The sequence below is a fragment of the Marmota monax genome, unplaced genomic scaffold (genome assembly GCF_021218885.2).
Source record: "Marmota monax isolate L192 unplaced genomic scaffold, Marmota_monax_Labrador192_F-V1.1 WCK01_AAM20220418_F8-fsc00071, whole genome shotgun sequence".
Lineage (NCBI taxonomy): Eukaryota > Metazoa > Chordata > Mammalia > Rodentia > Sciuridae > Marmota > Marmota monax.
In genome coordinates, this window is record NW_026695217.1 from 5,835,888 (window position 1) to 5,963,333 (window position 127,446).

The 127,446-nt window shown below is 48.6% G+C and overlaps 1 protein-coding gene across 1 annotated transcript; it reads left to right on the top strand.

Annotated features, from left to right (window-relative positions):
* Positions 1–35,854: 35,854 nt before the first annotated feature.
* Positions 35,855–106,484, top strand: Nid1 (nidogen 1). The gene is made up of 20 exons (XM_046432050.2): positions 35,855–36,204; positions 49,902–50,201; positions 52,332–52,558; positions 54,880–55,262; positions 57,653–57,802; positions 61,101–61,352; positions 63,683–63,883; positions 65,615–65,860; positions 67,892–68,035; positions 73,964–74,089; positions 78,341–78,490; positions 79,665–79,787; positions 91,713–91,940; positions 93,448–93,620; positions 97,528–97,654; positions 100,973–101,144; positions 101,638–101,795; positions 102,742–102,865; positions 103,518–103,630; positions 104,550–106,484. The coding sequence occupies exons 1-20, from the start codon at positions 35,980–35,982 to the stop codon at positions 104,669–104,671; spliced, it is 3,744 nt and encodes a 1,247-aa protein (XP_046288006.1). The 5' UTR covers positions 35,855–35,979; the 3' UTR covers positions 104,672–106,484.
* Positions 106,485–127,446: the final 20,962 nt, after the last annotated feature.

A 127,446-nucleotide genomic window follows, 5' to 3' on the forward strand; every position in this document is an offset into this window, starting at 1 on the left:
GGATGAGCTTTCTAAGGAGTACACCTACCTATGTTGCCCCATTCTTAAATTCCCCTAACCTGCTCCTCATTCTGAGGCTGAGTGCTAAACCCCTCCCCCAATGCACCCCTGACTTATCTCCTGAAAAGGGACAAGCAGTGTTGGTACCAGCTGACACTCCCCAGGCAAGACAACACTTCCACACTTTCCTGCAACAACTGGCCCAATCCTCTTGATCTATGAGGTGTCACTTCCTCCGGAAGGTCTTTACAGACCACATCACCCACTGTGTGCTTGCTTGAGATCAGGTGAGCCCCATCTGTGCTTCCAGAGCACCCTTGGCTAATTGTTAGTCACCTGACTTGTTTCTAAGTTTCCTTGGGGAACTTTCTTATCCCAAGCTCTTGCCTTGTTTACCAGTGTCTCCCCTGGGACATTGGAAAAACCATCTGTCCACATTTTATTGTATGGAAAGAATATCATTTGCCATCAGAAGTCCAGCTCTAAAATTTCTCCTGAATGATGCCAGTTTCTATGCATAAGACTACCTCATGATCCAAGATGGTTACTGGTTCATATCTCAGGTAGACATTAGGGAAAACAAAGGAGGACTAAAGGGTACCCCTCTTCTGCTTGAGGAGACCTTCAATGCACACAATGCATCCATGTTCAACTCACTGATGGAACTTAAATACATTAGTAGGCTAGCTACTAGAGAGGTTGGGAGATGTTGTCTCTATTCCCTATGGCACTGTGCCCAGCTAGAGGGCATGGTTCTCCTCTTGTTCATGAAGGGAGGATGGATTTGGGGGAAGAATTTGTAATCTTTACTACACCTTCAAAGCAGCCAAAAGGAATGCCAGATGACTACATCAGTATCCCTCTTTGACTACCAAGTGTCAAATGTATTTCTTGCCATCTTTACAATTCTAGAAATAAAGATGATGTACAACAAAGATACTTCCATTTAATACAATGGACTATCTCTTAACAGTTGAAAAACACATTCATTTTTTTCTTTTCTGTGTCCAGTCCCAAGCTCAGCAGCTCTGAGTGATGGTGACTCCTTATCTGTCACCTCCCATATCAACATTTTGTATCTCATGGGCCAAGCTAATAAGATATCCATCACTAGTTGGTCCTATATAAGATAGTAGAGGATAAGGGCCAAACAGCAGAGGTGATTATTTTATATCAATATGTATAATATGCAAGAAAGAAAATGTAAGTAGAGGTTACAGTCCTTGATTTGCAACTGGTCATAAGCTATTGATTGGACTCTATAACTCCTAATGCCCATTACAGAACCCCCCTTTTCCCTATATCAGACGTCTCAGCTAGGAGCAGCCCTCATTCCTGAGAGGTCGGAGTTTTTTATTATGATTTGCTGCTGGATGTTCCAGGAGCAAGACACATGGCCATGACTGGCTTTCATCCATTCACCTCCTTTTGCCCATTATAAAGAGCAACCCTACTTCCCCCTGAAGTCACAGCTACCCCCACCATCATAGCCACCCCATTGTCACAGCCAACACTTGCAATTCACCCCCCTTTCCCCACCCCCTGTGAGCAAAAGTCTGAAATAGCCAGCGTCTCAATTTTCATTTCAATGGAAATTATGCTCAAATCCCCAAAGTAGAAGAATTCCTTCTTGTTACCAACACCTTCAAACTAGCACAGCCCAGAGGAGAAGAAACAGAAACAAGAAATTTGCAAGTAGGTCATTGGGTGTGTTAGTGACAGGCACGCTCTCTTGGTTCCTCCAGCCATGTGTTCTATGTCAGCTTCCAGTTCAGAGAGTCCACACTATAGGATGGTGACACTCCCTTTCCAGGAAGTGTCCACCAGGCACTGTGACTGAGGCTACAACGGGTTATTCCCTCAGCTGCTACTGAGGGACAGAAATTAGCCCACCATAGATCTTCTTTTTGGTTTAAAACAGAAGCAATACGTGTTTTGATGAATAAGGCATTCCTTGGGAAAGTCCGAGGATGCTGGTGTAGGCATTGGTGGGTAAAGAAAGTCAAGCCAAGTTCAAAAGCCCTGTATTACAGTAGGGGCAAGTTGCTAATATCCACCAATAAAAGAGGTCCACATAATCTCCCTCCAGTTGGTCATCTAGGACCACACTTAACATCGGCACCTTTCGGAAGACTCAAAACTGGCTAGTGAGGGGCTGGGGTTGTGGCTCAGCAGTAGAGCGCTCACCTAGCACGTGCAAGGCCCTGAGTTGGATCCTCAGCACCACATAAAAATAAATAAAGGTATTGTGTCCAATTACAACTAAAAAATAAATATTAAAAAAAATATTAAAAACAAAACAAAACTGGCTGATGATGCTGGTGAGAAGCAGGTTGGCCTTGGGAGCAGAAATGGGCTGTCAAGACACCAGATGGAGTCAGTTCCTGCCTGTGTGTCTACAAGCCTATTAAATTAGCAGGAGGGTAGCTAGGAACAGAAAATGATTTAAATCATAGGGCAGGTCACTCTGTCTACCTGAATGTTGAAAAATGTCCAGCATAGCTGGGTGTTTTGGTGAATCTGACTCGGAGGTTTAATGGATCACATTAACATCCATCTCAAGATGGGCAGCTCAGACTACCTGGTCATTAAACTTCCTTGATCAGACTTGAAGTCTCTTCTATAATCCAGTAACAAGCCAAACCTTTTTCCCAAAAATAGTTATTGGAGAAAGAAGATATGTATTTGCTTCAAATGTTGTAGTGGGCTTGCCACAAGCCTCCTCCAACTCCTCCTTTTCCCATGACACTTCGAGCACCATTAGGCCATATTGAAACCAGAAAAACTTGACTCCCTGCTTCTGCCAGTGAGTGGTGTGTGCACAAGCTTCAGGCTTCTGCAGCAGAGAGGTGCATTCGTTCTTAGTGGTAGGCCCCACCAGCTCACCATCAAGTGTCTCCTTCTTTCAAGGTTCTTGTCTTACCAATTCAAAAAGTGAAATACACAGACCAGAATGAGCATAAGAGGAGGATTTATCAGAAATAGAAACAGGAACAGAGCTCTAACAGACAAGAGGGAACTTGGCACCAGAATTTCCCCACCTGGGCGTGCTAGTCCAGGGGTTTATTAGCACTTGGGTCGCTGCTTTTGGTGCAAACTTGTGCTGATTAGGGTTTGGCAAAGTAAGAATGCCCTTAGTCCTGAGTCCCATTCAGTTTACTGTTCATTTTCTCCCTCCTTCAAGAAGCAGGAAGCTGGAGGGAGAAGTCATTGAATTGTGCATGCTCAGGGGGTTGTCTGGTGCTGCAGGGAGTGCACTTCTATGTGGGCATCCCCACTGTGTGCAGGCCAGGCTGCTGTGGCGCGGTGGGTCAGCTGACTTGGCTCACCTCAGCGCTGGCCCAAAGCACCTTAGACCTGCCGCGCCTCACCTTCATGGCAGGCTGCACAGGGCAGCCGGGCTGCCACTCTGCCACCTCACTGCTCTCCTGCTGCTTCTCTGCAGAGAGCTGGCTGCACGGCTTGGTGGCTGGGGAGGCTGTGACACCATGAATCATAAATGACCGAACCGATGGCATTGCTGCTGAACCAGACAGAAAGTCTCCTCAACCTCTGGGCCCCATCTCAACATCAGCACCCTTTTGATTCAACCTGTGAAGAGACAGAGAAACACACCCTATGTGACAAACGTTGCTTCCGCATTGAGGCCTGCAAGCATTGTGCCTCTTTTTCCCTTGGAACTAGAGTGAGGCCCACAGCTCATCCTCAGCCTAGGACGACATAGCTCAGCCTTGGCACTAGACCCACGAGAAGGCCTTGCTGAGGCCGCAGGTCCCTGTAGATTCAGGAGACCAACTCCCACTTGGCCCTGTCCATGTCTTTCCCGTCTGGAATAGCTGCCGTCCCTGTTCCGCAGGTCCTTGTGGCATGATGTCACTGGAGTGCTGGGCGCCTTGGTGTCCTGAAGAGAAACATTGTGGTAATTAAGATGGCTGCAGTCTGACTGTGGCTTGGGGCCAGAGGTGACCTAAGTCTTGGTCGAGATGAGAAGGTCTCTTATCAAATGAGATAAGGTGGCTCTGGAAGTTTTCCACTTATGGGAAAAGAGAAGAAAGCATTCTTCTCCAGGGGAGGGGCTGTGTGGACTTGTCTATTGGGCTGTGTTAGCCTTCTGAGACTCTGTTTCCTTCTCGAAGACCCCTCCATCTTCTATACCAACCAAAAAGTTAAATGGGAAGTGATAGGATTAGCTGCTTCTGTAGCACTCAAGTTCAAGTGTGAGAGCCGGGTGTGGGTACGACTCTGTTGAGATGCCTTATGTCTCATCAAGAGTCTTACTTTTGCTGTCATATAGATTAAGCAGGGCCATAGAGGCTGCCCATCTGTTTTGGTTCCAGGGGATCATGGTCAGTTTTAGCCATGGCCATAGTTCCTGCTACCAAGACAGCCTCTCCCTTTCTGGTGACCTGCTCGTCAACTACAGCAAGCCCTCAACAGAGTCACATATCTATCAAATAGACTTGGCTTTTGAGCCAGGGGCACTGCTTTCCCCAGTGACAAGGGAAGTTCTTCAGGTGACTCTCAGGGGAGCAGTTAGGGGCTTGGTGAGTGGGTCACACAGGATATATCCACACCAGCATTCCTGCTTCTACACTGTGCTGGAGAAAGTCACGCATCTCGGCTTCTCTTGGGTGGCAAGGGCTGCCGGGAAGTTCAGGTTTCACTCAACCAACCAACCAACCACCCAGGCAAGCAGGACACTCCCTGTGCTCCAGGAAGCACACTGCACCAGCATCACTTGCTAAATCCAGAGTTCTTTCCCTCCGTTTCTGGTTTAGCACTCTCAGAATCCTTTCCTTTGTCCAATGTAAAGTTCAAAATCTTGCAATGTCTTGGTTGTGTGAGTCTCCCTCAATGTTTGTCCTTGTGTCACAAGGGGCCCAGCAGCATCATGCTCTGTTTGTGTCTGAAGACAACAAAGAGTGGGAGGTAGAGGGGACAATTCCTATGACAAGGGAAGCTTTGCATACCCTGAGGCCTCAGCACTATCCACTCCATGTCCAGCCTCCCACTCTCGCTCCACCATTGATCCCCCAGTCAAGGAAGAGACCAGAGGAGGCTGTGCATGTAGAAGATATTGTATCAGAAACCCAGGGGCTGTCCCTTTGGATTTGGTTATGGTTTGCATAGTCATTGAAAGTCCTTGGCTGTCAGTCTGTGCCTTGAACTGGAATCTAAGACCTTGCTACTCACGTCCCACCTCCCTGGCTGCTTCTCCCTGCAGTTCTTTGTGGGAATTCTTGTGTCTTTCATGCAGCTGTCTGGCAGCAATTCCTATTCCTCCAAGTTTTAATTCAAGTGCGATCTTCATTGCACTGGGAGACCATCACTGCAGGTGACCACAAGTGATCATTTGTGACACAAGCTGTCTTAACATCATCTGAATTGTCCTCAGACCCAACCAGACCAGAAACCATCCTGTCCCCCCACTCTCTGAGGGTGTGCTACTGAGAACACTGCAGGTATCATTCTTTTGTGTTTCCCAGAGTTCTTGGTTACAAGCACAGGAATAAGACTCAGTTAATTTAAGCAGAAAAAGAACTTATTAAAAGGCACGTTATGTAACTCGCAAAATTCTCAGGCTGGAGTAATTTGGAGACTGAGAGGGATGCGCCCAAAGTAACACTGCAGAGAAGGTTCTGTGGGGACACCACTGTGGCCACCACTGCCTTTTGGTTGGTAGTTTGTGCTTCAGACAAGCTGTCTGGGAATGGCCTACTTCATTTAGGAAAGCAGACAGTTGCAAGTAGCAAAAAATCTGGCTAACAACAGGTTAATTATACATGTTCCCCCCCGACACTGGTTTAGACTTTGATTGTTGCAAACATTGTATCAATTATCCAAAAAATTTCCCCAGGGACCCTGGCTGGCTCTTTCTTCTTGACCTCTGATAGCATATTGACTTTAATCTTCAGAGTTGTCCCCTTATGGGGATTTGCAGGCAGAGCCATTATATTGACATTCAAGGCAGAGACTGGGAGAAGGCAAAAGGAGTGGCTTTGGAGTCAGGATGGCAAACGTCACCCAGAAATCCCGAGTGGAACTTCCACCTGCCTCTCTGTGGCCACAAATGCACCACGTGCCCCTCGAGAGACGCGGGGGAAGCCTAGAGAGCACTCACCTGGCCTGACCGACCTCTAGAGCCGGGCAGGGGTGCAGGGTGCTGGGTGAGTGAGCCCTTCTCAGTGTAGATCCTGTCTGTTTCTTTGAATCTCCAGCTCCTGGAGCAGGAGCGTCTGATAGGCAGAGCCTGGACATAAGCCGCGTCTTGGCACCAGGAGGGCCTGGGAGCTGACAGCCTGGAGCCTGGAGCTCCTGTGGCGGGAGCTACTTAATAAAATGAGACTTCCCCAAATGTGGGTGGGGAGCTCCTGTGTGGGGAAAGCCAGGCTAGTGAGAGACACCATTCCCTGTTATAAATCTTCCTGGATTATTTTATGTGTGTAGTTTAAAGCGAAAAATTAACATTTTGCACAATGAATATACCATTTGAAAGAAATTTCTATCTGTCCCAGGAATTCATTTATGCTTCCTTTTAAATGGTTGAGGGGTGAGAAGAAGGCAGGACAAATAAGGGGTTCCTGTTTTGCTCCTGGGCTGGTGTCTGAGATGCAGCTCCACTGGGTAGTTTGCCCAGCTCCTACCCTGACTGAGCACCCAGGTGTCTAGAATCCCTGTGAAGCTGCTCCAGATCGACTGACCAGCACGCGGGTCCCAGGTCTTTGCCGGTTCCCCTGTTCTCCCTACCTAGAACACCTAGTACCTAGCACCTGTGTGTCCCTACGTATCACCTGCCTGTGCTTCACTTCAGGGGACTAGAATCCTGAGGTGGCAAGTAGCTCATTTCAATAACAAACCCATGCCAGTGTTTTCTTGGGAAAGAACACTTTGTACTTTCTAGTACTGCTGATCCTGACTATAGAAATGAGTTATGGTTAGGAAGCCTATAACCAAACACAGGCTGCTCAGTCTAGAATATTAAGAGTCTTCTAGAAGGAGCCTATAACCAGCAGGAATTTCAGTTCCCGAGGAAGGCAGGCTGCCTCAACAATGAAAGCCTTTACCTAACAGAGATGTCAGATGAGAACCCCTGAAATGGCTACAGTAGCCACTTTTTGTTCACTGTAAAAGCCCAAGCCCTGAAAACAGCATCATGTGGCTCCCAGTCTCCAGATGCCAGCAGGAAAGAGGTTGGCCTTGCTCTGCTCTCTGATGTGTCCTGCTTTACCAAACCTAGAGTAAGAGAAACCGGGGGGGGGGGGGGGGGGTCTCCTGGTTTCTGCCATCGGCACACATGGGTGTGGGGTTCATTCCTGAATGAGCAACTGATTGTCGGCTGGAGTGTTTGCTCTTACTGTTTCCAGACAAAGCCTCAACTTCTTGTGGATTTTTTGGCCTAAATTGCAACTTAGAATTTGGGTGCTGAGATTCAAAGGTTTTAAGAATGCTGGGATTCAGAAGTATGTGAAATAACATAAGTGACAAGAGTGTTTCACAAGCTAACTTTATTCTTGTTTAAAGGCCAGAATTTTTGTTTTAAATGTTCCTATTTAATGATAAGTTAGACTTTTTGTGAAATATGTGTGAATTACATACTGATTATTTTAATCTCATGCTTGTAGTTCCTAAAGTGAGAAACCATTAAGCACATCAGATTTTTTTTTTTAAAAAAATATTGAATCAAAATCCCCACAATTCAGTGATTTTTTTAAGTGCAACCATTGCCCTAAAACTGTTAGACCCTTGGCATTCCTCTGGTCATAAGTGTATTAGGTCTTAATTCAAGTAGATTTTTACAATAAACCCCACATCTTGGCATTCCTTAACCAGAATCTAGGCAAAAAGCAGATGTTGGAGCTCTTCTAAAGCTGCTCGGAAATGCTCCTTTAATGATTCAATACTTTCATTGAAACTTCGGTATTAAGTGGATCTGGGATTTAAAAGTGTGTATGTGGGCGGGGGGTGGGGGTCGGAAGTATATACTGGGATCCACAGAGGTCAAGAGCATGGAGTATTTCCCATTTGCCTGAAAACAGAATGAAACTTTTGCTACAAATGAATCCCAAGAAGTATGTGGGCCTCACACTGTGCTCTATGGACATCACTGAAAGCGTTTTGGGTCCTCGCCAAAGCATTCTTGGGAGGGGTATAGGCTGCCCGGCAATGTCAAGGTTCTTTGCAGCACCTGCAGAGAAGGTGGGCCTACCGTGCAGGGTGTGAAATCTGCACACGCAGGGGAATTAGCTATGGTGTTTGCACCCAGGTCTTCTGCACAGGGCACGCTTGGCCACCTGCAGTGTGGAGTCTCCAGGCTCCAGTGAGCTTGCCTGCAGCTGCAGGGCACAGGGGACAAAGGTGAGAGGCAAAAGCTCAAGAGTCTGCATCAGCTCGGGTTTTTGTGAGTCCCAAGGCTTATTCAACCCTGTAGATTCTCTTTAAGAAAAGAGAAACAAAATCGAAAACCCCAAATCAGGTCCTCAAGTGACTATTCATTTAGAACAACAAATTACACATTCTAAGAAGCTGATCGATATAAACATCCCAAGATCTGGAAGAACAAGGTGTATTTTTAGCTACCTGGCTTACGGCATCTCTAGACACCCGTTTTCTGTGTTTTGTTGGTTCACGCTGGTGTTCATGGAAGAATGATTCTGCAATATAATTTTCTGTGGAGGGAATAGACAGAATTATTTTCTCTAGCATGATCGATCCCATTTCATTTTTCTCACTGAAGCTCAGTAGTGGTGATTTCGGTTTTGTAACTTGTTAGTCATTGGATTTTTAGAGTTTTTTCAAGTTCAGGGGAATTTCAGTGAACTTTCATTACGATCCATAAGACTTCAGGGCATCTCAAGTTTTCTTGTGCAGTGATTGATTTTTTTGTTGTTGTTGCTTTTTTTTTTTTTTTTTGTGATACTGGTGATAGAATCCAGGTCCTTGAGCATGGTAGGCAAGTGCTCTGTCACTGAGCTACACCCCCAAACCCAACGATTCATCTTCAGTAGTCTTTGGATTCATGACATTACCCAATTTGTTGCCATGTCCATGTGGTGACATGCTGTGGGTCATTTTTGTTATCTCCTGTTTCAGCCCACTGGAGCACCACTGAAAGAGAAAAGGAGCCCCCCGCCCAGGGAAGAAGGCACTGGGCCCCAGGGATTCCCCACCCAGGGCACAGTTGCATCTTCCCTCTGCCTGCAGAGCTCAAGGACTGCTTTGGGCTTGGGAAGGGGAGAACGACCTCCAGAGGCCAGTGAGCACCCTTGGAAGGCTACCCCTCCTGCATCCTTTCCTGAGGACCAGTGCAAGGGGGAGAAAATAGGTGAGGAAGGTGAGCCACAGGGCCACGAGGGGCAGCACTCTGGGATCCTAGCCTCTGGGGATCTGGGGCTCTGAGGCTCTGGGCTGGAGGATTTGACCAGCAAAGTTCAGCATGTGGACAGTTTCCCTGGGAACAGATGGACCTTTCTAGACCAGACAGAGAACGTGGTCCAGGAGCATGCAAAGGCAGGTTCTGAATGGACAGGTGACAGTGCTTCCACAGCAGGAACACAGCCCAGGACAGCAGTTCCCGGAAGGCTGCTGGTGGTCTCTAATAATGAGGAATCAACTGAAAGAAGTAAGCAGGGCAGGAGGGAGAGCCAGGCTCTTCCCTGGCGGTACTGACAGGCAAGTTGGGGAGTCACGGAAGGCGCAACAGCTGCTTCTGCCCCCAGTGAAAGCACAGAGCCACAGGGTGGCTCCAGCGATGGTCTGGAGCACCACCAGCCTTCTGCCCTGACACCCTCCACAACCAAGCCCCAGCGGTCATCTTCAGCAGCCCAGTGCGTCCACTGGTAGGGCTGGTGAGCAGCCAGCTCCTTCCCCTGTCAGCAAGCTGAGCAGATGTTTTGAGCTGGAGAAGTTTCCGGAACAGGGTAGGACCCCAGGCAGGTGGAGTGCTGAGCGACTGAGGTCAAGATGACGGCTCTGAGCATGCTGGGCGGGACTTGCTGTCTTCCCTGCTTGGAATAAGCCTGGCTGGTCCGCACCGCCCATCCTCTCTGGACTTGGTGGTCTACCTCAGAGAGTGGACGTGAGGATGAAAGGAAGGAAGGAAGCCCTCGACGACGGTACTCAGCTCACATCTGAAATGCAGGGGCCCCCTGTAGACCAGAGCGGGCGCCCAGGCCTCATCAAGTAAGGATTATTTGAGTAACTGAGACGTCAGAGGAGCGCTACAGAGCAGGTCACCCTTTGTTAAGGAAGACCAGGTGACTCTAAGTCACGAGACGTCTCCACGGAGGAGGCGCCAGCTCAGTTCTGCTAGCAAATCTTTCCCTTGTTCATTCAGTTCTCTTGGGCGACTCCCGGTGTCCAGCTGGCCCATGCCCTCCTTTTTTCTTTTTTTTAAAAATATTTTTAAATTGTTGATGGACCTTTATTTTATTCATTTATTCATATGTGGTGCTGAGAATCGAACCCAGTGTGTCACACCTGCTAGGCAAGTGCTCTACCACTAGATCACAACCCCAGCCCCACACCCTCCTTTCTTGGTGTCTCATTCCTTTTCTGTGTGGTCCTCAGGTGTCCTCGAGGTGCCTGTTGGTAGACTTGTTCCTTTTTCCCTTGCTAACAGGGGCTGTCCATAAACTCTGTTGGGGGGGGGGAGTGGCAGAGAGAGAATGATCCCTCCTCACACCAGCAGCTGGACGTGAGGAGGGGGCTGACTGATGTGCACAGGTGGTGGTGACAGTGACCCAGGGCCACCCGTGTCAGTGTGACAGCGTGATGGGTGGATGCAGTCTGCCGGGCTCCTCTCCTCTGGCTCCTCTAACCACTCCTCATGGTTCTCAGGTGGGTAGTCACCTAGAGGTGATTAATCCCTGGCTCCAGGACTGAGAGTCCAACCCACTGAGGAGGAGGAGATATGGAATTAGGAAGAGCTCAAAGGACAAGCAGGAAGTGGGGAATGAAAAGAAAAAGAGCCAAATATGGGAGAGCAGAGGGTTCAGGTAGATGGAGAGCAGCAGGGCCATGGGTGGTCCCAGGGATCAGAGCCCGAGCAGGTAGAGGGAGCACCTGGTGGTGCTCACCTAGGAAGCCCTGTGTCAGCTCTGGGCCACGAGGTGGCATTGCCTTAGGAGCCTAGAGGTGACCACCAGCTCCACCAGGCTGGGAAAAAAACCATTTGATTCTGCAGGCCACATGGCTGTAGCAGTGGCCCCTGGAGCCAATGACTTTACCCTTATAACTCCCCACTGCCCTTCTGTCCTTTAATGTGCAACCAGCCCTGGACTCTGGTCAGTCCAGGGAGCATGGTGAGACCTGGGGCAGAGGACAGCCAGCTCGGTTCTGCTTCAGTAAGGCCTGCTCCGGGTGACTGCTCTGCACTGGCATTCTATCTGTGGCTGTGTACAGGACAGGCCTTAGTCTGGACTCCCTCCCCCCACAGACCCTGCAATAGTAAATTGTAAAGGGATGGGTGCCAGGGAGCAGCCCAGAATGGGACCCAAGGGCCCAGTCACTGCAGGCTGAGAGCCACATGGACCTCACAGCTGGTTAAATGCAACTTGTGCTGGTGGCTATGGCAGGTTCTGAGACAGGAGATGGTTATAGCAAAGGTCTGGGCCCAAGACAGACAGGCAGTAGCTGCTTGCACACAGGAGAGCCCATCAACAGGTAGCTGCTGAAGATTCACTCAATGTAGGGCACAGAGCAAGGCAGTGGAAAACCTGCAGGTGTGAGGCAGGACTTTGTGTGATCAGGCAGCCCAGTTTGGCACTAGGCAGTCTGGGGGGAACAAAGGGAGCGTGAGCTCCTTGATCTCCAGAGATTCACCACCCAGTAGAAGTGGACCTGACCCAGAAACAATTAGAGCTGCAGAGTCTTGGGATGGGACAGGAGGAGGAGGAGGAGGGCCAGGCTGGGTGTGATTTACTCAGCGGACTCCAAACAAAGACCTGACAGGACAGGGGTGGCAGTGGGTAGGTGTGGCTTACAGAGAGAGGGGTGGTGGTGGTGTGGCTTTTCATCCCAGTGAGCCAGGCAAGCCAATCCTTCACCCCAGCAGCAGCCTGGCTTGCACACAGTGGGAACGCAGGCTGCACAGGTGCACTCCACGCAGCTCTGCAGCTTCAGACCCACCCCCCACCGAGTGTGTACAAATCAATGAGATCACATTCCCACCTCCTGAAGCAGGGAGAAAATGGAAGTAAGGCAAACCTGAATGGGATTCAGGGCTGACCAAGAGCATTAGTACTTTTTCAAACCCCAGTTAGTATAGGTTTGAACCAATAGCAGTGACCCAAATACTATGTGGGCCCCTAGACTAGCACACTTGGGCAGAGAAAAGCTGCTGTGGCTTCCTCTCTTGCATTGCAAGTGTTCTGGTCTGTTCTTCAGTAAATTCTTCTATGCCACTCATTCCCCCTGGTGTGTGAATTTCATTCTTTGAACTCACAAGACAAAAGCCCAGAAAGTGGGCCACTGGGGTCTGCCACAACATTGAAGGACATGGTGACCATTAAGAGCTATGTGGCTTCTGGCTGCAGAGACCTGCTGTTTATGAGATCCCACCTGCTAGCACAAGTGGAGGAACTCTGGTCCCACCTACCAGCCATGGTAGGGAATACAGTTTCATTTCAAAACTCTGGTTTTAGTATGGAACAAGTTATTTTTTCTCTTTGATTTTCAATTCCCTAATCTGGAAACCTTGTGTTTCCAACTCTGATATGACTGCAAATATTACACGAACTAAGACACATGAGAATTTTGGAGAAGGAAATGCCTGTAACCCACGGCAAAGTAGCAACACAGCTCCCGGCAACCAAGCCACACAGCTGGTCCACTGGTCCCTGCTGAGATGTGGCAGCGGAGTGGTCTAGCGGTAGAGTTGAGGGCAAATGGGTTGGAGTGCAGGAGGCCAGTATGGAGCCTGCCACACATGCATGGGGGTCCCAAGGCCCTGCAAGCCAAGGCATGCTGACTTGTCACCCTTTGGTGGCCAGGCCTGGGCATGGTATGGACGCCTATTGCAGAAGTCTGCTGTGGGCAGCGCTACAACCTAGAACCTGCAAGCACAGACCATCCGATGACCTCAACTTCCTGAGTACTGACCTTTGGTGAGAAAATGGAAGTTGGGTAGACCTGGGTGCAAGTCAGGACTCCAGAGTTGACCAATTGGGCTAGTGTGTTTCCAAACCCTAATTAGCATAAATTGGGACCAATAGCATCAGTCCTTTTCCAAACCCTAATTAGCATAAGTCTAGACCAATATTAGGGACCACCTACGTGCTCTACAGACCCCTGGACTAGCACACTGGAGAAAACCTGCATGGGGGCCTCCTGTGTTGTGGGATTTGTGCTTCTGTTCTTCAATAATCCCCCTCTTATATTCACACATCCTGGTCTGAGGGTTTCATTTTTTGAGTTCACTGAGACAAGAATCCTGAGATTGGAGGTGAGCTGCTGGGGTCTGAGGCAACACTGGAGGGAGTAGCCCACGATTCAGAGCTGCAACACTTATCAGCTGTGGAGACCTGCAGCTTGTGCAGACCCCACCCACCAGCAGAAGCACTGAATCAAGTTTATTTCAGAAGTTTGATTTTGGTAGAACATGGGGTGGCAATTTTGCAGGGGCAGTGCTGACTGTGTTTCCCTGTGGGTTACACTGTCCCCTTCTCCTCAGTGGGGAGATCCTAGCTAGCAGTGCAGGTCTAGTGAGCAGTCATAATTCAACGATTAAGTTTGGGAAAACTACTTGCCACCACTAAGGAGGTCACCTAGATTGCTCAGAAGTTTCCCCACTTCTCCCAGTACTTTGGGGTGGGTTCCAGCCTGTGGAGCCACAGTGGCTTTCAGAGAACTCTGATCTGGGCTGTTTGTAAAATGCCTTCTAACAAAAAGCCTTGCTGTCCAGGTCTGGGATTACAACACCCACTTTATTTTCTTCGTTGTCCTGTGACCACTTGAGGACTGCAATGATTTTCTGGTAGTTATAATCTTCCCAAGGACCCTCAATGGAGAGGATCCTGACAATGAGAGATGGTGGGAAGGTCAGGATCTTTTCCTTTCTTCGTTGACAAAATCTCGATTGCTCATGGCAAAGTGTACCTACACGTCACCGTGATATCAGCTTCCCTTCCCCCAAATTCTAGTACGAATGGGGGGGCTGCAGCACCAATTTTGAGTGATCCTCAGTTTAGAGTACTGTTTTCTAAAACAATGTCAGCACATTGCCACGCCCTTCACCTAGAGGAGGATGTATTTACTGCCCCGGGAGGCAAACAATAGGTCCTCTGCCCCAGTGAGGCGCCAGCTCTCTCTGCTAAGGGTATTTCCTATACAAAAACACATTGAGAACTGTCAGGAACAAAGCCGCTGATGCTTCTACACAGAAGGCATGCGCACATGCAACCCTAGAGACTTGTCTCCAAACAATACCATCAGCCTTGTTCCTTCACTGTCCTATCATTTGGCAAATTTAGTGCATTTCACATCTGTGAGATCCACAAGAACATAGCCAAATGGGATCCACTAAAACATACCTGTACCTCCATGTCTTACTCAAAATGAACTCATCTTGGGGCAGGGGCTGTAGCTCAGTGGTAAAGCACTTGCCTAGCATGTGTGAGGCACTGGGTTGAATCCTCAACACCACCTAAAATAAATAAATAACAGTATTGTGGGCTGGGGTTGTGGCTCAGCGGTAAAGCACACGCTTAGCATGTGCGAGGCCCTGGGTTCCATCCTCAGCACCACATAAAAATAAATAAATATAATAAAGATATTGTGTCCAACTACAATTAAAAAATAATTTTTTTAAAAAAAGAGCATTGTGCCCACCAAAAACAACAACAAAAAATTAACTCATCTCAAATAGAACCAACACTTAACCTCTGGTTTTGTCTCATTTTGTGTAAAAATACAAGAATCTCCCCATCTCCACTACAGGAAATGCTTGTGCATCTGTGTGACTGTTTACATTCACAGGTGTATCCTTCAAGTCTTCAGAAGCATCAGGGGTGCCTGGACACTGCTGAGAGTTGTGTGCATGTTGGAGAACTACAGGTTGCTGGTCTCCCCACCCCTCCCTCCTCTGAGGGTAACACCCCTCGACAAGGCAGGGTCCGTGCTCTTCAGCCTGGAGCCCCTAGATACCCTGCCTTGAAGGGCTGTTTCTGATCCCTTCTTAAGCACAGGTTGAGAGCTTTGGAGGAAACTAGAAGGATCAGAATGGTGGTGCTGGGTTTCAGTCTCTCGGGTCCTTGGAGCTTCTGCTCACTTTGCCTTGGCTCAGTGGTAGCTCTGGGCCCCAGTGTTCATGGCAAACCCTGTAGCTACCCAGCTCTCTGATTCCACCTCTGTGCCGCTGAGTTCTTGGATCCGTTTGTGTGGGCTGTAGGTAGATCCACATCTATAACACAAGTGAAGTATCTCTTATCTGAAAAGCCTGAAACTAGAAGTATTGCAGATCTTGGAGTTTCCTGAATTTGGGGATACTTGTATGGTCTTTACTGCATGAGCATCCCTAATGCGAGAATACAAAATCCCAAATTCTCTGAAATCCACAGCTCTTTGAGGAGTGAGACGGATGCGCAAGGCTCTCATTTGGAGCATTTTAAACAGCAGATTTGGGTTGGTGTGCTTAGCCTCACTCTCTAAACATTTAGAAGCTTTATATTTAGATCCATCCATATCCTTTAGCCTGGTATGACAAGGAAATAGATTTGAACTGTACGAGAGCCAATTGCATGCCACATTTTTTTTTTTAATTTCATTCTTAAACAACTATACATGCACAGGAAGTTTTGAAGAATAGACTGGAAACTTCCTTGTGGTTACATAGAGACAAAATTCTGAGTATAATAAACCTGTGAGTATCTAAAATAACAGAAAATGTTTCCACCCCAAAGCTGCCATTATCTTTGAGATTCCTATTGAGACAATGACTGAGGATTATTTCCTTTTTTCTTTTTTAATTAGAGATTTATAGTTGTACATAATAGTTGGGTTTATCCTGAAAAATATGTATGGAATTCAATTTCAGTTCATGATCACTCCCATCTCCCTCCCATCTTCCTCACCTCTCCCATTCTCCTTCCTCTCCTCTACTAGACTTCCTTTTGCTTGTCTATTAATTTATATTCAACTGATTCTTTCTACCTATGTACAAAGAAGAGGTTCCCAATTTATATTTATGTATGTACACAACATGATTTTTGAAATAATTCTTTCTGCATTACCTCCCCTTACCCTTTCCTCCACTCTGCCTCTCAATTTCCTTCAGTACTGATCTTCCCTTTATATAATCCTATTCTTCTCTCTCCCTTTCCTTTATTTTATTCTAGCTTTCCCATATGAGAGAAAACATTCAAACTTTGAATGAGTTTGGTTTATTTCATCTTCTCCATTCCCATCCATCTACTGGCAAATGCCATAATTTCATTCATTTTTATGGCTGAGTAGAACTTCATTGTATTTAAATACCACAATTTTGTAACTCATTCATCTATTGACAGGCATCTGGGTGAATTCCATAATTTAACTATTGTAAATTGTGCTGTTATAAACATTGAGGTGGCTGTATTACTGTAGTATGCTGATTTTAGATCTTTTGGGAAAATACCAAGGTGTGGGATAGCTAGTTGGATCATATGGTGGTTCCATCCCTTTACCAAGAATTATTTTTTAATTGTGGTTTCTAATTGTGTAGCAAGGCTCCTTTATGTGTAAAGAGTTATGCTAAGTTCAATATCGATCACGTGTAAAAGTTAGTGCGGCACAGGTGCTGTGGTTGCAATGTGCTACTCCAGGGCCCGCCCCATGGCCATGTCTGAATGAAGGAAAGCAAGACAGGCTCAGGATTAGGATAGTGACAGAGACTCCTTCGCTTTATGCCAGTAACAGGATGCTTTAAAGTACTGGACACAAGACAAAATTGAAACTGGAAGTTAAAGACACAACACCATTTATAAAAGCAAGTGTGGAATCCTGACGTGGAGACCATCATGTTGACATATGGAAAGTCAAGGAGGAAGGAGGAGCATTAACAGACTTTCAAACTCAGTTTCAAACTCATTAATAATATAGCTTTTTAATAAATCTAAGATGATAGATTAAATTATTTTATAAACTGAGGAAAACAGTCCTTTTGACAGGTCTCCTCATGCTTTGACATCCATCATGATCCAAAGCCAGAAGGTGGATGTGGGTTTGTTTGACTCCAAATCCTGTGACGTGAGCATGGAGCCTCTCCAGAGCTCCTGCTCTGAGTCTTGGACAAGGAACAGTCCGCAGCTCTAGGGTCGCCACATTTGACTGCACTCATAGCTCCAATCTGCACAGGAAGCAAGCAGGTGGTCCATTTGGGGACTGTCCTTCATACACAGCCTGCATCCAACATGCATGGGTGTCTGCATAAACCCCTGGGACCTCGAGGTGCAGTATTCCTGGTTTTGTGCACACGCTGGACCTGTTCTGGCCACAGGGTGGTATTTGGGTCCCCAGAGGGCAGCCCTCACCACCACCAGGGCAGCTCTCTGAATCTGCCTCTCTAATGTCACAGTGGGTTCTGGGGTCATCTGCTGCAAGAAGCCCATTTCAACCCCTTCTGAGCCAGAGATCTCTTCTTTGTGTTCCCACCTTGACCCAGGCACACCCTCAGAGCACTGAGCTCTTGGGGCCTCACTTGACCTCTGCTAACCTGCAGGAGGTCTGGGATGGCAGATGGGGAACACTGCGGGGTAAGGAAGCTGTGGGCCCTGGCATGAGACACCTGCATTTGAGTCCTGCTGTCCACGTGGGGACCCTTTGCCAGACACCAATGCTATCTCCTTATATGCCCCTCTCGCCCAGTGTTGCTGGGAGCCCTGGGTCACACTCTGAACCATGGCACCTGTTAGAATGCTCAGCACGGAGAACAGCCATACCACATTCAGTTCCACCTACGGATGTCCTGAGCCACCAAGATGAAGTCCACATGAGAGTTCCAGGTGTGACTGGATGTCCCTCTCTATCCTGTACAGCTTGGCAGGTCGTCCGGCAACATCTGGACCTGGGCTGTTCAAGGTGGAGGCGTTGGGCCACTAGACTCCTAGGCACTTGGATGTCGGAGTCAGCACTTGGATGCCGGAGTCAACAAGAAGTCATCAGGACAGCTGGGAAAGCTCAACCAATAGAAACTCTGGGGCTCTCTGGGGCACAAGGCACCCCTCAGTCCGAGGTCTCAGGAGAAATGGATGAAGTAACGAAGCTCACTGATAATAATCCTCAACGTTGAGCACATTCAGTACTTAACAAGGTTTCACATTATTAATTTCATATATTTTTACTGTTTTAAAGTATCAGGGTATTGTCTTAGTTTCAAGGTGTGTTACAGTGCAGACCTAAGTGGGTTAAGATTTTCCAAATGCAGCTTTAGAAAAATAACAATATTTTTCTTTGTATGACGGCTTCAGCTTTACAAAGGACTTGCAGCCTAAGAGCTTTGAAATCTACAAAGTGCTGAAATAATTTAAATTACATATGTAATTCCACTTTGTGGCTTTGTATTTCTATGGGATAGCCCTATTCTTTGTCCTCAGAAGCTGGGAGCTTGCATCCATTCATTCACTAGTAATGTGAATTTTATCAATCCATTCAATAACTGTATGTGTTGACACTTGTGATTGACACTCCTTTTGGAGTCATATATAAAGAGTCCAACTAGCCAGGCATGGTGGCACATGCCTGTAATCCCAGCGGCTTGGGAGGCTGAGGCAGGAGGATCGTGAGTTCAAAGCCAGCCTCAGCAACTCAGCGAGACCCTAAGCAACTTAGTGAGACTTTGTCTCTAAATAAAATACAAAATAGGGCTGGGGATGTGGCTCAGTGGTTGAGTGCCCCTGAGTTCAATCCCTGCTACTAAAAAAACCCAAAGAGCCCAACTATACTGCAGGTGGCCCCAGCAGGGCAGCTGCCTGTCACAGGAGCCACTTTATCAAAGCAAGTTCACATTCGACTGCACTGACAGTGGCTCTTCCTCTCTGGGTCTCCCCACGTGTGGCCCAAGGCTCCAAGTCATGGGAGGTGGCTGGCATCACTGCCTCTGGCCACAGACCTACTGCCTCTGTGCAGCCTGTCTGTGTGGGGAGGCAGGGAGGCCCAGACCTTCCAGGATGCCTTGACCAACAAGAGGTCAGCAGGACAGCTGGGAAAGCGTCCACTCAACCAATAGAAACGCGGAGGCCTAGAGGCGAAACCTATGTATGAAGTAATCCCAAATGTTCATATGAAAATCTCAAACTCCTGTTTGGGTGTGCATCACAGAAAAATAAACTCCTGATTCCAGGAACAATGGTCTGAAGGAATTATGATTTACTCTTGGAAATTTCTGAGAAATTACTTGGTAGAGATCAGGAGGGAAATGTGAGAAGGAATAATTAAAGCAGCCACTGATCGGGATAAAAACTCTCACTTGCCTTAGAAGCCTTTCAAGAGAAAGGCCAAAGAAACGCAGAAGTCATTTGACCACTAAGAAAAAAAAAAAAAAAAAAAAAAATATATATATATATATATATATACCATAAAAATAAGTAGATACATCAAGAAGTCAGAAGATAATTAAAGACGAGAATCTAATTACAGAGCATGTGGGTTTAGACTAATACTCAAAAGCTCTACAGACATTCTGGAAAGGGAGAGAAGGTCACGCCAGACTTGGGGAAAGAGGCCCCACTGGTTCCATGACCTCATCTCCCTAGGCCTCTGCTCTCTCATCTCAGGAAACCAGATCATCTCCAAAGACCCTTTCGAATCCAAATTCACAGTTCTGAAAAATAAATGACTAAATGAGGATCTTTCGTCTCTTTATTGTAACTAAAAAAATTCATAGGTAATTTTTGTAGAAAAAGTAAAAATTATGTATGTGCAAGAAAATTAAAACCATCAGTCCCCCAACCTAAGGTAGCCACTGTGAATGTCCTAAGGCATTTTCTCCAGATTTGTATATACATATGTGTAGGTAAGTTTGGGCAATTCTACTGCCTTTTTTGGCAGCCAACAAAATATTGTGAGGGCATTTTCTTGTCTTAGTTTTTTCTCGGTGTCATGGATTATAGTCTAAATGAAAGCACGAGGGTGTCATTTGAGTTGCAGGGTGTGTTAAAGTGCAGCATGAGTGTGTTTAGGTGGGAAGAGATGAAAGACATTTAGAAAAATAACACTATTTTTCTTTGTTCGATGCCTTCAACTTTACAAACGACTTTGCTTAACAGCCTTATAATCTGCAAAGTGTTTTTACATCTTCTTTTACAGCCATTCAACTAGCACAGTGCACCAAGGCTACATCAACAGCCTCATTAATTAAGCAAATGCTCATCATTCCATGTATTCCCCTAAAACTGGGATTAGGCCAGCCTCATTCTCATTTTTACAGATTTTCCTTTAGGTCACCCCTAATGACCTAATGCAGGATTTGCAGTCTTCCAGCGACTTTCTAAGCAGGGTGGACAGCATCTCTCCTTACAGAGATGTGGGAACAGACGATGAAGAAGGACAAGCTTGACCTCAAGCCCAAACCCCACACCTGCCACTGCTTCCCACATGCCGGGATGTGCTGGCCCCTCTACTGCAGCAGTAGGTACTAAAGCAGGACAGCTTCACCCCAGGGCCTCACATTCCCATTCAGCCCTGGGGTGGGGGTGGGAGCCCTCCTTTGTCCTGGTGTGAAGTCTCTCTGGGACTGATCTGACACCCTGGGGCAATGTCCCTGAGCATGGGGGTGTGCACAGGGTGACCCCTTCGTGGACCAGCCTTCTCTCCCTGCTCTTGGGCTCCGGGGGCACCAGAGTTCGGAGGCTGGCAGTGCTGGGCTCTGAGGGCGGACAGAGTTTAGCTGGGGCTGCTCTGCAGGTTCCTCAGTGTCCGCTTTCCTGCCTGTCAGCCCTCCTCCGCTGGACCGAGGCGAGGGCCTGGGGCCAGCCCTGTCCCTCCACTGGCTGCCACAGGAGCTCTTGCCCTACAGACTTGAAGGCCAACCTTGTCTCCTTCGGGTCCCAGGGTCAGCACCCCACTATTCTGGGAAGGTCTGAGCTCTTGCCTCCGTGGGGTGGTGGGCGGGACGGAGGTGGCAGGTGGGGGCAGTCTGAAGCTGGGCACTGCATGACCATTCCTCAAAACCGAATTGGCCCCCAAATCCATGAGCTGCTTGGAAACCTGGGAATCTGGTTGCTTCCCAGGGCTACGCCTCTTGGGGCTGTTAAGGCCCTTAAGCAGCCTTGCTGAGCTTCTCCGCGGTGGCTTCAGCGCGTCGGTCCCTACGGGTGCCGAAAGGGCGCCTTCTGGAGGGCGGGGCGGAGACCCGAAACCAGGGAGCGCGCGGTCCCGGGAGGAAAGCCAGCCTGCGGCGCCATCTGCTGGCAGATTCTGTTATTGCACGATGTGGGTGAATTTGATAAATTTTATATCCTGTTCTGTGACACAAAAAGTCGGTTTTGAAAATCCCTTATTAGAGTAAATATGGAAAACAAATTTCTAATGAAGTATTACTTAATTACTAACATCTTCTCCACTAAAGAATTTATTTAATATGCTGCCTTTCAAAAATGGTCTAATTTGAATTCTATTTGCTTTCTGCCCCAACCCACCCTCCCTCACAAACACAAGCAGTCCCGATTTACCATGGCTTGACTCACAGTGTTTCGATTTTATGATGATGTGAAAGGGACACACATTCAGGAGGAGCCACGTTTCAGGTTTTGAATTCTTTTCCCGGGCTAGCAGGATGCTCTCTCCATGCTGGGCAGTGGCGGCTGGGGTCCACCCCGATATCACAAGGGGAAACTAGAGGGGCTTCAGAGTGCCCTGTGCCACCATTCGGAGGGTTAAATATGATATGTGTATTTTTGACCCCACCTAAGCATGTGCAAAATCGGCTTTGACACAGTCTGTTAAAGCCACTCCCTGTGCATAGTAACCATGATGTTGACACCTAGGTGATATTTTATATCCCAAACACGAGACTACCAAAACGACATCACACTGTTGGCACCCCACGCTGCCGAGCTTCTCACCAGGATGGGTGTTGGGTGGACTTGTGATTTTGTTGGACATTTATCGAGCACTTACACATATGATGTAAGATCGTCTTAAACTGTTCTTATTAATACAGCACCTTGGAAGCATGTGAATTTTCCCCTATTTTTAGGAATTTTTTATTATTTAAATACACATGTGATTTAATAACCTTAAGAATCCATTTCAGCAGCTGACCACAGGATACTGAGAACTTTTTCTGGCACAAAAGACACTGGACCTCTTTTTGCAGCAGCATTACTTGGTATCTGGTGTCAGTCAGTGCTCCTCAGAAGCTCTCATTGATGCCATCTCACAAAGCCCTGTGACGTCCTGGAAGGCGCGTCTCCTGGTGCTACAGAGACTGAGGTGCAGAGGCAGTGGAGTCTTTCCTGGTTCCAGGGGAGGGAGAGTTCCCCATCTCAGGGCCCCTGAGCAGGTGCTCCACAGAGCTGGGAGCAGAACTGAGGGGAGAGAAACACTCCAAGGACACTAAAGGACTACTAGAGCTGGGTGTTGGGTGGACTTGCACCTTTGTTGGACATTTATTGAGCACCTACTGTGTGCCAACCATGAGCCAGGGTAGATCCTGTCCTCAGGGCTTGTCAGTGATATGGGGCAGGTGCACAGATTTAGATGACCATAGCCAAAGCAGGAAAGGGTCACTGTGCCGGAGCCCACAGAGAAGCAGTGTCTCCTCCCCAGGTGGGGAGGACGGGGTGCTCAGTGGGCCTTTGCCTGGTCTCTCCTGAAGGGGAGAGCTGATGTGACCGGGTAACAGTCACACACTCACACTCACACACTCGCTGCCCTGTGGTTGGGGATAGGACAAGGGACCACTTGCATTGAGCATTGTGCTATAGGGTTTAGCAAGTAAGGTAAACAAAGAACAAAGTTATCCATGTTGGAAATAAGTAAAATTGTCATTTCCACGTATAATGTAGTTGTCTATAGGAAACCCTAAGAAATCCGAAAATGGTCTATTAGAGTTAATAAGTGTGTGTCATCAATGCTGTAAGATAAAAGGCCATATAAAAAACTCATTTCACATTCCAGCAACAAACAATTGAAAATTGAAAAGAAACATCATTTTCACATCAAAGATGTAAAACATATGGGGATTGACTTAACAGAATGTGTACAGAACCTTACACTCAAAGCTTTGAAACAGGGCTGACGGAAATTAAGAAAGACCAAAGTAGGTAGAGATACTATGTTCATGGATTGGAAGACTCCACGGTGTCAAGGTGTTAATTCTTCCTAAACTGATGCATAAATTCAAAGCCATCCATGAAAGTCTAGGCTTCTAAAAGTACAGTTGGTCAAGCCAATTCTAAAAATTATGGAAATTCAAATATCTAAAACAGCCAAAACTATTTGTTGAAGGACTTACGTTGCATGATTTCAAGGCTTATTATAAAGATACGATAGCTGTGGCAGGGTGGCATTGGTAGAGCAGGTGCATAGACCAACGGCCCAGAGCAGCAAGTTGAGAAATGCACAGACATGGCCAGTGAGCCCCGGTCAACACCAACACCACTCAGTGTGGGAAGGACATTCTTTTTAGAAAATCATGCTGAAGCAAGTGGTCGTCCATAGGCAGATATCAGGAATCTCCTGTCTCACTTCACATCATCAAGATATTTAATGCAAAATGCATCTTAGACCTAAATGTAAGAGCTAAAACTAAAACGTGTTTAGAACGGAGGTCGGGAAACTGGAGGTGATGGCTGTTCCTGCCCACAGGCCACGTGGTCTCTGCTGCCATCTCTCCGCTCTGCTGCAGCACAAAAGCACTGTGTGCATGAGAGAATTCGGGCACCAAAGATTACTTTTTATAAGATTTCACTGAGAGAAGGCAGAGGCAGGAGGATTACAAGTTCAAGGCCAGTCTGGGCAACCTAATGAGATCCTGTCTCAAAGTAAAAATAATTTTTAAAAATGACTGGGGATGTAGCTTAATCCTTAGTATTAGTACTGCAAAAAAAATCAATTTATATGAAACTCTAGATACCAAGTTGTAGTGGCATTAGGCAGATGCCCGCTTGCCAGGACTTGGGGCAGGGGGCATTGACTGTAGAGAACACAGGGATGTTTGGGGAGTGATGGAATTGTTCCACAACATGACTGTGGTAGTAGTCACATGACTGCATGCATTTGCTAAAACTTGCAAAATTATATTCTAAAAGTCAGTGAATTTTATCTATGTAAATTGCACCTCAGTAAAGCTGATTTAAGAAAAGAATGACTAAGAAAATCTCCCTGAAAAGCAGAAATGGGGGGAGAGCAAGCCCTCCCAGGGGACTGGGATGTAACTCAGTGTGTGCTTGGCATGGGAAACTAGCTGTCCTCACATCCTCTGTCCCCTTCCTGTGGCTGGACCCCAGGATAAAGCTTTATCTTGAGGCGGGAGGTGGGGGTGGGGTGCGGGGGATTGAACTCAGGGACACTCCACCACTGAGCCCCATCCCCAGCCCTATTTTGTATTTTATTTAGAGACAGGGTCTCACTGAGTTGCTCAGTGCCTCGCTTTTGCTGAGGCTGGCTTTGAACTTGCAATTCTCCTGCCTCAGTTTCCGGAGCTGCGGGATTACAGGCTCTGGCCACCGGCCAGGCTGGGTAAAGCTTTGACGCAGATAAGGGGCCCCTGCCAGGGGTGGAACTCTGGGACACAGTCAACTGCCTGCCAGTTCCATGCTTCCCACTGCTTCTAGAGAGAGAAAGCCACTCTATCTCATTGGAGCTACTGAAGTCTGGAGTCTGTGGTAGCAGCCAGTCCTACATGGGATGTCACCCAGTGCATTCACTGGTTAGGGCTTTAATAATGGCAACCAGTGCCCGGGACTCACTATGTGCCAGGCACTGTCCTAGGACCTTCACACCAACAGCTCATTGAACCAACAGTCCCTGGGGGTGAGGACCACGATTGTGCCCATCTCAGAGATGAGCACAAGGAGGTCCCACACTCTGACTCGAGTCTGTCCTCACCGTGATGTCCTGGGAACCAGTCCTGGAGGGAAACATCTCAATTGTCTGCGGTATGGGAAGCAGGGAATGAGGGGGAGATTTTCCTCCCACCGACCACGTTTCTGGGTGTTTGATCCCTTCACAAGTCAGGCACTATTTTTATAACTTCAGAAAGGGAAGTTTCAAAAAGGTCTAGATGTTTTGGTGAAAAATGCATGTCATGGAGAACCACAACACTAGCTTAAAATGTGATTTATAAAAGGGAAGAATCCACTCCTGAAACCTAACTGCTCGCAGAAGAGCTGGTGTGAGATGAGCCTCTGCAGCTGGTCCACGCAGCCAGGTCAGAGCCGCGTGGATGCAGGGTTTGTGCGCGGTTCCGAAAGCGCCCAGCTCCAGGAAAAGCTTGCGCCTCCCAGAACTGCGGGGAGTGGCTCCTGCAAAGGGCCTGTAGCCTGTGTAGACCTCCAAAATGACCATGGAATCTGTCTCAGATGAAAAGAGTTCACCTCCCATGCAAAATGTTCTTTTAAAAAATGATAATAATGGTTATAACTGCTTTTTTATTTAGGATAAAGCATCAAAGCTTTATTCTGGTTATCACCAGGATATCTGGTTTTCAAGTTATCTGGACAAAGGAAGACTGCATTTTGTGGGCAGGGATTTTAAACCTGTATCTGTAGATACCATTTGATTCTCAGCATCTTCCCCGGGCAGGGAGACCCAGGCAGCACTTGCTATCCAGCCCAGGGGGTTGTTTGGAAAGTAGGCGGCTCCTGATTCTCACTAAGGGAGCTTCCCCTAAACAGGAAAATCAGTTTCTGCTGACATCAGTTGCTTTAGGCAAGCATTTCATGAGCACCTACTATGTGCTCATTGCTTTTGCAGGACCCACGTGAACAAGGACCTCAGGGCCTAGTGAGGAGGAGAACACTGTTTTTTCAACACAACATGAAAGTACAAAAACGATACCTTTGGCCATGGGCTGAACATGTCCCCAGGATTCCCATGTTGGAACTCACACTGGGGAAGTAGTGTTGGGAGGTGGGCCTAACAGAAGGGCTGGGGTCCCTGGGCTTCTGGGGAGTGGATGGAAGCCACCGTCACAAGGGCTTGTGGAGTGGATTCACTCTTCTGCCACACGATGACAGAGCTTTCCTCCTTGCTTTTCCTTGCATCTTCCGACATTTGGAGACCCAGTAAGAAGGACCACACAGGAGGCCAGCTCCTTGACCTTGGACTTCCAGCCTCCAGAGACAAATTTCTGTTCTATGTAAATCACCCGACCTCAGGTGTGCTGTTGCAGTAGCACAGAATGGAATCAGGGCAGTGGAGAGTCTGTCTCTCTGGGGACAGGGCAAGGACACAGCAAAGCAGAAGTAAGCAGGGCTTGGGAAATGAGATCGAGGCTGGGAGGAGGAGGTGGGTCCTAGGGACAAGGGACAGGCCAAGGTGGGAAGCACAAGACAGCACAGGACTGGGGACAGGGCAGGTGGTGCAGATGGCTGGAGCCAGAGGTGCCAGGTGGGAGTGAGGTGCAGTTGGTGCCTCCTCTAGGCTCCTCATGAGCACAGTGCCAGCGACATGGTCTGTGACGAAGCTTCCATTTTGTTAAAATTTACATATGTCGTAATTATCTATAATATGTAATTATTATCTGTATAAAATCACATATTGCATATACAGTTATTCTACACGAAGGTGCAGTTTGTATAAAGTGAATTTTTCATGGACTTAACAGTATCCAATTAAAAGCCCTCTCTTTTATTCTTACCCCCTGTCATCCCTCCATCCTGGCATATAAATGTCCTGTCACCTGTGACATCCTATCACATGGTGACAAGAGAGAGTTGGCAACTCAATGTTGGTTCCCTCATTTTTTGCTTAAATTTTCCTACAGCTAGAGATTCAAAATCCTGGGTACACCAAAATCGATCCCTGGGGACCAGCGAGGGGTTGGCGGAGGGGTGGGCGGATGGGGCATTCATCCCTGACTTCCCCGAAGGGGGTATGGAGGATGAGCAGGGTCAGGTGGCCCCAGATAACAGAGGACCATGACAAGGGTCAGCAAAGGCCTGAGCCCCAGTGCTTCTGCTCACAGTTCAGTGCAGAAGGCTCTCTTAGGCCTGGACCCAACCTTGCCTGCCCGACACAGAGGAGCCACCTGCATCCTCTTCTCTGGGGTACACTGTAGGGGGAGGGTCTTTCCTTTCCCAGGAAGTTGTTAATTTTCCCTTCTCCAGTAAAGATCCTGAAAAACAACCACCCATGGCATCAAACTCTTTCCCATGTGGTTCTTCAAAGCCAGAACCTTTCATCTCTAATAGGAAGTCCTTCGTTTCCCCCTTATTTCAATCTGAGATGTTGCTGGAATGCTCTGATGGAGCTTTAGCTGTCCCTTAAAACTGAGGCCCCACAAACTAACTTGGTTCCCTCCTCTGGATCTTCCCCACAGGCAGGAGGGGTGCACAGCCTGGGGTAAGCCATGGTCCCAGAGGATTAGGCAGAATGATCCTGGCCAGAGGCTGTGTCAGATCCTCTCTGGTTTAACAGGGAGGAACAGGATACAACCAGGCTCAGGCATGGAAAAGAGTTCTGGGCCTAGGTGGTGCTCTGAAATGTCCCCTTTTAATAGCCATTCCTCTCACTCTCCAATATCACACCTCTCTCTCTCTCTCTGTCTCTGTCTCTCTCTCTCTCTCTCTCACACACACACACACACCCCACACATGTACATAAACCACACATGGAAACCACACACATGCACACACTACTTATACTGTGTGCCTTAGTCTGCTTCATAGTCTGCTTTGTGTTGCTATAACAAAATACCTGAGACTGGGTTATGTATGTACAAGGAAAAGACATAAGGTCCTTGCTTCACATCTGGATGGCCATCTTAAGTGACAGCCACCATTTTAAGGAAAAAGTTTCGCTTTTTCGCCCTTTCCCAAGGGCCTTTCTGAGAAAGGCTCACCACTCCCTCATACCAACCCTTCACCCCTCATTAAGACCCACTCAGCGCTGATTTCTGAGCCTCCCCCATAAAAGTCCCAGAACTCAAGCCTGTTTTGCGTCTCTCTCCTATAGAGAGATGGCCTTTATTTGTCAGCTCTGACAAATAAACTGTCGTGTGTATCTCTGCCCGGTCTCCGAACTTCATTTCTCGCTTACTTGTCTCGCGTTCCTTGATTTCCCTTCAAAAGAGGTTTAACTTGACTCAGTTTTGAAGGTGAGAAGTTCAAGCTCATTTGGCCACACCTGGCAAGAGTGTCACACTGAATAGTGACAGATGGCATCACAAGTGCCCGTGATCCCAACACCTCGGGAGGCTGTCTCAGAATAAAAGTAAAATAAGGGCTGGGGCTGTGGCTCAGTGGTAAAGCGCTTGCCTTGCACGTGCCAGGCCCTGGGTTCCATCCCCAACACAGGAAACACAAACACACAAATTAATTAATTAAAGTTACAATAAAAAAAATTCCTGAAGCCACATAACTAGCAGGGCTTCCACCTGCAGCCTGCATGGCTGGCTGGCAGATGTCATGCGGCTTCTGCTTCTACAGCCTCCTGTTCCATGTGTTTCTCCTTAAAAATGATTTGCCTGCTTCTTGTGAGTCACAAACTATTTCAAAATAAAATGTATTTTTAAAATGGGAAAAATAATACAGCGATGTCACCCTCTTTCTTGTCTGAGGACATAGAAATCATGTACAGTCAAGCACCTATTAGTGTGGTGCAGTGTGGCCTCCAGTCTTGTTCCAACGCCCCACCTTATCAGAAACATCATGCACAGACCGAGAAAGAAAGAGCTGCTTAGAATACCTGGGAAGCTGGAGCATCACACTCATATTAGTTTGCTAAGAATTCTTGAACAAAGTGCCACAAACTGGGCTAAAAACAGGAATTTATGGTCTCCCAGATCCGGAGGCCAATTGTGCATGTGGGTTGTGTATTTAGATAATGGGACTGTGTGGCTATTGAACTATGATCAGTGTGCTGTGGTTGTAAAAAGAAAATCTTTGTAGTCAGGACACCTGTGCTCAACTAACTTGTAGGCAAGAAGGGCCATGCGATGGTTGAGATGGGAAGTGTCCCTTGTGTGTGACTACACAAGAAAGCTTAGAGCTGAAATGATTGGTTTGTGAGACCATTGACCTGATCAGTACATTAACCCACTGATGGGAATTAGCTGGGTGGCGACTGGAGGCAGGTGGGGTGTGGCTGGAGCGGGTGGGTCCCTGGAGGCATGCCTTTGGGGCTGATAGTTTGTCCTTGTGGAGTGGAGCTTTTTCTCTGCTTTCTGGTACCATGTCCCCGGCTGCTTTCCTCCAACACACTCTTCCGCCAACACACTCTTCCGCCATGATGTTCACCTTCACCTCAGGCCTGAGGAATGGAGTTGGCATCTATGGACGGAGCCTCTGAAACCGTGAGCCCCCAAATAAATGTTTCTCCTCTAATTGTTCCTGTCGGGCCTTTTGGTCCCAGCAGTAAAAAAGCTGACTAAAGCAGGTCATATCTGCAATTGACTCTCAAATAATTATGTAAATAACACAAGAACACATAAGATCATGACAATGAAAGAGATAAAGCTCCTGTGGGGAAACAGCTGGTACATTTGATTTTATTTTCTACCAAATTCTCTCAAGGTTTGTTAAAAGAACTTCAAAAATAACCACTAACACCAAAAAGGTATCAACCTGATTCAAAATGGGCAAAAACTTATGTGGACTTTTCTCCATCACTAATCACCAGGGAAATGCAAATCAAAACCATAGTAAGTTGCCACCTCACACCCATTAGGACAGCTATTATTTAAAGAAAACACAAAACAGTAAGTGTTGTTCAGGACGTGGGGAAGTCGGAACCCCGTGCAATGGTGGGAAGGTGAAGGGGTACGGCCTCTGTGGGAACAGCACAGGGGTTCTTCAAGATGCCAAGAATTAAGTCCCCATGTGGGGCAGCGATTCCACTGCTGGATATATATGCCCCAAGGAACTGAAAGCAGGGTCTCAAAGAGATATCTGTACATGTGTGTTCGTGGTAGCGTTGTTCACGACAGCTGAACACAGAGGCAACCGTGTGTCTGTCCACAGATGAATGGAAAAACAAGATGTGGCAGATCCAAACAATGGACATCAGCCTTAAAAGGAAGGAAATTCTGACGCAGGCCAGGCATGAATGAATCTCAAGGCAGTACGCTGCGTGGGATCAGCCTGTCACAGAGGGACAGATGCTGTGTGATCTCACCAACGGGAGTTTCCTGGAATAGTCAGATTCAGAGAGACAGGAAGTGGTCGGTGGCTGCTGGGCGAGGGAAGGAGAAATGGGGATTGTTGTTCAATGGGTAGAGCTCGGTTTTGTAAGACAGAAAGAGTCATCGAGATGCATGGTGGTGACAGTCACACAGCAATATGAATACGTGACATACGATGGAACTCTACACTTAAAACGTTTCTGAAGATAAATATCATGTGTATTTTACCAGAATTAAGAAAAAATTTTAAGAACCAAAGTGGGGGGGCTGGGGTTGTGGCTCGGTGGTAGAGTGCTCGCCTAGCATGCATGAAGCACTGGGTTCCATCCTCAGTACCACATAAAAGTGAAATAAAGATATTGTGTCCACCTAAAACTAAAAGGAAAATAAATATTTAAAAAAAGAACCAAAGTGGGCAGGGGTGTTGGGGGGGGACAGCTGGCATCCATTGCAATAAAAAATCTGGCAAGAATCATCAATGGGGTTAAAATTGGAGGGTAAAAGTTAAGTGAAGAACAAGGTATTTAGATAGCCTCAAATTATCTCCACAACATAACACAGAAAGTTTGTACTAGGGAAGTCTAGGCAAGGTGAATGTACCAGTTGAGGTTAACAAGACTGGCACTAGGATAAAGTGACACCATGTGTCCCCTGCCATGCTGCCCTGAGGACACAAATCACCTCTGTGAAGTTCATGCAAAATCCTCATCTAGTTATGAAGCAAACCTTGACAAATTGAGGGACAGCCGATGAAACAATTGGTCTGTCCTCTTAAGATACACGGAGGTCACGAGAGGTAGAGGGACTGAGGGACTCTTTCAAATCAAAGAAGACTGGAAACAGGCGAAAAAAGAAATGAAGTTTATAATTCGCTACTTTCTTTTGCAGACATTATCTGGATATTTGGGGATCGCTGAATAAGATCTATAAATTAGTAGCTTTTCATCACTGTGATAAAACACCTGAGATAAACAGCTTAAAAGGGGGAAAGACTTATTTTGGTTCAGAGGTCTGAGCCTCAGGCGAGGTAGGACATCATGGTGGGAAGAGCCCGAGTCAGAGGAGGCTGCTCATCTCAGGAAGCAGAGAGAGAAAGGAGGTGCCCGGGATAAGAGAGACCCTCAAAGGCAACCCCTTCATGACTTCCTCCAGCCAAGCCCCACCTCCTGCAGGACCCTCCCCTCAGGGTCATCATCTGGGAAGAAGCCTCAGCACATGGCTATAGGGAGAATGAAGACTCAAACCTTAACACTTAGATCTGAGTGTGAAATCAATGCTATTTCCTTATTCCGGTAATTACACTGTGGTTATATCAGAGAATGTGTTTAAGACGCATACACAAAAGTGTTCAGATGTAAAGGGGACATCATATTTGCAACTTACCCTCCAATGGTTCAGTTAAAAATATGCACATATGTATACATCTGCGTATGACTGTGCTCATGCATACACAGAAATACAGCGACCACGGCAAAATGCTCACACTGGGGGAAACCTAGGGGAAGGGTATATAGGAATTTTTTTTGTTGTATTATTCTTGCAACTTTTAGGAAAGTCTGAAAATTACACAAGACAAAATTAAAAATTAAAATGACAACAAAAAGCAAGTGGACCCAGGGAGGCCTGATGATGACGAGCCAGGAAGAGGCCCAGAGGCAAGCAGGGTGCCGAGCCTGAGATTAGACTCTGTCCTGAGAAGCCTGGCATCTTCCTCCTGCAGAGCAGGCCCCATTGCGTCTCCCTAAGACCTTTATCCAAATCACCTTTAGAAGTAAATGGGTGGAGCACCACTGCTTGATCCCACCCCTTATCTTTCATTCAGGCCGTGTTTATCTGAGGTCAAACCCGAGATTAGGTTGTTGAAGTTATTCACAGGTGAGTCCCCCAGAACTGAGACAGTCACACATTTAACTCCACGTGACGTGTGGAAGGTGAAGGATCCTTCCATGGCCACGTGTGGTCAGTGGCCACACCTCACGGCAGAGTGAAGTTAGAAGGGAAGCCTCCTTTCATGAGAGAACTGTGTTTTCTCACTCAACTGGGTGGACTTCTGTCTGACTAACCAGGTGGACAAGTTACTGTGGCTTCTCACAGACACGGCCTGAGACCAGCTTCCTAAATTTTATCTTCCTGCTTCATCAGGATGACAGAAGCCAAAGAAAGAATACAAGTCTCAAAAGAGCAGGGTTTCACTTTAATTTTTTTTTTTTTTTAATGTTGAGCATGGAACCCAGGGCCTCACTCCTGCCAGGCAAGTGCTCTACCACTGAGCTGCACCCCAGCCCACTTTTTAAAAAATCTGGTGTATCCTGGAATTATGGGTGCCATTGCTACTGCAGATACTGAAGGATTCTTAAAGGTATTACTGAGATCTTAAACGGTTCACCTTGATTCTTGTGCACACGGCATCAGGTGAGGCTCTGTGAACTGAGCGCATGCTCCTTCCTCACAGAGCTTATATATCTGAGGAAACCCATGAGGGACCAGAGGAGACAGCACCACTGCATGCACTTGGGAAACCATCCAGCACGATACGAAATGAAGTATTCCATGATGGAGTTTGTGATCACCAAGATGCATCTGGAACTATAAATCATAAAGGAGTAAGAGGGACTCAGACCACAGTGTCCTACTAGGACACATAGCACCAACATCACGTCCCACAGGACTGGGCATTGGGAAGGGAGTGCAGGGCTATAAATAGGAAATGACAGTGCGTTTACAATATACACTAGCTCGCGCAGGCCGGATGGTGCTGATGGAATAAGGGAAAACGGGCAAACATAAATAGAGCGTGCGCATTGTGTACACACAGTGGAGCAAGGTTTCCTGTGGGTGGAGATGGAAACAGAAACCTCGCCTGCTGTAGAAAGGCAGGATGGTGTGGTAGAAAGTGCATCAGCTTCGGTGGGGGACTCAAATCTTCTGCTCACTAAGGGAAAACGGGGCAGGTAATCCAGAGTGAACCGTGCTTCCCAGTGTGGGGCTCGTGAAACTTTTGTTAGGACCAGATGCACTACTGCATAAAGCACCTAACAGAAGCAGCTGGTCTGTCAAGGCATCCCATGGTTAAGGTCTTATCTGTCTTTCCCCCAAACACTGCAGGCTTATAAAAGGGTTGTGCCTTAATGGTCCTGTATTGAAAATTCCTAGTAGTGTCTGACTCATGGTTCAGGAGATGTTGAAGCAATCAGAATCATGAAAACAGTTCCCTGAGATCATAATGGTGGCTTAGTATTAACTGCCTGTGTTCTCTGAACCCTGGCTGGGACCTTTCACAGATCACCTTATATTGTGTTCCTAACTCTTTGATTGTAAGTGTGAATATCCCACACAAACGGTGAGGATATGGGTGTTCTAAAACTTGCTCACACTTACACAGCTGGTAGTAGGGGCGCTGGCCTTGGCCAGCCAGACTGGGGGCTGTGCTGAACCAGCCATCCAGAGCTGCTCCCCTCCTGCATTTGCTGGGGAATCCTGTGGGCCAATAGGAGTTCCCGCAGCTGTCTGAGTACCAAAAAGGGAGAGAATCTGTGAAAGGGTAGGAGCATTCCAAGCGCAGACAAGGCGCCAGGGACAGCTCTGATGTGTGACCAAGAGTAGGGTGGGTGGGGATTGGAGACTCTGCATAGGCAGGAAGAGGCCCCTGATTTCTGGCTCTCCTCATCCAAGGGGCCCAGGCAGCAGTGGGCCAGAGCCATGTGCAGGTGGACAGAGGGGAGAAGAGCCTTCTTATGGTATCTCAGTGGTTAGAACCGGGTGCTGCTGGGGCCCAGAAGCCCAGAGATAGAGGGTAGAGCAGCAGGCTATGGATGGCTAGGAGTGGAGCCAGGAAGTGCTTCTGGAAGATGGATCAAGCTGTGATGCAGGATTTAATAAGCAGGGGCCGAGTTAGTTGCTCTCTTTAACACAGGGAGAAATGCAGCAATGCAGGGTCTACTGATGTAGGGGTCCCCAGGGACGCAGCACAGGGGTGGAGTACTCAGAATGTGTGAAGCCCTAAATTTGATTCCCAGCACTGCAATAAATAAATGAGTAAATGAATATGGGGTCCCTGTAGCTGGAACATCTTGGGTCACCTGCAAGGGCTCAGCTGTGTGATCTTAGAATGATTTAACCCCTCTGAGTCTCTATGTCCCTCTGCAGTACAGGGATGGCTTCTTCCTTGTGTGTGCAAGGTTAATACCTGTAGAACACTGGGTACCTAGTGAGCGATTGACAAATGTGACCTCTGATGGCAAATGAGTTTAAAAGAAAGTGTCACCAGTAGATACAAAACGTTTAGCTCAGCAGCTGTGCTTCATTTGGTTTTTCTTCCTGTTTTCTGCTGCTTCAGGATTTACATCCTCTAAATATTATATAGAATTTGCTGTTTACTGGGAGAGTGATTCCAGATGAGCTTTCAGGACCTTAATTTTAGCTCCCAGCAGGAAATATGGATGTCCTGTTGACCCATCTGAGTTAACAGGTCTGAAGCCAAACACATCTCCAGCTCCAGCTGTCCCAAATGTCTTCTTCCCTGGTTTCAAAGCCAGCACTGGCTCTCTGACCCACCCTCCAGGCACAAAACTTTGACCCAATTTTAACCTCATGTCTTTTCAGCTTCAATGTTAAATCTGTCATCAGGTCTTGTTCCTTCTTTCATTGTGACATCCCTTGGGTTCATTTCTTCTAGATGTACATCTCTTTCTTTCTCACTCTGCACACCCACTACCTGCTCCCCCCCCAGACCCCTAAAGACCCACTGTCTCTACTTTCAGATTAATGATCAACAGCTCGGTTAGGATACCACTTAAATCACTTATCTCACTTTGTCAAGAACTTTCAATACTTCTTTGAGTCTAAGCGGGAGTTCAAATTCCTAGATCTGTTATTCAAGACTTGGAGCAGACCCTCCCAAATTCTCTGCTGGGGGGTGTTCCCTAGCATCCACCTGGCTTAAGGCTCCACCTCCCCATTCCTTCCAGAAGGTCCTGTTCGATTCCCACCGCCCCTCACAAAGCTTTCCCTGGAATCTTTCCAGTTCTAATGTCTTATCACTTGGGGCTCCAGCGAACCTAACCTTGAATTGAGCGACACATTCTTGCCATTATCTTGGAGAATGGGACCCTATTTCTTGGGAACCCTCCACATTAAGGAGTTCTAAGATCAGGCACACAAAACTTGTGTGAATAGATGGATGAGTACAGGAACATGCTCCTGGTCCAGTCCCTTCTCCACTGATGGCCAGCGCTACCCAGTCTTCCCTTAGGAGGCTTGAGACCGGAACCAGAACCCCCCACCAGCACTGGGGTGCACTCGGTTCCTGGGTCCAGAGCGTTTCCAAGTCGCCTTCGCTCCAGGGGAGAGCCTGGCAGGGGGTCCACGGTGCGAGTCCCGCGCTTTGCTCTCTCCATCTGGACCCCTTCGGTGGGAACCCACCGTTGGTTCGGAACCGCCGGCACCAAGGCCCATGGCGCCAGAACGTGGGGGACCCGAGGTCCCCCCACCCTCCCCCTCGCCCTCCCGGTCGCCGCCAATGGCCATCGGGCCGTGTCCGTCGTGCTGGGTGGACGGGGCGGGGCCCTCTACATCTCGGCACGGCTCCCCTCCCGACTCCCGGGTGGGAAGGCTGGGAGGCGGAGGCGAGGAGGGGCTGCAGAGGGGCGTCCGGTTACGTCTCCGCCTCCCCAGCCGCGGGCCGCAGAGCCGCTTGCTGTGCGGGACAGCAGTTGGGTAACATGTTGGCGACGAGCCGCAGGCGCGGGGCTGTGTGGTTGCGGGCGCTGCTGCTGCAGCTGCTGCTGGCGGGGCCCGGGGGCTGCCTGAGCCGCCAGGAGCTCTTCCCCTTCGGTCCCGAACACGGCGACCTGGAGCTGGAGGACGGGGACGACCTCGTCTCCCCGGCCCTGGAGCTGAGCGGGGCGCTCCGCTTCTACGACAAGTCGGACATCACCTCGGTCTACGTGAGTCCGCGGGGCGGGAGAGCGCGGGACTGCGTGGGGTTGGCAGGAAGGCCGGGCGCGCCGGGGGCGCCGGCCGAGCGGGACGGACGTGGGCGTCGCAGGAGGGACTCGAGCCACAGGCCGCCGGGGCGCGGCGCTGGGTCTGCTAGCCGAAGGGTCTCGGGCCTGTCCCGGCCCGCCTGGGTCTCCCGCCTCAGGAGATGTTCCCCGAGGAGCACTCGCGTCTGGGCCGCACCGGGCACCAGGTCTGTCCGGTTCCGCGAGCGCTCTGCCCGGACGCCGGGACTCCGCGACCCCGGGAGTCAGGGCGGAGCTTCCTTCCCGCGGCCGTGGGCTGAGTCGCCTCCCGGAGGTCGTCGGGCGTCTCGCCTTTGTCCCGTGCCTGGCGTGGCAGGACCCGGCCGGGTGGGGCCAGGTGCGGACACCGAGCCTGGGTAGGAGAGTAGCCAAGTTAGGGTCCAGCCCGTGCGGGGGCACAGGGATTCCCGGGGGTGCCAGGCGGGAAAAGAGACGACCCGGCCCGGCCCCGCGCCCGGGCATTTAACCGACAGCCGCCTGCATCAGTGTGTGTGGACTGTGGATCCGACTTGGCAGTGATTCTGCTCTCTGCTGGGCGCCGTTCAGTGTCCAGAGGTCAGGGCTGGGAACGCAGGGCGCCTGGGTGAGCCAATTTCCTGTGGCCGACATTGTCACCCCGGGGGGCCCACATGAGGAGCGAGGCCAGACAACCTTTAGCTCTCCTTCCCTGAACTGGCCGGGCCTGGGGACATTGTCAACTTGGTCAAGCCCTGCGGTGCCGCTGCCTCCCCAGCCAAGCACCATGTGGATTTCATAAAAGCAGCGTGCATTCCAGAAGTGGGGAACTACACAAACAGCGCCTGGAGCCTGTCCCGCTGGTGAAGCTGCTGGGCTCTGCCCGCCTGACAGAGTGCGCTTGGGATAACACCCTCGTGGGGCTTGTCAGTTGAGTCCTTAGTCCCTGACCCACGAAGAGCTCTCAGCCCTTCCGGTTGACTGCCCTGCCCCCTGGGCATTCTGACCCGGTCTGTAGACCCCTTTGCAGCATAATGCTTTTGAATGCACGAAGTAAAATCTGAGAGATTACCCAAGAGATCTCACATGTTGAAATACAGATCAAAATATAAAAGAATGTATGGAGTGGTGTTCTTACTTTTAACCATATTAAATAACAAGGTGGAACAGTGGATTCAAGGGTGGGCCAGGCAGCTATTGAACCTTGAAGATCCTGAGGACTGTAAATACCTGCAGCAACTATAATTTGATGTGGAAAGGCCTGTGAATTTTGTTAGGGTCAGAATCACTAAGTGCTACTGCTGTTGTGCTTAGTTACCTACATTCAGGTTGAAGGAAATACTAAATATCAGTTAGTAGCTACAGAAAATAAACACGAAAATTTCTCATGTAAGAAAGCAGACTCAATGGAACCACCTGGCAGTGGAATGATCCAGGGTAGCCTTGGTAGGGGTTTGGGATGATTTGCTCTGCTTCATCCACCTCTCACCTTCCACAGCTGTTCTTTCTAACACAGTAGCCACTACCCAGAGGTATTTCTCTAAATGAATGGCCACAAAATAATACGAAAGTTTTGGTCATAGTAGCCACATTTCAAGAGCCCAGCACCCTCATTGGCAAATGGCAACTATGTTGTACACTGACACTCTAGAACATTTCTAGCATTGCTAAGAGTTTTGCTGGACAGTGCTGCCTCCCAGGGCCAGTTGAGACTCATCCTTCTTTCATGTCAAAGGCACAGGAGAGATAGTGGAAGGACCTGAGTGCCTTCTCAAATCTCGGCTTGGGCCACGCCTGCTGACATCTCATGGACTACAGCAAGTCAGGTAACTGTACCCAGGGTCAGTTGGGAAGCCAGTCATCCTATCCATGGTGGTAACCAGCAGGGGGACAGGGAGGGGGAAGAACTGAAGCCAAGTGATATAATTTGCTGTGTGGAGAGTCATGGAAGGTGGCTGGAAGGTCATGGTTGGAAGCTTGGGTAATGGTAGCTCCTCTGTTTTGCATATCTGTCTGCCGGTGATTTGCAAGATGGCCTAGACAAGCAGGTGAGGGAGAGTTTGGAAGCAGAAACCAGTGTCGTAAGAGGCTGGTTTATCCTGGCACGTGGGCAAGAGGCCTGCAGAAGGGGGGGAAGGGAAGGAGAGGGTGGATCTGAGAGGTGATCTGTCAGGTCACCTAAGGGACATGAAGAAGGCAGACAAGGATGGGGTGGCTGGCCAGAAGGGCTGACTCAAGTGAGAAGTCATTAGCCCAAGTTTGACAATGGCTTTGGAGACCAGAAACGGGACCAGAACATGGAGATGCCCTGGAACTAGCAGACCCTCAAGCAACCAGTTGGATTAGGGAGGAAGTGGAAGCCTGCAGACAGTGGTTTGCAAAGGGGAATAGGATAGGAAGAAAAACTGAATTTGGAGCCCTGGAAAACGATACCTGCTATCAATGTTGTGCCAAGGCAGCTGTTCTCAGTGTGCCACTTGGAAGAAGGGACCCCTGCTTCTGGTCTGCCCAAAGTTGTTCAGTGACTGTGGTTGAATGGCAGAATCCAAAACAGAGTTTTCATCTCCAGGGTCCCTGGGTGCCCTGAAACTTTTACAAGGAATTTATAAGTTTGAAACTCTTTTCCTAATCATGCCAAGGTGATACTTGCTTTTGATACTCTCATGGTCTCACACATATAAAGTGAAGCTCACCAGAGGCTACATGATGCATGCATGATATCACCACAGATCAAATGAAGAAGCAGATGTGAGACTCCAGCTGCCTTCCAGTGAGCCAGACATCAGGCTGATTAGAAAAAAGTAAAATGATAACTCTTCTCTTCCTAGGTACTTTTGAATTGGAAAATGTAATTATTTTCATTAAAAATCTCATTTATCATATCATGAGTTCATTACTTAAATGTTACCAACATTTAAATATTTCTCAGCTTTAATTTCTCATAGGATAAATATGGATTGTAATAATTTATATAAAACAAGTCTTTGGGACTCTTCAAACTACATTAGGAGTGTAAAGGATCCTGAGACCCAGTGTCTGTTGGAGTTCTGTTGGTCTGGTGGGATCCGGACATCATATAGGTATATGAGGTCCTCAAAGGCAGGAGGAGAACATTGCTGGGCAGTGCCCCAGGTGCCATCTTGGTTTACCAATTTCCTCCTGTGGCTCACGTGGGCTCCCTCTGTGAGGAAGCCTCATTCTCCCCATGGAATGACCTCTGAGCTTTGGATAGTAAGTCAGCACAATCTACCAATAAGACCAGCCATTCTCCAGATTTCATTTTGGGTCTCATCACCTACCTCTCTGAGCCACTGGACGTTTCACTTGAGCTCTGTTGCCTTGGCCAATGAACCTTGAACTCCCTGGGTGAGAGTTTTTCAAAATCATAACAAGGTTGAACAGAGCAATGAAAACATGTTCTTCCTTTGACTGGATTTTTATTATGTCAGTTTATTTATGCTAGGAATCTCATGCTGATTTGAAACTTTCATTGGGGGTGTAGATCAATAGAAGAATTTCTGGAACATAATTTTATTGCATATTAAGTTATTTGTCTTTGATTCATAAAAATTGAGAAATGAATTAATTGTTATTATTTAATGCATTTAGGGTTTTTTTTTTTGTAGATAAAAAAATCCTCATGCCATGGAAAAATAATCAAAGGATATCCTTGGTAGCAAAAAGATCATAGGTCTCTATCCTGACTCATCTCTGTGCCTCTGGTTTCCTTCCCCCTGCTTCCCTTTCTCTTCTCTGTCAGTCTCTCTCTCTCTTTCTTTTTCTCAAATACACACACACACACACACACACACACACTGTCCTCTAGATGTTTCAGGTATAGAGTGGCCACATTTACTGGCAGTCAGGAAGTTTATGGATTGACTGGTCAAGCACAGGGCCACCACTTAGGGCTGCGCAGGCTGTTCACTGCACACGAAGGGTTCTGGCCCAGGACACAGTAGGGCTAAAATCCTGCCCACACCCTGTTCACCCAGCCCTGAACCTCAGCCTGGAACTGGGGCCACTTGGAAAAAGGGACCCCTGCTTCTGGTCTGCCAGAAGTTGCTCAGTGACTATGGTTGAATGGCAGAATCCAAAACAGAGTTTTCATCCCTAGTGGAGGCGAAAATGCAGCTGATTAATTGAGGAGGCTATCTATTGCAAAGAATACCAGCTGGGGGCATGCCTTTGACCTGGGACAGACAGGGGGGAGCTAAGCCCTGGGGGGTCCAAGGAGGTGCCTTGTAGACCGACCTCTCCTCACCAACTTACAATTGATAGAAAATCATTTCCTTTCTCAGCCTCTTGTCAACCTGGTGTTTTTACATATAAAATGAAAGGGTTCAACAAGGTTATCCCCTAAGCATTTCATTTTGAATCTTGAATTCGGTTTGATTGGTGACCCCTGCCGTGTAGGCAGTTTAACGTTTTCAAGATGCTGGGTATCCTTATTGCTATAATGTGAAATGCAGTCCAGTGTTAAGATCCGTCATTCATTCACTCCATAAATACTTAATGTGTCCCCTAGTATGCCAGGCATAGTGCGAGGAGGATTTGGACAGAAATTGAAAGTAGATCATGTGTTTCTATCCTCCCAGAGCCTACAGGATCATGAGGACGGTGGACATTGAGCCAGTGGTGACACAGTGCCCATGTGCCACTGTGCCGGAAGAAGAAACTCAGGGTGCGATGTGCTGGCGGGAAGCCTGGGGAGAGGCCTGAGACCCTCTCCAACAGGGCAGGGACAAAGGGTGACAGAGCTTTGCTTGGGGGCGGGAGGGCAGGTGGCAGGAGGGAGCCTCACCTTATTCAGTCAGGGATTCAAAAAAGGACCATGCTTATGAGTTGCTGTTTTCCCCTTTTGATTAATCTGTTTATTGAGAATCACTGCCTGTCATCCTTGGGCATTTCTGTGTCATGTAGCTTAGTGTGTTATTTCATTTTTGCATTTCCTCTAAGTGGGTCATTGAATCATATCTTGAAAATATTCAGTTAGATTTTTTTTCCTGTAAAAAACATGTATAATTTCATTTTGAAATTAATTTTGGAAGTAGTAATACATCTAAGGTTTCAAAGAAGCAGTCTAGTAAAAACAGTGGAAAATGGATTTTCCTTCTCACTCACCTTAGAGACATCATTGTTCATGTTTTAAAAATCTCCTTGCAGGGAGATTCTCAAATGTATCTCTCTTCTCATTTATTACACTCATCTCCCTCTCTGATTTTTAAACAGCAGCTTTATTGAGATATAAGGCACATACAATGGAACTCACCTTTAAGTATGGTGTAGTGACTTTTAGTATTTTTAGAGAGCTGTACAGCAGTCACCACTATCCAGTTCTGAAGTAACATTTATTAGCCCCAAAGCAAACCGGGCATCCGGCAGCCACTTCCCATTTCTACCTCCCCCGCTCCTGGCAGCCACTACTCTATTTTCTGTCTCTGGATTTGCCTGTTGTGGCTGTTTGATGAAAATGGAATGTGTGATCTTTCACTCTGCAAGTCTTGGAGGTTCACCCCTGTTGTAGCACTACCAGAACCCTGTCACTGTCAGAGCCCCGTCACTGTCAGAGCCCCGCACTGTCAGAACCTCGTCACTGTCAGAGCCCATCACTGTCAGAACCCATCACTGTCAGAGCCCCATCACTGTTAGAGCCCATCACTGTCAGAACCTCGTCACTGTCAGAACCTCGTCACTGTCAGAGCCCATCACTGTCAGAGCCCCATCGTCACTGTCAGAGCCCATCACTGTCAAAACTCCATTCTTTTGTGGCTAGATAACAATCCGTTGTTTGGATAACCCACATTTTGTTTATCCTTTCTTTAGTTAATGGACATCCAGTTTGTTTCTCCGTTTGGACCATTTTGAGTATATGCCATGAATAATCCTGTGCAAGCTTTGTGTGGATCCCTGCTTTAGGATCTTGAGCACATCCTCGGTGCAGAATTGCTGGGTCATTTCTAACTTTGCTTGATGTTCTGAGGAGCTGTCAGACTGTTGCACGGTGACTGCACCGTCCCTCCTGTGTCCGGGGGTTCCACTTGCTCTGCGTCCTCGCCAGCACTGTTGGTTCTGTGCATCTGGGGTGGTGTCTCATGATTTTGACTTGCATTTCCCCAGCGGGTCCTGAGGCTGAGCATCTTTGCATGTGCTCATTGGCCACTCGTACGTCATCTTTGGAGAAATGGCTATTTCAATCCTTTTAATTGAGTTTTTAAGTTTTTAATTTAATTTTTAATTGTTTTTTTATTGATGAATATGTTGTATTTTTTTAAACTAAAGTACTTCGTAAATGAAGCTGTGGGTCACATGGGACCGCTGATGTCTGGTTGTTGCGGTGTTCGTCTTGTTAAGATTAATAGCAGGCACCAAGGAGATGACGGCCAGGGAGTGTCTGTCAACCATGTTCTGAAGTTTGTGAGCAGAGCCCTGGTGGATGTTGGTCTCCAAGCTAGTCCCTGCCCCCAACCTTTCATCCGTGTTTTTTTTTTTTTTTCTTTTGTCATTTGCTTGTTTCTATTGTTCTTTCCGCATTATTAGCTGGCACTTCTGAGGACAAGGCTCTTCCTTGTGATCTGTGGTTTGGGGTTGTACTACATACAGTAAGTACAGTAGGTCTCCTTCTAGAAAGACAGAAACAGAGCACACTGAATCCTTAACTCTCTCCTAGAGTCTCTGATGTTCAAATGAAGGAATTAGTATATCAGGAGGCTCCTGTTGCCACAGAGCTGATTTCTCAGGAGAACCCTGTTCTCCACAGAGATGGAGGAATTGGGCAAGGCCCCTTCCTCCGTCCCCACCCTCCAGGTGAAGTGGAGTACTCAAGGGCATCATTATCTCTTCTCTGATAGGCAAACCATGTAGTTAAAATATAAAGACCTTGACCATTTCTAAGTGTGGTCTCTGTAGAGACAGGTAGGTAACTCTTTCCGAATCTCTCATTAGACATTAACTGGATTAAGCAGCATTTGATGACTTTCTATTACCCTTGGTTGTCCCTCACCTTTTGTTTCTATTTCTAATTCTAGACAGCCATTCTCTGGTTCTATGGGGTTAATGGGAACACCATTGCCTTGGACTTGGGCTGCCTTCCTTCCTTTCTTTCTTTTTTTTTGATGGTGCTGGGGATTGAATCTGAGGCCTCAGGCATTCCAGGCAGCTGTGCCCGCTCTCTTTTAGTTTTGTTTTGAGACAGTGTCTCACTCAGTTGCCCAGACTGGCCTGGAACTCGGGATCCTCCTGCTTCAGCCTCCTGAGCAGCCGGGATAACAGGCGTGGCCACTGCATACAGCTGGACTTGGAGTTTTGTTCTGTCACTACTAGTGTGTGGTCTTTAGGCAAGTGATAGAAACTGAAGCTCATTTTTTTTTCCCCTCAAACTAAGAAGGAAGAAGCTGTTAATAATGCCCACTTTACTAAATTTAGTGAGAAAACTGAGGTAAAAGTGCTTTGTAAACTGTCTGAATTGACAAGGCCCCAGGTCCTCGTCTGGGCTCTAGACTTTTGACTTGGTTGTATCCTGGACTTGTTTTCAAAGTTTTTCTTTTCTTAAGCCTGTTAGTTTTCCAGGTTTTTCTGGCTGCTGAACCCTAGCTACGAAGCCACCTTGTCCATGGCTCCTGCCCCCATTTCTCCAAACAGAGCAGCCGCGTGTGACTAGAAAGACCCGGGTTATGGAACCCACTTGAAGTGTGTCTGGATCTTGCTTTCATCGCTGGGCGGCTGAGTGAACATTAGTCTCTCCATTTCCTTGTCCGTTTCACACAGGAGAAGACAGTGTTGAATTATTAAACTTCTAAAAATGCAAACAGTCACAGTAAAGGACTGTAAACAGCATACTCTCTCTAAATGTTTGTAGCTTTCCCATTCTTTATTCTAAATAATTCTACCTTGAGTTCCCCCTGCCTACCACCCAGGGAGTTGGCGTTCCCGCAAATGTCATTGTCTTCTCAGCACAGCTATTTGCATTTCTAAAGCCACTCTGTTTGTTTCTCATTTATGTTACCTCAACTATTCTCTGACCACACACCCTTTGGAGAAGGCCTTCCTCTCTATTGCAGGCTGCTTTCTGCCCTGGGGACTGCAGCTCTGCTCACGAAAACCAAAATGATGGCTGTTGTTTTCCTTCAAGACTGTGCACTTGGATATAGGAACTCTGGAACGATTTCAATTGACTATCTGCGTTTTGACTTTCCCCAGCATCTCCCACTGTCTTAAAGAGGAAAATGACAGCAACTGCTTTTGACACAGGAAGTGCTCTTCCACTTTAAGTTACTTGCTCCTTTTTGTCAGATGGGCTGAAACCATCACAGGTGGGCTTTTTCAGCTGTTAATTATGAGGTGGGTGACATTTTCCCCTTGTAGTTTTGTGACATGATTGACACTTTCTGCCCTAGGGCAGCCGATGAAAAGCTATATTGTGCATTGTGTGCCTTGGGGTGAGTGGGGAGAGGAAAGAGCTTTAGGTCCTGCCAGGGACATGCAGGGCACATATTTGCACCTTGCTAAGGGAACCTTTCCAGTGCAAATGGAGTTGGTAAGCAAGGCTTCAGGGCAGTATTTACACTGGTCAACCTGCCCAAAGGAGGTAGGTGTTTTCAACAAACAGTTTTTACTCTTTGATGTAAGTAACAAGGATCTCACCTGGCCAGAGATGTTTGTTACTTTGACACTTTAACATAATTGCTGTCATGTTTAGCTCTCAGTAATTCCTGGAGGCTTCCTAGAGTGTGCTTACTCAGGGTGGGCTCCTGGTGCGATCCCCAGCAGGAACACCCAGGTGACATTGAGTCAGAGATCCTTTTTTTTTTTTTTTCCCTGGGGGGGGCGTACCAGGGATTGAACCCAGGAGCACCTAACTACTGAGCCACATCCACAGCCTTTTTTTATATTTTATTTTGAGACAGAGTCTTGCTAAGTTGCTCAGGGCCTCACGAAGTTGCTGAGGCTGTCTTTGAACCTGCAGTCCTCCTGCCTCACCCTCCCAAGCCACTGGGATTATGGGCATGCATGCGCTCTGAGGTGCTAAATGCAAAGTTGGAGTGTGGTACCTCTCACTGGGGAGGTCAGAAAAGCCTTCTAGAAGAAATGAGATGTTCTCTGGAGAAGCTAGGCCACCTAAAGACTTCCCCTGGCACCTGGATTTCTACTTTAGCCTCCTATTTACAGATGTTCACACCAAAACTGAAGTCTGGTTCCATAACCCTAATTGTTTCAGGCAGGGCAGATGGGTGAGCAGAGTACTGTGACTGCTGTGCACCCCCTTGCTTAACAACTGTTCTTTCTGGACCCGGGCACTGCTGGTGCCTGTAACATTTGGTTGGCTTTAATTACTAGAGCTGCATTTGCCAGCACCTTCTGCTCATTAACCAGCAGGCCCAAAGCCACTTACACTCCTGAATCCCCGGCCGGCTGGGTGCTGGGATGGAGGCATGGGAGAGGCTGGGAGAGCCCGGGAAGGAATTCAAAGCCCTGACGGAGTCCCACTTACTTATTTTTGGCTTTTGTTGCTTGAGCTTTTGGTGTCATGCCCCCAAGAAAGCGTGGCCAAGACCAATGCCAAGAGCCAGTTCCTTGTTTTCTTTTGGGAGTTTTATGGTTTCAGATCCTACATTTGTCTCTAATCCACTTCACGTTAGTTTCTGTGAGCACTGTAAAGCAAGGCTCCAGTTTCATTTTTTGCAAAGATAACCAGTTTTCGTGGCACTGTTTACTGCCCCATCCCTCTGTCTTCTTGGTGCTCTTGCCACGTGTCAGTTGACCGCACCGTGTGGGTTTCTTCCCCAGCTCTTCATCGGGGTGGTCTAGTTCCCGTGTCTGTTCGTCTTGCCAACTAACCTGGTATGGCCGTCCCTTCATGCCGCTTACACAGATGGCAGTCATCACACTGTCCACCCACATGTATATAATTTGTTTTTGTCAGTTAGATACCTCAATAAATCTGGAAAAGCAGAACAGAATCAAAGATGGTGTGCTACAGGCCCTCTGGTGACCACACATGAGTGTCAGCTTGTCTGCTGAAACCACTGGCCCCTTTGCTAAACTCCAGATAATGATGTTCATTAGCTTTTCAAAAACTAAACCTTGGGTGGGGAGGGGGACTGGGGGCAGAAAAGATTGTGGAATGAGATGGACATCAGTACCCTAGGTACACATGAGACTGCCCATAGGGTGCGACGCCACATCGTGCACTGCAGTTGTGTACAGTGGATCAAAGTGCATTTTGCTGTCATAAATACCTAATTAAAATTTAAAAAAAAACTTTTTTGTGGCAAATATTCAATGTATTCAAAAATAGATTGATGCTAGGAACTCCTTTGTACCCATCATCCCGATTTGACAGCTGTTAATATGTGACAAATCTTGTTTCATTTATAGCCCCAACTGTTCCTAATATTCCCTTTCTTGTCCCAAACTATTATTTTAAGCAAATCACAAACATTTTTTTCATTGTAAATATTTCAGAGTGTGTCTCAAAAAAGATTCTCTTTAAAAACAAAGCAGAAAAATAATGATCATGATTAGAATTAATAATAATTTCTTAACATTATTCAATATCCACATAGTTTCATAAAATGTTTTATTTTGCTTTTCAGTTGAATCAGGGTTTAAATCAGGGCCCAGCTGAAGCCCACCGATTGCATTTGGTGGGTATAATCTTTTCTTAGGATTTTAACAATCTATAAGCTCCCCCACTTTCCCTACCTCTCTTTTCCTTGAAATTTTTTAGAGGTGCTGGAGACTGAATCCAGAGGCCCTCTACCATTGAGCTAGACCCCTAGCCCCTTTCATTTTATTTTTGAGACAGGGTCTTGCTAAGTTGCTGAGGCTGGCCTTGAACTTCCCATCCTTCTGCCTGAGCCTCCCGAGTTGCTGAGGTTACAGGCATATGCCATCATACCTGACTTCCTCGCAAATTATTTATTAAAGAAACTTGACATTTGTTTTTTCCAGCATACCAACTTCTGGATTTTGCTGATCACATCCCTGTTGTATCATTTAACATGTTCTTCTGTCTCCTGGTCTTCCTGTAAACTGAGAGATTGGTCACATTTGCATTACGGGTTCATGTTCAGGCACTCTCTGCTTTGGCAGCAAGGACTGCAGGTTCACAGAGTTCTGTGGTCCTTCGTGCTCCCTGATGAACTCTCTCTCGGCATGGTTTCCACAGCAGTCTAAGTGCACAGGTCCTATCCTGCCTGGAATCTCCCTGCCTGCATATTGGAGGAAGTCAGGAAGAAATGGAAACGTGTATCAGGTAGCAGGTAAACTCTGGAGCTGCAGTGGTGACCTGAATGGACAGTCTCCTACCCCAAGGAGCTGAACTCACAGTGACAGAGCAGCCAGAGTCTGCAAAGTTGGAAGGAAACCCATAGGGGATGGAGACAGAAATCTGGGCAAGGGAGTAGGGGAAGGGAGGAGGAGAGGCCAGTGGTAGGAGCCTGCAGGACATAGTGGGGAGCTCTCTGAGGAGGCCAGTCAAGTGAAGGAAGGTACTGGTGGCAGCAGGTAGTGGAGGTGAGAACGGGGGGAGGAGCAAAGGCCCACCCCGGGGTCCCTGACATCAGCACTGGGGGAATGTGGTGAGGGCTCTGGCCCTTGGGAGCTCCTCAGGGCTGTGTGGACCCCAAGGGGGTCTCACACCTAATGTACAGAAATGTTGTTCAAGGTTGCTGATGATGTATCTGGAGAGGTATATCTGAAAAGGAAGTTTATGGGGGAGAAGCTTAAGTCTAAGAATCTAAAAAATTTCTGGCTCTTCTGTGTATTACATTAATAATGAAGGCAATGAGTTGAATGCAAAGTCACATTGGTTGAAAGATAATTTCCAATAATAATACTAATGAGGATTATGCCATCTTTCTCCAAAGCTTTTTCAGTTCTTCATGATACTTCCATGAAAACTTGGTTATTTCTAAGACATTCCTTAAGAAAATAGAAACATTCCTGGACCCAGATTCCAAATAATAAAGACACTGGGAGTGTTTTCAAAATTGTTGGGTTGATTTAAATTTCACTGAAAACAGCTTTAGACAACGGAGTGGTCTGTATGTGGCCTCTGTGCGGTCACTTCCCACCAGCAGCTGGTGGCTGCCAGCTCGTGGCGGCGGCTGGGAAGGCGAGCTGTTCCCACGCTCCCCTGTGCAGCCTGCTGGATGTTTGTGGTGGGGGCTGTTGGACCCTAAGAGACTGGTGGCCAGAGGCCCCTTTGCTGACTCCCTTCTGCGGCCTGGCAGTATATTCTAGAAAAGTCCTGCTGGTGCCAGGTGGTGATGGAAAGAAAACACATCGCCCGAGAAGTTAACAACCTGTGGCATTTGAAGAGTGGGTCATGTCAAGTCCACTGCTGGCTCTCGGAGCGCTTGTCCTTCTCCTGCCTGGCCCCAGATTGGCTCCCCATCTTGAACTCTGCTACCAGGTTCTTGGCAGTTCCAGGAGCTTGGTCTTGGGGTCCTCTCTTCTGTTGTCCCTAACCCTTCCCTGGTTATGAGGTGAGAAGTGATGAGAAGGCTCTGCTGTGGTAGAAGGAGGGGAACAGGCAGAGCATCCTCAAGCCTCTGATGGACTCCCCAGCCTCTGAATGCTGCTCTTTCAGATTTGGGTGCTTCCAATCCATAGCCTCTAGAAGAGCAAAATAGGGTCCATTTGCAAAATCTCTCCTATGTGATTAGAGAATTTTAAAAAGGTCTATATTCTCAAGAAAAGATGGCTGGAGTGGGGTTCCAGCCACCAAGATGTGGGAGGTATCTGGCCTTGCTGGCTAGTTGGCTTTGCAGTAGGCCCTGGACCACACACCCCCACCACCACCACCATGGGGCTGGTGCCCCTGGATCTCAGCGGCCCCTTCCCCATTTCCCGGAGGAGTGTGAGGTTTAGCTGAGTGGGAACAGTGGTGCCTTAAAGGTGACAATGATTTCAAGAAGGCTCTGCATGTGGGAATTAAGACGGCCAACTTTGGAGTCAGGTTCCCTGAGTTAGAATCCAGTGTTGCCACCTATTACTTAGTGGCCTTGGACAAATTGATCAATGTACTGAATTTTCTTTACCAGAAAAATATGGATATTAATAGTACCTGGTCTTCTGGGGTTCTTTGGAGGATTTGATGCTAATAAGATGCTTAGAGCATGGTGAACAGTCTAAACACGTTAACTGTTCCTCTAACCCGATAACCTAGCGGCAGCAAGGAGTGATACCACAGGCCCCTTTCTCTTGGAATTTCAGGTCCTTGGAGGCAGGCACTGGTCCCTTCTCGATTTGTACCCACAGCACTGCACATAGTCCTGGCGAGGGATGGTTCCTCCATCTGTGGAGTAAATTAATTAAGGCCTGAATGGTGACTTATGCTTGGCATTAAAGAAAGCACTTTTATTCCCATGTTTTACTGGAGGTCAGGAGGATACATGGGGAAACTGGAGACTCCAAGTCTGAGAGGCTTGCCCACGCTCTGGCGGCTGGCAGTTGGCAGAGTCCATCCTTGGGATCTCAGCCCTGCTTCCTCACCAGTGCACCTTGCCTGGAGCAGGAAGGCTGGTTTTGTGATTCTCAGATTCCCTTGGGGTTTGTGTGGAGGAGTGTGGGTCCCCATTACAGCGTTCGGTGAGCAGGGCTCCCTCGGGGAAGCGGTCACCTCTGCATCCCCTTGAACCACACTTGGTTTCCCACAGGTCACCACAAATGGCATCATTGCCACCAGTGAACCACCGGCCGAAGAGTCGCACCCTGGACTCTTCCCACCCACCTTCGGCGCCATCGCTCCTTTCTTGGCGGACCTGGACACAACCGGTGGCCTGGGGAAGGTCTACTACCGGGAAGACCTGTCCCCCTCCATCCTGCAGCTGGCGGCGGAGTGTGTCCAGAGGGGCTTCCCAGAGGTCTCTTTCCAGCCCAGCAGTGTGGTGGTGGTCACTTGGGAATCTGTGGCCCCCTACCAGGGGCCCGACAGGAGCCCTGCCCAAGAAGGCAAGGTAAGCGCTGCTGTAGACACGGTGCAGACAGCCTGGACTTCTGCCTTGTGCCACCCTGATGTGTGAAATGTCTGCATTATTGATCAAGACAGGAAATGCCAATTATTTAACAGGCTGGTTACTGCAGGTCTGAAACTTCCGAGAGCTTCTCTGCAAGGGTATGCGAATATGTGTTCCATGCCAGGCACAGTGGCACACAGTGTAAATATATAACTCAGGTGGCTGAGGCTTTGCAAGTTTGTTGCCAGCCTGGGCAACTTGGAGAGATCTGTCTCAAAAAATACAAAGGGGTATAGCTGGGTGGTAAAGTGCCCTGGGCTCACTCCCTGGTACAAAACAAAGTTCTGGCAGCAAGATAGCCTAAAATTTATAAATAAGTACATAATGTGTCCAATGACAACTAAATATAAAGAATGCAAAAGAATGCAAATCCAGAGAGGATCGCCACTTAGCAAAAACAGTGCTGCTAAATGGCAGCCCCTGGTGATCCTGATTCAAATGGCTGATGGTGGAAGGACACTTTCTAATTAAAGAGAGGAATTATGTACATGAAGTGGTAGGTTTTGGTGGCCCAGTACTCTGAGGGATGAGGTGGGGGCAGGCTGTATCAGGGGAGGCAGGAACCACATGTGCCCCTGAGTGTTCAGAACACAGGTCTTTATAACCCAGGTGGGCTCTCTTGGGTGCAGTAGTCAGGAAAGGCCTGGAGACCCTCGACTTGCCCTTGAAGGAGGAAGAGTGTTTGAGTAGGTTGAGAAATGACCTACCATGGCTTTTTGGGGTAGGCCTCAACTTGTCCTATGAAAAGTTCCATTTTTTAAATTTTGATAGGATAACTCCGTAGAGAGAAACTCGAAAGATCCAAAATCACACTAAGGGAGAGGTGCTGCAGACTGATGGTTCCCAAAGTGTGTGCCATGGACCAGCCCTATAAGACAGGCCTTGGGGAAAAGGCCTCCCTTGGCCAATTTAGTTTGGGAAATCTAAAGTTATAGCTCCCTCTTGGTGATTCACTCTGAAGAGTCCTGCAGTAAAGAAACTTGCTTAAATGTGTTTAACTGAGCATTCCCCAAACCTTTTGGTCATATCTTCCCCTCACCCCTACCCCCAAATAAGGCATATCACATGGGGTATGACCTGCATTGCCAGCTGTTACCTGTCAGAGTACCATACTTGGAGAAGCTCCCAACCCCTTGCATAGAGCCTTTGCACGCCCTTCCCAGCACTGTATCGAGTTACCTGCAATTCATACCCCTCCCCATTTGTACAGTGCTTTGCATGTTCTGTCCTTTCTACCGGGGGCATCCTCTCCCTGACCCCTACAGGTGGCACACTGCTCCTACTGGTTCGTTCAGGCCCTTCTGTGAGGCTTTGACCAGCTGTGGCCTCTTCCCCTCCCACCCGTCCAGGCACAGGACACTCCCTCCTTTGGCTCCCACAGTGCTTTGCACCTATTACTGCTGGGGAATCTGTTCCTAGGTTTTGCAAGGCTTTGTTCACATGTCAGCCTCTCTGCCTAGACTGTACATGAAGTACAGGGCCATGTGTTGTTTCCTTCATGTGTACCGAGCTCAGGGCAGTGTGTGGCCTATGGAGAGGTGTTAATGTGTAAGAACATGATTTCTGTCTGGCCTTTCACATGCTGCCTCAGGATGTGGTCTTCCAGCAGTTCTATCAACCAGCTGTACCATGCCCATGACCTCAAGACCAATAAGGAGTACAGCAAAGATTTGGATCGAGGTCTATTTTCTTCCCAAACTCATATTTTTACTACCACATGATGTGATTGGATATGTTTAACGGCCTTGGAAACAAAAGCCACTCTATTCTGTGGGTAGAGATTTGCCAAGTTGCATGAGATTTAGGCCATCATATTGAGGTCCCATCTGTATAATTTTTGGTCAATAAGGTAAGAGTTATGTAAAATATATTCATTAATTAATTAGGAAATGTCATGTGTGTACATAGCTCTGGAGATATTTCAGTGGAGCCATGATGAGAGAGAAGGTGAGAACAAGAAGGTGAGAACTCTCTCTACAGTGCTCTCTGTTCAGAGCTGAGAGAGCTGCACATCTGAAGTTCTGTAGGAATTTTGCCACTGGGTAGCTGAATTTTAACTCATCTCCACAGAGAAACACGTTCCAGGCTGTCCTGGCCTCCTCTGACTCCAGCTCCTATGCCATTTTCCTTTATCCGGAAGACGGTCTGCAGTTCTCCACCACATTCTCCAAGAAGGATGAGAACCAAGTGCCCGCCATGGTTGTGTTCAGTCAAGGTTTAGTGGGATTCCTGTGGACGAGCGACGGAGCATACAACATGTTTGCTAATGACCCAGAGTCGATTGAAAACTTGGCCAAGTACGCTTTCTTTGCTCCTCAGTGGATTCTTTCCTAATAATATTATTATTTTACCAAGGGAAATGCAATGGGCATTACAGATCATTCCCCAAACATGTTTCTGCAGATTTAAATTTTATATGTAGTTTTTCATATTAATGAAGTATGATTTTTCTAAAAGCTTAAGGGAACATACTCGGAACCAACAGGTATGCTATTTTTTAGAAGTCGCCCTTGTTGAGAACAGTTTCCACCATGTCCTGTAGAAGTCAGGAATAAGGGTCATTCACACCTGTCCTCTGCCAGGAACTGAAGGCTGATGAAATACGAACCCCTCCTCCCCATGACAGAGAGACACTCCTACAACATCGACTATGCTCAGTGCTCTCAGGCCATGGCAGTGTTGACCAGAGGGGAAAAGCCCTGTCTGGTTTCTATAAATTAAAATTTTTCCCTCTCTCATTTCTCTTTAAAAAACAAAGGCTAAATCCAGCCTCTCCTGATTTCATATTTTCCAACCTAGCCTAAAACCCTCTGTGCTTTATTCTGTGGGCTCCTGGTGGATGCTAACAGCTGGTTTTATGATGGCAGAGGAGCCCAGGTTCTTAGTGCTTGCTTGTTTCTGTGGTATAAATAGTCCCTCTGGGGTCAAGTTCAGGCTACTAGTGCCATGTCACTCAGTGCATAACTGAGAAAAGATGCACCTTATGTACACTCTCACCATAAAGATACCATGGACTCTAACCCCAAAACACGGATACATGTCAAGTAAATAGGACGTGATGAGTTTTGAGTATTTCTTGCCTTTTAAAACATATACTTTATTTAATTGTAAATTTATATTATTTCATTTTTTGCAATGGCTATGTTTAATAACTGGCTTGGAAAATTTCTAAAAATTCAGCAGATTTCCATCATATAATGTGATCATTTTGTGTAATTTTGTGATAGGACATCTCTGATCACAGATATGTAAGAACAGTAAAGATCGTGGAGCGAGAAGTAGGGCTTAGGGTTATTCTGCTGCCCTGGATAAAATACCTTTGGATCTGGCATCTCATTGGCTTTTCACTACACCCTTTGAACACAAAATGGTAAATTGAGACCTGCATAGAATCCCACAGCTAGGGAAGTTGGGGTTTTAATAAACCAAATCTGCACTGTTTTTACTCACAGGGTGTCTGACACCAAATATATGTTTGTTTTTTCCCTCTCATACCAACCAATTCTCCAATGCTCTGGACACGGACTGTGAGTCCTGAATTTCCATTTCAACTCTGGCACTAACTTCCTGCAGTTAAGGGCGGCCCCACAGGTGCAGGGCCCAGCCCTACCACATTGCTCCACTTCAAAAACCAGGCACCAGCCCTACAGCCCCACCTGCACCTCTCACTTCCCAGCAAGGACTTGGGGCCTCCCGACTCTGTCCTCAGGTTCAGTTATTCAATGGAAGAGTTCACAGAGCCCAGAAAAGTGCCTTACTCACTATTACCAGTCTGTTATAAAGGACATGCCATAGGGACAACCAATTGAAGAGAACACAGGGCATGGTAGGGGAAGGGTACTGAGCTCCCAGGCCCTCCCCACCACCTCACCTCCCAGCACTGCCAGGTGTTCACCAACCCAGTTCTCCAAGCCCTCACATGTAGGGTTTTTCATGGAGGCTTTGTTACATGGGTGTTGGTTATTGACTGAATCCCAGCTGGTCTCTCCAATCTGGAGGTGGAGGTGGAGGTGGGGGTGGGGTGGGGTGGGGTGGGACTGGGATGGGACAGAACCTTCTCACTCTCTCATTATGGCTTGGTCTGTCAGGCCACCATTCCCTAATCTGAGGCTATCTGTGAGCCCTCCAGCCACCAGTCAACTCACTAGCTTACAAAGGACACTTCTTTTCTATTATTTTGGAAATTCTAAGTGTGTACAGAATTCTTGAGTTAGGAACCAGGGACAGAGACCAACTGTATGTTCTCTGTTAAATCACACCATGCCATGGAGAGCATGTAGTGGAGAAAATGAATGACCGCAGACACCTTAGCACGTAAGGTAGGGCAGATAACAAGTGGTCAGTACAGCAGGCAGCCTTGTGAATCCTGCTAAAGTCTTTTAGACCATCTGGGAATGGTGGAGGCTGAGCCCTTGCTAGTGTTGTGCCCACTGGGGTACAGCCTCCCCAGATTGCCCTGGACCACCTGAGCTCTAGGATAACCAGACACAATGGCTGCTGCCCTCCCACTCCATCCAGGCCCTGCTGGTGGGAGAGGGAGATGGGTTTCAGATCGACAGGGGTCCCCAGGGTTTATCCCCTGCTGGCCAGTTTTCAAGAAGCCTTCCTTGCCCCCTAGGAGTAGCAACTCTGGGCACCAAGGCGTGTGGGTGTTTGAGATCGGGAGTCCGGCCACGGCCAGTGGCGTAGTACCTGCAGATGTGAACCTCGGACCAGATGATGGAGCACAGTATGAGGAGGAGGATGAAGATTATGACCTGGTGACTCCTCCTGTGGGCCTGGAGGATGTGGGCACCACATCCTTCCCCTACAAGACTTCAAGGAGGGGAGACACTGACACATACAATGTCCCCAGTGTCCTCTCCCCCCGTCATGGGGCTACTGAGAGACCCTCAGGATCCTCCACAGAGAGGACCAGGTCCTTCCAACTGCCAGCGGAGAAGTTTCCCCAGCAGCACCCCCAGGTCATCGATGTGGATGAAGTGGAGGAAACGGGAGTTGGTAAGACCCCTCAAGACCAGTCAAGTTGCAGTTGGACCCTTGGGTTTCTAGAGGGGAGTACTGCTGGGGTGTGGGTTACATGCTTTGTGTGGGGGCTTCTAAGAGTGGGTGCTTAGGGAAGAGGGGCTGAACTCAGAGCTGGGCACATGGGGGTGTAGCCCTGGTGCCTTTGAAGAGCCCAGTGATCTCTCCTGGGATTAAGACTATGGTTCTAGAGACAAGGGGTGCCAGGTGTCCTCTTTCAAGATTCCTCGTATTCCATTCTGTCTGTTTTAAAGAGAAACATGCTTTAGAGTTATTTTGAAAGTCAGAATTTCTTATTTGTGACTTCTGAGATCAGAAATGTATTCACCCACCTGAAAAAACATTGTAAAAGTTCTTTTGGCTATTTATGTGGCTTATCTTTGACATGTATTTCCTCTTGGTTTTTTGGAATTAGAATGGCTGATTATTTTTCCTCCCAGGACCTCTCAGTCTCAGAGTTGATTTGTGAAGATTAAAAAATTCAAAATGAGCAGATGCCCTTTAAAAAATAGTTTCACAGGGCTGGGGTTGTGGCTCAGTGGTAGAATACTCGCCTAGCGTGAGTACTCAGCAACACATAAAATAAATAAATAAAACAAAGGTGTTTAAAAAATAGTTTTACAGTTTAATATCTGTTAGTCAACTATATTGGGGTTTTTCTACATTTTGAGGAAAAAATAGTTTGAACATGATTTAATTTGTCTAATAAGAGATGTTCAAACTAAAGTGTGTTTTTTTTCTCTTGAGATTGCTGTATAATCCTTTGAGACTTATGGGTGGGATGGTTTAAGCCTTTGAACCTATTTTTTATGATTCTTTACTGTTTCTACTAAGAAGTTATCATGAGGCCCCAGGAGAGTCTAGTTCTTTTCACACTCTTCATTTTTTTTTTTTTTAATTTCTCCTTATTTGTTTTGATGTATCTCATAGTGATAGTCAGAAAGGCTGGTTCTTATTGAGCACCCCAAACTACAGACAGGATGGGGTGCTTACCAAGCAATGTGATCACTCACTTCTGAGGCACAAAAATGAAGGAGTTGAATTTGGCAGCAGGACGAGGACATGGGCTTCTGTCTCAGGGTTCCCCATACACACTGCACTGGGATTCCTGGGGTGAGGCCCACATCTCTCAGGCTGTGGCACTCTGTCATGGGTCCAGTTTAATCTTCTGAAGAGTTCACTATGCTTATTTGCAGACATTGAGCCTGAAGACTCATCCTATTTCCACCCTTTCTAGGTATCTCTGAAATTCTCATTTGTGAAGCTGTTGCATTTAAAGAAGACCCTACCTAGCCCCAACAACTTAAGACGGTGTATTACTTGATACTGGAAAAAGCCTAGATTTGAACTCAAAATGTGTCTGTAACAGATGTTTTACTGTCCCTCTATTCCAGTTATTCTATTGTGTTTATTAGAAAGGTCAGCCTTCTGTGGTCAGCAGTGCATTCCTGGTGTTGTCTGCATAGTCACCCTCAGGTCACAGTGGACCCCCTGAGAGTTGGTCACAGCTGGGGCTTATGCAATCAGTGTCCCCTTTTGAGTCAGGGCCCAAGTGCTTCTTGCTGTGAACATTATCCTTACACACACCGGAAATTCCCTTACCAGCCTGCAGGACCAGTGGAATCTACCTGGGGTTAAACTTTACTTTGATCTTCACTGGTAACAGTCAATTATAAATGAGATCATTACTCCCTCTAAAAGTTCACTCTTCTTGTGCTTTTGAACTCATTCCAAATTAATTTGCTATGGATCATTAAATTTAATGGGCTAGTTCATGATTCTAATAAAATGAACTTGGGAGGTGGGAATTTGAACTAGGAGAGATTCTTTTTGATACTTGGGTCAAAGACTTTTTTTAGAACAACTGTAACTGAGGGATTATTTCTGATCAGCTTTTGAATTGTTCCCGGGGAGAAAGGAGGAGATTTACATAAATATGTAGTAAATACACGTACTTAATGGTTGCTAAAATGGCAAATTTTATGTTATATATATTTTGCCACAAGAAAAAAAAGAAAAACAAAGATATATTTTAAGGTTCCCCCAAATGTGAAGCTGATCCTTCTGGCCACATCAGACATCACATTCGTTGGACTCTGAATGGCAGAGCTTCAGTGATACCAGGAACCCTGGGTTATAAGTGGTTCTAGTAGTTCAGTCTTGTCAGGTCTCAGTTGTTTTAGACCAGTTGTGCACAGCGGAGCCCTGTCACCCTGCTAACTGTGTACAGTGGGCTAGGGTCTTCCATGGTGAGCTGGGTCCCCAACGCCCAGGCAGGTAGGGCTCTGCAGAGCTTGGGGGCGCCCTGGGAGATGCCTCCTGGTCCCGCACAGTGCTGACCCGTGTGCCCTTCTTTCCTGAAACAGTGTTCAGCTACAACACGGACTCCCGGCAGACGTGCGCCAACAGCAGGCACCAATGTTCGGTGCACGCTGAGTGCAGGGACCACGCCACAGGCTTCTGCTGCCGCTGCGTGGCGGGCTACACCGGCAACGGCAGGCAGTGCGTTGCAGAAGGTAACTGGTCCTTACTGCTCAGCTTGGGGGAGGAGGAGGAGTGGGGTTTTGCTTCTGTGTGTGTCTATAGTGCAGCTAGTCCCAGTGGCAGGATCGTGGGAGGTTTGTGCGGAGTGCCACCACTCTCCCCTGTGCCTTCCCCTAATCTAACCTACCTTCCTCTGGACATGCCCATTTTTCTAACATGGAGAAGTTCCTTTCTTTCCTGTGCTACTTCTGCATCTTGGAGGTGACCACCTCTGGGAGCATCTAGTGTCCCTCTTCATGGCAACCCCAGGGCTGAAGTGTCACAGCCTGGACCAGGTGTTGTTTAGCCCCTTCACCTGCCACAGTCTCTGCCAGCCTTCTCCATGTCCTTGTCCTTGGAGTCTCTACCTGGTGCAGTTCACTGACCTGTCTTAATGGTAGTGGCCCCTGGCTGGACCCAGGGATGCTGGCTTAGCCCGTGGCTTGCAGCGGGTCAGGTTTACCCCAGAGGTCCTCCCTGTGTTTCTCTTTCCTGGTGCCCTGAAATCATAGCAGGGCTGTGGTGGAGCTCAGGGGTGCACTCTGTTAATCCCAGAGCGCTGGACCACTGTGGGACCAGCTCCAAAGGGGACTCTAGGATGGGCTGTGGGCTCTGAAGTCCTTCCTCAGAACTGGTCTTGATGCTCCCAGATGGTCAGAGGAATCTTCTCTGGGCAAATCCAGTTCACTCAGAGTGAGGCCAGAATTAAAAAAGCAAAACAAAACAACAACAACAACAAAAAAAAAAAACCCCACTACACTAAGCCTTTGTCCCTTCATCTGCCACCAATTGCTTCCCTTCTCATGGGTCAGTTTCCTTGTATGCTTAATGAGAACTTCAATTGCTTTGTAAAATCCTACTAAATGAATCCCAGTTGGAGAAATGTGTTCTGCTTTTCAGATTCTTTGCCATAGCTGTTGTTAAGTCAGGTCATTTTAATTTGCCAGAAGCAAAACATTGTTTCCTTCTGAGTCTTAATTAAAGTTTTTTTTTTTTAATTTCTATTTTTTAAAAATACTACCTTCAGCCATGGAAGAAAATTCAGTATACTTTTCATGTTAATTTGGGGGTTGTTTTTAACTTCTTTAGAGTGTTTTCTATTTTCTTCCAAATCTCCTCACCCCAGGGATTGTGTGCCTTTGCCTCTTTGTTTCAGGCTTGGCTTTTATACCTCCCCACCCTGGAGAAGCTTCCAAAATCCACAATGAGAGCTTATTCTTAAAGAGCAACCTCATCAACCCCCCTTCCCCCTAACCCCCACCAAAAAGAGCAGAGCTCGGAATGCTGAGCAGTTTGTTTGGCAGCAAGCTCAGAGATCACAGACTGTTCAGCCACAAATTTTGATGTTATATACACACCCCATAATAGTTTCGTGGTTTAAATATTTGTTGCATTCTTGCTACTTAATTTTTTTTTTCCTAGCTCAAAGTTTGATGGAAAGTTTCTGTTGGTTGTGTCCACTTGGCTTTCCGGCCTGTTTCTGGATTTGTTCTGGGATGCATTTTTTCGCTATTAGCCTGCTGGATTCATAGCATTCTCCAGTGTAATCGAACAATGTGTGCAGAATTGCTCTGTCAGATAGGACCTGGCTTGTGAGTGACCCTGTTTAGCAATCTGGGCATGTCCTATCAACAAAAAGTCACCAGAACATAGGGAGCCCCCAAGATATGAGCCCATCTGTGTAGGATTATTCCACAAAGTTTACTGAGAATTTACTAAGTGAAGAAACCTGCCAAGAACAAGTGAGGGGGATGGGTGAGTCATGTTCCTGGTGATTCAAATCCAGGAGGATAAACAAGATACATGCTCAGTAGCTGATAGAATTTAATTCACTGTCACATCTAAGCAACCAAGGTGACCTTCATTTTATCTTCTATTTACCTCTTCCTTCGGCTTTTGTTTTTTTGAGATACAGTTCACATACCTGATTAAGATAGACAATTAGATGGGTTTAGTAGATTCACAATGTTGTGCGACTATCGCCTCTGTCTAATCCTAGGACATTTTCATCACTGTCACTCTCAGCAGCCACTCTTAATTCCCCAGAGTTCCCAGCTGCATCCACCACCAGCCTTCTTTCTGTTCCTGTAGGTTTTTCCTGTTCTGGACGTTTCATATCAATGGAGTCATGTGATTGTGGCCTGTTGTGTCTGGCTTCTTTCACTCAGCACAGTGTTTTCAAGGTTTATCCATGTTGAAGTCCACATGAGCATTTCATTCCTTTTTCTCGCCAAATACTACCTGTGGATGGATAGTCGTATTTTGTTTATCCATTCATCGGGTGATGGGCCTTTGGATTGTTTCCGTTTATAGCTGTAATGAGGAAAGCTGCTAAGAACATCTGTGTACAGACTTTGGTGTGGACATATGTGTTCTGTTCTCTTGGGTATATACTGAGGAATTGGAATTATTGGGTCATATGGTAGCCTTCAGTTTTCTTATCTAAATACAATAAGAGCAATTTAATGTCTTTAGTTCTTATTATTTTTATTTATTCAACAATACCAAATTCATACAAGTTATAAATATTCAGATATGTAATGCAGAAAAATGATTCACCATACTCTTCCGACTTAGCTTCTGTTAGCAGTTTTCCCCCAGCTGTAGGCTAACACTCATGAAGGTAGTTTCTAAAGCCAATGATATTTTCCATGTGCTGTGTCAGGTATCAATCACATCGTTTCCAGTTGCCTAAAAGAAACTTCCCTCTGCCCCAGTCTACCAAGTGGCTGTGTTTCAGAGGACCTGTCTGTGGTCTGTGACGCTCACCCTGCCCATATCTCTTCTGGATTGTGCTATGTGAAGCTGCAGGACTCACGTGTCCACCCTAAACTTGGGAAATAAGACATACTTGAGCCCATGGGCTTGTTTTGTGGATCAGTCGCCACATGCCCCAGATTCCTAGGGCCATTCAGTTTAGTTTCAGTGCTGTCCTGGAGAATGAGTAATTCTGCTCTTTTACTCTCAAAAGATCTTTTATATGATCTAAGGTGCTATTGTGCTGGCAAGTGTGTCTGTGATATTGCTCTTCTCCTGGAATTACTTGCCTCTGAAGTTCCAGATCACGCGGTGACTCCCAGTGGAGCTATCTTTCACTCTGTCCACTGTCAGTGACCTGGAAGAGAGGCAGCCACATTGGAATTTCTAAGACTCCCAGTGCATGGTCATGGCTGTGGTTGCATATGTTTTCCCAGTGCTTTCTTCATGAATGGGTGCAGGCTCTGTGGACACGCTCCTTTGGAAGGCTTGCTGGAAAGCCTTCTCCACCTCTTCCTTTTGTTTCTGGCTCAGGTTCCCCTCAGCGTGTCAATGGCAAGGTGAAGGGAAGGATCTTTGTGGGGAGCAGCCAGGTCCCCGTTGTCTTCGAGAACACCGACCTCCACTCCTACGTGGTGATGAACCATGGACGCTCCTACACGGCCATCAGCACCATTCCCGAGACCATCGGCTATTCTCTGCTTCCTCTGGCGCCCATTGGAGGCATCATTGGATGGATGTTTGCAGTGGAGCAGGACGGATTCAAGAATGGGTTCAGCATCACTGGTAATTTACATCTGACGTTAAGATCAGAGTTTAACGGGGGGCCTGGGAAGGCCTGGGAATGAGTGGAGAGGGCACCCTGAGCCTGCAGGCAGCTTTTGATAAGCATTTTGTCTGTAGAAGGGTACACTATAGTTCTGCTCTGGAAATACAACGATGAGGTCAGATTAACACATAGTACTTATTAACTGAGACTGCCTAGAATTGTTTTGAACAGGGAGCAATTTCTTGGTGGCTATTCAGAATAGAAATCTCTACAGAGCAAGTGATGTCAGCTCACATATCCCCACAGCCAGAAGGGCGGTGCTGGGGCTTTCCTCCTCCTCCTTATCAAGCCTTTCTCCAAATTCCAAAGCAATCTGAGCTGACTGGACATTCCCTCAGTATCTTGTCAGAGAATAGGAACCTGCCATGTCCAGCTGGTGAATTAAGCCTGATAACCATCACCCTCAAGATCTAAGGAAGCCATGAAGGCTCTTGGAGACTGTGCCCTGTTGAGGAAAGTGCAGGCCTTCATGGATATGTGGGCAGATAACTGGGGGATATTCCCTTGGTGTGATGGGAGCCCCTCCTTTGCTGTGCCAAGGCCAGTCCACCTGAGGGTGCCAGGGCCCATTCCTGGACACAGCTGGGTGGAGGAGCCTCATCCTTCATCTCTGGGCACCCCCTGTCATGCTGGGTGTCACCTCTCTATACCTGCCTTCCCTCCCTCACTGCCTGAGGTATCTGAGCGTTAGCCTGGGCTGGTTAGTGGACACTCTGCTGGGAGCAGAGCCTCTGCCTTGGCTTTACCCTGGTCATCATCCATAAGTTAGATGTGAAAATGCACAATTTTCTGAAGTGTGGCCATTTAGAAAGGAGAGAACCTGGCGTGAACAGGGTGCACTACCCTAAGACTTGCCGGTTTGGGCCTGGGTCTTCTTCCTGTTCTATAGGCCTGTGTATTTTGAATATTGTAACCACATCCATGTTCTCACGCAAGCAAGATGCTCTTTGCAGACAGCTGAGCTGCAGCAGCCCACTGACCCTGCTCTTCCTAGCACAGCTTCCCCAGGGTGCTGCTTGTAGTGGGTTACTACTAATGGGTGACGCTCTGTAGCATAGGAGAGGGGGAATTTCAAATTCCCTGCACCAGCAAACCTTTGTAACTCTTAATTTCTCCAGGACTTATGTTATTAATTGGATATTTCCCTGGAAATTGGGTAATGACAAAGCAGAAGTTGTCACACGTTTCCTGCAAAAGGCAATTTAGTAAATACTTAAAGCTTGGCCTGAATATTTTAGGCTGCATGGCTTCTGTTGCAGCCACTGAACTCTGTTACTGCAGAGAGAAAGCAACCGTCGACAGTATGTACACGGAGGAGGCTGTGTTTCAGTAAAACCTTATTAATGGGCATTGAAGTTTCAATTTCATATATTTTTCACATGAAACAACATTCTTATTTTGATTATTTTTAACCATTTTAAAATGTAAAGAGCATTCTTCTCTTGAGATTGATGCAAAGGAGGCAGCCCGTGTGGCCCAGCCCGGGGGCCTGGTTTGCTGTCCCCTCCTGTGGTGGGGGCATGCCCTTGTGGACAAGGGGGAGCATTCCCCTGCCTGTCTGGGCTGCTGCCTTGCTCAGACCAGGGGGAGGTCCCAGCTCAACACCGAAGCCAGTGATCTCAGGGTGGTATCTGGTACTGTTGATGGTTTTCCCTGAGCAATGGGCCCATCCTGACTGGGACTTAGCTGTTTCAAAAATTATCACCTTACTGTCATCACAGAACGCTGGACAATTGTGCAGAACATTTGTTTTTTAATTTTTTTTTTACTTGTAGATGGACATCATACCTTTATTTTATTTATTTTTTATGCGGTGCTGAGAATCCAACCCAGTGCCTCACACATGCTAAGCAAGCACTGAGCCACAACCCCAGCCCCCAAACACTTTTTAACATATTTCCTGTCCTCTAATCCCTATAAGATAGATTGTCCCCCTTTTATAACATCAGGAAATGAAGGCTCAGAGGAGTTAAGCAACTTATTCAAGTTCACCCAGCCAGAAGGAGGCATGCTGGGAGCAGACACAAGTCCCCTGCTTTTTCTGACCCAGCCTGGAGCCAGTGCATTGAGATGCTGGTGTGTGGCTGGGAAGCGACTTCTGTCCTCTGCGAGTCTTTATTGGACCACTGGGATTCCTCAGTGTCTCCAGCCCCATGTCCTACCAGCCAGGCTGAAGCACCTTCAGAGGAGGTCCCTGCCCACTCGCACCTTGTGGCATTGCCCTCGAGCCTGTGATGGGAAGGAGGGTGGCCTGACCGCGGAATGACAGGCCACTGTTGCTTTCCAGGGGGCGAGTTCACCCGGCAGGCTGAAGTGACCTTTGTGGGCCACCCTGGCAAGCTGGTCATCAAGCAGCAGTTCAGTGGTATCGACGAGCACGGGCACCTGACCATCGACACGGAGCTGGAGGGCCGCCTGCCGCAGATCCCGTTCGGCTCCTCTGTGCACATGGAGCCTTACACAGAGCTCTACCACTACTCCAGCTCTGGTGAGTCCCAGCCTGGGCCAGCCCAGGGACAGCGCCACATTACCCTGTGCTCCAACCAGCTTTGTGCCCTCGTGGGCCTGGCCACTCTGGGGTCTGGAGGGTATTATGCAGACCTTCGCTTATTACACTTTCTGTCCCCCAGTGATAGACATGGGGTGTACTTGTAGGGAATTGGTGCAAAACAGGAATAAGCTTAACTTGGAAATTAATTTAAGAGTAATTCCCTTCCCCATCATCTATCATCAAATATCCCAACATATTCCATAGTTCAAAATAAAATAATATAATTTTACCGTAATAAACATCTATCTGTAGCTTTTAAACTGCATTTATTCTCTATTTGTTACCAAAAAGAATTCCACACACCATGTATCCAGCTTTATCCATTGTTAACATTTTGCCAGGTCTCTGCGTATGCATGTGTGTGTGTTTATGTGTGTGAACATGTATGCAGTTTTTTTCCTGACCATTTGAGAGTGGGTTGTATACATCACAGTAGTTCATCTCCTAAACACTTCATGTGTTTTTCCTAAGAACAAAGACATTCTACATTATAACAATCAAAATCAGGAAATTTAATACTGATATGATTATACAACTTATAATTGGATGTATTATTTTATGTAGATCAGTTCTGCTGGATGCCTGTTAATTTAAGTCCTTATCCTGTGTTCTAAAGTTCAGGCTATTTCCAGCTCTCCTCTCATGAGGAGTTGAAATGACCATCTTCATATAACTCTTGGCCAGATTTCTGACTTTTCTGAGACTCAGTTCCTAGAAACAGAGGTACTCAGTCAAACAATAGGACTTTATTTAAAAGGCCCCTATGAAATCACTGTCCAGGGCCCTGGGCTTGGTCCAGTCCTGGGGTGGGAGCCTGTGGGGGAGCCCCAGGGCCATGGGGCGCAGCCTGCCGGGCCAGATGGCCTTTCTGGCAGGCGGCGTGTGGGAGCGGGACAGGAGGCAGCCACTGACTGGTGTTTACCCTTTGGCTTTCATATTTCTATTATGGAGCAAACTGCAGCAGAGCACAAAACTATAAAGAGTCTTTTATACTTTTTTTTTAAAATAGGAAGTGGAGGGTTTCGTCGCATGGGCGAATAGCAGCTGTTCTGTGTTGGGGTGGCCTTTCCTCTCCTCTGCTGAGGTTTGCTCAGGACACTTGAGTAGTTTTGCCAAAACTGGCTGCTAAGATGCGTTTAGTTTTCCATTTTTTAAAATATGACAGCACTGCTTTATTGGGGTGGTGTGGTGCAAACCCTGTTTACTGACTCCTAAGTGAAGTCAACTACAGAAAGCAGGGAGCATGCTGCTCGTCATATAGTGAGTGCTCAGGAAATGGTGGTTGTCTTGGTAATAGGGTTTGCTTGCTTCCCCAAATTTTACCTATGTGACTTCATCTAATCTGCACCCAGCTCATTCTGCAAAAGAAACCGAAGCTAGTGCTGCTGGCAGCTGGTGGGCAGTCTCATCCAGGTCTGTCTCCTGAGCTCTTCCTGCCAGACGTTGCCTCTAGTTCTGGGAGTCCTAGGCACCTACAGAGAGTTACTTGATTCACAAAGGAGCCGATATTAATAACGCCAGGGCTATCAGTGATGGTCAGGGACATGTGGCAGGCAGCGTGTGTGGCCTTCCTCCTCCAGCCCTCTGGTTGCATCATGGACCGGACGCCACCTGTGGTTTCAAAGCCCTGGATGAGGAGATGAAGGTCTCTGTCTTTCTCCCACCCAGTGATCACTTCCTCCTCCACGAGGGAGTACACGGTGATGGAGCCCGAGCGGGACGGGGCCACGCCTTCCCACACCTACACCTACCAGTGGCGCCAGACCATCACCTTCCAGGAGTGTGTCCATGACGCCTCCCGGCCGGCCCTGCCCAGCACGCAGCAGCTCTCGGTGGATAGCGTGTTCGTCCTGTACAACCAGGAGGAGAGGATCCTGCGCTACGCTCTCAGCAACTCCATCGGGCCTGTGCGGGGTAAGGGACGGAGCCGTGCCTCTCTGCCCTCGCTCTTTGGAAACTCCGCTCTGTGACTTTGGGGTTTTTAATCTCTTACTCTCCTAGGAAAACTGTGCTCAAATGTCTTCTGAAAAAAAAAATTGCTTGTCAACTGTGATTCTTGCCAAACCCAGTTAGGATTCTGCGGGGCGGGGTGCCAAAAGCTAACAGATGAGTGACGCTTCGGGGTCCCAAGCAGCTGGCTTGGACAGGACATTTTAAATTTTTTGTTTTTGTTTTTAATTGGTACATTAATACTCCTACATATTAGTGGGGTATAGTAATTCATTTCTATGCAGGTATACTATGTATGATGATCAGGTCAGGGAAATTGGGTATTCATCCCTTAAACGTTATCATTTCTTCGAGTTGGGACAGTCTTAATTCCCTCTGTTGGCTATTTTGAAGTAAGTGCCGTTAACCTCAGTCCCCTGCTGGGCTATAGAATGTGAGGAGTTATTCCTCCCATCCAGCTGCACCCCGTGAGCCCCCTTTCCCCTCTCCTCGCTGTCCTCTGGTTTCCACTATTCTACTCTTACTTCTATGAGATCAACTACATTAGCTATATTGAGCCCCCACACTTAAGTGACATTGTGCAGTGTTTGTCCTTCAGTGGCTGACTCATTTTATTTAACATCGTGTCATGGATGACAGGATTCCATTCTTTTTTTGGGGGGAGTGGGTACTGGGGATTGAACTCAGGGGCATTCAACCACTGAGCCACATCCCCAGCCCTATTTTTTTAAAAATATTTATTTTTTAGAAGTAGTTGGACACAATACCTTTATTTTGTTGATTTATTTTTATGTGGTGCTGAGGATCGAACCCAGGGCCTCGAATGTGCTAGATGAGCGCTCTACCGCTGAACCACAATCCCAGCCCCCCCAGACCTATTTTGTATTTTATTTAGAGACAGGGTCTCACTGAGCTGCTTAGCTCCTCACTGTTGCTGAGGCTGGCTTTGAACTCGCAATCCTTCTGCCTCAACCTCCTGAGCAGCTGGGATTACAGGCGTGAACCACTGTGCCCAGTAGATTCCATTCTTTATGGCTGATGACATTCCATCATGGACGTCTACCACGATTTCTTCATCTCTTCCTGACGGGACCTTTCAAACACCCAGATACTCCACTCTGGAGGAACCGTGTGCTTAGGGCCTGAGGAAATGTGAATGAGTCATGCACAGAGCCCAGGCCCAGCTCTCGGAGATTCACACCCCCCGGCTGGGCTGGTGGAAGGGGTTGCCAGGGGAGTGCTGTTGCCACATGTCAGCGCCTATACTCCCATTGTCCCCATGAGGTCCTGCATAACTGGGGCATGTCCTTTTTCCAGATGTGATTCTTCTTCCATCCCCAAGTCACTTCCCCAACTATTGGTTTGTCCCTGGTTAGCTCTGGGACAGCGGGAAGTAGCTGAGGTTCTCCCTGTTGACAGCCATGTCTCTGAGCATGAGGAGCAAGCACAGCACTCCCCACCCTTCTTTTTTCTTTTTTTGGTACTGGGGAATGGACTCAGGGGTGCTCAACTACTGAGCTACATCCCCAGTCCCCCCGCCCAATTTTTAAAAAATTTTTGAGACAGGAACTCACTAAGTTGCTGAGAGTCTTACGAAATTGCTGAGGCTGGCCTTGAACTTGTGATCCTCCTTTCTCAGCCTCCTGAGTCACTGGGATTACAGCAGTGTGCCATGATGCTTGGCACATTTTTTTTTCCTTGAAGGAACAGATAGTAAATATTTCAGCCTCTGCCAATCACATACATCTCAGCTCTGCCATGGCAGCTTGAAAGCAGCCATAGACCATTTGTAAGTGAATGGGTATGACTGGTTGCCAGTAAAACTTTATTTTCAGAAACATGGAGGGAGCCAGGTGGAGGAGCGTCACAGTGTGCCCAGGAAATGCAGGAGCTGGCTCAGCCCCCACAGCTCTCAGTCGCTGCTTGCTTTCTGGGGCAGGAGGCCTGGGGGAATTCCTGACCACTCACTGGGTCCCACTGCCCCTGCCTTCACAGATGGCTCCCCGGATGCTCTTCAGAACCCTTGCTACATCGGCACTCACGGGTGTGACACCAACGCGGCCTGTCGCCCTGGACCTGGGACACAGTTCACCTGCGAGTGCTCCATCGGCTTCCGAGGAGACGGGCGGATCTGTTACGGTACAGTCTTTGATTCTGGCTCACTGGGGCTGGGGCAGTTGGGCTAGCAGGAGCATCCAGATTCTGTAGGGCCAAAAGCTGGATCCGGGGTGGAAGCGCAGGTGAGATGCAGATGTCGAAGGACGTACCATGCCTGAATGGTGTACGTCAGCACTGCTATCCCGGGTAAGGGGGGCTCCGTCCCTGTAGTACAGTACATGTGACGTGTAGACGCCCAGCTGCCAGCAGCGTCCCTGGGCCACACTGCTCTCCGTGCAGAGTGCACAGGGCTGAAGGGAGGTAAGAGACAGTGACATAGCTGTGGCTGGGTTCACCCAGCGCTGTTTGCATTTAGTGCTTCACAAACACCATCTCGTCTAATTCTCTAGCACTTTCATAGGATAGAGTCTTTCATTCCTCTTTTAAAAGCTGACATTTAATTGTGGTAAAATGTGCCATTTTAACTATGCCGTTCAGTGCGGTTAAGGACATTCTGCTGCTCTGCAGCCACTGTCCTCCAGAACTCTTCATCTCACACGACTGGCTATGAGCCTGTTAAATAACCTCTTCCCTTCCCCTGGGTCACTGGCCACCATTCTACTGTCCCTATGAATCTGATGTTTCTTGGAACCTCAAACGAATGGAATCACACAGTATTTGTCCTTCTGTGATGGGCTAATTTTACATACTGCAATGTCCTCAGAGTTCTTACACATAGCACGTGTCAGAATTTCTTTTTTTGAAATTGAATAATATTCCATTGTGTATACATACCACATTTTATTTCTCCATCTATCAGTTGATGGGCACATGGGCCGCATCCACCTTTTTGGCTGTTGCCAATAATATATGCTGTTATGAACGTGGTATACAAATACTGTTGAAGCCCCTGTTTTCTGTTCTTTGGGCTGTATACTCCAAATGGGGTTACTGGATTATATTGTCATTCTATGCTTATTTTTAGAGAAACCCCCACACTGCTTTCCATAGCAGTTGTGCTGTTTTGCACTCCCATCAATAGTGCACAAGGTTCCAATTTCTCCATACCCTTGACAGCACTTGTTATTTTTTTAATAGAGGCTCATTAACATGAGCCAGTGACAAAGAGTATTTGAACTCAAGCCTGTGACTTGAGCATCTGCATTACTTTGCCTTCTTGTAGCACTTATTTTACTATTTATGACTTTACTTCAAAGGCTTTCCTGTGAATAGCTTGATATTTACGTTTGTTAACAATTTTAATCCAATACCAGGGCAAGAATGTCTGGCTCCTCAACCAGCACTACTTAAATCTGCAGTAAAGAACCCCCTAGTAAGGGTAAGGAATGCTAGACCTGAGGTTCCCTGGCGCAGGGAGGAGCGTATTCTCATATGTTTGCCCAGAAAAACAGGCAGCTCCCTCCACCCTTGCTTGACTGGGGAATCAGAATCTGGCAAGTCGACAGCCTTGGAATTTGGGAGTAATGCCTTAAACTGGAATTCAACTCCACTGACTGATTGTGGCTTTGGTGTGTGATTCACTGTGAAACTCAGCAGGTCCTGAGGCAGGGTACTGTGGCATTTGCTTCCGTGACTCTTGCATGCAAGGTGCTCATCGGGGTGCCTGAAGCATCGGAGGGCAGGGCCTTGACACAGAGATAGGCTGTGTGCTTATTTGGCCAGCTTGCTGATAGCTTTGTAGTGTGGAAGAATCCAATCTGAGACTCACCTTCTTGGTAACACTCCACACGAGAGGACACAGTGCCTGTTCACCTAAACTGTCAGTTGCCCAGTCTTTCCCTAAGGAGCGAGATGGTCTTGGGTGACTGTGTTGACCCAGGACAGTCCCTAGCAGCACAGCACTGTTTGGATATGCAGAGCTGTCCTGCACTGTGCAGAGGTGATGGACACCATGCAGGGTGGGCCTCCTTCATTCGCCCACACCTCCTCAGTCCTTATGCAACCACAGCAGCTTCATAAGCCACCTGAGTGTTAGAGAGTTGTGGGAGACCCCAGCCTCCTGCTGTTGACTGTGACCTTCAGGCTGACTCTGCTCTTGGCACCTGAGCTTGGTGCAGAGGTGGCTTCAGCTTGGAAGGCTCCGCCAGACATGCTTCATGCCATCAGCTGCTGTCCTCGGAAGTTCTCAGAGGCCCTTGCCCAGGAGGGCAGGTGGTCACGTGCATTGCTTTTGTGCTGAAGTCAGTCATCATTCTGGAATGTTAGCTCTGTGGAATGTGGGGCTGTTCCCAGTCGGGCTGGTCATTGTTCTGGGTCACTACAACATGCTTCAGAGTGTTAATGCATCGGGACATGAGGCTTTCAATAGGAAATTGCATTAAGCAGATCGCTTTGTGTGTTATTTTGACCTGGGAAGTGCCTTGGAGGAGAATGAGGATGAGCCTTTGTGACTCGGTGTGTGTGCTATTGATATAATGACTTCTGGCGTCCAACACAAGCTGGCTTGGGTTAGACATCTCACAGCGAACCTCCCAGGTAATTTGGAGATTTCCCGGTGAACCGAAGCACTCTCATTCCCTATACTCCGCAGAACAGTGCCTGTGCGCTTCTCAATTTGGAGTCTGTCGAGGCTGTACTGCATAATCTCTCATGGAGTGATTTTTTCGAGTATGTAGAAGGCATTTAACAAATCAGTAATGAAACATGTCTCCTCAAAGATCTGGCCTTTAAAAAAGAGCTGAATTAGAGCAACAGTTCTTGAAAATATGTGAAAAGTAGCCACTCTGAAAAAAAAAAAAAGCAAAAAAGAATAATCCAGGATTTTGCTATTGGACTGGAGAGTGGTCATGTGAAGGGAATCTCTGTCCAGAGAGAAGGTTGACCGGAAGCTGAAGAACAAGCATCGTCAAGCAGACACCATGGTATGCTAGGAGAAACAATTGTCACAGTTACCAGGTCACTGTTCCCAATAAAGAAAAGTTTAGGGTTCTGGCCTCAATTTATAGAAGAGAAGATTTAAATTGCACCTCAGGAAAAATTTCCACACTGCAAGGACCATGAAACACTCACAGGGAAATTGCGAGAGTCTTGTCTCTAAAGAAAGGATGTCATCCGGCTTGGCTTGTATGTGTACACCTGTGTGGTGGGGGTGGCTGTGCTGGGGACACTTCCCTCCCTTGTCCCTCTGCTCCCAGATCCTATTTGTCTCTGGTTCTGCAAGCCGAGCATGTGGAAAGAGCCTGATTGCTTAATGAGCTATTTCAAAACACATAGCTTCCCTCTCTATAAATGTTCCCGGGGAGGAATGGAGCTTGGAAAAGTTCCCCTGGTGATCTTGCTCTTCTGTCTTCTTGATTGAAAACTATTGCTCGGCACTCTGGTGCTGGTGGGGTGAGTCTAAGCCTGTGGGGCCCTGGAGCCTGTACAGTGCGTCTGGCCATCTGTGCGAGGAGAACCCTCTGGGGGCAGTGGTGCAGGGGTGGGCACTGGGATGTATCTCCCAGGCTGTTGATGGCAGCTGGCAGATGAAGTGGTGAGGTCCACCCTTGCTGCCCATCCCCAGCCCCACCCCAGCCCTAGCTCTTACTGTTCCATAACCCTCCAACTGTGATTGGCACAGACCTCTTGCCTGAGATCCTGTCTCTCTCTCACACACACTTTTTAAAAAGACTTGACTATTACTTGGGCTTTAGTAGGAGGGATTTTGCTGGGTACAGGACTAACTATGGGGCTGATATGGCAAAAGTGCTTGTCCAAGAAGCCAGCAGGCATTTGTTTCACCCAGGAAGGGACTGGCTAGATGGGCCATTGGAGGTGGACAAGAGGCTTCGCCTCCCAAGTGTGGAAGATTCACATTAGAGCCCTGGGGAGGGGACTTCACGGGGGGAAGGGAGGTGAGTGGCCTCGGCCATTATGGAATCCTGTGCACACATCTCAGACACTCTGAGAATGGTGTTGGCGTGGGGAGGACCTTGTTTCACCCCATTGATGGATAGGTAACCAGGGTTATGAGAGGTTAGGTCAGTTTTTTTTTTTTTGTCTGCGTCAACCAGCCTTACACTAGTGGCAGCTGCAGACTGGCCCCCAAAGCTTAGTGGCCATCTGAGGGCTGTGTCCCTGCAATCAGCCAAACCCCTCACCACGGCTGGAGGTTGAGGGTGGATACCTGATAATTTTAGAAGTGACGTGCCTTGAGCATGCTAGGCATGCCTTTGGCCTGCATCCATTTTCTGTAACCCTCTGAAGAACCTTCAAGATGATTATTAATATGATTATTTACCAATGGGGAAACTGAAGCTGAGTAGTTGGGTAGTTTGTTCAAGACCACAAGAGCTAGTAATCAAAGCAGGTAGGATTTGAACCTAGCACATTCAACTCCAAAACATGTCTTCTGCTGTACATCACCCCAAGGCAATGGCTGTAGTACTGTCATATGAAAGGACATCACCCTATTGGCCAGCTTTCTGTCTTATTGAGACCAGAGTTTGAGACAAAATTGGATTCTCCACTTACTGATGGTGGGTATGGCCTGTGCAAGCTGCAGGTCTCTGCAGCCGAGAAAGCCCATTTTAGGGTTGGCAGCTAATCACAGCACGATGCCTGCCACAGTCAGGGCCAAGGGCCATGGCCAGCAAAACTGGGTTCTTCTCCACTACTGTGGAGGGGCAGGGGCAGTTCTGAGGAGTGGACTGTGCACTCCAGTGTTGCAGCAGACCTCAGAAGCTTGCCACCAACTTCCTTCCAGCTTCTTGTTGCTATGGAAGGTCAGGGTCAAAGGAGTAGAATTTTTTTTAGATATAAAGAATAGACCCAGCAACTCAGGAGGTTGAGTCAGGAGGATCACAAGTTCCAGGTCGACCTCAGGAACTTAGCAAGGCCCTATGCAAATTAATGAGCCCCTATCTTAAAAAAATAAGAGGGACTGAGGACCTACCTCAGTGCTAAAGCTCCCCTGAGTTCAATCCTCTGTACAAAAAAGAACTCTTGCAGGAACAAGAGAGAAGAGTGATGGGGGCTGATGCCTGAGTAGGGGTTTATATAATACTTGCTTCTCCCTCGTTATTAATTAGTGGGTGCAACAGAAGGTCTATGCTATGAGTCCAAACTTATACTAATCAGAGTTTGAAAAAGCACTAATGCTATTGGTCCAAATTTATGCTAATCAGATTTGGAAAAGCAATAATGGCTATTGGTCTAAACTTATGCTAATCAGAGTTTGGAAATGCTATTGGTCCAAACTTAGGCTTATCAGGGTTGGGAAAGACTATTGCTATTGATTGGCCCTGCATTCCTTGCAGGTCTGCCCCACTTCTGTATTCTTGCTGCTGCTCTTGGGGAGGTGGGAGGTTGAGGTCCTGGGATGGTGAATGCTCAGGGTATTCGGCTGTAGTACTGTGTGGAGTGGGTGCCACACCGAGCCTGGGCTGGGTCTCCATGGGGCTAGGTGTGCCCGGGCTTTCTGAGCCTTGGGTCCATGATGGCATGGCTGGCTCCATGTGCTGCCTGTACTCCAGCCTGAGTGCACTGCCGCTCTGCAGCTCTGGAACAAGGACTTGCCTTCCTCTGAGTTGATGACTTTCCTTTTAGTCCATTAAGCTTCAGATAACGTTCAAATGTTCACATTAGGCTCTAAATTGTCCAACTTTTCTTTATAACTGTAATTGGAGAAAGGTCACATTTTTAAGCCATAGTATGTTTAACATGCTCTCAAGTTTAGGCTTTTATCCAGAGTCCCTTGTCCCTGTGTCCTTCAAATTTGTCTTTATGAATCTTCTGTGAGCAGACACGAACTCCAGGAGAGGTGGAGGAAGGACCTGCTTACTTAGGAGATGGGCCTGGGAACCGCTCTCTGAAGCCATGCACAGAAAAAACACATTCATTTCACTCTATTTTGGGGATGTATAAAAATCTGCCTGAAAATTGGTCTGTTCTCAGGGAGCATGCTTTCTATTTTATTATATTCAGTGCCATTTGAAGAGGCTAAGAGTACGTTTGTAAACTTTGCTGCAGATATTGACGAATGTTCTGAGCAACCCTCGGTGTGTGGCAGCCACGCGATCTGCAATAACCACCCGGGGACCTTCCGCTGCGAGTGTGTGGAGGGCTACCGCTTCTCAGACGGGGGGACGTGTGTGGGTAAGTTCTTCAGGCAACGTTTCAAAGCGTGTCACGGTGCCTGCCGACTCCTGTGGGAGAGGGATCGTTCTGGTATCGGTCCTGGTGGAGCGGGTGACCTTTCTGCTATCAGACGGGCAGTTTCCAGAGGACCGTGGACCTTTCCTCTGCCCTCCCCCTACCTGGAGAGTCAGGCTGCAGAAGTTTCATCTGCGACTGTAACACTGTCCGCTTGCCTGCTGCAGGTGTCCACAGTGCGTTTGCTTCATCATTAAGCTTCTCCTAATCATTCTTGGTATGCTTTTAGTGGCTATGAAAGCTCTTCCACTTGCTTCTCCCTCATCATTAATTAGCAGCAGTGGGTGCAGCATAAGGACCAATTTCGGGTATCTTTATGCTATTAGCTGTCGTAGACCAGATTCTCCATGAGTTCTGTCTAAAATCCCACTCCATCTATTTATGCGTATTAATTTTATAAACTGCAGGTCACAGTGTACCGTTTTAGTCTTTAAAAAAATTTTTTTCTAGTTGTAGATGGACACAATACTTTTATTTTATTTATTTTTATGTGGTGCTGAGGATCAAACCCAGTGCCTCATACATGGGAGGCAAGCGCTCCACCACTGAGCCCACAAACCCTGCCCAACTTTTTAGTCTTACTGAGGCAAGTGGATACTACTGACTAGGCTAGCTATGCTCTTGGTGGTTGATGGTTTGGTGGTGGGGACAACGGGCCAGTCACAAACAGCGTTGTCTAAACCCTTTCTTGTTCTGCCACTGCTCGTTGACCTTGGTTCCAAGGACATTAAGGTTCCCAGGTTTAGAGGGCCACATGCTGGATGGCCACCTGAGCTCAAGCATCTGTCAGCGTAAAGCAGATCCTCACGTGGGGTCAGCTAGCTGTCACTTTGTCCTTCCTGCCTGCGTGCAGCGCCTGGGGTACTTTCCCTGTGCTCCGTCTTGCAGCTCAGACGTGGAGCCAAGTTCACGGGGTGAGGTGTGTCTGTGGGTGGAGGGAACAGGCAGTTCTCATGTTTTGAGTGTGACCCAAACATCTGCAGGCTCAGGGAGGCCCGTCCCCTGCACAGCTGGGATTTCAGCTTGCTCTGCTGGAGTTTTGTCTTTTTCCTCTTGACGGAGAACATCAGTTTCTCTGTATTTGGCCTGACTTCCTCCTCTGCTTTTTGAGGTCAAAGAGATTCCAAAGTTTGCTTTTAATGGCAACACCATCTACTGCCCATGTTGTCTCAAGATGGATAATAGTTTCTTTACCCCTCGGGTGGTGGTGTACACAGTAACTGAAATCCATTTTGGGACACGTGTGGGCAGCATGGTGGCCTGGATCTGACCATGCCTGATGTCCACGCCCATTGGAGGGGCAGGGAGAGTGCTGTGCAAATGTCTGCTCCTGGTCATTTGATTTTTGAGGACACTCATCCTCCCTGGGCCTCAGTTCCTTATCTCTAAGGTAAACAGACTGGACTTGACCAGTGGTTTCCTGTGTCCCATGGAGCTCTTGGAGGTGCCTCAGGAGTTCCCAGGCCACAGGGAGGCCACAGGCAGACCCTTGTTCTTTCCTCCTGGTCACTAGCCTTCCATTTTTCTGTATATGAAATTCTGAGTGAGGTGTTTGAATAGTGGATTCCACTGCTCAAAAACAAGGGTGAGCAGTGCAGGTCATCACTGATCCCGGGGTTCAGCTGCATGAGGCTTCCTCCCATCCCTTCCCCCAGCCACTTGCAGTGTCCCGGGCACCTCCATCCGGCTTAGCCCTTTACCCTGTTTGTTAGCTCTTTTGGGAACCAGATCTAGCTGAATACGTTTAAATAGCTGGCTTGTCACTGCATAATTGAGTGTCACTTTATCTCCTTCCTTCAATGTCATACAAGGAAGTGTGGGCTGGGATGGTTTCTCTGTGGGACAGACTGGGAAAGGTGCAGAATGAGTCCTGGTGGCTTAGGAGGCTGAACGAACCCTTCCAGCTACTTGGGGCCAGGGTTCAGGCAGGACACATGAGCTGGTCACAGAGGAGTCTCCCTTCATGACCGCTGTCCATTACTGGGGCCTAGTAGACTCGCATACTGGTATTTTCTATAAGCCTATGACTTTCTTTTCCACTAGATGCAAACTTCTGTAGTTAACTGAAATATTCAAAACATTTTTGAAGGAGATGGGCCCTAGCTTGCCCATAATTCACCTTAGATGTACCTGAGTGGACATGGCCCTGGGATACTGACCATGTATATGGGGCGTGGAAACCTGGAGATTCTGCTTGTCCCTCAATAGGACATCTCTGCAGCACACATTATGCACCAGCCCCTCTCAAGGCAGGAACAGGGCCAAGCTCAGGTGAAGGCTACTGTGCACAGATCCCCTTGGCCTTGCCTTACCTAGTGTTCCTGTCCCCTCCCTTGCTAGCTGTTAGGAAAAGCTGTCCACCATGATCTTCGTTTTAGAACTCTCAGTAATGGGGGCTTTATGAAACCTCCTTTGCCCCCTGCCCTTCCCCTCCTTCCCTCCATTTGTCCTTCCTCGGCATCTCCTTCCCTCTCCTATTGCCTCATTTTCCAGCCCTGACCTGCCTGTCAAACCAGCATGGCAAGCCACCCTGCTGTCCTCCTTAGCCGGTAATTGCTCTTCAGGAATAAATGAACCAGGAAAGTGAAATCCTGCCTTGAGAATCTTTTCAAATCCTCTTCCAAAACTTTCCCGTGCCCTCATCCTGTGGCTCCCCTTTGCTGAATGAGTAGGGAGGTAGGGAAGTCACCTCTCTGCAGTCCAGGGCCTCCAGGGAAAGGAGGCTGTGCTGGTGCCCCACTGGGGTGTCAGGTCTTCTTGAAGTTCTTGGTCAGCTTTGCTCTTGTGGCACTGGCCACTGGCTCTCCGAAGTACCATGCTGCTCTCTGCATGCACAAACTATCGAGGCCATCTGGACGCCCTGGATTCCTTATCTCAGGAGAACTGGAAAAAACTCACACTCAGCTGAGTGTTCCTTTGTACAATTCAGATAGAAATCACAAATAAGCAAATCACAGCTCCCTGAGCGTTAGCAGCCGGGCTGTGGAGCGCGGGTGGCTCTCTGCACCTCCAAGTTCAGCTCATGCTGGACGCAGCCTCAGCCCTTCTCATGGCCGCCTGGCAGAAGCTTGAGGGAGCAGCTCTCCAGCCCTCTACCACTCTCTCCCTCTGCCCCAGTGTTGGCAGCCTGGCTTCTGGTAGTTCCCAGTGCCAGCTGCTCTGCGTTGATAGCTCTTAGTGCAGCCAGCTCTGCTGTATTGGAGGCAAAGGTGACAACCAGGGGCCTCTACCCCCACCCCCCAAGTGGCCTTATCAGAACTTCTGCTGCAGCACAAGGAAGCATCTCACACACTGTTCTGATAAAGGGCAGGGGTGGGGGTGCTGCTTATATAGACAAAGAGGCAGGCTCAGGCCTGCGCAGTGTCCTGCAGCTGGCCACAGACCTTCTGCTGAGTCATGGGGAGTGGGGGCTCCTCGGGACCTGATTGAGGACAGCTGAAGTGCTGCAGAGGGGTGGAGTCATTAGGATGGACCTGGACAGAGGCCACCAAAGCTAAATGTCTGAATGCCAAGGTGTTTGGGACAAACCTTAGCTGTTAACAACAGAGGAAAAATTTAAGAAGTACCTGGTGGGAAGCACTGGGCCTTCTCCATCTCAAACTCCCAGACCTGCGGAGGGCACAGCGGCCACAGGAAGACCTAGGAAGTACTTTCCTTCCAACTGGTGTAAAAACATTAGCTTTCAAATGCTTTATGGTACTAAACTATCTATTTTTGTGGTAGTGGGGGGACTCTGGCAATGGTCGTGAACATGCTGTCTGCCCAGGGGGCCCAAAGCTGTAGACCCCATGTGTCTCAGATTCTTGGCTCCAAAGCCACCCCAGCAGGGTTGCCGTGGGAGTGTGGCCTCTGCAGATGTCCTGCCTCTGGGTCCAGATGAGGAGGAGCTTGGTCCTGGGGCCTGTTGCAGGCTGTGGTGTGGTTAGTGGCCTGGGCCAGAGCCTGGGGTGAAGCTGAGGTGGGGCCAGGCTGAATGCCCAACCAGGGTGTTGGTCAGTGAGGACGTGTGACACAGTCCAGGAGGAGGGGACAGCAGGAAACAGTGGAGAGCACGGTGACCCCCGCACACCTGGCGTCCAGGCGCTGTCCCTCATTCATACCCCACTTGGCCAAAGCATAGGTGAGGAGGGGCTTGGGAGGTGCCTGATGCTCAGGGACTCTTCCACCAGCGGGTGATAACTTTTTGTTCTGAAGCCATTGTGGACCAGCGCCCCATCAACTATTGTGCCACCGGCCTTCACGACTGTGACATCCCGCAGCGGGCCCAGTGCGTCTACACAGGAGGTTCCTCCTATGCCTGCTCCTGTCTTCCCGGCTTCTTCGGGGATGGCCGAGCCTGCCAAGGTGCGTGGTGCCCCCTTTCCCACCAGGTAACCCAAAAGGGTCCCTAGGTGGGACTTGTGCTCCGCTGGTCACCAACTTGCCTTAGATGATAAGAAAGAATGGTCCTCTCAGCTCTCCCGGGACGTGGGCAGCTGACCTCTGCTGTAGCTGGAACCATATGCTTTCTCGGGGGCTATTCTCAGCCCCTGCTGATTTGTCCTACGTGACTGTCTCGCTGTGACTGTCTCGCTGAGGCGACAGTTAGACACCTGCTCTCTGTTGGGGACTGGGAATGTTGTTTGTCTTGTACAAAAGGATAAACAGTGCTTGCATGCTCATAGCTTAAAGTCCACGCTTTTATTTAGTAAAATACACATAGTTATTCAGCCGGCTCACTCCAGCCTCTCCACAAAAAGCAAAGTTTCCTAATTGGATAAATAATGACAGAGTCAGAGAGTAAATGACGCCATAGAGTTCAGGTTTGGCATCAGCCCATCCTAGGAGACAGGGTGCCCTGGAAGGTGATTCTGGGTAAGATGGTCCATGAACAGATCACCCTGAGTCTCTTGGATACAAAATTGCTTAAAACTATACCATAGAGTGTTTCTGAAATGTGCATACTTTCTAAGATCAGCCGTCACCTCTGAGATACTCTCTCTTCGTTACTGCACAAGTGAATTTTCTCTCGTCCCTGAGGCTCTTCTGTCCAGCAGTTAATGATCTGTCTTCAAACGCCCAGCCATTTCTGAAGCTCTCATTGATGATGGGAGGGGTCATCTTAAGGTGCAGATGAATCCTCTTTCCCCTTCGGCAAGCATGACATTTTCATGAGAATATTATTGCCAAGGTGAAACACACTAGGTGGAAAGGTACTAGATGGAACTGAGGACCTCGTGTCCTGATAATTAATATTTAGCTGGGCATGATGGCACACACCTGTGATCCCAGCCACTGGGGAGGCTGAGGCAGGAGGATCACAAGTTTGGGGCCAGCTTCAGCATCTTAGCAAGCTTAGTGGTAAAGTGCTCCTGGGTTCGATCCCCTTGTCAAATAAAGAAGAAAGAAAATTAATATAAGGTGACTTTAAAGTCATCGCAGCTGGCCCCCATAGATTTGAGTAAGTGCCTTATGTTGCTGTGTAAGCCACAAATTCCAGAAGCAGTCTCACTCTCCTGGCCCTGTGACTGTTTTGCAGATGTGGATGAATGTCAGCCCAGCCGATGTCACCCCGATGCCTTCTGCTACAACACCCCAGGTTCCTTCTCGTGCCAATGCAAGCCTGGCTACCAGGGAGATGGCTTCCGATGCGTGCCTGGAGGTGAGGTAGTGGAATATGTGGGGCTGGTAGCCATCTCCCTGCCCAGGGGTGCTGAGTACATGGCCCCTGGGCAGGGGACAGAGGGGAGCGGGGAGGGGAGGCTCTGTGGAGGGGCCTACAATTCTTGAGGTGGGAGATGGGAGCCCAGGCTGCAGCACAGAGCCCCTCTGGTGTGCACTGCACAACCCAGTGGGCAGACAGGGACCGTGCTTGCTGGCAGCCTGGAACCCATCACCTTGGACTTCAGAATAAGGACTGGCCTGTTTGTCAGGGTTCTCCAGAGAAACAGAGCCCAAAGGACATACATGTGGGGAGTTTGTGTGTGTGTGTGTGTGATTTATTATAAGAGTTGAGTCATATAATTACGGAGGCGACAAATCCCAAGATTTGCAGTAGATAAGCAGGATACCCAGGAAAGTTGGCAGCCTGGTTCTAGTCCGGAGACCAGCAGGCATGTGAACCAGGAAGAGCCAATAATTTAGTTCAGGTCTTGAGATGGGGGAAATGAAGTTCCCCTTTGGAAACCTCTGGGCAGAAGAATTCTGTCCTTACTCAGGATAGGGTCAGCGTCTTTGTTGTGGTCAGCCTTCAATTGATTGGACTGGACCAACCCACATTAGGAGGATGATCTGCTTTACTCAGCCTATCGATTTATATATTAATCTCATTCAAACACATTCTGTGGAGACACCTAGAATGATGTATGATCAAATATATGGGCACCATGTGACCCAATCAAATTGACATAAAATTAACAGGTTCCTAAAGAGCCCTGGGGAATGGAGTTGACTTGGGGGTATGAGACAGTGTGAAGGGCCCGTGCTAGGGGAAGATGCAGACTGAGGACTCCTTGGAAGAGCCTGGATTGCCTGTATTCCAGACCCGGACATGCAGCTTCTCCAGTCACTGCTGACCTGAGACTCAGGTGGCTACTCCCTAGAGCACAAAGTCCCAGTGGCTCCAGGCAGCCCTAGCACGAGTCTGGGAGGCTCTCAGCGGATGTTGTTGGATGCATGAACCTAAGTGGCTGCTGTTTGTGCAGAACTGATTACATGCTCGGTGATTGTGTTGGTCAGATTTCTATCATGAGAAAATCAACTTAAAAGGAGAAAGATTTATTTTGGTTCTTGGTTTCAGTCCAGGGTTGGTTGGCTCTGGGATTTCTGGGCCTTTGATGAGTCGGAACCTCATGATGGGGAGCATGTGGTAGAGCAGGGCTGCCCACCTCTCAGTGGCCATGAAATGGGGGGAGGGCCTGAGGTCCCAGTATCTCCTTAAGGCCGCGCCCCCAATGACCTAACTTCCTTCCACCAAGCCCTGCCTCCTAAGGGTTCCACCTCCTCCCAAGGGCACCATAGGCCCCCAGGGGCTGGCAACAAAGCCTCCAACAGTGGCCCTTGGGGGATGTTTAAGATCCAAACCATGAAGGGCTCTGCAGCCCCTGCTTCATGATGAACCATGCTGATCTTCTCAGGCAGGTTCTTTACACATAGGCTGCTGAACTGGAGGAAGGGATAAGGCCCTTACAAGGCCACCTGGGGAGTCAGTGTTTTAGACCCAGCCCAGGTCCCCGTCACAGAACCCTAGGTCTGACCCACAGTGTCCTTAGACTTCCCATCCTGGAGTTAGCCAGTTACGTGGTTTGTTTTTAACCACTGCTGCTGCTACTGGACAGATGTGTCCATGTGACCTTAAACATTTCAATAAGAGGTGTAAGGGCATGGTCACTCCACCGTGCCTCCAAGAGGCTGCCAGCTAGCTGTCTGAATGTCCATCCCCTTCACCAGCCCTGGAGTGTGCTGAGAACAGGGGCAGGCACTGTGCTTTGGCTTCTAGTGCCCGCGGGGGCACCTGGATCTTGATGGGGCCTGCAGCTCCTTACAGTTGTTGAAGAAGGAAAGGAAGGTACATGCGCTTCCCACACCCTGAGGGGGGTTCAGGATGTTGTTGACCTAGGAGAAATCGTCAAATCAAAGTTTAAATTTTGACCTATAATACTAGATGTCGCTGAGCTAAATCGTTTTCTGCTTAGAACAGGAATAGCAGGGCCTGGGGCTGGGGCTTAATGGTAGAGCACTCGCCTAGCATGTGTGGGGCCCTGGGTTCCAGCCTCAGTACCACTTAACAACAAATAAATAAAATAGAGGTATTGTGTCCATCTACAACTAAAAATATTTTTTAAAAGAACAGGAATTAGCAGCCTATTTATTTATTTATTTTAATTTTATCAAGGGTCTCGCTGAGTTGCCCAGGCTGACTTCAAACTAGTGATCTTTCTGCCTCAACCTCCTGAGTCTCAAGTTTGGCTCACTCTCTGTTCTTGTAAGTAAAGTTTTATTGGAGCTGGGTGCAGTGGGGCACACCTGTAATCCCAGTAGCTCTGGAGGCTGAGGCAGAAGGATCCGAAGTTCAAAGCCAGCCTTAGCAAAAGTGAGGCACTAAGCAACTCAGTGTGACCCTGTCTCTAAATAAAATACAAAATAGGACTGGATGTGGCTCAGTGGTCATGTGCCCCTGAATTCAATCCCTGGTACCCCCCAAACACACACACAACAAAATTTTTATTGGTGCACAGTCTTGCTTGTTAGCTTATGCATTGTCTGTGGCTGTTTTCATGTTGTGAAGACAGAATCTAGCAGTTGTAACAGAACCTGGAAGGGCCAGACCCCAAATACCCCAAATAGCTTTCTTTCTGGCCTGTGCGAGAAAACATTTGCTGACCCTGGCTTAGAAGGATCCAGGCAGGGCCAGCCTTTTGTTCCTGAGCCTGCAGGTCAGAGCTGTAGCACTGCTCACAGCTTTTGGAAGGCAGGGTACAGAGAGGGCTTCTTGTGATTTGGGTCGAAGCATTGCAGCAGCTGTTAACCATGAATATGTTCAGCTGGGCATGGTGGTCACACCTGCAATCCGGCAAACCAGGAGGCTGAAGAAGGAGCAGATCAAGTTCAAGGCTTGGACCAGATCATCAATAAAAATAAAATAGAAATTTAAAATTTAAAATTGGGCTGGGGATGTAGCTCTGTGGTACTCAGCGTCCCTGAGTTCAATCCCCAGTACCACACACACACACAAAAATCACATCCGTTATTTGCATAGCCTGTCTCATATCTCCACTTCAAAGAGAAGCAGATGTTCCAGTTTTGGGGTTTTGTTTGCTTTGGCTTGACTCCTTGCCCTCTCTTTAAAGCTCTGTTTACTAAACAGAGACAAATCCAGGCCTACAGGTTGGATGTGAAGATGGGGTGACGACATTAATAAGAGCTGTGTGCCAGACTGTTCAGGTATTTAATCCTGTCCCCTGAAGAAATTCCACTTCTAGTTGTACACCCAGGAGAGAGTATTCACTGCCCGTGGTTTGTAACAGGTAAACACCTCAGCGACAGTTGGCAGGAGGAGTGGACAGCTGACTTCTGGTTCAGTTCATACCATGAAGTAACAGAGCAGTTGAAATGAACGATGTGCAGGGCATGGGGGTGAATCTAAAAACACAACCTTGAGCCAAGCAAGATATAAAAGCTTACAGATATACGCAGTGTGACCCCAGGTGTGTAGAATGTAAACCCATGTGAAAGCAACTCACTGTGAAAATCTCGCAGAGTGAGAATTGACACGCACGTGTGGGATGGAGAGGCAAGCTCGGAGCAGAGGTGCCCTTGGGCGGGGAAGGCACTGGCTTGCAGAGGCAGGCATGGGGGGTCTTGGTCCATTTGGACTGCGGTAACAGTATGCCCTAGACTGCCGATTTATAAACAGAAACATGTTTCTTTCAGTTCTGAGGGTTGAGAAGTCCAAGAAAGTTCTGTGCCTGGTGAGGGCCAATTTCCTGGTTCACAAGCACCCAGTCTTGGTGTAATTACGTCACATGGCGGAAGCAGCGAGGGTCTCTCTTTCTTAGGACTCAAATGGTGTTCTCCAGGGCTGCACCCTCATGACCTGATCACCTCCCGAAGGCTCGGCCTCCTTCTGCACCACCTGGGGGCTGGGTTTCAACATGGGGATTTTCGGGGAGGCAACCGTCAGGCCTAGCACAAGGGTCAGGAAAGGCATGGGTCAGCACTTAGTTGGTACCTGCTCTATACAGAACTCAGCTGGCTTTGAGGGTGGGCTGGTTAAGGTCATGGCTCCTGCAAGGTCAGCTGAGGACAGACAAAATAGAGGAAATTACTGTTTGTTCCCCTCTGTCCTATGCCCTGTTCCATTGAGTCACCTTAGTAGATCACTATGACCATTTTCTTTCAAGTGCTCTGAATGAAATAGAGAACAATATCTACAAGACAGTGTGCATAGAGTGTATTTGGTAGGAACAATACCATTCCATGAAACAGTCCTCACGCGTGCTCATGTGTGTATGGGGGTGAGTGCGTGCCTGCATTGCGATGTGTGTGTGTGTGTATGTGAGCATCGCGTGTGTGCACTGGGTTGCCAAGTAAAATGTATTTCTTTCTGTAAGCCATAGTTAAGACAGTTTGGAAGCCATCATATTAGGAATCTGCTGTTGCATGACAAATCCCCAGAATTAGCAGCTTAACACAGTACACATTAGTCATCTCACAGTTCCCTGGGTGAAGATTTCAGGAGCAGCTTACCTGGGTGATGCTGGGTGGCTGTCTGCCCTGATGGTGGGGAGGGATCTGCACTGAAGGACTCATGCAGCCATTGGCAGCCTCGGCCTGCTCTCTCCACAGGGCTGCCTCCTTCTTCAAGGTCTTTAAGACCAAACAGTTGGCTCCCTCCAGGGCAAATGATGAGCAAAATTTGGTGGGGGCTGAGGTCGAAGCCACAGTCTTTACTTTGGGAAGTGACCTTCTGTCACTCTGCTGGTGCTGGTGTCTCAGGCCAATGCTCTTAGAGTGTGAGAGGGGATTGCCAAGAGGGGAGAAGGGAAGCCATCTTGGAGGCCAGCTGCCACCGCCTCTGACCTTTCCTGGACATCAGAGGGAGTGTCACTGGCGAGGCTTTAGTAACTTAGGAGTTTAGTAGCGGATCAAAGAAGAGCATAAAAGTCCTGGGCTGCAGACTAAAGCCTGTTCCCTGGGCAGACACCAGGCCTCCGACAGATCACTCTCTGCATCCTGGCTCTGTTCTGCCTCTGGGCGCCCTGCCTGGCGATCCACACCACACATCTAGAGAGGAAGATAATGAAGGGTTCAGAAGGTAGGGCCGCCAGCAGAGATGAGAACAGGCAGCACAGTACAGCTCAAAGGAAAGAAAACTGACAAACAATTCCATGCTTTCTATTTCTTGGGCTTCTGTGGTGGGGGGCAGTTTTCACCATGTTTCAGGCAACTCCAATGTGAGAAAAGTGGGATTTCCTAGTTGGATCTGGAAGGGGCTCTAGAAACTTTGTTGTCCATTCCCTTTATCTTAAGGGAATGAGGCTTGAGGGACTTCTTAGATCTGTGTTTAAACAGGCCTGCTGTGCTTTTCAGGGCATACCTCTTTGAAGCCTGCCTGCTCCCAGGACTCCTGCATGCTTTGGTGCTTCCCTTTGCTTTCTGTCATCCAGACGCTGATAACAGGTGGGCCTTGTGGCCACTGGTGGTGTTCCTCACCTGTTTGTGTTTCAGAGCTCACAGGGCTGCTACCTTGGCACCTTGTTTCTTTGTACATGTGACTTACAGGCTTTATCGAGTTCCCTTATCTGTAACCAGATTCTAAATCTAGGCTGCTGCCTTTTTCTGAGTCTCCCGTGCTTGCTCCTGTACAAGTCAGAGACAACCCTCACTCACTGGAGCTCAGGTCCACTTTTATTGGCAGCACTGGGCAGTTGGCCTCACCATCCTTCCTGAAATAGTTCTTGCGTTTGGTGTCCAAGGCACCACACCTGAGTTCTCTGCATCAATGGGCTGCTTTGTCACTCTTGATCAAAGCTGCTGGTTGAATGGATAAGAGTATGAGGATTTAGCCAGGCTAGCTAATTTGCTACTGTGGAAGCACTTCCTGTGGGCCTGCTGTTGTACTCAGCACAGGAGTAGGAATGCCTCTGCCCTGGAGGGGTGTACCTGGCAGGAAAAAGGAGCACTTGAAAGTAGAGAATCTGTCAGTAGTGACTAGTGGCTGGGTGGGCTAGAAATGCTGGGGAAAGCACGAGGAGAGAAAGACTTGCACACAGCCTTGAAGGACGGGTAGAGTGTGGAGGAATAATGCGGAGATGCAGTGGGGCAGGCAGGGAGGGAAGGTCGTGGAGGACCCAGCCAGGGCCCTCTGAGCTGGAGAGCCTCCCCAGCCTTGGTGCTCTTGGGTTTGCAAAGCACAGCCTCTCCTTGGAGCTCTCAGGTGGCCTCATTTCCAAACAGGCTCAGCAGTGTCATCGCTGAGCCTTGGGCTTCTCCTTGGGCTAGGGGGATTCTCCATTGTTCTTCACCTTGAATCTCCTCTAACCAAAACTCTGGAAGCATTGAAACTGGAGTTTTGAGGTGAAATTTGATTTCTCACTTCCACTGGCCAGTAAGACTGGAGTTTCTCCGCTCCTGCAGGCAATGGGGTGGAGCACAGTTTGCAGCCTCTGTAGCCAAGAGGTGTTGTAGCTCTTAACAATGGGCTAGGTTCCTGGTACCGTAGCAGGCCTTAGCATCTCATCATCAACTTTTTTCCAGGTTCTTGTCTTGTGAATTCAAAGAATAAAATCCATAGAGCAGGATGAGGGAGTGTAAGAGTAAGATTTATTGAAGAATAAAACCCAAACTAAAACTCTTATGCCATTTAAAGAGAACTCAGTAGCAGGTTTTCTCCCAGTGTGCTGGTCTAGGGTTTTATATGGTATTTGGTTCCATGCTATTGGTCCAAACTAATGTTAATTAGGGTTTGGAAGAAGTACTAATGCTATTGATCCAAACTAATGCTAATTAGGGTTTGGAAAGATACAAACACTATTGGTCAGTTCTTGAGTCTTGCTTTCCATTCGGGTCTGCTCCACCCACCTTTTCTGCCCAAGTCAGGAAGACAAAGGTTGAAGTCCTAGGGTGGTCTATTCTTGCAGATTCTGGGCTGCAGCACTGCATGGAGTAGGCTTCTGCGGCAGGGTCTGTACCGTACCCAGGCCTGGCTGCTGCAAGGTGACAGGTCAGCGTACCTTGGCTCACAGTGCCTTAGGACCCCAGCCTGCAGGTTGGGCTCCATTTGGCCACAGGTTGTGTTGTAGCCCACGCGCCCACCCACCCAGGCTGCCCCCCACCCCCACCCCCAGTACACTGCAGCCGCTTCTCGCCAGGGACTGATGTTCTGGCTCTTGGCTCAGCAGCTGGGAGCCAGGTCAGCATCGTGGCGACCAAGCTTACCAGGGCCCTGGATCTCTTGCCTCCTGATTCTTAGACCTGGAAGCCCCCAGCCTTCTGCCAGTCGGCTACTGCACCAGGCCTCACACACATGGGGACACCACAGATTGTCACCCTGAAGGTCGGACGAGCCCTTACTGGGGATGGATGAGCTTCTCTTTCCCTTTGGTCCCGTGGTGGCCTTGTCTCCCTGTGGTCCCCTGTGCAGGAGCCTGGCCTTCCCCTCTGGCCTGTGAGCTCTGCAGCCACCTGTTCAGCTATAGACCCTCTGTCTGGGGGCGCCTGGCTCATGGCAGCTTCCCAGGAGTGCTTTTATCACAATAAAGGGGACAAGTGGTTCAAGGGTCTGGGAAGTTCAATGAATGCAGTGATTTAAAATGTGACGGGCGAGGGTTTTAGGAGAGGACGGAGAAGAAGCTTCTTCCGGAGGCGGTGAGGAAAGCTGACAGGGCACTTCGCATAGCGCAAGAGACAACTCGGGCTCCAGGGCATGTGCTTTCCTCCCGGCTTCAAGGGCTTTCCTCCACTTCTGTGCAGGAAGAGCCCCAGTAAACGGAACTTCTTCAGACCACTTTGAGTTCTCCCCATCAGAGAGGCTCGGCTTCCTTCTGCGATGGCCTCTTTTTCTTTTTTCTTTTTGGTTCCAGGGATGGAACCCAAAGGTGCTCAACCACTGAGCCACATCCCTAGCTCTTTTAATATTTTCTTTTGAGAAAGGGTCTCGCTGAGTTGCTTAGGGCTTTGCTAAGTTGCTGAGGCTGGCTTTGAACTTAAGATCCTCCTGCCTCAGCCTCCTGAGCTGCTGAGATTACAGGTGTGCACCTCTACACCTGGCTTGTGATGGCCATTTATTTGATAGAGACAAACTGAATCCCATGGGGGGCATGGAATGCAAAACCAGAGGTCAAGAAGGGCTTCCTCCTCACTTCTCCTTCTCCTTGGTTTTCCTTGGCTTTCATTCTCCTGGTCCTCACCACAGGAAAAGCCCCCCTAGACTTCCTACCCTTCCTCAGGTATGTATCAGGTCTTGAGTGGCTCAGCCACTTCTCAGAGGGTGAGAAGAAGCCTGCCTGAGTTTTCATTTTCCCAACGAGAAGCCAGTGCAGGAGAAGCATCTTCTGGCCTCCCCACCCGCCGACCCTGATGGAAGCCGCAGCCCCTGGCAGGCTGAGGAACCATCCAGGAAACCCACTGAGGTCACAGCTTGATAAACACACCTGAAATCCCATTTCCTAGGTCAGAATGGGGTTTCCCCCTCTGGGTAAGTTGAAGACACAATTAAGAGTTTTGCTGCCAGCTCCAGATCACTTGAGATCTCCTGTGTCAAACTCCAGGTTTACACAGAACGTCTGTGCTGGAACAGCAGCATGTGGAGATGTTGATAAGAGGAGAATCTGTCTAAGCCCTCAGATGACCTCAGTGAGTGCCTTGGGGCCATGTGTGCCATCGTTGTTGGCGTGACAGTGAGTGCGTGTCGGCCATCCTGGGGCACAGATGTAGAAATTCAAGGCCGGAAGGAACGGGGCCTGGACCAGGAATCCAGAGATTCTAGTTAGAGCCCAACCACTTACCCATGCCTGGGCCTCAGGGAGCCTGTTAGCATGTTGAGTTGCAGGTTTCTCCTTTAATGTAAAAACTCAGTTGTCTTGGGGTGTGGTGGCGTGAGCCCGCAATCCCAGCTACTCAGGAGGCCGTGGCAGGAGGATGGCAATTTAGGAGCCATCCAGGTAATTTAGCAAGACCCTGTCTCAAAATTTAAAAAACAAACCACAACAAATAATAATCAGACAGAAAGAACTGGGGGTGTAGCTCAGTGGTGGAGCATCCCTGTGCTCAATCACCACACTGCAAACAAAACGAAACCACAGTTGCCTATCACATAGGATTGTAATGGAACGAAATAAAATGTCTATGGTATGGGGCAGCTAAGGCAGAAACTGTAAGGCCCTGTGGGAATGTAAGGTTTTGAGAAAATAAACACATTGGATGTCAGAGAGCACAGGGAAACCGCCATTCTTGTTCTAACCCAAGTGGCTCATTCATCTCCTTGGCCCTTCCTACATCCAGGGTTTCATTTTTTTGTTGTTGTTGTTTTGTTTTTTTAAACTGATGGTCTCCCATGCCATGCATAGAACTTTTTATTATTATTATTATTATTAGAGAGAGAGAGAGAGAATTTTAACATTTATTTTTAGTTTTCGGCGGACACAACATCTTTCTTTGTATGTGGTGCTGAGGATCGAACCCGGGCGCACGCATGCCAGGCGAGCGCGCTACCGCTTGAGCCACATCCCCAGCCCTCATTTTGTTTTTTATAGTAGCCTCTGGTACAAAAGAAAAGCAGTTTCTTCTTGCCAGGTTCCACACACATTCTCGGCAAGCAACCTGCTTCTAATCAAGGGAGCAGTCGTGTTGAGCCGGCCAACCTAAAGACTGGCAGCCTAGACCAAAGGCACGTTAAACGTTGATTGGCAGCTCATCCACTTAATGTCACCGTGTCTGCCTGTGTGGGTTCAGTCACAGATGAACATTTGGAGGCAGAGCCTAAAATTCCGATTGTGTGTGTCGTCTTGTTGTCTAAGCCTGTTTTCTGCTGGAGCAGGAGCTGAGGCTGGGTGATTTATAAGAAAGAGAAATTTATTTGGCTCACAGTTCTGGAGGCTGGGAAGTCCAAGGTCAACTAGTGAGGGGCCCTTTTGCCATGTCATAACATGCAGACGGCATCCCATGGGAGGGAGAGGGCAGGGAACAGGTCCGAACTCCGTCCTTTAATCAGGACCCCTCTGACAACACTAATCCATCTGTTCAGACATAGCCCTCGGGGTGTCGGCACCTCCCACCGCAGTTGTGCTGGGGACCCAGTTTCCAGTAGGAGAATGTTGGGGGCACTTTCAAGCCACAGCACTGTCCTTCATTTACTTCTCATACCAGTCCTGGGACGTTAGTGCTACTGCCGTCTCTGTTCTACAGCAGAGGGAGGGTAACCCGGGAGTAGTGACCTGGGAACCAGAATACTCTCAGGCACAAGTCTGTGAATACGCAGCCTTTAGCATAGGTTATTACCACACATTTCATTAATTAATGTATATTAATTCACACCTACTTTTAATTTCCCCCAACATAACAAGCAAGGCCCTAGAGCAGGGGGCATCAGCCACTGTCCTTATCAGGCAAATCTGTGGCCCATGCTTTGCTATGAATACAGTTTTATTGGAACACAGCCACAGCCCCTCATTTGTGTATTAAACGTGGCTGCTTTCGTGCTACAACCACAAAGTTGCGCGGTTGTGATGGGGAGTGTGTGTATCCTCCACAAAGCTGAAAATATTTACTGGGCAGAGTCGGCCACGCCCTGCCCCAGAGCTGTCTTGCCCTCTAGTCATTGGGAGGTGTGTGCCCTCCTTTTCTCCTGCCCTGTGGAGAGTCTTCTGCGTGTCCACCATATACTGGGCTCCTCGTCTAGACCCTCGCTCCAGGATTGCTAGTGTGCCCCTGTGGCTTCCCTCTAGCCAGTGTGGGTGTGGGTCTTCAGCATAGCCCAGTCCTGTAGGCGCCCCTCCCGAGGTGGAGGAGAGTGGGTCACGGCCTCTCAGAGCCTAGAGTCTGCTCAGGAGTCAGGGAAGGACCAGCCCTGGGGTGGTGTGAGGAGAGCTACAGAGCTAGTGAGCCGGGGGCCCCGGAGTTCATCAGGGGCCGAGGGGGCTTCCTAAAGGATGCCTGAATGGGTTTCTGAGGGGTTACCTGGCAGGGGAGGAGAGGCCCTCAGGGGAGGGGCAGCCAGACATTGGCCAATGCAGCTCTTGGTAATCAGCAGCATAGAGATTAGGGGCCTGGTTTTATGTGGTCAGCACTGCGCAAGTGGCCTGTTTGGCCTGGTCCTCGTGTGGCTTGACTGGGTTCCAGCAAGTGTGGAGCCAGCTACAGCTCTGTGTGCCTGGAAGTTGTTTGTTCCGGGAAAGACTTAGAACTTTTCCCTTGCCTTGGGGTCTGAGTTGCACCATTCAGAGGCCAAGTGTCAAGCCAAACACAGGCCAGGTCCCTGTTGGTGGACATTCTGGTTTTTAATTTCCCAACTCTTTGGCTTTGAGTCAACATGAGTCAGCCAAAAGCTTGTGGGGTCAAAGGACACATTTAAGAAAAACTTAAAATTCCTTAGAACCCAGTGATGTCTGTCAACGGATAGACAGACAAAATGTGGCATAGCCAGACCAGAGATGTCACCCAGCCAGCCATCAGGGAGGGCAGGACTGACCCAAGGTAGGATGGGATAACCTTGAAGACCTTCACCAAGAGAAGGGCCAGACTCCAGACTGGACGAGGCCTGGCGGTCTCCCGGGGCTGGGAGGAGGGGATGGGAGCAGCTGCTGCTGGGCTCAGGTGGTTGCATGGCCCTGAGAAGGTACCAAATGTGCCACTGACATTTGAAAACGGTTCATTTTATCTTTGCCCCAATTTTTAAAAATTTCCAAAAATTGCTTAGGAGAGAAAAGGAAATATAAATAGATTATTGATAGTTACATAAATTAAATAAGAGTGATCTTTTATTTTTTAAAAAATGGACAGAATGAAACCTATCCACAAGGGGAGGCTGCCCTTGGGTGCCCCCCCGACACACCCCAGCTGATGGCCCCTTTTGCTGTCTTCCCGACAGAGGCAGAGAAAACCCGGTGTCAGCAGGAGCGAGAGCACATTCTCGGAGCCGCGGGAGCAGCCGACGCGCAGAGGCCCAGGCTCCCTGGGCTGTTTGTCCCCGAGTGTGACGAGCACGGGCACTACGCGCCCACGCAATGCCACGGCAGCACTGGCTATTGCTGGTGCGTGGACCGGGATGGCCGTGAGTTGGAGGGCACCAGGACCAGACCCGGGATGATGCCCCCATGTAAGTGGACACAGGGTTGCCCAGCTAGCGACCAGAAGGAGTGCCTGTGGGGCTGCTGTCACCCGCCCTGGCCTCTCCCCACCCTCCTACCACTTCTCTTCCTTCTCTGAATGTCCAGCGGGGCCTGTGGCATGGGTCCTGAGGTGGTGGCAGAGAGGGTGTGTGGGAGGCCTGGCCTTGGGCTGTCTGGGCAAGGGGACGGCAGGGAAGGCAGGAACCGCCCCTGGTGGTGGGGTTTGTTCCCTCCTTCACAGTTGTGCCTGAGGGCCTTGAGGTGCCCAGGCCACCCTTCAGGCCACCCTTCAGCCCATGGGGCAGCCTGTGCAAGCTGGCTCTGAACCCTCCTCACCACAAAGGCTCCAGGGGGCCCGAGGCCCAGCAGGGCTGTGGGGCCCTGGGCAGACTCCTGCCTCAAGCTAAGGCCGAGGTCTGAGCAAGGACATTTCCCAGCTCTAAGGGTCTGCCTCTGCCATAAATGTGGAAATTGGTCACTGTCACAAGTCACCAAAAGCCAAGATAACGAATTTTGGATCTCCACACTCAGTGTAGCTAGTGATCCTAGATTGATCCCCCACCAGATGTTTCTCCACAGCTGCTAAGAAACAGCAAAGCGATTGTCACAACTCCACGTTTCACTCAGCCAACACAGAGTGGGTGGCAGTGTGGGGGGATGCCAAGGAAAGTCACGGTGCCACCCCCGGAACCCAAGGGCAGGGACCAGACAGGAACAGGGCCGGGAGGAGAGCCCACAGGGGTCCTGGTGTGCACGGTGGGCTGATGGGGAGGCCTCTCAAAGCAGCACCTCATAAACCATAGCTTTGAGCAGGGCCAGGAGTGAGCAGCATAGGGAGAGGACGGCCTCTGTGGCCAGGCTGAGCCCCTGGGTGCTGGTCTTGGGGTGCCCTGTCCCATGCAATAGGAAGGGGCTTCTGATGGGCAGTAAAGGACTCAGCAGCACCCAGGGGAAGGCAACTCCCTTCAGCAGGGATTTCCGGCTGCTGTGCCTCACCACTGCAGCCGGTGTCCAGTGACAGAGGAATAGCCCAGTCCTTTCTGTCAGAAGGAGGCTAGCCACTTCCCCCTGCACCTGGAATGCCCAACTCATGTGCTGCCTCATCGTCACCAACACCCTCGTGTTGACTGCAGGCCTCCTGCTTTGGAGCTTGCAGAGGGAAAATGAGCCCTGTATGGCTGTGCATCTTGTGGTGCCAGAAAGGTGACGTGACCTGGCATGTGGGTGCCTGTGTGGGTGTGTGCATGTGTCTGTGTAGGTGTGCTCGCGTGTGTGTGCATGTGTCTGTAGGTGTGCTTGTGTGTATGCATGTGTCTGTGTAGTGTGCTCATATGTGTGTGCATGTGTCTGTGTAGGTGTGCGCATGTGTGTGCATGTGAATTGTTTATGTGTGTGCACCTGTGAGCATGTACGTGTGCACCTGTGAGCATGTACGTGTGCACCTGTGCATCTCCCGTGTGTACAGCCTTGCTCATTGACTGTCCTGTTCCCCAGGTCTGAGTACAGTGGCTCCCCCCGTTCCCCAGAGACCCTTGGTGCCTACAGCCGTCATCCCCCTGCCCCCTGGGACCCACTTGCTCTTTGCCCAGACTGGGAAGATCGAGCGCCTGCCCCTGGAGGGCAGCACCATGAGGAAGACGGAAGCCAAGGCGCTGCTTCACATCCCGGTGAGTGCCAGCCTCTGGGCCTGGTGGCAGCTCCTGCTCCCATGCCCCAGAGAAACGAGCAGAGCAGCCAGACCAGGACCCCTGGCTTGGCCCCTGGAGCCAGGCACCCCCTCCATGGGGCCTGAGTGCTCACCTCACTGGGGCCCCCCATTGCCCAGCTAGCCGAGAGGCTCACAGTGAGACAGAGTCAGACACAGCCAGCCTTCCAAAGACGCCTTGCCTGGGGCTTCCTGTAAGTTGGTGAATGGTCTCTGTGCTGCTGCTGGGTTAGACCTTCGTGCTCCTCCTGAATCTGTGGTCACTCACCTCTCAGGGGCTTCTCAATCAAGGTCCTCACATCTGCCCTGAGGCAGGAGCAAGCTCTGCCCAGAGGCTTTTCAGAGCTTCAAAGTACATTTTGTAGGTTGGGGGTTTTTCCATTAGGCAGGAGCTGCCCTCCGGCTTCCTCTCCTGCCCCACTTCCTACTACTGTCTGCACTCAGTGGCTCTGGCCCCCTGGCTAGTGCTCAGTCAGGCCACGCGTGCTCCCACCCCAGGGCCCTTGCACTGGCTGTTCCCTGCCTGGAGTTTCCTCACCCCTAGCCCTTGCACAGCTTGCTGCCTCACTCTTCATGCAAACTTATGCCCCAACATCCCCTCTCAGGCCTGTCCTGTCCCCACGTCCAGATAGCCACCTACACTGCCCTTTCTCTCTTTCATGCTACTTGACACTGGATATTTAGTATCTGGTGTCTGTCTTCCCAACAGCATCTGCACCACAGGACAGGGCAGAAGCATCTGCTGCACAGATGCATGAGTGACCCTGTGAACGACCCTGTGTTCTCCAGTTGCCCCAATGGAGACAGACCCTCTGGGTTCCGTCTCAGTCCCCTCCAGCGCACGCTCCCGGGGAGTGGGAATGGGTGGGACTCCTGTGAAGTCATTTCTCCCAGGACCCAGGGGAGAGGACGTGCTGAGTCATGCAGCTGTCACCTCCGTCATCTACAGAGCTTTCTCCATCTGCCCAACTGGGACTCTACCCACTACGCCCAACTCCTCATCCCCACACCCCGCCCGACCTAGCAGCCACTGTTTTACTTTTTGTCCCTAACTACTGGACTCCTCTAAGTTCTTACATGAGTAGAACCACACTGTACTTGTTTTTGTGTGTGTCTGACTCCTTTTGCTCAGCATACTGTCCTCAGAGTTTATCCACATTGTAGCGTGTGTCAGAACGTCCAGGCCGAGCAATATCCCTCCCATGTACGTACCACATTTTCATTATCTGCTCTTCTGTCGATGGACGCTTGGGTTGCTGCCTCCTTCTGGCTGTGGTGAATCTTGCTGCTGTGAATACAGGTAAAAAAAGACCTGTTTGAGCCTCTCCTTCTGTCTTTGGCTCTATACCTACAAGTGGAACTGCTGGCTCCCGTGCTAACCCTGCGTTTGATGTTTTGAGGGACTGCCATGTGTGCTCCACAGTGGTTGTGCCACTTCACATCCCCACCAGCAGAGCACAGAGTTTGAGATTATCCACGTCCTTACCAATACTTGCTATTTCCTGCTTGTCTTTCCTGTGATAATTGCTATCCTGTTGAGTGCAAGCGCCATCATATTATGGTTTTGATTTAATGATTAGTGGTGGTGAGCACATTATCAGGTGCTTATCGGCCATTCATATAACTGCTTTTGAGAAATGTCCATTCAAGTCCTTTGCCCATTTTTAAAAATCAGATTTTTGTCATTGAGTTAATTGTAGGAGTTTATATATATATGTGTGTGTGTGTGTGTGTTTATATATGTATATATGTATACATGTATATACACACGTGATACATATATGTACACATGTGCATACATGCACGCACAAGTGTGTGTGTATACACATACACACACACACATATACTTTTTCTGGCAATTAACCCCTTATAAAATATATGTTTTGCTGATATTTTCTCCCATTCCAGGAGTCGCCCTTTCACGCTATTGATTGTATCCTATAGAGCACAGAATTTTACATTTTGATTTTGTCTAATTAATCTAGTTTTTCTTCTGTTGTCTGTGCTTTTGGTGTCATATTCAACAAATTTGCTGGGTCTAACATCACAAGGCTTTTCCCTTGTATTTTCTTCTAAGTATGTTATAGTTTTAGCTTTGAAGTTTAGGCCTTCGATCTGTTTGGGGTTTATTTTTCTATGTGGTGTGAGGTAGGGGTCACTGTCCCTTTGCCCTGACCTCTACAGGGGAAGCATGTGCTGATAACCTTAATTTTCCCAGTGAAAGGTCATCCTCGTCTTCAGAGCCTCCCTCCCGAGCCTTTGCCTGGCCTGTGTCCTGTGTCCACAACCAAGCACCCACCCCAAAGTTTTCTGTACCTGCATAATTCAGTGTTCCCAGGCTTCAGACAGAGCCTGACCTCATTATGGGCTGAGATCACTCAGGCTGCCAGCTCCTTCCCAGGCCTCTCAAGAGCAATACCTAGAGATGAAGTTCTTGCTCTTTGATCAAGTTTGTGTCCTTGTTTTGTTTTTGATTTTTTATTTGAAAATCTTTATAGAAGCATAGGAAGATCAAAAGATTGTTTAGAGAGGTCCTGTGTACCCTTCACCTGGTTCTCCCAGTGGCTAAATTTTATGCAAATACCTAGCTTTTAAATACTTAAATTTGCAAAAGCTCTGAACTAGGCTTTACCAAAACAACCTGTGGGGAAAGGGCTTATTTTGAGGCTTCGGACAATTTAATTTACTGGGTGTCCTTACTGGGATGGAGTCTTGCTAAATATTACCATAGTTCATCATAACTGATGATGTTAAGAAAAAAATATGTATTAATATTCAATAAAGCATGATAAAGAAAACTTTTTCAGGACCATCTCAATAGGTGTAGGGACCACTCAACCAGGTCTTGCCATGAGGAGGAGATTGGGCTCAACTCTGAACACAGCTTGGACAGGTGGGAATTTATAGCCAAGGAGCAGCATGAGGGTCAGAGAGGAGAAAATCACTAAGAGGAAACATCAGGGTGAGGGGGACTCTGGCTAAACTGACCTAGCAAGGTTCTTGCTGAAGATGTCTGGGGGATCAGACATCACCTGGTCAGTGGTGGAGATAGGAAGCTGACAGGTATCAGAGACCAGGCTTCTTGCTCAGCCTCTTGGAGGTGTCTTCTGAACAGATTCACCTCTTCCGAGGAGAGGTGGCTTACTCCAATGTCTAGCTCCTGGTGGCTCTTCAAACACAAGAGTGGCCCAATAGATTTCTGTTAAACTCAAATCACATGTGCAAAAAACTACTCAGCTGTTTCCTCTGATCCTTTTACACTTTCTTTTTGTAAGAATTGGTGTGGAAAGGGAGTCTCAGTGTGTTACTGCAGGAAATGTTCCTTCTTTTCTAAGATGGGGGCTAGAGAAGCCGATGAGCATGGATACGGTGAGAGGGACCCAGAGGTGGGGCCAGAGCCATTGGTCATGGTGCCTTCTGCTGTCATGTCCACCCACAGGTGCACAGAGCTGTCTTGTTTTCAGAGACTACCTAATTAGTTGATAGCTACATATGTAAGAAAATAAATATAATATATAATACAAACTTATTATTTAATTTAACGTATAACCTAGATCTAAATATAGTGTAGGTTTATAGCTTTCACATTTACAATCTGCTGTAACAATTTAGAAGTTCAGTCCTACGACTGGGAGTTCCCTGCGGAGCTGCCCTGTCTGTCCTGCAAGCTTGGCCTCAGGGGTGAGTTCATTTGGAAGCGTGTGGAGATGTTGTTGAATGATTTCTTCTAGGAGTTTCTTGTTTTGGACCTGAATTTTGCCTGTGGTGTAGGTCAGGTTAGAAGTCTTTTTTCCCACCTCTTTATCCAGCCATCTTCTATTAACTCGGATGCTAGGGTGAACGTTCTCACCACTGGTCTTCACTTCCAGGCGAAAGTCATCATTGGACTGGCCTTTGACTGCGTGGACAAGATGATTTACTGGACGGACATCAGCGAACCTTCCATTGGGAGAGCCAGCCTGCACGGTGGGGAGCCAGCCACCATCATCCGACAAGGTGGGCAGGCAGACACTTCGGGGAATCCATTGCTAGCCAGCCTCGGGGGAATAAAATCAAACAGGACAGTGCCTGTGCCTTTCTCTGGAGCTCATGTGGTCAGTTTTCATGAACTAGAAAGGCCAAAATCACTGTCTGTTTGTAACCCAGTCCCCGTCTGGCTGCTGAGCCAGGTTCTCGGGGTGCACGTAGTGTGCTCAGAAGGTTTCCCAAAGGCAACAGGTGGGTAAATCATGAAGTTGGGAGAGTTGCCAGCCACTTCCAAGCCTGAGCTATGAGTCTATGCCCTAGATGGTGGTCAAGGTAAAGGGCTGTTGCATCAGCCTGCAACGCAGGTGCAGGGGTGGGGGTGGGGGGTTGCTGCTCTTTCTTCCTCACACCCCAGAGGCTTACTTGGGATTGCTTAGGTCAGAAAAGTGTAGCAAACCAGGCTGGATTCTTTAGACAGTCCTGTGTTTGTTGATCACTGGTAGTGAAGCGCATGCTGCCTTGGCGTAGCCTACCTTCAACATTTCATCTCTATCCCTTGACTTAAGGATGCTGAAGTCAGCCAAGGGCTCTGTGCATGATTTTAATGCCTCCAGGTGAAAAATCTAGACCATTTTGTTTAAGTATGTTTTACATATCTATAACAAAAATCCCAGGATCTGTAAAAATTCCTCTGAACCAAAACTGTCAAGAAGCATGCGTTGCTTAAGTTATGCCTCCTCGTCGGTTGCCTCGAGAATATTCTTACTCAAAAGACACCACCTTTGGTGTTATTTGTTGTAGAAAACACTCTTGCTCCTCTGTAAATATTCAGAGACTCATCTATGCAGGACAGAGGCTTCATGTTGTGTTTCTTTTCCCTTGGGACTGAGTGTGGCTTCTTCAACTTCTAGGTTCAAGATTCTCTCACAGATGATGTTCTGAAGGGTCCTATGTCTGTGGAGCTGCCCCTGGGGCATGCTTTCCTTTCCTCAGGGCCTTCCGCAGAGACCATGCAGCAGGAATTAAACTGAGTCTGAGTTGACTCTGCCTGGCTTTGCCCTTGGACCCTAAATCCTTTTCTGGAAACTGATGGGCTATTAAATGATGTCTGCTAGTGTTCCTGCTCTGGCTTAAGGAGCTGGAGATTTGAAAATGCCCTTTTGCCTGTTATCTCTATTGAAAAGCTCTTCCTATTATCTACAATTCAAGTTCAAAACCCAGTGGATGAGGGGAGTAGGTCATCTTCTGCTATTTCCTGTTGCCTTTGGAGCTGATAATCATCCAAGAAAGCTTCAAGCACATTCCAGGCAAAAGCCTACTTAACTGCAGAAGCACAGAATTAAACCAAAAGGAGAAAGAAACGTCCAGTGGACTCCTTGGTGTGACAAGGCGGGTGCTTCCCTTGGGAGTCTGGGTGGTCCTGGGCATTATCCCTTTCCCCCCTGATTTTGTACAGTCTGAATCCAGGGTGTCTCTTTCTTTCCCCACACTGAAGTCCTGATATCTCCAGTAAGCGTAATCTTCCATTTCCTTTTGACATAGCAGCAGGGGACATGTGACCTTGCCTGTGCAAAAGGGGACGGGCTCTCCAGGCCTTCCCTTTAGAAGAACCATCCATGAAGCAGCGTCTTCGGGGTGGGGGAGGGAGGCTTACGGCTTTTGGTTTGAGATCAGGACCTGGCTGTGTACCTGACGTGGAGCTCCCTCAGGGGTTCCCCTGGTGCCTGCAAAGACACTGTTGTGGGCAGCCCACATCTGTCACCCGATGCCCTCATTCCTCCTGTGCACAGAATGGATTATTCTGGTTCCTTCTGGAAGCCAGAGGGTCCTCTCGCTGTCCTTTGGCCTCTAGGGGGATGGGGAAGATCCAGAGCGCTCCTTTGGGTATGAATAGTAATAGAGATGGTGTGGGAGTGTGGGTTCTGCTGAGGGCTCCTTTCCCAGAGCTTGATGTTTCCAGAGTTTGTGGCCCACTGCCATGCTGGGCCCAGTGAGGCTGATCCAGAGGGGCTGAGGGGCCATCACTCATACGCAGACGAGGCAACATGGTACTAGATGGTTCTCTTACCCCAGCGGGAGCAGCCTCTTCCCCTTCCTGCCTACACCCCAGCCATGCTCAGGGACCCTCTGTCCTCCATTCAGGGGGAGAACCTAGAGTGCCAATAAATTCCACAATGTCATTTTTTAACTTCAAAAAAATTTATAGTCAGAAAACCATAGGAAACTTGACCTTTGGACCAAGTGCTGCAGGCTTGCTGTGAAGACTTTGCTGTGCAGTGACAAAATGGCAGCTGGGGTCCAGGAAGACAGTGGGTGTTATTCATAGTCACTGGCAGCACTTTTTGATACCCCTTGTGCTTGTATGAAAGTACAGTTTCCCTGAACGCCTTGGTCCGCATAGTTAATGAGGAAGATACATTGTCTGTCACCACCTTGAGACCGTCCCCTGCCTCCCTTTACCTGGGAGTTGAGCTCTGAGCTCACCGCTCAGGCATCCTCTCTGTGTCTCTAGCCACTCTCCCAGCCTCGCGGTCTCCAGCCATAGAAAATGACACACTGTCCATGTCAAGCCTTTTCCAGTCTTCCTGGATGCCTGTGTGCTGCCCACTACCTGGAAACACTTACCTGGCTTCTTTGCCTGACAGACTCCCATTGGTCCTTCAGGAGCCAACGTTGAGAGGTGTCTTTGCCCCCAGGGATGCTTTCCTGGTCTCTGCAGGCTGGGTCCCGTGTCTCTTCTCCATGGTCTCAGTAACTCAGTCTGAATTGTGATTGGCTGTGGTCTACTTAATGGCCTGGCCATAGCTTAGTAGTCGGTGACCATCCTGTTTCTCAGGGCAGCACACAGGAATGAACAAGGAGAGAATGAGGGGCATTCTCACATTTGTTGCTTTGAGTTGCTTATCTTATAAACAACAAGCATTTCACATTCCATTTGGTTTCTCAAAAGTGCAAGGATTGGATGGACTGTGGAGCAGCACTGAGCAATCAGAGAAGGCTGATCTTGTAATCCCAGGGGCTTGGGAGGCTGAGGCAGGAGGATCGAAAGTTCAAAGCCAGCCTCAGCATCTTAGCGAGGCTCCAAGAAACTTAGCGTGACCTTATCTCAAAATACAATGCAAATCACCTGGGGATGTAGCTAGGTGATAAATTGCCCCTGAGTTCAATCTCCAGTACCCCCTCCCCCCAAAAAATGATCTTAGGCTGGGGACGGAGCTCAGTGGTAGAGCATTTGCCTAGCATGGCCAAGGCCCTGGGTTTGATCGTCAGTGCTGCAAAAGAAAAAGAAAAGTCTAATCTCACCTGCTTAGAAGAAAACAATCCCAGAAGTTCCATCTTTGGTTCTAGATCTGGGAAGCCCAGAAGGTATTGCCGTTGACCATCTTGGCCGCAACATCTTCTGGACCGATTCCCACCTGGATCGAATAGAAGTTGCAAAGCTGGATGGCACACAGCGCCGGGTGCTTTTTGAGACGGATTTGGTGAATCCAAGAGGCATTGTGACGGATTCCGTGAGAGGGTATCTTTGTGTAAATGTGTGTGCATCTACTCTGTCTGGTCCTTTGGCTATTCCCTGATGTGAGGTTCTAACTCAGCCTTGCTCTCCTGACTTGAGTACAGGATACCTGTGGGCCTACAATGGGTGACCTGCTTGCCTTAGTCAGTCCCTTGGGTCTGCTGTGCCCTCCTGTGTGACGGCAGCATGCTGGGTACCGTCGTGTGTTTATGCCAGTTACAGAGCATTGTTTTGTTAATAGCTCTTTTGAGATATGTCCTTTAGGTTAAAAGGAACTGAATTTGATAATTGAATAACTAAGTCCGAGGCAGGAGCACTAGGTCCAAGGGTCCTTGCACAGGGAAAAGCTTCTTCACCCCTCCAGATCCTGTGTAGGCGTTCTGTTTTCCTATCTGCCACTCTTGTCTTCAGGTTCCTTAAAAGCATTTTTTATTAACTTTTCCCTCAATGTCTTCAATATTTCCTCTTCCTCTTTCCCTTCCTTTTCCTCTGCCAGGAACCTTTATTGGACAGACTGGAACAGAGACCGCCCCAAAATTGAAACTTCCTACATGGATGGCACCAACCGGAGGATCCTTGTGCAGGATGATCTGGGCCTGCCCAACGGCCTGACCTTTGATGTGTTCTCTTCCCAGCTATGCTGGGTGGATGCAGGTGACGGGAGCTTGACTCTGGGAGCATCCTTGATCTCAGGCAGGAGTTGGCCAGCTGACCCGCTGCCTGGTTTTATATAACAGGAAGCTCTGAATGGCTTTTATATTGTAAAACATTGCATTTTAAATGGTTATATAAACACCTGAGTGCCACCCTCGATTTTGCCTCTGGGCTCACAGAACCTATCTGTCCTTTCAGAGGTTGGCTGTCCCCTGTTCTAAGTGGCATTGCATAGTGCCCATAGCTCCCTCGTGTCCCCAAGAGCTTAGATGCAACGTTGAGCCCAGGAAGACACAAGGAAAGCAACCCCCATGGGGTCCCTGCAGTGTGCCCTGCTTTGGCAGATGTGGGGTGTCCCTCAGGATAGGGATGTAGGCAGGTTGCCGATTAGGGAGGAATGTCCCTGTCTGTAAAAGTCTGTTGCATTCCTTCTCCATTCCCTACACTGTCAGGTGCACAGGGGATGCAGAGACAGTGGGACTTGACCTGTCTGGTTGGGACAAGGGGGTGAGATAAACTCTGAGATGATAAGGCAGCCTCTGACCGGCATGTGAGGCCTCAGTGCAGGCTGTACACAGCTGCTGAGCAGCAGCAACCCCCCAGCACGCTGAACCCAGGGAGCAGGGACTTGATCAGGAGCTGGAGGATGTCGCCCCCTCCTCAGAGGAGGAAAGCCTAGGGTGCCTGAGGCATGGTTCCTCTGCCCTGGCTCATGTCTCCCCAGCAGGACCAGGTGTGGGTGCCTGGACACAGGGGTGGTGACAGACCAAGGGGCAAGGTGGGAGGAAGGGACAACCACGTGTTGAGAGCAAGTTGTGCGTGTTCCTGAGGACTTGGCCGTGCAGCACAGAGCGTCTCCCACCCTCGCCCTCCTTGGTCTCGTCTTGTGACACAAAGGGCCCATTTCTTGCATGAACAATGACCGCCTTGTTTTTGCTGCACACAGGCACCCATCAGGCAGAATGCCTGAACCCGGGTCAGCCCAGCAGACGCAGGGTTCTCGAAGGGCTCCAGTATCCTTTCGCTGTGACGAGCTATGGGAAGAATCTGTATTACACAGACTGGAAGACGTATGTCCACTGTGGCCATGGGGACTGGGCAGGCCTGCTGTCCCACCCTGTCTCTGGGAGACCAGGCCCTTCCCTCTGGCCTCTTGACTTGATCTTTGAGCCTTCAGAGATGCCTTCTCACTGTCACCCTTCTGGTTGTGACAGAGGAGGGTGGAGGAGGGAGATCAGGACTCTGGGGAGAACGGGGGGGGGGGCATATATCATCTGGATGCCCCTAGCTGGGCACCTCAGATCTATAAACTTGGATTTCCTGAGTGTGTCTGTTCTTTCTCAGGAGCTGGCCCAAGATCACTTAGCTGGGGGGCTCCAGGCCTGCCTCATTATAGTCCTCAAACTGCAATATCCTTGTCTCTTCTTGACCACCACTTCCTACAGTTGGAGGTTTAGCTCGAGGAGGTGACTGGCAAGGGCCTGTGTATAGCTACTAGGTCTCTCCCAAAATTTAGTGTGGGAGGAAGGAGTGAGCTAATTTTTGCCTTTAAGAAGTCAAAGAAATGCAGTCTTGACTCCCAAGGGGAGGGAGGGATGCCTAGGGCCCCCGTGTCTATTTATGGACTCCAATTTTTCCCTAAACCGCACAGAGGCTGCCCGGTGGAGGAAAGGTCAAGCCACCAGATACGTTTTTCAACCTCTTCCCTTCTGTGCTTTGTAGGAATTCCGTAGTCGCTGTCGATCTTGCTATTTCCAGAGAGACAGATAGCTTCCAGCCCCACAAGCAGACCCGGCTATATGGCATCACCACCGCCCTGTCACAGTGTCCCCAAGGTAACGCACCCATGCTGAAGCTCCTGGGGGCTGGGGGGATCCTCATAGCCTACATCATGGCTGTCACATCTGCTGGTAGCCTGATCCCGCGATGGGTGAGCTGCAGTTCCACCCTCCAGGGTTCTTTATCACTGAGTGGTGAGCCAGACACAAACAAAAGATGAGAAATGGACATGGCGGGCAAAGTCTTGAGTCTCAGGCTGGGCCTGGAGGTGCTTGGCCTTCAGGTTCCAAATGGGAACCTTAATGTTAGGATCTCTGCAGCTTTGAGTTTTCGCCCATTTAACCTGACAGCAGCAGCAGTAGTTAACAAGAAGAACTGCAAACTCAGCGTGGTGTGTGCTGTGGGCGGGGCACTTCCTGTGCACAACTCAGCCTTCATTCAGTCTTCCTGGCAGCCCTGTGCAGTGGGCACTGTTGTTATGCTCATTTTAAAATCAACCTGCTCCCTCACAGTGGCAGAGCCACAGGGAGCTCCAGGTGCCTGGCTCCCCAGATTGTGCTGTGCTGCTTCTCCAAGCCCTTGGTCTGACCCATTTCCTCCTCCACTTCCCTCCTTTGCCCAGTCCAAGTGGAGACTGGTGTACCAGCTAGACTGCAAGCACTTTGTACTTTAAAATTCCAGCTCTAAATTGGAGTTGGGAATCCTCCATGAGGCCTATTTAATAACTTCAGTGATGAATATGTATAGCTGCCAAATTAGGAATCTGTGCTCTTACCCATGTGGTGTAACCATGAGGGAATAATAACTAGCTCAGCTTTAGCTGAGTGCTAGGCCCAGTGTTCCCTCTTCCCCTGGATCCCTCATGAGCTTGGCCTTTGGGAAACCCAAAAGGGGTTCAGAGAGAGGCCTCTCTCTTAAATGGCTGTCAAGTCAGGTCAAAGAGGAGGCTGTAGACCTGATTTCTGCCTTTTCCAGGTCACAACTACTGCTCGGTGAACAATGGTGGCTGCACCCACCTCTGCTTGGCCACCCCGGGGAGCAGGACCTGTCGTTGCCCTGACAACACTCTGGGAGTTGACTGTATAGAGCGGAAATGAAGATCAGAGTGTCTTATCCCCATCCAAGTATTTCACAGCAGCACCCTACTTGAAACTACTAGGTCCAGATTGAAAACTGCCCTCCAGCTGACTGACCACTGGGCCCAGGCTAGCCAAGCCTAAGCAACAACTTTCCCCTCATTCTTCACTAGAACATACACCCTGGACTTCTGCAGTGGGAAATCTCTGCACGAGGACAGGATCACCCACCCTGACCCCAACACTCAGATGAGCTCATAGAGCCCAGCTCAAAATTAGGTGCCATCCAGTGCCCCAAGTCCTTTCCCCAGGGTGAGCAGACTCTTCATAGGCCTGAGTGGTCCATTGTTCTGTGGCCTTATGAGCTCAGCCTTGATTCTGAGCCACCTACCATCCTGGCAGCTCCTTGTCACACCAGCCAGGGCCTTCCTAGGTGAGGTTGGGAGGGAGGAAGGAAAGGAGGGAGAAAGCCCTCACAGGCTTCCTTTCTTTATTCGCATCTTTTTTGCCCCTTCATCCTACCTGAGGTGACAGCTGTAGTGTGTGTGCTCTGCCTTTTAATTGCACCATCCTAAGAACATACAGGTATTTAGTAGATGATAATGAGTAGCACCCCCTGGATAAAACATTGGCATTTCAGCAGTAGTCTTTGGTAGTCAAAGGCTTAAATTGAAAGGTATTCTGAGGTAGGAATTTTAAGATGTAGAATCAGATGTTTGGGGATAGGGGATTATGTTCATGTGCCTTAAATTATACCAAAGATCACCAAATTATTTCTCTCTGCCCAAAGCACCTGCTTCTCAGTCTCTGATCACTAATGCTGTGCTAGACTTCAGTGCCACTGCTGGTACCTGTGTTCTGTCTCCTCATGGAGACCTGTCTGAGGCACAGGCTGGGACTGGTTCCGGGTGACCCATCACAGCACCTCATCTCTGTCCTCCATGCCTGAGAACCAATATACTCTCAACCACCAACTCACTTCTTTGTTTCTCTCTCTATCTGTGCCTCTTGCTGTGTGTATTCTTACTTAAAGACACAATCCAGGAAGATCTAGTTGAGAGTTTATATTAATAGTTCAGACCCCTTAATTTCTCATTGGTCTAATTCAAGGGACCATTGCTTCATTTCATGTTTATGTTTCTACAATTTTTTTGTGAAAAAAAAATTTCCTGACCATATGAGTAATTAATGTTCATCTTTTTTTCCAACCGTCTCCCAAATTCCTAAAACAATAGAAATTTTGGATTGAAAGTTGAGCATAAGGAGTTTGAGTTGGTAGAGGGTAGAGCAAGGGCAGAGAGAAGACTCAGTGGAAAGCACCACAGAGAGACTGAGGGAGAGCAGGAAAGGAACATCCGAGAGGAAATGTTGGGGGGATTCAAGAACAGCAGTAACTAGCCCCTTTAAATAATGCCAAAGAGATGGATGGGGAGCAGGAAAGGTGAACCCCAGAGGAAGGGGAGGGAAGAGGACTTAGGAACAGCAAGAACAAAAATCCTTAAAAAGTGCCAAAGAGAAAATGGAACATTTTGCCAAAGAATGCTTATCCTGAGGACATGGAAGATTTTGCATGAAATTCTCCCTGTGGAAGGATTCCACTTTCTTACAGGCCCAGCACACTCAGCACTTCCTGCTTCTGTCCTCACCTGCCCTGCAGTACCTGGGAGCCTGGGTTGCGAGGGTGGCTTTCTCTATACAGTTGGGTTTGAATGGCAACTATATCCCCAAGAATCACAAGATTTGGGGAACACATGGACCTTATATGTAGCACAACTCAATAAATTTCTTTTTATATTTATCATTCCATATTAAACCCTCTATATCAAATGTTCAACATGATGTTGTATGATTTTCATAACTTTTATTCATTTCAATAGACATTCTAAAATGTTTCAAATGGTAAGTTCTTAAACTGTGGAAACCATTGAAGGTGCTTATTAACTGTTCTCCCAGATTATACAAGTGTTGAATGATTCCTTGAGTTTACAGCTGTACAAATATTAGTGCAGGAAATTAAAAAATTTTGTTAAAAAGAAAGTCTCCGTGTTTTCTAAATGAGAGTCTTTCTGTTGGCCGGTGGGGGCAGGGGCAGCTTCATGATGGGAAAACAGATGAGTTAATAATCTGCAAAACCCGTGAAGCCTAGAGATTCTTCCTCAGTGTTAAAATGAGTTGTGCATTTCCCACAGTTCACAAAGACTTAGGGACTTGGAATTGACTCAGAAAGTATTCATATCATAGGCCCCAAACCACACTTTTACACATTGTTTACATTTTTTTCTAGAAAATATATCCTAGCTGCAGGGAATAGAATTTCCTGTTTCAATTCTGAAAGTGAGTTTCCCCCACTCCTTACCTTCAGGAGGAGGAAGATGCTTTCTTGACAGTGGTCTGATCTGTTAGGTCACCCATGGGCAGAGCCACCCTATGTCTCTGGAAGGGCTGAGAATGGCCTCTGAACAGGACAGAGGAAAGGGGGCTCAGGTGGCAGGACCAAGGTGCTCTTGTCTGCAGTGGACCGAGGTGCTCTTGTCTGCAGACAAGGGCCTCAGCACGTGAGGACCCACCTGTGAAACGTCACTGTCAGTGGAATCCACGTGCAGTCTGCCCATGTGAGTTGCTTGAAATGGACACTTGTCTTGGTGTGAAATTTTCCAGGGTTTTCTACTGGCTGTAAAACTTAGTTATCTAAAGATGACATCAGGGAAGATGTGGAACAGGAAGCTCCAGGGGTCCATCCTCCATCAGGTCCACAGCTGACCTGGCAGGCGCTCTGAAGCCACTATTTGGTAACTCTGGGTCCAGCAGAACCCGTGCAGCACCCAGGAGGGACTGGGAAGAGGCTGGTCAGTGTTAGTGAACTTCAGCTTTGGCTCAGTCACATCTACCCTCTCCCAGGACACGCAGACCACATATCTGTGGCTTTCTGGAGCCGGGGAGCAGGGGCACTAAGAACTGGTTCTCTGAAAATCAGGATCATATATTTCTGAGCATTGAGTTCTGGTTCGTAGAGAAAATCTTTGTGACACTGGGTTTGGCAGTGGTTTATTGAATATGACATCAAGAGCACAAGCAAGAATGGGCTCAATCCTCAGTACCAGAGAGAGAGAGAGAGAGAGAGAGAGAGAGACTAAACACACAAAGAACAACAACAACAACAACAAAAAACAGATAAATTGGACTTCACCATTAAAAGTGTTTGTGCATTGAAGGAGACAGTGAAAAGAGACAGTCTATTAAAAGGGAGAAAATATTTGCAAAAACAATACCAGATAAAGAATTAGGATTCAGAAATATAAAGACCAACAACTCAACAACAATAGGAAAAAAAATTCAAAAATAAATAATGGATATGAATAAATGTTTTACAAAGACACACAATTGGCCAATAAACATGTGGAATGAAGCTCCTAGGGCTGGGGGTGTAGCTCAGGGTTGAAGAACTTGCCTGGTGCTTGCCATGTGAGAATGAGGCCTCGGGTTCAATGCCCAGCACTGCAAAAAAAGGAAAAAGGTTCCTCATCATTAGTCATGAAAGAAATGCAAATCAAACCCCAAATTTGGTACTACTTCATACTAATTAGGAAAAAAAAAAGTGCAAAGTGATGTGCAAAAATCGGAACTTCTTTGCATTGCTGGTGGGAAAACAATTTGGTGGTTCCCCCCAAAAGTGGAAAACAGAATTACCCTGTGATCTGGTAATTCCACTCCTAGGTACAGACCTGCAAAAATCAGCCGGGAGGACTGGAACAGATAGGTGTAAGCTAATATCCACTGCCACATTCCTCACCATAGTCAGAGGGTGGGAACAACACAGGTGACTATCAAGGGATGAACAGATAAACAAAATGGTGTGTGAATGCTGTGAACACATGCAGATTCAGCCATGAGGAGGAGGGAGGCCCAATACGTGCCGCAGTGTGGATGAACTCAGAGACCTTATGTCTCTTGAAGTAAGCCGGACACAAAGGAAGAAGCACTGTATGAGTCTACTTACATAAAGAATCTGCACTAGACAGATTCATAGAGACTGAAAGTAGATTCGGAGGAATGGAGTTATTGCTCGATGGTTTCTGAGCTTTTGTTAGTGGCCATGAAAAGATTTTGAAAGTAGACAGTAGTAACAGTTGCACAACATTGAGAATGTAATTTGTGCCACAGAGTTGCACACTTAAACATGGTTAAAGGACAAACTTCATGTCTAATGTATATATATTCTACCGCAATTTTTTAAAAATTAATAAGGTAATACACCAAAAAACATTACCCATACACTTTAAGTGAAATTTATAGCATGTGAATTTTATCTCAGTAAATCTTTGTTTTAAAAAACTCCTAGTTGGGCTGGGGTTGTGGCTCAGCAGTAGAGCGCTCACCTAGCATTTGCAAGGCCCTAGGTTTGATCCTCAGCACCATGTAAAAATAAATAAATAAAATAAAGGTATTGTGTCCAACTACAACTAAAAAATAAATATTTTTTAAAAAACTAGTTACCTAAGTTTGGCAAAATGCCACTCGTGGTGGCAGCTGGCTGTTTGCTAAAGAGCTTGAGATCCTGATTAGGTGCAGCTGTGGAGGGACTGCAGATGGGATCAAGGTTACTAATCAGCCAACCCTGAGACAGAACAAAGACACTGGGTCATCCAGGTGGGCCTTCAGAAACAGACAAGGAAGGCAGGGGTCCACGAGGTGAGGCAGATGAGGGCCAAGAGCAAGACAGTGCCACCTACCATTTCTGGGTCCTGAGTGGAGGATGGAGTCGGGAGTGGAGGAGAAAGGTGACTTCTAGAGGTGAGAACAGCTCCCGGCAGGTGGGAACCTCAGTCCCACAACTGTAGGGTGTAAGGAATGGTGGAAAAGCTCCGTAAACTCAACAAGCCCAAACAACAATTTTATTAGCAGGACCATAGCGGCCAGTAGCAGAAGAGAATGGGGGGAGAGGAGAGAGGGGAGAGAGAGGGGGGGGGGGAGAGAGAGAAGGGAGAGAGAGAGGGGAGAGAGGGGGGAGAGAGAGGAGAGAGAGGGTGAGAGGAATAGCGGGGGAGAGAGAGAGGGGGAGAGGGTGAGGGGAATAGAGGGGGAGAGGGGGAGAGGGGGAGGGAGAGAGAGGGGGGAGTAAGAGAGAGAGCTTGAACAGGGTGTTGATATTTATGGGCTTAACACAGGATGACGAGGAGCAAGGTGAGTGGGCTGTTACTTCTTCATTGGCCGAGAGTTCGTGCCACTTCAGGGATTGGGGGTGCACCATTCAAAGTTTGCGCCATTCACAGGGATTGGAGGTGACGGTTTGGGCGCCATTCAGTGCATCATGGACCTGAGCTCCCGGAAGAGAAGCGCTCGAGGCGCCATCTTTACCAATATAGGGGATGGGGGCTTGTGAGCGGATTCTTCCCAGAGCCTCTGGCAAGGGCTTCAGCCTGGGACACTGTCAGCAGAGGACGTGGCTGAGCCACATGGGATGGCTCTCCTGCCCCTCAGCACTGAAGACAATAAAGGTGTTGGTTTACGAGCTACGTGAGTGTGATTTGTCACACAGTGATACAGAACTTTCTAATGCACTTGTTGCAGCTAGGTATTGCCAAATGGAACATGTCTTGTCCCTTCCATGTGTCCATCGGCCACCCTGATCTGGGCCCCAAGAGGCTGATCAATGTCGACAACATTTGGCCTCTCCTGCTCCCTGGGTTACTAGCAGGAGGCGGAGGGCAGGTGGGAGTGGGATGGGGCATCTCCCTGACTCGCGGCCACATAGCTCAGGGCAGGCTGAACCCTTGACTGAAGGTCACAGCCCCTCTCAGGGTGTCCCTCTATCTACACTCTGCCTAGGCCCCAGGAACCACCCCCCCCCCAGGCTCGGGGAGGTGACAGGCCCCTGTTTTTCCCCCCGGGGACTGCTCTATTCCTTTTCATTCCCTGCACCCCTGACAAAACTGTCAACCTCAGACAAAACTTTAATCCTTCCTCAAGGGATTTAATTTGAGGTCATCTGTTTGTTGTTGTGACCCTAAATTAGAAATTCATAACTTCATGATCCCTACTTTTGTGTGTTTGAAATTTTATATAGTTTGATTTCTAAAAAATGTAGAGCTATCTTCTAGTTGTATCTCGTTTAATTTTGTACATGTGCATTACAGTATAACTAACGGGAAAATTACACAGAGGTGCCCAAAAAGGTACAGAAATGTCCAATTTATTTACTAGCTCATTTCAGTTCTCAGACTTGGGACTGCTGATGGCAGACAGCTTGTCCTGCTCCTCTAGATGTCCCCAGTTGCACATAGCCATTTATCAGTCCCTTGTTGTGCTCAGGAGTGCCGTTGCCCTGTCCTTCCTCAGGTCTACCTCTAGACTCCAGAGCCTGGTCCTCCACACAGCACAGTCTGACCCATGTGAGACTGGGCTTGTGCTCCCTGTGTCCCTCTGAAGACCTCCCACCAGGCCCTCCCTTGGCCTTCTCACCTTGCCCACCTGACCTAACTGGACCTCAGCTCCTCTTCACCCCTTCTGCAGAAGGCAAGGTCCAGCTGTCCTGCCTCCCGCAAGGGGGACTGGGTAGTCAGTGGGGAGTTCTCAGGGCCACCCTGCCCTAGAGAGGGCCATGCAGGATGTGGGAATCACCCATGCACCCACAGCTCTTGCTTTTCCTGCATATTGAGCACGCTGACCCAGGGCCAACTCCCTTCTTCCCCTTCCCTCCTGCTCTGCTCAAGCTCTCCTGGGGGCTGTAAGGCACAGGGGCTGCAGGCCTTTCTCTTTTTAACCTTGGCTCACTGTCATTCCCACCACCGTGCTCCCAAGGACAAATGGAGGCCCCAGCATCTCATTCCAAAGGCAGAGTCAAAGGTCAGGGTATAGAGAAAGGGTGCCCTCAGGCTGATGCCTCAAGTGAACAATCCTAGCATACTCACCCTGGGGGGGGGGGGGGGAGACAGTAAGGGCACCACCTTCAGGGGTGAGAGACAGTAAGGGCTCGTTCTCACTGATCAGGGTTCCCAAGCATGGAGTCCCCTCCTCACCAAAGCCATTTACCTCACTACTGAGAGCAAAGAAATGCTCTTATCCAAGGAACAAGGGTTTTGGGGTCTGATTTACAGTCTTAGAAGCCCTTCTGTTCTTTTCTTCATCTATTCACAGATTTTGTTTAAAAGCCCAGACACATGGCCCAGCTCTGCTCTGTGCCCAGATGGACAGCCCCCAACAACGCCTCTGCTGTATCGGGGTTTCTGACACCACTAGAGAAAGGAAATGACTGATCTCACCTTTGCCCTTCTAGGAGACAGCAGGTGGGTGTGAGGCCAGGCTAAGTCAGTGCAGGTGCTTCTGGGTGTGCAAGAGGGCAGCATCCTGCTAAGCCCACCATCAGTCAAAAAGCTCTGGAAGTGCCAAATGTTCTTGGCAGCTACCTTACACCTGACCCAGCTGCCCAGTGAGGGAGAGGATGGCACCCCACCTCTCCAGCCAGGAGAAGAGCAAAATTCAAATTGAAAGCATGGCTTCTACTTTATGCACCATTGTGATGTCAAAAAAAGTCACAATTCCAACCATCATAAGTCAGGGATGCCCAAAGAATGGAAGAACAGAGTGAGGTGAGGATGTAGAGCCACTCCTCATTACCGAGGTGACAGAAGTTCGCTCACATTCGCTCAGGAGCTGAGCACCTGGGCTGCAGAGGGGCTGCCCAGCAACCAGGCGGAGGAGGAGGTGGCCCATGTCCAGCCCAGTCGCCCACTGGCTGCAGGTCCTGTGAGTCCACACCATCTTCCTCCTTGGGGATCCCCAGGTGGGCAGAGCCCTCTCTCTGTGGCATTTCTCCTTATGAAGCTATAAACTGGAGTCCTCGACACACCCAACAAGAGAGCCCTGCGGAGAGCACAGCACAGGATGGACACCTGCTTCAGGTCTGGCAAATGTGGTCCAACCAAGCAACCTGCTGTGATTTCAAGACAAGGGCTTCATCTGTTGCTCCCTGATGAACTGATCCCCACACATCCCTCCCGCCCCAGTAAAACCCTAATCTTTTCTTTGGCTCTCTAGACCCCCCCCCCCCCGCCAGAGGACACCTGGCCTCGTGTGTCTGAGGTTGCAATCCTGATTTTTGTATTATTCCTAAACAAAGCTTTTATACTTGGAGACTCATCTCTGGTTTTAATTGACTGTTACCCTTCACGTACCTCCACAGCACCACGCCAGGTGGTGACAAGCATCTGGTAGGCTCACACAGAAGCAAGGGAATTGCGACATTATTATTTAATCATACAAGTTTAGGGGGTACTGTGTGATAATTCGATATATGTAGGCAAAGTGTAATGATCTAATCAGGGTAGATAATATTTCCACCTCAAACATTTAAAATTTTTATTAACACGTAGTAATTGTACATATTCATGAAGCCCTAACCATGAATGATCCTTATGAAAATTAAGTCATGGAGGAGCCCCGAAGCCTTGAGCCACCGGCTGTGAGAGCGGCCTGATGCTCAGGTGGGCAACTAGAGGCAGCAGAACAGCCAGGGTGCTCCAGCCCAGCCACCAGGTTGAACTCCCTGGGGACTGTTCTCAAGGCAGTTCCAGAACAGACCACATGAGGGCAGTCAGAGCCCCTCAATGTCTGGGGAGAAAGAACAGGGATGGGCAGAGTTCTGATAAAGCCACCAGCCTTCAACCATGGGCTTCCCCCTGGGCTTCCCCCTGACTACCCTGTTTAATTCTGATGACCTGCCCAAAGTCCCACCTCTGAACGTCATGAAACCTTGGGGGGATCAAGTTTCCACCCTCAAAACCCCATGATGTAGGTTAAACTCCAACATGAGTTGGGGAAGATACAAACCATACTAGTGTGTACAGACCCGGGGATATCCCCAAGGTGAACACACAGTGGAAAGTCATGTTTAAGGGCAAACAAGAATTTGGAAGTTGAAGTTTGTTAGCAACAGAGCGCATCTAAATCTTCAGGGGCATCCTCCTGCCCTGTGACTTTAAGTAAACAATGCCCTGGCAGAGGTGCCCACCAGCCCCACCTGTTGGCCCTCCTGCCCTTAGTGAAGTTGCCACTGAGATACATAAAGGAGCTTCTGGGGACATGGCACCAGACACACATAGTGGCATCTGATAACCATGACTTTGCCCTTCCAAATAAAGCAACCGGGTCAAGGGTCAAAAGGATACATAAGTTACAAGGCTTGAGTGTCACCTGCATTAACATAGTTTTCTTAATATTCCAAGATACGGGAAGGGAACGGGTTGAGATTTTAATACAGATTCCAAGTGTGATCAGCTCTTAGGAACCTAGAGCTGCGTTTTGTTGGTTGCTTTAATCAAACAAAATAAAGGAGAATATGTACCTTGTTGGAACCCTCTGGCCCCTCCTCACAGTCTCACTGCCCTCCCTGTGAAGTGGTATTACAGAAGCACCCAATGCTCTTGAGGACATAAGAGGTGCCTTGCAGCCCCAGGGCGGCAGGTGGCGGTGAGGAGGTGGAGAAGGTGCCCCATGCCAAAGTCAGGTATTCCTAGGACATGTGTCAGTGCCTTTAAAAATCATGTGAGTCTTTCATTAAACTCCATAGTATATAAAAATTTAAATATAAAATACTATTTTAACTCTTTAGCATCTACTATGGGTTGAAATGGGGGTCTTCCAAAAAGATATTTGAAGTCCTAACCCCAGTACCTCAGAATGCAATATTTGAAAATAAGTGTTTTGCAGATATAGGAAAATTAAGATGGAGTTATTAAGATGGGGTTGTTAGAGTGAACCCTAAGGACTGGTGTTCTTATTAAAGGGGGCAAGTTGGACAGAGATAGACATGCACTCAGGGAGAATGTGCAGAGATGAAGCCAGAGGCCAAGGTTCTCAGATGAGTGAAGGGGCACCCAGACAGCCAGTGTGCCCCCAGGAAGAAGCCAGGGAAGAGGCTGGCACGGACCCCCGACAGTCCTCAGGAGCAGCCCTGCCAACACTGTAAGGGTAAAAGAAATTGAAGTTAAAGCGTAAAAGTTAAAGGGTAAAAGACCGGGTGTTGTAAAAGTTTCTAAGCTGCAAGGTCTAAGTTAAAATGTAAAGGAGGTATTGTTAGGTTTCTATGCTACCTGCAACACCTGAAATTTCTGTAGCTGTTAAGACAATGCTTAGAACCGCCTAGTAAACATTTCCCCTGGCTGTTTGGTTGTTTAATAACTGAAGGGCTCTGTGTGGTCAAACTAGGCCTTGTAGGGCCTAAACCAATCAGTTTAAATGTGTATTCTCCTTAGGAATGACCTATCACTCCAGCCTGACCTGTTCCCGCCAATGAATGAACTAATCATGTTTAGGAGTTGTTGTTCAATTTTCCCACGCCTCATGATGATTTGTTCTGATGTATACAAAGCCCTCCGCCCTCCCCAAAAAGTGTACTTAAGCAGTGCTCAGCCCCTGCTCGGGGCTCTGGGCTGCTTTCCCTTCTTGAGTGGGCATGGAGCCCCAGCATGCTGGTTCAATAAATCCCCTTCTGCCAATTGCATGAGTGGTCACTTGGTGGTCTCTTTCTCCGACGTTTCGCGGGACCCTTACAATACCTCCATCTCAGATTCCACTGAACTGTGAGATCAACTGTGGTTGTTGAAGCCACCCCTGCAGACTAATAAGCAATCAAACCACATTGGCACTTGACAGAGACACACCACTGCCACCCCACGTCTCCCACCCTCCCCAGCTGATGCCTATCTCAGGAGACACAGTGGAGCTGCATGACTCCTCCAGGGGCCATGGAAACACACACAAAAGCACTTCACGGATTCTTGAGCATGAAAAGTCCAGCTATTGCCAGGAAGTGGCAGGGAAAGGCAAAGAGGCTTCTGGGAAATGGTGACATCAACTAAGTCAAGATGACTGAGTGACTTGGAAGCCTACCAGGGCACTCAGGAAAGCATTCAAGCCTCTATCAACTTATAGGCATGAAAAGCCCAGGGATTGCCTCTTTAATGGTCCCACATAAATCAGCTCAGCACATAGAGTACTCAAGTATAATTCCTACAGATGCATCGTAGAAGAACACCAGCCTTCTATTTAAGGGCAGTATTGATCTTAGGAGCTCATGCTGCGTGGACACCATATCTCTAATGGAAAGACAAGGAACAGACATCCAGAAAATGACGGCACACACGGTGCATTTTGGTGGGGTTTGAATTCCCAAGGGAGAAGAGATTTGGGCCAATATTTTGTTCAGTAGAAAAAAGCCAGAATTAGGTTATAGTACCAACACTGGAAGGCATTTAAGTACCTCTAGTTGGAATGCCAAGAATGGTTTATATTAACACGACGTCAGGCACGTAGAAAGCATGGGGACTCCAGGCCAGCTTTGTAATGGCTTTCGTAAGGATACTGAAGACACAAATGATGAAGACCGGTGCTCTCCTTGTGGACGTAAACATGAACGGGCCTTAGAACAAGATAAGGGCCAGCATGGGGTCACACCAAGGTCTCTACTTCATTCCTGAAAAAACATAATAAATTACTCAATGAATTATAAGTTTCCTGATGTGACTCTTCAAGATGCAAATCTTTTTTTTTTTAGTTGTAGATGGACACAACACCTTTATTTTATTTGTTTTTATTTTTATGTGGTGCCGGGGATCGAACCCAGTGCCTCACACGTGCTAGGCAAGTGCTCTACCACTGAGCTGCCACAGTCTGGCTGGGCACAAAATCACGAGCCACTCACAGCTTTGTAGATTCAAACAGCAACTCTTTATTCCCCAACTCACACCAGCACTCTACACACGTACTGGGGAAATTCACGTTCTCCGCCAAATTCACGTTCTGGGCAAAATCCCCAAATACTCTCTGAATCCCAGGAGAACTCAACGAGAACTCAACCGGAACTCAACGAGCAGGCGCACCTGAGGCAGCAGGATACGCCCTATTCCCAGCAGGGTACACCTTAAACCTGGAACCGCCCTAAACCCGGATTGTCCTAAACCGGGAACGCCCTAAACCCGGATCCGCCCTGGTCCTTGAGCAAGGTCACCTTACATGCAATGACACTGCAAATGACCTGGGTCATGCCATGCATCATTCTTACTTAGCAATGGCCCTCAGCACTGAGCCAAAACCCTGGCCCCAAGATGCGAATCTTGATGTATCGATTGTAAAGAAAGTGTGATGAGAATAGGACACTTGAAGACTCCAATGCCTTCAACCACCGCAGGGATGTCATAAGCAAAGCCATGAATTTTGAGAGGAAAGCAGAAGATATTTCATGAGTCTATGATTTTTTTTTTCTTGTCATCATTTCAGTTCTTTGGTCTTCACTTGCTGTGTCAGTTCTGGGGAAGGCAGGTTCCGAGCAGCGTTCCCAATACTTTCAAACAGATTTCCTTTTTAATGTCAACAAATGTTTCAGTATCCTCTTGAAATAACTGTCTTTGAAGAAAAGAGAGGAAATAATGAAACTGTGACCCTCCTAAATAAAGTTGCTTATCGTTATCATCAGATCAACTGGACGCATTGAAGAGGGTCACCCACAAAACTCCCTGACTTTAGGCAACTGCATTCACTTTAGGCGAGGCTTGGTGCACATGGAGGGTCTCGGTCCCTTGCAATAGGATCAAGGAACAGCACACTTTGGGGACCCCTGGCCAAGGTACCAGGTTTGTCAGTGCAGGCCTCTGTCACACACCCAAGGATGGCAGCTGTGGAGAAGGTTCGAGTTGGGACGAGGTTAGTGGAGACCTTGAGTCTTGGCTCAGCTGCTCTCTAGCAGCTCGGCTAATCTCATGGAGTCTCCATGTCTCTTCTAAAAAGACGCCTTGTCGGGTAGACCAATGGTACAGAATAGAGGACACAGAGACCAATCCACAAAATTACAACTATCTTATATTTGATAAAGGGGCTAAAAGCATGCAATGGAGGAAGGATAGCATCTTCAACAAATGGTGCTGGGAAAACTGGAAATCCATATGCAACAAAATGAAACTGAATCCCTTTCTCTCACCATGCAAAAAGTTAACTCAAAATGGATCAAGGAGCTTGATATCAAATCAGAGACTCTGCGTCTGATAGAAGAAAAAGTTGGCTCTAATCTACATATCTACAAATTCCTTAATAGGACACCCATAGCACAAGAGTTAAAAACAAGAATCAACAAATGGGACTTACTCAAACTAAAAAGTTTTTTCTCAGCAAGAGTAACAATAAGAGAGGTAAATAGGGAGCCTACATCCTGGGAACAAATCTTTACTCCTCACACTTCAGATAGAGCCCTAATATCCAGAGTATATAAAGAACTCAAAAAATTAAGCAATAAGAAAACAAATAACCCAATCAACAAATGGGCCAAGGACCTGAACAGACACTTCTCAGAGGAGGATATACAATCAATCAACAAGTACATGAAAAAATGCTCACCATCTCTAGCAGTCAGAGAAATGCAAATCAAAACTACCCTAAGATACCATCTCACTCCAGTAAGATTGGCAGCCATTATGAAGTCAAACAACAACAAGTGCTGGAGAGGATGTGGGGAAAAGGGTACACTTGTACATTGCTGGTGGGACTGCAAATTGGTGCGGCCAATTTGGAAAGCAGTATGGAGATTCCTTGGAAAGCTGGGAATGGAACCACCATTTGACCCAGCTATTGCCCTTCTCGGACTTTTCCCTGAAGACCTTAAAAGAGCGTACTATAGGGATACAGCTACATCGATGTTCATAGCAGCACAATTCACAATAGCTAGACTGTGGAACCAACTTAGATGCCCTTCAATAGATGAATGGATTAAAAAATGTGGCATTTATACACAATGGAGTATTACTCAGCACTAAAAAATGACAAAATCATGGAATATGCAGGGAAATAGATGGCATTAGAGCAGATTATGCTAAGTGAAGCTAGCCAATCCCTAAAAAACAAATGCCAAATGTCTTCTTTGATATAAGGAGAGCAACTAAAAACAGAGCAGGGAGGAAGAGCATGAGAAAAAGATTAACACTGAACTGGGACGAGAGGTGGGAGGGAAAGGGAGAGAGAAGGGAAATTGCATGGAAATGGAAGGAGACCCTCATTGTTTTACAAAATTACCTAAAGAGGATGTGAGGGGAAAGGGAAAAAAAATCAAGGGAGAGAAATGAATTACAGTAGATGGGATAGAGAGAGAAGATGGGAGGGGAGGGGGGATAGTAGAGGATAGGAAAGGTAGCAGAATACAACAGTCACTAGTATGGCAATATGTAAAAACGTGGATGTGTAACCGATGTGATTCTGTAATCTGTATACAGGGTAAAAATGGGAGTTCATAACCCACTTGAATCAAATGTATGAAATATGATATGTCAAGAGCTTTGTAATGTTTTGAACAACCAATATAAATATAAAAAAAGTAAAAAAAAAAAAGACACCTTGCAGGGCAGTAATCTTAAGTGAGGTGAGGCTCCCCACACAGAACTGAGAACCTTTGCTGTCACCCCAAACATTGCAGGGACCAAGAATCACCAGTCTGAGGGCACCTGGGAATAAAGAGCCACTGGGTTGGAGGAGGAAAGCAGTGTCAGCTGCACTCTGGACGAGACACTGCCTGTCCTTCCATGAACTCAGAACTTTCCATCTCCTGGCATCAGGCCTATTGTCAGTCAGAGCTCTGCCATTGGGATCCCATGTCTGTATTCTTTTTGTGGCTCCCCACAATGATTCCAATGTGATTGAGGTTGAGAGCCATGGAAAAACATCTGGGAAACAGAAAGGCCTTCTGGTGTTTGAAGGGATTGTGCTGTGTCCATAGATCACGTGGGGTGTGGGGTGGGAGGTGGTCACCATCTTAATAACACTGAGGCTTCCAATCCATAAACATGGAATGTCTCTCCGTTTATTTAGAAGGGCGAACCTTCTTGAGCACCTGTTACACTGATGCATTAACCTAAATCGAGGATCATCTGCATTTTACTGATGCTGAGTCTGAGCCCAGAGTCATCCAGAAACCTATGACGATGCCGTAGCTGGAGGCTGCAATTCCAGGCTGGTCTGTTCGACTCTCTTTGAGCTTCCTTCTGTTGGCTCTGCTCACTGAAGTAGCTGACAGCCCCCAGCCAGCTACACCTTAGTGGACTGATGGAAAATAACAACTCTGCTTTGAGGAAATAAGGAAATAGTTTATTCTGAGCCAAAAATGATGACCGTGGCCCGGGAACACAAATTCAAGTGACCCAAAGCAACAGTTTCTTCCTGGAAGGAATTACGTGAGGAGGTGGGTCATGAGCAGTGGACCAGAAAGAAGAGAGGGAATCTCTTCTGTGAGATTCAGATGTTATCACATTCTTAGCTTTTGGGTCTGTGGAGGCCAGAGATCTTTCAAGCTTACCACACACTCCAAGGGTTTTATCTAGTAGTCACAAGAATGCTGGATCCGATACAGGGGTTGATATTAAGTGGCTGTGAAGAGGGACTCAAGCTAGTGCAAGATGACTTGGGCTCTTGCTCTGTACCATCCCCTCCACAGCCATCAGTCCTGGGCCAGCCTCAGCCTGCTGCCTCTTGAATGCACGAGCATCTTCTTTGGAGATCTTTAGTTCACAAGGGTGTTTCATGAGCACAAACACCTGCCTTCAAAAACAGCTGAGAAACTGAGTGAGACAAATGAAAAGAAGATGAGTTATCTGTAGTGACATGGAAACGTGTCCAAGACACAGAGATAAGCGAATAAGGAAATCACCGAACTTTGTACATCCTATGACCTGTGTATTTTTTTTTTACAACCAAGATACTTTTGTGTATGCATGTAGGGAAGTCCTGGAAGGAGACCCAAGAAATCCTGAGTAGTGTTTCTTTCTGAGGCGGGAAATGCTAGTGGAGGTGGGGTCAGTGAAAAGGACTATGACTTTTTTTTCCTTTTTAAAATTTTTAATTTTTTTTAATTTTTAAAATTTGTTTTAATTAATTGACTTTTGATCTTCTACTGTCCTGTCTTATCAGTGGAAGTTTCTACTATGAACAGGTGTTATCCTTGCAATGAAAAGAATGTCTGTTTGAGAGAGTTGGGAAAGATCTCCCCTGTAGTGCTGATTGCAGAACCTTGAAAATGGGAAGTTGCCGCCTCCCCCTCCCAGCGTGGTGACCTGGTGACCATGGGGTGATGGGTCTCACCCTCCAGAGGGTGCGCCTTGCAGGGGAGCCACCCAGGCACACACACGCCTGAGGGGACAAACCAGCACTTGCCCCTCCCCATGGTCCTCCCCCAGGCCGACCGTGAGCCCAGCCACAGCTGCTGCCCTGAGATTGGTTGCTGGTTGTGTCTGGGCGCCCAGGCCACTCATCCCCCTCCAGTGCTGCCCTGAGATTAGGCTGTGTCATGGGCACCCAGGCCTCTCATCCCTCTCCAGGGATGCTGCGACCTTGCAGCAGTTCCTGTTTGGGGATTAAGGAACCCTGTGGGGTGACAAAGAGGAAGCTGCGGCTATGACAGGGAGAGTGGCGCAGGGAGGGCCTCTTGCCTTGGCCTCTGGGCACCATGCAAATGGCTCAGCAGGACAAGAACCGCCCTCTAGTGCCCCACGAGCCACAGGACAACCTGGTGGCCCTTTGGTTTCCGACCTGTGCTGTCCAGCTCAGGATCTGCTCTGGGTCCTTGCGTTGCTGTATGATGCCAGTTGCATTCGGAAGCAGTTCCTGCTTCCCCTGAGCAGGCCCCCCTCACCCCAGCTCTGCTTTGCTTGCTCTGCGAAGCTGGCCTCTGCTCAGACTGGCCAGTCCCAGAGCCTCAGGGTTGGAACAACAGAAGCCCTTTGCCTGCGGGCTGAGGGACCCCACAGGGAATGGAAGAGGCCAGAAATGGCTGCCTTTTTAATATAGACCTTCCTATATGAAGTGACTGTTAAAAGTGTGCACGACGTATCTATTCTCACAGACCAAAAGAGGGACTGGGGGCTAAGCTCAGTGGTGTGGCACGTGCCTGGTATGCACAAGGACCCTGGTCCTCCCCAGCGCGTGCGCACACACACACGAGCCTAAAACAAAATCAAATTTTTTTGTTTGCTTGTTTTTTTTTTTTGCAGGATGGGGGCGCATGGAGATAAAAATTCTGGATTGGTGGCTGAGGATGCAGAATTATGGTGGTCTAGGGGGCAGCTGGCCTAGCAGACGGCCACACTGATATATTAGTCTTCTTTGGCTGCCATAAGCAAGCATTACAGACTAGATGACTTAAATCACGAAACTTTGTTCTCTCACAGTCCTGGAAGTCTGGAACTAAGGGGTTGGCAGGGCTGGTTCCTTGTGAGGGTGTTATTTATTATTTATTTGGTACTGGGGATTGAACCTGGGGGTGCTTTACCACTGAGCTATGGCCCAGGCCTTTTTAAAATTATTGTTTTATTTTGAGACAGGATCTCACTAAATTGTTTAGGGTCTTGCCAAGTTGCTAAGGCTGGACTCCAACTTGCAATCCTCTTGCCTTAGCCTCCCGAGTCGCTGAGATTATAGGCAGGTGTCATTGCATCTGGCTTACTCTTTTAAAATAAGGACACCAGTCACATTGCATTAGGGCCCACCCTAATGACCTCATTCTACCTTGGTTTCCTCTATAAAGACCGTCTCTCCTGACAAGGTCACATTCTGAGGGAACTGAGGGTTAGGACTTCCACATATTAATTCAGGGGACACAATTCAACTATAACACCAGAGCTTCCACCAGCCCCCGGAGATGTTCCTACAGTGAAGCAAAAGCCAAGTGGCCACACTCCTGGGAGGTACAAGAAACAGGGACTCCCCAGTCACCTCAGGAGAGGGTGACCCATGCCCAGGAGCACAAGCAGAGCTAAGGTTCAGACTCAGTGCTGGTGAGCTCAGAGAGCTCCTGGCTCTGCTGGGCTCATGCCGTCTCTCGTGGTTCAGTGGTCCCTGCCTCCCTTCCAGCTCCCCCTTGAGAGAACACACCTGGTTTCTGCCCTAAGACTGTCTTGCTTCTTCGGTTAGCCACTCACCGCTGTGCTGATCAGCAATGGCTGGGGTTGGGGATGAGTCAAGAGGAGAGGTATGTGACAGATGCAGCTATTCTTGGGTGGGGGCCATGGTGGGCAGCACATGGCAGCTGGACAATGGCCAGCATGGTCAGTGTCCCTGAAAGTATATTTTCTAAAGCTTCTCCTAGTGGTGGCTCCCGGGGGGGCTGGTAGCTGGTTGGCTGCTGTAAATAATTTGTTTTGGAGGGATCCTTTGAATGGTGCCTCAGCTGGAACTGCTGAGTCAATTGGTCATGAAGTGGACAGGTATGAGTTGACTCTGGAGCAACACCTGCCCCCAAAGTCCTGGAACCGCCCACAGGATGAATGCAGGGATGGATGTGGGTCTTAGAGAAGACCCCATCCCTGCCCCAGGCTAATGCAGGGGAGGCCAGCCTGCCAGAGCCCAGGCTGCCCCAACATAGCCGGAGTGGGGTCAGCAGTCCTGCCAGGGGCTGATTTGGGGACCCAGGTGTGGTGGCAGGACTGCTGCCAATGAGCACAATTGGCCACTATTTATAGGGCATCACTGAATGAAAAACAGGTCAGCAACTGAGTTAGCCATCCAGGGCAATGGGTAGCTGCAGGCCCCGGGGGACCCAGCCAGCACAGTGGGCCACATGCAGATCCAGCAGGCCCCCGAATCGTGGGATGATCCACAGGGTCTAAAAGAAAGTCCCTGATCCTTGAGACTTGAGAATTGTGTTCCCAAGGCTCAAGGAACTGGTGTCTGGCCCTAGATGAAAGAGGGTGGCCCTGATTGTCTGCCCAGAGGGCTAACTGACTGGCAGCTGTGGTGGCCCTAAGTAACAACAGGTGGGTATGCTCATCTGCCAATGAGACATGCCACCCAGGCAGGTCAATGGATGGAGCTGTAGGATGAATGACTTTATTTAGTGAATATAAATGCGCACGGCTTTCCTCTTTCCCAGAGGCATTTGCGATGCAGCCAGATGTTAAGGGAAATGGTGTTCTGCATGATGGGGCTCTGCACTTGGAACACTCCATCCTGGGCTCTGCAAACAGGTCCCCTCTCTGTGGCTGGAAGGGAAAGTGGGAATTGAAAGGGAACAGCCCTGAACAACGCCACCTGCCTCAGAGAGGACTTGGGGCGCTGGAGGCCATTGGGGGTGTTAGAGTCCATCTTCCAGCCTGCTCTTATCTGGGGTTTGTGATCATCCCAGGCACAGCTTGATATTTAGTGTTCTGAGTTCTTATGCTCTTTGCACACTGCTGCACTGGGGTGGTACAGCTGCAGAACAGCTCTTCTGCTTTGAGACACATTTCTTTTTTTCTTTTTTTTTTTTTTTTGGTATTGAAGATTGAACTCAGGGGCACTCGACCACTGAGCCCCATCCCCAGCCCTGTTTTGCATTTTATTTAGAGACAGGGTCTCACTGAGTTGCTTAGCACCTTGCAGTTGCTGAGGCTGGTTTTGAACTCATGATCCTCCTGTCTCAGCCTTGAGAGCTGCTGGGATTACAGATGTGCGCCACTGTGCCCGGCTGACACATTTCATTTTTATACAACAGACATTGGCACTACAGGCTTAAATGAAAAAGACACCAACTACCGCCCCCAACCCCCAGGGCCAGGTATTTTTAGCTCACTGTTAAACAAGAGCTTCATAGGAGGAAGACCACCTTCTCAGGAACCGCAGCTTCAGCATAACTAATGCTTAGACTCCCCTTCCTTTACTACTCCATGACCCCCCTGGGGCTTCCACAGGACTGTCGCGCCTGCAGAACTGTTAAATACCCAATAAAATGTATTGTTAGCTTTGCAAAATATAAGAAGGCACCCACAGGCCACTGTGCTGAGCAGGAGGAGCCCCGCACATGTGGTTCCCCTGGATGGGTTTACAGTTGCCACCTCTTGGAGAGCCTCGGCCAGCCTGGCACATGCCCCTCTGCAGTGAGCCCAGCACCGTGGGGAAGGCTGCTCATTCAGAGGGCTCCTGCTGATCCCGGGCTCTCCAACCCTGAGAAAAACCCATCATGGGACCATTTCACTCTGTGACAGAATTCCAGTGAGGAGGTTTGTGCTGCGCTGCGTTGCTGTCTACAGCAGTCTTTCTGGAATGGGGAGAGCAGGCAAGTCAACCCTGGCTTTTGGTCCTGAGCCTTTCTGAGTGCCAGCCTCCGGCTCTGTTCAGGGGCACCAACCCTGACAGCGGTTCCCCCAAACACTTGGCATGGAGCACAGTTTAGCCCTTAGCAGCCTGTGTCTGCACGTGTGCACACACGTGTATGGTTTGGGGGTCTGTGCGGTGGGATGGGGAGCTGGAAAGGGGTGCTTTACAGAAAACCAGCAGGTCTGGGGACACAAGGGAGAGTTGTAGCATGTAAGAAATGTGACCTTCCTCTGGCCTTACCCTGGGTTTGAGTCTGTGAAGAGGCCAAGCAGCTGCTTCATCTCACAGATGACGGTCGCCGTTTGGGCTCCAGGATTTGGGATGAATTCCTTCTAAATCCCTGCAGTGGCTGGCCCCCACGTGAGCAGCCCTTCCTCAAAGCCCTGGCACATGACTGCGCTGTGCTCACTGCCCCATCTTGAGTGACAGTTCCTGCAGCAGCAGCAGAGCCGAGGACCCTGGCTGCCCTCCAAGGGCCACAGTGGCGCGCTCAGCCCCGACTGCGCTCACTTGGGCTCTCCTCTTGCATCCTGAGGCCAGAGTTCTCATTTTTTCAAAGCTTAGAAAGGCATTTTTGAGACTCCTAGTTAATTTGGCTCGTCTTTCATAGTGAGAGAACTGTTTGTGGGCTTGAGGGGGATGTGGCAATAGGTTATTTCGGGCCTTTCGAAAGGCTTGTTTTCCATCTGGATGGATGCGTTACCTAACAGGCTGTCCTTCACAGGAAGGGAGCAAAGTCTGTCTGGCACCTGCTTGACCGCCGGCTGCTCCTGGGACAGTGGATGATGCTTTGCTTCTGGGTGCAGCAGATTCAAAAGAGGGGGGCTGGGGCACCCGCAGACTGAGCTAGAGAAGGCCCAGGGGATGTGCTGTCAGGGGGGTGCCAGGGCCTCCCCAGGGCTCTGGGGCTGTGCAGTTTGCCCCAGTGGTTGCACCAGGCCCCCTGACAGGAGCACAGGGCCAGGGCAGGGACAGCCCAGGACCCACTTTATAGTTTCTCAGTAAATGTTTGTTGACTGAATGACTGATTGAAGGAATGAAAACCAACGCAACTTAAAGGAAGGCAAACATGTTCCCAACAGAAGAGAGGGACTGAAATGACAGAGAGAGGAGGCTACTGGCTTCCTTCTAGGAGCCTGCTGCGGTGGCCATAGGGCCTTTGAGGCTCTGTCACAGGAGAGGGGACTCCCCTTCTGCAGCTGCAGCCAGGCCCTTCTAGCCTTTGCCCTCAACGTGCCCTAGTGAGACACACCCCACCTCGGTGGGTGCAACGAATGGAAGCAAAGCTGCTGAGAATCCAGTGCCGCCATAGACTCAGAGAAACTGTGAACAGCCCCAGGCCGGGGGATCCCCAAATCCCACAGCTCCACTGTTCTGAATGGTGGGCATGATGGTTCAGGATGGAGCCCTGCCACGTCCACGTGGCCTTTGCCTCAGTCAAGGCACCGGTAGCTGAGCTCTGGCTCAGGGCTTACAGAGAAGAAGTTGCTGCAACATTTCCCAAGGAAACAGAGGTGAGGATTTCGTTTCTGCTAAGATTGAGCAACTTCCTCGGGGCACTTGGCCCGGTCAGCTAAACATGCTTTCTTTCTTTTCTTTTTCGGTGCTGGGGATTAACTCAGGGATACTCAACCACTGAGCCACATCCCCAGCCCTATTTAGAGACAGGGTCTCCCTGAGATGCTCAGCACCTCATCGTTGCTGAGGTTGGCTCTGAACCCACAATCCTCCTTTCTCAGTCTCCCAAGCCGCTGGGATTGCAGGCATGTGCCACCACGCCAGGCCCAAATGTGCTTTCTTAACATAGGCTGGACCAACAGCACAAGGGACGTAACTACACGTCCAGCATAAATGTACAAAAGCACCTGCGGGAGGAAGCTGGCCTGAGCCGTTCACCCTGGTGGGGCTGTTTCTGTTGGTCTGGTTGTCCCTGTTAATAATTTAAGAATCTCTGAGAGGCTGAGGCCACTGTTCGTGGGCAATGCAGGCTAGGGACGGCTGAGCCTGCACTCTGGGTTTACCCCATGCAGTGCACCTCAAGTCCCAGAGGACATGCCCCAGGTCTTTGGGAACCACCTAAAAGTATTTAACCCACACAAAAGCTTTGAAGCCTCCTTTCCAAAGCTCCATCTCCTCTGCGGCCCCTGGGCCCCTGTCCATCCCCAGCCACGGCCCAGCTTTCCCGCACCTAGCAGGCCTGGCAGGAAGGGCAGCCCTGAAGCCCAGCCAGTCTGCAGAGCTCTGGGGGAAACTTCCCCTTCACCAAGCCATCACCTGAGGGCCCCAGGTGCGGGGGTCACCTTCCTCTGCCCCTTAGTTAGTCATGTCTGCACTAGTGTGGGTGGGTGGGCTGCCAGAGCTGTTTTTAGACCCCTAGATCTAGGTCGTAAACATAGAGACCAAATTTCCCGCCCTTTGCTTGACAGTGACTTCCAGACTTTTCTGCCCTTGAAAGCGTAGCCACAGTCGAGGACAGTCTGCTGACCCTGTCTGCTGACCCCGTCTGCCTATAAACAGGAGGCTTCTGTTCCCTCCTTGGGGCTGGTTGGAAAAGGAACTTGTGCAAATGGATCTGCCCCCACGGAACAGCACCAGGGCTCACGGGGGCCAGGCCAGCACCAGGTTGTTCTAGACAGTGATGCTGAGGGTGATCAGACCTGAGGAGCCTGGATAATGTGGAGATGAATTTTGCTTTGGGA

Excerpts from the sequence above, each read along its gene's own strand:
- Nid1 (XM_046432050.2), top strand. The coding sequence starts at position 35,980 with ATGTTGGCGACGAGCCGCAGGCGCGGGGCTGTGTGGTTGCGGGCGCTG. Across the intron at positions 93,621-97,527 it reads AGGCGCTGCTTCACATCCCG|GCGAAAGTCATCATTGGACT; the intron begins GTGAGTGCCAGC and ends CTTCACTTCCAG. Across the intron at positions 97,655-100,972 it reads AGCCACCATCATCCGACAAG|ATCTGGGAAGCCCAGAAGGT; the intron begins GTGGGCAGGCAG and ends CTTTGGTTCTAG.